The following is a 139,269-nucleotide window of genomic DNA, read 5'->3' as shown; positions in this document are numbered from 1 at the left end:
GCTATACGCTATCCCATGATGCCAGGCTACAGAATTCTTGAATGTGATTGAAGTGACACAACTGACTCAGGCAGGTCATGTGACAATGACAAATGGCGAATACAGTACCTTCGAAATCCATTCATACTCCTGACATTCATACTATATAGAACGTAGTTTTCTAATGATTGTGTAGTAAATTCAAATTTCAGTTGTAGTACTACCTACTAAGTAGTAGGTTATTTCAGATGCAGCCAAACACTTTTTTCAGTGAATCAACTTAAAGTACAACCTAAAGTATAACAATGTGCACTACAAAATAAACACTGTAAATTTTGATTTCACACAAACCTCAGTGAACACGTAACCCTGTCTTGCTGCAGAACTATATCCTGGCAGATGAGCTGAGGCGTGAGCTGCCCCCCGACCAGGCCGAATACTGCATCGCCCGCATGACGCCTTACAGCGGGCCTGATTCCATCCCGGGAGCGCTCGACTACATGTCTTTCTCCACCGCCCTGTATGGGGAGAGCGACCTCTGAACCGTGACCTGCCTTCTCCTACAAACACACACAGAAACGCATATTCATACACACACACAGCTCGCACACTATGAGAGTAACAGTGGCTCTTAAACGCTGATCTGGAACCAACATGCAGAACTGGTCCCAGATCAGCCAATCAGAGCAGCTTCCATCAGCTCCACCCAATGACGTTGGCTCGTTTTTTTTTTGTATCGTCCTTTCAGCCCTTCCTGTGTGTCATATACGACTTCCTGCTCTTTCTCTCCAGTGTGTTCATGAAGTCTGTCTTGCCTGCTTTAGGGATCGTGTCAGAAATGCTGCCTTCACATGCTCGTCTGGATATCACATTAGAGTATGTGACATTATGCAACAATCGGTTTGGAATATGTGTAACGGCAGCATCATGTGACCTCTGACTGCATGTTGATGTGATGCGATTGGTTCACTTTTTTTACCTTCTGTAAATGCTCGTTGATGAGACGGCGAGTCAGATTTCATGAACAGATCTTCTCCTTTTCTGCTTCCAAATGTAACATTGAAAAACTTCCCCACAGGAGGAATGTTTTGTGTATTTTTACTTCTTGTTTTGTTTTTTTCTCCTCTTCATAAAGGAATAAAGGTAACATATTTTATTATACAGAACAAAAAAAGGTATTTTTCTTCACCTTATTAAAAAAACGTTTAAAAAAAATGAAAATTTAAATAAAGAAACGATCACAGTTGTTTGTGTGTTTGTGTTTTTAATTGCTTATTAGGAAGAAATGTGTTCAATTAGCTAAGGTAATGGGGTATTTAATGCACACAGACTTTGAATTTTAGCAGCCAGCCCAACGGTTTCCAGTGAACTGTCTTTGCATTACAAAATCGGCACGTTTAAGATCTGTTTTGTTTAAAAAAATCTGTGATCTTCACTGCCTAATATATATTTGATATAAAGTGGGTCTCAGGCTGGATAGGAAGCACTGCATTACATTCCATTTCTCCCTGCCATCTCTTTAAAATATGAAAATTTGTCCCATTGTTTTCAATGGAAGTTCAGCGCTAGCCTGCTGCTGCTGACAGCACTAGCAATTACACAGTCTTTTATCTCATTTTATGCTTGAACAACTAAACGAATGCTTAAGTCTATTTAACTGTATTTTAATCACATTAAAAGTGGTTTGGTTTAGATTTTTTAAACCATTTTAAGGTCAATATTATTAGCCACCTTAAGCAATATTTACTTTTCGATTGTCTACAGAACAAACCATGGTTATACAATAACTTGCCTAATTATCCCAACTTGCTTAATTAACTTAGTAAAGCCTTTAAATGTCACTTTAAGCTGAATACTAGTATCTTGAAAAATAGGATGTACTGTAACCATGGCACAGATAAAAGAAATAAATGATTGGAAATGAGTTATTAAAACTATTATGTTTATAAATGTATTGAAAAAAAAATCTTTCAGTTAAACAGAAATTGGGGAAAACAATATACAGGGGGGCTAATATAATTCAAGAGGGCTAATAATTCTGACTTCAACTGTACATCACATATATATATCACAGATCAACTTGTTTTCATGCTCACCTTGGATGGGAGACCCTTAGGAACATTCTGGTCGTTGATTTGCCCTCAACAGACTTCTTTCATAGTCCTGGTCCTTAACCACTATAACCCACAGTAAGACTCTCTCCATCAGTCTGCATACGGGGGTCCTCTTAGGTCTCTCATCCCTTCTGAAAATAAACACCAATAATACACTGAATGCAAAATCTATCATGTTAGATTTTATAACTATCAATCTGCTCTTACAAAAGCTGACAGTAGGTGTCAACATTTTGATCAAAGAAATTGGAGCAAGAAACTCCATAAAAATACATTTGTTGTATATAAATAGAATTCATTATGCAAATAAAAATAATGAACCAAGAAATAAAAGTACACAAGCCATTGTAAACTTTCTCATAGTAATTTTTCTCAAGTGTTTACATTGCGTTTATGGATAAATGTTTTGAGTTACTCATTGTTTATTATTTATAACATTATTTACTTATTATTTATAATAATAACAATCACTTAAATATGCTGTAGAAAAAATATTCAAGTCTTCGCAATCGGCTACTCTCCTGTGACATGAATCAATGTTGATGTACATGAATATGTTGTGACAGCATATACAAGGAAACAGTTTGATTATTGTTCTTCCTGATAAAACAACACTGGGACTGTTCCTATGACAGAAAAAAGTGGCATTTTTAATTCGGTCAAAGGTACACAGACATATAGAGTGTCTCAAAACTAGCACACTCAGAGGAAAACGAAAATTTCATTATTTTGTGCTTTGATACATTAACAAATCTTTTGACTTCTATGTCACAGATTTAATAAAAATGTAGTTGGTGGCCAGCTTATCTGTTCTATAGCTTCTTCTGTAAATAGATATATTAATCATTACTAATCTTTTTTTTTTTTTTTATTACTCAACTTTTTAACGATTTTTAAAAGTGGAACCCATTAGCCTCTCTTCAGTCCCACACGGACGTATTATGCGGCTGTACAAGGGATTGTGGGTTTACATGGCGGCGCCCTGTAGAGACATGTTTAGTTATGTCCTACTGACTTTACTATAAAAAAAATATGTGTAATTGTAGCTTGACGTAGATGAACTAAACATGTGGAATCAAGTTCGTAAGCTGCTAAATAACCGGACAGTAAAATACGGGGTCCCGATGCTGGTAAGCGTCTTGACTGTACTGAAATATATTTATTTTAAACTCTTCCAACAATGTTAAACGCTATTGTATAGTTTCTGTTTTTGTGAAATCAACCAGTCATGTATCTGCTCATATGTCTTGTTTGTATGATGTTTGTCTGAAGCTGCTGATCGTGGGAGGCTCGTTTGGTTTGAGAGAATTCACTCAGATTAGATATGATGCTCAGAAGATCCAAAGAAAGGTAAGTGAAAGTATTGAGGTAAAGTTGATTTAATATTCGTTAGTTTTTGATGATTTGTGACTTGCTGCTTTGAACATTCGGTCTTAAATAGCATGTAAGTAACAATGTGGTACTTTGATAGTGATTGGCCGCTTATATGATTTCCCTTTTTAGAATTTGCAAAGAATTATTTTCTGAAATTATATTAAGAAGGTGAAAGTCTAAATGTGTAAATAAAAAAAAATCTACTTTACATCAATATTGAAAGCTAGAGTCACCGGCCACTTTATTAGATACACCTTACTTACTAGTACCGTGTTGGACCCCCCTTTGCCTTCAGAACTGCCTTAATCTTTCATGGCAAAGATTCAACAAAGTACTGTAAAATATTCCTCAATTTTGGTCCATATTGACATAATGGCATCTTACAATTGCTGCAGATTAGTCGGCTCCACATTCATGATGCGAATCTCCTATTTTACCACATTCCAAAGTTGCTCTATTGGATTGAGATTGGTGACTGTGAAGGCCATTTGAGTACAGTGAACTCATTGTCATGTTTAAGAAACCAGTCTGAGATGATTCATGCTTTATGACATGGTGTGTTATGTGGTCATAAAGGAATGGTTGGCAACAGTACTTAGGTAGGCTGTGGTGTTGACACGATGCTCAGTTGGTACTAATGGACCCAAAGTGTGCCAAGAATGTATCCCCCACACCATTACACAAGCAGCCTGAACCGTTAATACAGGCAAAATGGATCCGTGCTTTCATGGTGTTGACGCTAAATTCTGAGCCTACCATCCAAATGTCACAGCAGAAATCGAGACTCATCAGATCAGGCAACATTTTTCTAATCTTCTATTGTCCAATTTCAGTGAGCCTGTGCGAATTGTAGCCTCAGTGTCCTGTTCCTGGCTGACAGGAGTGGCACCCGGTGTGGTTTTCTGCTGCTGTAACCCATCCGGCTCAAGGTTGGACGTGTTGTGCATTTAGAGATGCTCTTCTGCATACCTCGGTTGTAACAAGAGGTTATTTGAGTCACTGTTGCCTTTCTATCAGCCAGTATGGCCATTCTCGTCTGGCAGTAACAAGGCATTTGCACCCACAGAGCTGCCTCCCTCTGGATATTTTCTCCTTTTGGACCACACTCTGTAAAGCTTAGAGATGGTTGTGCATGGAAATCCCAGTCGATTAGCATTTTTTTAAATACTCAGACCAGCCCATCTGGCACCAACAACCATGCCACATTCAAAACCACTTAAATCACCTTTCTTCCTCATTCTGATGCTCGGTTTAAACTGCAGCAGATCGTCTTGACCATGTCTGCATGCCTAAATGCATTGAGTTGCTGCCATGTGATTGGCTGATTAGAAATATGCATTAATCAGCACTTGGACAGGTGTACCTAATAAAGTGGCCGGTGAGTATAGAAAAAAAACCTATAATAAAATTTTATTGTTCTTAACGTAAATATTTTTTTCTTGTTATCCTTTGGTTGATTTTGGTGTTAAATTTAGCTGGACCCAGCACTGGAAGCCAGAGTGAAGAGTCAGAAACAGTCTGTCATCCTTCAGGAGGAATATGAGGTAATGAGAGAGAAAGAGACCCTATGAAGTATTTCTAAAACTGAAACTTTTAGCTGGCTGTAAATGTTATAAGTGTCTTTTATATGATTAAAAAATAGAGTTCCTTGTGAAACTAGTTCAGACCTGGCTAAAAATACTAAAACCATAAGCTGATTGCATTATATGTGAGTGAGGCCCTTCCAGCTGCAACCCAGTACTGAGAAACATCTATACACACTTGTTCACACACATACACTACAGCCTATTTAGTTCATTCAATTCACCTATAGCGCAAGTCTTTGGACTGTGGGGGAAAACGAAGCACCCGGAGGAAACCCACGCCAACACGGGGAGAACATGCAAACTCCTCACAGAAATGCCAACTGGCCTAGGCGGGACTCAAACCAGCGACCTTCTTGCTGTGAGGCGACAATGCTAACCACTGAGCCACCGTGTCGCCATGTGTGTGTGTGTGTATGTTGTAATTAAATAATGTAAGATTATACTAAAGAACATCAAGCTATGCCAAACAACTTATTTAGAGCGGAACTGGACATTTTCTCATTTCTGAGTTTCTCAGCAGTGAAAATCGTCATAGTTGGGTAAACTTAGAGCACAGTAAATGGGAGAGTACAACAAATATATTACAATCTTATTTTCTTAAATAATAAAATAAAACTCAACAATAGTGTCATCAAGATTTTCAGAAAAAAAATGCGTGAGAATGAATATTAAGAATAAGTGATAAGCTCAGATAGCCAGAGGAGAGACTGACATTAACTTTATTGTCCTGCTCATAGACGCTGCATTAGAAACACTCCGCATAATTCAATTTATCTTTATTTGTATAGCATTTTTACAGTGTAGATTGTGTCAAAGAAGCTTAACATAGAAGATTATAATAAATTGAAATAATGTCAGTCCAGTTTTAAGAGTTTAAGTTCAGTGTGGTTTAGTAATCACTGCTGAAAGTTCAAACACTGACGAGCAAATCTATTGATGCACATAAGTGGTATATATATATATATATATTTATTTATTTATTTATATATATATATATATACATACATACATACCTATATATATATAATTTTTTTTGCTGCAATGATGACATAATACGTACACAAATCATTATAAATGTACATATGTTTTTTTTCATCAAAATATGAAAAAGTTTCAAGGATTTAAGATAATCAGCTTGTGAAAAGGCTTCATATCATTTACTGATCAGCCTTTAAAAAAGAGCTATGAAGTTTTCTAATCATCTGAAATGCATTGATGTGAGCTGGTATCAGGTTGAAGCAATGCACTGTCCAGAACAGCAGATACACAAGAGCACGCTGACACTCACATCTACTGCTGAAACTCAACCAGCACAACATAATCGGGCACAAACACGTCATACAGGCACAGAAATAACATCACCTTTTGGAAACAGCAGAGTACCTGATCTATGTTAAAGAGGCTGAAATAAGACAGACCGCCTAGAAGGACAGACAGACAGACAGACAGACAGATAGATAGATAGACGGATAGATAGATCGATCGATTGATCGATAGATAGATAGATAGATAGATAGATAGATAGATAGATAGATAGATAGATAGATAGATAGATAGATAGATAGATAGATAGATAGATAGATAGATAGATAGATAGATAGATAGATAGATAGATAGATAGATCGATCGATCGATCGATCGATAGATAGATCGATCGATCGATCGATCGATCGATCGATCAGTGGAATCTGAGGAGCATTTCCTTCTGCGCTGTGAACATTACCACAACATTATATCCACATTCTTCTCCAATTTCTAGATAATTACAGCAAATTTGACATCTTTATAAAATATAGAAACACTGAGTCATATTCTGAGAGAGAAACTGATATCAACAGCTGAAATTATGTATTAGCCTGTCATAAACAGTGGACAAAACTAGTCTGAAACATTGTTTAAAACTGTTTGCATGAATGCACAGCTGTATATTGTATTTACTATGAATTATTAATAATGAAGAATCCAACTAAGGATCTTAGAATCCTTGTAGCAAACTTCTGTGTGTTGCTTCAAGAAAAGCCATACATTTGTGTTTTATTATTATTAATGCTTGTCTATACTTCTTGCTTTATTATTACTTTTTCATATTGTTATAATCTTTTGACTCTGTGGATTCACTTGTTTTCATAAGTATGAGATTAGAGAATGTCTTCATTTCAAGGTCTGTATAGACTCTGGACAATGTTGTGACGCCGTCATTTTCCATTATTCAATAAACTCTGCTCTTTCTTTATCATCATTACTTTATCTCATGCATCTGCTCCTCTCAGGCTTTCTCAGTCAACTCCTATATTGATATATTGTTAATTCAGTTGAATACTGGTTAACATGTTTGGCTATTAATGCTGAAATTGGTTGCTAAGGAGTGGCTAGGAATCCTCAGGAATCTTCAGTGGTTGGCTGCTGGCTAGACTGGGTTAAATGAGGCCAGACTCTAGTCTGTAGGACAGTCTGATGCAGAGTTATGAGCTTACAAAGTTTGACCCAATGTAAAGTCAGTGGGATTTTTTGAAATTTTCTGGGGTGTTTTTTGGAAAACCCAAAGTCGGATCAGTTATTCAATAAACTCTGCTCTTTCTTTATCATCATTACTTCATCTCCTGCTTCTGCTCCTCTCTGGCTTTCTCGATCAACCCCATTATTGACAAGAGACTGTTAAATCAGATGAATACTGGTTAAAAGGTGTGTGTGTGTGTGTGTGTGTGTGTGTGTGTGTGTGTGTGTGTGTGTGTGTGTGTGTGTGTGTGTGTGTGTGTGTGTGTGTGTGTGTGTGTGTGTGTGTGTGTGTGTGTGTGTGTGTCTGTGTGTCTGTGTGTCTGTGTGTCTGTCTGTCTGTGTGTCTGTCTGTCTGTGTGTCTGTCTGTCTGTCTGTCTGTCTGTCTGTCTGTCTGTCTGTCTGTCTGTCTGTCTATCACTGCTATTTTATTCATTGTTCATGTAACGTGCTATGCTTTGGTCATGCCAATGAAGCTCTTTTGAATTGAAAATTGGATGACATGACATCTAAACTGGGTACAAATTATGTATATGCCATAAGAAATTGTTAATTCACTGAATTAATTTGCCTTATTTAAACAATCCACATATGAAAGTTAAAATTATAATACAGGTATTGTCTTTTTCTGTCATTTGTATATTTGATTATTTTGATAATGAGTTTTCTATAATTATTGTATAATGATTGCAATACTCCAACAAAAATGTCATGCCAATTAAGCAACTTGAACGTGAAAAAGAGATTTAACTTGCTTTTAGAAAAACACTTAATATGCAAAACTATTTTTGGACACATTAAAATAGAATCAGATAAATCAATTCATTTTTTTCTCCTTTACAAACATAACATTCTTACTACACTGAATCTGTTTAAATATTAATAAATCACTCTTGCTTTAACAGCTATTAAAAACAACCCTGGGACACATTGACAAGGTTTTTATTGCACTCTGCTTTTCCTGCTTAAATAAGAAGCCATTTTTGCTTGTCTTAAAACAAAGCTAATCGGTTGACACACCTGCTTGTAAAACTCATTATAAATAATTCAGGAGAGAAAGATTCATTAAACAGCTGAATAATCCTAAAAACCAATCTTTTCATTCATTGAATTGAATAAAAAACGTAAAATATTTATATGAAATAAAAGATTATTTTGAATTGCTTTACAAAATTATTACTTTTAAAAACAATATTCACAATATTTTAGTCTGTCATCCTTCAGGAGGAATATAAGATAGAGAGGGCTATATCGATAGATGAATCTGTGCATGTGTACTAATGTTTTATTGTGTTATAATGTTTTATAGAGCCATCTGCTGTTTTGCTGCAAGATGGTGGTCATGTTTACTCAGTAGTCAGGTTATGTTGGCCTAATGCTTAAACATCTGGCTTGTTAAATGCAGTCGGTGCAGGTTTGGACCTGACGCAGGGAGACTGTAATCACAATTTTGTCATGCTGTTTGTCATGTAACGCTAGGTTGCTCCAGGGAGACTGACTGACCGAGCTGGTAATTAACGTGCTGTAAGTTATTCTGGACAGAAAGTGTCTAGTTGGCTGTTTGGTCCCCATGTAAAGTGCACTGGATGGTTCATTTAGCTTCTGCGTTTCTGGTTGTGTGTGGTTGAGGCTGTCCAGCGCAGAAAAAGCAGACTGCCATTATACTGAAGTGTTGATTCTCTCTGACTTTTAAAACTTTATTTTTATCCATCCAGCCATTTATGAGAAGATACAATGCTATTAAATATGACCTTCTGCTAGCAGACGTGTAGTAGAAGAGCGCCCTCAAGTGGCAGAAGCAGGGAGGTTTCGTCATTGAGAGCCACTTCACTTATGTTTGTGTATCAGCCTGTTACTCTTGAGCTCACAATTACACATTCTTTCTTTAATTTGACTTCAGCTTAGTCCCTGATTTATCAGGGGTCGCCACAGCGAAATGAACTACTCTGACATATGTTTTACACAATGGATGCCCTTCCAGCTGCAACCCAGTACTGGGAAATCACAATTACACATTTCTGAATAATTAACAAACTAGCAAACTTATCAGTTAAGCAGATTTGACTCATCTTTAATATGTACGTTCATGTTCAAAAGTTTGAGGATTTTGTTCAGCATACAGTAGATGCACTGAATTGAACAATTTATGCAAAGGATTTTAATGAATGTTTTTTATGATTTTAAACAATCATAATAAGAAATTATGTTTGTGGAAGTATTTATTTTAGGTTAATCTTTATTTTAGTGTATTGTGTATTCTATAAATCTCACAACACATTTAAATGAGAGGAAATAAGTAAATTGTTAACATGTTCTCTTAACCATGTTGAACACTGTAAACTAGTTTTAGTTTTTGTAGAGTCAGCAGTTTTGATAAAAAAAATAATGAATTGATAAGAAATGTTTATATATAAATTGTTTATCATAATAGGCCAAGCCGTATGTTCAGGGGCTGATTTGGGGGCCCTAAGCAATTCCAGCCAATGAGACCAAAAAGTCCTAAAATGCACCATTTGTGCCTTTTTTTTTTTAGCTGTTTTTTTTAAAACTTAAATCATCCAATCTACTTGTCTACATTTTATTTTAATAATAATGACATGTAAAGCATCTTGTAAAACGTTTTAAATGATTTGTTTTTTTTTTTAAATGAATGTACAACTGAAAATAATAAATGAATTAAAACTAAATCTTTACAGATTTGACTGGTGGGCTGCTCCATGATTGGGGTGGGGGACACATTTGCACAGATGTAATAATTGCGTTCAAATTATTATTTTTTTTTTATACCCTCACCGTACAATATATGCTAGAAAATGATGTTATATATTATTTATACGTATAATTTATACTTATATATTTTTTTTGGGGGGGGGCCTCAGATTTCCTTGGGCCCTAAGCAGGCGCTTACCTATTGGTTAAATTTGCCCTTGCCTATATTTCAGAAGGATCATGTGACACTGAATGAACGATTCAGCTTTGCCTGCACATAAATTAGTTATCCATTAAAATATGTTCAAGCAGAAAATATGATTTTCAACAACTTAAAAAAAATCTTTTGAGCTTTACTGTAGGGTCTTGTTCTGTTTTTGTAGCCTTCAAGTCTTTTTCTAATTTAGCAAACTTTGTTACAAATTGAATGCATTTGCTATGAAATACTTCTAGAAATGTAATATAATGTGTTTTGTTTTTACAGAAATTAAAGGATCAGGATTTGGATGGATGGAAGAACATTCGTGGTCCGCGTCCATGGGAGGATTCAAAGGAGCAGCAGAATGAGCAGCGCGCTCGACTCAATAAAGGCACATAACACTGAACACTTGAAACTCCCTCTACTGGCCTGAAGATGTAAGACACTTAGCCAAACCAGTGCAGTGTACATTGCTCATTCCTGGATAAAAATCAGCACTATTTATCTGATTTTGTTATAGAATAACAAAGACTCTATCTAAACCAGATAGACTGCAAATTTGGATTTTACAGACACATGAAACGTCAGTTTTTTTTGTGGGGGTGGGAGGTGTCTTTTCTAATACACTTTTTAAAGTATGTATATTTTGCTCTCTCCAGTGTCTTTTGTGCATAAATTATGTTACCAGTATATAATAATGTTTAATTCAGGACTCTGGCCTGTAGGAAAATATCCTCTTGTTTATTTCAATCTAGGCTACCAGGCGTACGAAAATAGTGTAATCAATGGTAGCCAATCATCTCGTAGTGTTTTTCAAAAAATGAAATTAATGTCCAATCATATTTCCATATCGATTCATTTGCAGTTAGTGTAGGCGGGAATTTCAGTATCCGGTGGTTGCTCTAGAGAGCAGGAGATTATGAAGTCTGACACGAAGATGATTCATTGCAATTATTACAAGATACAAGAACATGAATGAGCATTATAAGGTATGTTAAAAGAAACCGTAAAGCTTCCTAAAATATATACAATAATCAATGAATCTGTGTTTTAACTGCAAAACAACTGTCAATAAAAACTTCATGTAAACTGTCACGAAACATGTTCAATTGTTTACCTCAGAGTTTTAGTACCCCAAAATTCGTTATCGTTAGCATGTGAGAATAACATCGAAACAGCGTTTTGCATATTAACTACATAAATGAAGCATTCGGCTAAACAGGTAAGAGAGATTCTAAGTAAGTCTCTCTCTTTTCTATGTTGTAGGTCTGTATTTATACCATAGTAATCTGGTAGTGTTTGCTTTGGCTTTTTCTGGGTTAATCATTGTGATCTCCTGATTGCAACAGAGAAATACTAGAAAATCTCTGTAGATAGCCTAATAATCTTAAAATGTGAGCAAAATCACCTGTTTCTACGCTAGAGAATCATTCAAACACTAGCTCTAATATGATATTTGTGAAGTAGCAATGGTTTCTGGTGTTCTTCACCTCCCACCAGTGCCAGTATACAGCCATAATCGCACTGCTAATCGTGTAATACTGCTCATATATACAGTTGAAGTCAGAATTATTAACCCCCCAGAATTTTTGGCCCCTTCTTTATTTTTTTCTCCAATTTCTGTTTGGCGGAGAGAAGATTTTTTTCAACACATTTCTAAACATAATAGTTTTAATAACTTATTTCTAATAACTGATTTATTTTATCTTTGCCATGATGACAGTAAATAATATTTTACTAGACACTTCTATACAGCTTAAAGTGACATTTAAAGGCTTAACTAGATTAATTAGGTTAACTAGGCAGGTTAGGGTAATTAGGCAAGTTATTGTATAAAGATAGTTTGTTCTGTATACTATCGAAAAAAATATATAGCTTAAAGGGGTGAATAATTTTGACCCTAAAAATTAAAAGCTGCTTTTATACTAGCCAAGTTAAAACAAATAAGACGAAAAGAAAAAATATTATCAGGCATACTGTGAAAATGTCCTTGCTTTGTTAATCAAAATTTGGGAAATATATATAAAAAAAGAAAAAAAATGAAAAAGATGGATAATATTTCAACTGTATATATATTATATACATTTTTTATATGTTGTGTGTGTGAATGTTTGTGTGTGCGTGCGTTGTTTTTACCTTAATGCTTTGGTCATCAAAGAATTTTGAACATGCAAACGAATTATTGACACATTAATTAAAATTTCAGGGCTGAAGTGAATATTTTATTCTTTAAATAGGTGTTCGGCCTGGCAAACATATTTTTTGAATTCTTGTATTTCATGAACAAACATAAACATGAAAGTTAAATGGCAAAAGGCTGCTATATTTTTTGTCAATAGTTTTAAAATCCGTAATTAATGAATGGCTCTAGATCTGATAAAGACACAGTATGTCGCAACCATAAATCATAATATCTAAAATCACCCTTTCTCATTCTTATGCTCAATTTGATCATCTTGGCCTCACATAACACTGCATGCCTTAATGAATTGAATTGTCATCTGATTGGATGGTCAGATGTTTACATTAACAAGCATATTTATCAGATGTACCTAATAAAACAACTCAGGACACCAAACATTTGTAACACACAAACATATGTGCACAACATCAACAAAAGCAAGATTTTTCCACAGCTTTGCTCCGGTAATCTGAAAGGAGCAGTGACTGTCAACCATTGTTCTGTCATTTGGCTTTAAAATCTCTCATTCTGGCTCCAGGCCAGCTGGCCCTCTTTAACGTTGAGATTCACATCATAATTTATTGTGATATTCCAACCTTTTGCCCCCAAACCTGTTGGCTGAGCGTGTATGTGCTCACGTTGTGGTTGTAAATGCTGCTTTGCATGTGCTACACAGCCTCCTCCTCCTCATCATCATCATCCATATGGCATGAACGCATCAGCGAGAAAGCTGAAGTGCTAATATCTCTGAAATATCACCTCCTGCTGCTTTAATCAATGCTCCACCTATGGCTGCGTGATTGAAAAGGTCTAATCATGGCATCCCGCTGCGCCTCGCTTCAGTCCTGGAGTGCACGTGTATTTCCGACAGGATCCGGGCACAGGCTGCCGCTCTCAGGCTAATGTTAACGCCAGCTCTGACTCATTCCTGTGATGTGAAGCTTTGTTCCCAGGCACATTTTAACAAGCCCCTGCTGACTTTCCCTGCTTCTCCTTGTCACTCTCCTGCTGGAAATTCCAGCACTGTCATATCATGTGCTTCGTCACTTTAATTGCTCAAGTGGGAATGATCCTCAGGGGCCGAAAGGGAACACGTCAACAAATCTGACTTCAGGAGTCCTGAAATCCTCAGGGGGCTTTAAAGCCACTCGTGTGTCCAGTTCAAGTCAAAACAGAGCTGACAGGGAAAGGCTCCAGTATGTTTCAATAAACTTTTGAGATGTTTTGGCTGCTCAGGTGAGGAACACGAAAAGAGACTGACTAATTCGATTTGACAAGTGTCAATGTGCCAAAGAAGTGCCTCTGTAGGACTTTCATTTGATGCTGGATGAAAGCGTTTAGTTTATTATTCATTTGTCATTTATTTGTTATTAGCCTACCTTTTTAGTTAGTAAATCGATTTGTAGGTCTCACTTTGCATCAAGGTTTTATTATTAGTTCATGTATTTATTTGCGTGGACAAATAATGAACAATAGTTCATAGTTCAGCATTTACTGATGCATTTATTGGTAAAATCATGCATGTTAACATTAGTTGATGCACTGGCTGTGATTTAAAATGAACTAACAATGAACAACTTTATTTTTTATTAACTAATGTTAACAAAGATGAATAGATATGCATAAAATATAAACAGTTAAAGTAAGAATTATTAACCCCCCTAAATTATTAGCCCACATTTTTCGGTTTACCAGAGAGATTTTTTCAACACATTTCTAAACATAATAGTTTTAATAACTTATTTCTAACAACTGATTTATTTTATCTTTGCCATGATGACAGTAAATAATATTTTACTAGATATTTTTTAAGACGCTTCTATACAGCTTAAAGTATTTAAAGGCTTAACTAGGTTAATTAGATTAACTAGACAGAATAGGGTAATCAGTTAAAAACTGCTTTTATTGTAGTCGAAATAAAACAAATCAGACTTTCTCTAGAAGAAAAAATATTATCAGACACACTGTAAAAATGTCCTTGCTCTGTTTAACATTATCTTGGAAATATTTAAAGGGCCATGACACCCCCCTCTTTTGGTTAAAGTCTACTTCAGAATTTTTTCAAAAGATGCATGATTAATGGGCGTGGAGCTCCGCGAGCATCGGGCAGGAGTGGGCGTGGCCAGCAGGGGAGAAGGGGAGCGAATAACTGCTGTTGTCAGTTAGCTCACAAAATGAGACACAAAGGAAACGCATGAGTTTATAGTTTGCAAAGTTAAAATGCAAAGAAATGAACAGTGATTTAATGCCCTGCTACATTTGTTATTCGTAATTTCATATACAGACAACCACAAATTATTTCATTATAAAGATGTGAGTTCATGTAAACACTATAAATGAGGACTTCTCCCTCAATCTCCGTATCCAGCAGACTCAGTGCAGCAGGTCTCCTGACCCGTCTATTTTAACCATTAACCCTGCTGGTAATCTGGAGGATTTAGGCAAACACAGCAGCACGGCGATGTGTCTGAATGTGAACGAACTCCTGATAAAAGACAGCGTCCGCCATTCTCTAATTCTCGTGCTGCTCTCCCGACAAAAATGTTAGCAGCACGCACACAGCTTTGCTGTATGATCGGCCCTGACAAGATCGCGGGGGAAAACATGCAACAAACCCGGTGGATGATGGAAACAAACGCATATGAGCCTTCATGAACGGCTAAATACTGTGCCGTGGTTTCCGTGTCTCTCAGCTCGGGCTTGACTCTGGCAGGTCTCATGAATAATTAAGCAGCCGGCTCTTCTCATAGGATAAGAAAACTCCGCTATGAATAATAATGAGAAACCGACGCGTCATCATTGCACTTGCAGTACTGTGCTACGTCGCCGATTTTGATCCCGCCCCAATAATCATTTTAAACCCGGAACCTGAAATTAGCTGACAAAAGCTCTAAATTATCCAGTTTCCCCCCCAATTAAAGCTGACAGGTGCTCAACACACACACATCTGTTAATATAAAAAAAAAAGTTCTCAGAGGTGTCCTGAACCTTTAAAAAAGAAAAAAAAAATCAAAGGGGGGCTAATAATTCTGACTTCTACTGTAAATATAGCTATATTACTGTCACTGTCATATTTATATGATTTCCCCAACCCTGTGCTCTCAACAGCTCTTCAGTCGCTTCAAATTGACGTATAGAAGTGACTTAACCTGTAACCTCTTCTGCCCGGATCTTTAACCATTAGATTAACAACCCACTAACAGATTTATGTGGACAAGCCTCTTTTACTGCAGTGTGAGGAGGCCATGGTGCAATCTATCTGACTGAAGGGTAGCACTTGCATTTCAATTAGACCTCCTAAACTATAGTCAGACCTCCGCAACAGAGCTAAGTATAAATATAACCAAAGACCAAAATAAACAAAGAAGTCTGCAGCGACTGGAAGCACTTTTGCTTTGGGGCTCCACATGATTTTTACAAGTTTCACAAAAAAGCCTGAAGCAAAATTATGTTAAATCATGAGGATTTTGCTATGCTAATGTTCCATATCCATCAGGTTGACTGAATGAGAATATTTTCTAATATTCTATTTTCATATAAGAGCAGCGTAACGCTTGGTATTTTAATGCGAAGAGACGTAAGAAGAATATTGCAAGCACTCTTTTTCAGTACACCGCTTTAATTTCCTCCTGATTATTCTCCCCTTTCCTTTGTATTATGAAAAAGACAGCATATACGGTGCATTTGTTGTCTGCTCTCCTGATTTAATTTACAGCATATCCCATGAATAATTCACTGAAATGCACCAAGAATCTCTCGTTTTCCTTCCCAAATCCTCACATCTCTTTCCAAACTTGATTTCACACAGATGCTTTCAAATGTAATCGTCTCCCTTTTCCACTTGTAATCCCTTTTGAAGCCTTGACTGGGATCTTTCTAAAGCAGGTGAATGAAATATTTCTTGGTTGTCAAAATGGCAGAAGTCACTTTGTCAAATATTTTGGATGTTTCAGATACTAAACCTTTTGCTATATAATGTAGAGGCATATTATTGCTAACACATCTGCGTATTGCTGCAGAAATAATTGAGCCTTTGGGGTTATTCCTGACTTGCTGAAAGTCATTTGTTAATGTCTTCACACTATTAGAATGTCTTGTAATGTCCAGTATGTGAGCAGTACACCCTAAGTGCTTATTGTGTTCTTTGAGGGAGGTAAAAATTTGTGCAGAGTATCATGGGGTGTAATAAAATGGTTTACATTTAAGCTTTCACCTGTTTGGTAGGGTTTCTGCACTGAAGAGATCATGTTTTGAGGGCCTTTTCCCCCCTCGGTAGTACCTCTCAATTTATTGGAAATCCCATTTCCAGGATGGTGGCATCATTGGTAGATACTGTGTTTTGAGAGGGGAGTCCTCTTCAGAAGAAATACCATTCCCCTCAGTGGAAAGCATGTTCATGTTCAGGAGGGTGTCCGGTCCAGTAGACATCACATTCCCTCGGGTGGGATTGTGTTCCCCTTCGCCTTTTTGCTTGCTTGGTTGGGGTCAGTGGAGCTGCCCTTTAGTGTATCGTCCTTCAACTGTGACATTCAGATTGAACTGAAGTTTATCCTTTTAGAAATACACCAGAATTCTACTACTTGCCCAATGTATTGAATATATTCTACAATTATTATTATTCATTTTCTGTTCAGCTTAATCCCTTTATTGATCTGGGGTCGCCACAGCGGAATGAACCGCCAACTTTTCCAGCATATGTTTTACGCAGCGAATGCCCTTCCAGCTCTAACCCATCTTTGTGAAACATCCATACTCATTCACACACATACACCAGGGACAATTTAGCCTTCCCATATAACCTGTACCGCATGTCTTTGGACTGTGCGGGAAACCGGAGCACCCGGAGGAAACCCACTCGAACACAGGGAACATGCAGACTCCACACAGAACTGCCAACTGACACAGCCGTGGCTTAAACCAGCAACCTTCTTGCTGTGAGGTGACAGCATTACCTACTGCGCCACTGCGTCGCTCAATTATTATTATATTGAGTTTTATTATTTGATTTTTCATTCTTGTCAAGCTGTTTTGACACATTCTCTGTTGTACTGTATAAAGGGCTATATAGAAATAATGACTTGATTTGAATCTTCTGGGTAGTGTGTGTCCGATTAATAGAAATCCCATCTTTCTTTATAAATCATATTGCATTTCTGTAAAAATTACATTCTCTTTCTGTTGAAATCTCATCCATTTTCTGTAAAATAGCTTTCCTTTTTGTAGAAATCTTTTTTTTTTTTTTTGTAAATCACATTATTTTTTTGGTCAAAATCACCTTTTGTAGAAGACACATTCTTTCTGTAGAAATCCCATTTCTTTTTGTTGAAATCACATTCCCTTTCTGTGGAAATATGTATATATATTTAAATCATATTCTTTTTATTGAAATCATATTTCCTTTCTGTAGATTTTATTTATTTATTTTTTGTTGAAATAAATTTTTTTGCATAGAGTTGTTGAAGTTTGCCCTGCTCGTGTGCGTTTTTTTAAGTAACTTCTTTGGTTTGGTGCGTCAATCTTGTCAATGCTATTATTTAAAAAAGGTAATGATTCACACTCAAGTAATTGCTTCGTACTGTTTTTATTTTTTCTTGCTCTTACATTCTACTGGTGATTAAAAGACACAGACGTTTCAGCACAATGCCTTCCACACTGAGGGGAATGTAAGAGATTACTGAATGTAAGAGAAAGAAAAATTAAAAACAGTACAAAGCAATTACTTGAGAGCGATTCATTACCTTTTTTGAAATAAATTTTTTTGCCAGTCATGTTGCCTTTTTGTAGGAATCAATCACATTCCTTTTCTTTAATAACCATGTTACCTTTTTGTAGGAATAACATTCCCTTTCTGTTTAGTGAAAATTATATTTTTCAGAGTGGTTTTCTTATCAGTAGAAATTACATGTCCTTTATGTAGAAACCATGTTCCCTTTCTGTTGAAATCACGTTACCTTTCTGTAAAATCGCATTCCTTTTTGTATAGGAGATTTCTTTTATAGAATCACGCACCCCTTCTGTAGAAATTACATTATTTTGTTGTAGAAATCACATTCCTTTATTGTTGGAATACAATTCCCTTTCTGTTTAGTGAAAATAGTCTTTTTTAGGGGGGTTTCCTGTTCTGTAGAAATTACATTCCTTTTATGTAGAAATCATATTATGTTTTTGTCGAAATAATGTTCCCTTTCTGTAAAAATGTAATTCTCTATTTGTCAAAATGACTTTTTTTGTTGAAGAAATCATATCTAATTTCTGTAGAATCACATGCCCTTTCTGTAGAGATTACACTACTTTTTGCCGAAAGTATTGTTCTATTGTCAAAATCACATTCCCTTTTCCCTTCATGCAGAAATCATATTTCCTTTCTGTTAAAATGGCATTCCCTTTCAGTAAAAATCCCATTCTCAATCTATAAAATCATATTTCTTTTTGTCAGTCACATTCCCTTCCAGAAATCATGTTTTGTAGAAATCCTGTTTTCTATTGTCAAAATCACATTACTTTTCTGTAGAAATCCCATTCACTTTTTCTAGAAATCACACTCCCTTTATGTAGACATCACTCCCTTTCTGCTTAGAAATGCTGTTCTGCAGGGGGTTTTCCCTTGGAATCACATTTTTCACAGTTGAAATTATATTCAGGGGTGTCCCCGTCAGTACAGTCTCATTCCTTGCAGTATAAGTCACATTCAGTGGCCCCCTCGGTAGAAATCAAATTCCCTCGCAGTAGAAATCAGTACAGATTCTTTTCTGGAAAGGTTTAAAGGTCCCCTTGGTAGAAATCGTATTCCGGGGGATGTCATGCTTGGTCTAAATCGCATTTCCTCTTAGTGTAATTCACACACTGAGAGAGAGTGTACCCCGCCTTGATAGAACCGAAGTATACTCTGGGCTTTATCGACTGAAGTTCACTAAAAGTTTACTTTTTCATTGCTTTATTGATGTATGAAATGGAACATTTCAGTCTAATTCATTCCACTTTCACCGCCTCAGAGAAACAAAATGGTCCTTCAAATGTTTAAATGTATGATGTTGCCTGGTGGGTTTATGTGCATGTGTGTGCTTCTAAGATTAGTTTTGCAGATTAAGCCTTTAACAGGGCTTTTAGAACTATGGCTTATAGGTATTGTCAAGCTTCACACACAGACACATGTACAGTGTAAATCCCTGTACAGATTTCTTTTCGCAACCATTTCACAACCTTATTTTACCTACAGTGTGGTATTTTGCTACACTCAAATTATTTTTGCTGCTTGTTCTACCTACTTATTTAAAATGAGGGGGGTGGTGGGGGGCTTAATTGTTTTATGTTCAACATAGTTAAATTTGTAAAAAATAAATAAATAAAAGATGACGTTAACTTAATTGATTTGCGTTGGGACAACTTGAAAGAGTTTTGTGGAACCCAGCATTTGTTATACAGTGCAGTGTCCACACTATCCACACAATTCATTCATGTTGTCCCAACACAAATTTATTAAGTTAGCTTAATCATTTTTCACAAATTTATGTGGATTAAATATAATTTAAGTTGTCCCAATGAAATCTCAATAATTGTGTTGTTATAGCTTATTTTATAGTTTGAACGAGCAAAAAATAATATTTTTTTGAGTGTATAATGCTTTTCAACAGATGTTTTGCATATTTTGAAATGAAATAAGAATGCTAACACTTAGACATTGTTGGCTGTTGCCAGGATGTTGCTTTGAAATTGCAAAGGGGTTTTTACTTCAAAATATTATCTTTTGGTCACCAGGGTAATTATCTGGCTGGTAATGCTTTAATAAACAACACCAGCCAGATAATTACCCTAGTGACCATAATGCATTATTTTACATTTTTTTTGTCTGTAATATTAATAAACATACGCGACAAAATAATAGGATACCACACTCGCCGGCCACTTTATTAGGTACACCTGTCCAACTGCTCACATAGCTGCAACTCAATGCATGTAGACATGGTCAAACCGAGCATCAGAATGGGAAAGTTAATTGATTTAAGGGACTTTGGTCTGAGTATTTCAGAAACTCCTGATCTACTGGGATTTTCATGCACAACCATGTCAAGGGTTTACAGAGAATGGTCTTTAAAAGAGAATATATTAAAGTGGCAGTTCTGTGTGCTCAAATGCCGTGTTGATGCCAGAGGTCAGAGGAGAATAGCCAGACTGGTTCCAGCTGATAGAAAGGCAACAGTAACATTGTGTGGTCTAATAAGTCTCGATTTCTGCTGCGACATTCAGATGGTAGCATCAGAATTTGGCATCAACAAGATGAAAACATGGATCCATCCTGCCTTGTATCAACAGTTCAGGCTGCTGGTAGTGGTGTAAGGGTGTGGGGGATATTTTATTGACACACTTTGGGGCCATTGGTACCAATTGAGCATTGTGTCAACTCCACAGCCTACCTGAGTATTGTTGCTGACCATATCCATCCCTTTATGACCACAGTGTACCCATCTTCTGATGGCCACTTCCAACAAGATAACGCATCATAAAGCGTGAATCATCTCAGACTGGTTTCTTTAACATGACACAGTCTCCACAGTCAACAGATCTCAATCCAATAGAGCACCTTTGGGACGTGGGGGAACAGGAGATTCACATCATGGATGTGCAGCCGACAAATCTGCAGCAACTGTGTGATGCAATCATGTCAATATGGACCCAAATCTCTGAGGAATATTTCCAGTGCCTTGTTGAATCTAAGCTATGAAGATTTATGGCAGTTTTGAAGGCAAAAGGGGGTCCAACTTAGTACTAGTAAGATGTACCTAATAAAGTGGCCAGTAACTGTATATTTTTTAACATTTAATGTTTTTGATTGTATTTAACATGATATAACTATAGCAACTAAATACAAAAAAATGCATGATGAGTTGCTAATAATTAACTTTATCTATTTACATATTCACTAGACCAATCCTAAGGCTGAAATTCTAAACCAAATTAATATGAATTTTGCATATTAGGCATTTGAGACAGATAATTATTTGGAATTCAGGATTTAACCACAATACTAGAGTATGTTGGATTATTAATAAAGTTCCGCCTTGCAAGCACAGTAATTAATAACCGCCCTTCTGCAAGTAAACATGCCTATATATGGCACAGTACTATATTGGCCTGCATGTCATGTGTATAGAGGTTGTGTGTGTGTGTGTAAGTGTTTTATATTTGTAAGTGTGCAGTGGTGTTCTCCAACTGTGGTGGTTTGAGACTCCCTCACACGTGTGCTTCAATTTTTCATCACAAACTGCAAGAAAACGCCATCAATTATTAATCGCAGCACTAAGAAAAGAAAAAATCAAATTCAATATTTACCGCAGACTTCCTGAGCTAGCAAATCACATGGCAGAGAGGACGCAAAGGTGTGTGTGAAGGTTACACAAGGGGCCCTGCTGTGAAATCGGCAACGTTTAGAGGAAAAGCCCTTTCCCCCCTTGAAGAACAAACACACACATCAACTCTTTGTGTTGTAATTATCTTTAAAAGCTGATAGTGGGTAATTAACCTCTCTCTCTCACACACACACACACACTCACACACACACACACACACACACATTTCTACTCTGAATTGTCACATGCGCACACACAAATGATTATATTCAACAAAATTCAAATTGCACTACACCGTAACTGATAATGCTGTGTGTGATGCTGTTTTACGCATAGCTTATTGTTTTTCTTTGTCATAATTCTGCGTTCTATAAATATCCGGATGCTCTGCAGCAGAAGAACTGTTCAGGCAGAAAATACACACATACACACCCTCTGGCAAAACTGTGGCACACACACACATGAATGCATTATCTCATGAACACACAATCTCGGATTCATTCATAGTTCAGCACATACACACACACACACACACACAAACACACATGGTTCAACTCTACCAATAATGTTTGCATACACAAACATACTGGCACTAACAAGCCAGATGGGCATCAACATATAGAACACAGACGCCACTACTTTACTATTTGGCATCAAAGACTTACAATACTGTGGTGATGTTACGTCACAGAAACAGAGGAATGTACTCAAGAGATCAGTTTTAGAGAGTAATAATTAGTTTGTTAACGTGTGAGCTTTTCTTCTTAATACTGTGCCAATACTGTACTTAAACTGCAATTACAGTTGATATTTTAGCCCTAATGTAATGTTTCACAACATATACTCTACCCTTTAAAACAGGCCTCAAACTCAACTCCTGGAGGGCCGCAGCTCTGCACAGTTTTGCTCCAACCCTAATCAAACTCAGCTGATCCAACTGACGAAGGTGTTCATGACTCTTTTGAACTCCTAGGTTAATTGGATCAGCTGTGTTTGATGGGGTTGGAGCAAAACTGTGCAGAGATGCGGCCCTCCAGGAGTTGAGTTTGAGGCCTATGCTTTAAAATATTTGGACTCAGTAAGATTATGCTGGTGCTTCACGGTGGCGCAGCGGGTAGAACAATCACCTCACAACAAGAAAAGAGCCTCGGCTGGGTCATTTGACATTTCTGTGTGGAGTTTGCATGTTCTCCCCATGTTAGCGTGGGTTTCCTCTGGGTGCTCCTGTTTCCCCCACAGTTCAAAGACATGCCATATAGGTGAATTGGATCAGTTAAATTGTCAGCAGTGTATATATGTGAATGAGAGTGTATGGATGTTTCCCAGTGATGGGTTGCAGCTGGAAGGGCATCTGCTGCCTAGAACATATGCTGGATAAGTTGGCGGTTCGTTCCTACAAAACCCAAAATTACACAGATGGCAAAACACTCAAGCTAATCTAACAAAAACAAGCTAAACTAAAACAAAACAAACAAAACTATCAGAAGGCTTAGTTTAGAATCACACAACAACCATCAACGCTGTTACTTAAAGCCAGCCAAGTTTAACAAGTAAACTCGAATTACCACAGTAAAACTGAGATAATAAATCACCAAATAAGCTTGCCAAAAGCGTGGAGCACAAAGGTACGCCAAGGCAGAGCACACATCACACACTGATCTGGCAGATCTTTAAACCTTGCGGCTCACTTGGGGATTGGTGTAACTGGAGTAGTCATAACAATGATGGACAGGTAACTGAACCAATAAGAAACCTAAGAGTGGAGAGAGGAGGGTGAGGAAAATACTCAACTAATGTGGAACATAACAATATGGTTTACAAGAATTGTATAGTGACATGGGTAGTCGCTGTTAAGGTGGTTTACAAGGACATGCCAAGTGTCTTCATAATTTTAAGTGCTTATAAATCATACCTAATGGGTCCATTGACATTCAAATTGTGCCACAGGTTTCTTGTCAGGGTTTGTTTTTAAGGGTAGGGGTATGGTAAGGTCATATTTATTCATTTTCTTTTAACTTAGTCCCTTTATTCATCAGGGGTCGCCACAGCGGAATGAACTGCCAATTTATCCAGCATTTGTTTTACACAGCAGATACCATTCCACCTGCAACCAATCACTGGGAAACATCCATACACTCTCATTCTCTCTCTCTCTCTCTCTCTCTCTCGCTCACACACACACACACACACACACACACACACACACACACACACACACACACACACTACAGACAATTTAGCTTACCCCATTTATCTATAGCGCATGTCTGGTGGGGGAAATCGGAGCACCCAGAGGAAACCCACGCAAACACTGGGAGAACATGCAAACTCCATACAGAAATGCCAACTGACCAAGTTGAGGCTTGAACCAGCGACGTTCTTGCAGTGTGGCAACAGCTCTACCCACTGTGCCATCGCGTGGTAAGGCTGTATAATAAGCTTTTTGTACAGTTTAAATACATTATGCCTAGAAAAGTGCTCATAAACTGTAAATACAAGTGTGTGTGTGTGTGTGTGAATTGAGCAGATTCTCTCTGTCCTAGGATGTTCTTTAGATAGCTTTGGCATTGGAGCAGCTGTGGCGTTGAGGAGTCAGAGGAGAGTATGCGGATACACACACACAGTTTGACCTCTGTTAGAGATGACAGCGGAGATGAATGGTGTGTGTGTCCGTGTGTTAATTTCCCATCAATGTGCATTAGAGCCGGTCACTAAGGTGTTGTCCCCAGTAGGTAAGACTGCCGAGGGTGGACAGACGTGCTGATTCAGCTGATGGACGTGTTTTGCCTGTCTCACCGCAGGACGAGACAGACAGACAGACAGACAGACAGCTGAGCTCTGTATCTCACTGCATCAGCCGCTCCGTGACTGCTGTGGGCACAGTGTCCGCCAGAGTCTCTGCCCGCTCCACAAAATGTGAGTAGTGTTTGCTTGTGCAGAACCCGCCACCAACACAGTGCTGGAGTGTTTTGAGGAGACTGTGAGGATGAACACACAGTCTAAGCTCTGATGAAGATGACAGACAGGATTAGCTCTCATGATTAACTCCAAAAGCAGCGAGTTTGGATTCCTAATCTTTTTTGAATGTTTTAAAAGATGTTTAGGAAGGCCTAATGAATGGACAGATGGATGATTGGATGGGTTGACAGATAAGCTGACAGACAAATGACGGAAGGATTGATGCATATATGTACATAGATGGATATATATGCATGGATGAATGGCGAGATGGATGGATGGATGGATATATACATGGATGTACAGCAAGATTGATAGATATATAGATGGATATATACTTGGATGAATGGCATGATGGATGGAAAGATATGTAGTAAGATGGATACATAAATCCATGGATGAATAGCACAATGGATGAATGGATGGATAAATACATGGGTGGATGGAAAGATATATACATGGATGGATGAATGGACGCATATACATGTTGATAAATGGACGGATATGTGCATGGATGAATGGCGTGATGGATGAATGGATGGATTTATGGATGTATAGATATATGTAGATAGATAAGTGGATGGATATATACATGGATGAATGGCATGACGGATGGATGGATGCATGGATATATGTAGTTAGATGGATGGATATATATACATGGATGGATATGTACATAGATGAATGGCAGTATGGATGAATAAATACAGTTGAAATTTACAAACACTCTAATAAAAGGAACATAACCATTTACTATTACATACATATCGTTTTCTATTTTAGGTCCGTTATGATTACCTAAATGATTTTCATTTGCTGAATGCAAGAATAATGAGAATGTTTTTATAATTTCTAGAGAGTCAAAAGTTTCATGCATTTCCTTGGTATTTTTTAGCTTTGCCTTTAAACTGTATAACTCTGGTCAAATGTTTTGGGTATCCTTCCACAAGCTTCTCACAATAGTAGAATTTTGGCCCGTTCCTACTGAGTCAGATTTGTTGGCTGTCTTGCTCTCACAAGCTATTTCTATAGGATTGAGCTCCGGGCTTTGTGATGGCCACACCAAAACATTCACTCTATTGTCCTTAAAGCACATTGTAACTAATTTGGCAGTATGCTTAGGGTCATGGTCTGTTTTGAAGAACTATTCGTGGCCAAGTTTTAATTTCCCTGGCTGATGTCTTGAGATGTTGCTTTAGTATTTCTACATAGTGTTCTTTCTTCATGTGGCCATCTATGCTGTTAAGTGGGCCAGTCCCTCCTACAGCAAAATACCCCCACAACATGATGCTGCCGTCCCTATACTTCACAGTTGGGATGGTGTTCCTAAGCTTGTAAGCTTTCCCCTTTGTCCATCAAATGTAACACTGATCATTATGGCGTAACACTAATCATTATGGCCAAACAGTTCAAGCTTAGTTCCATAAGACCACAGGACATGTCTTCAAAAATGATTCTTTTTCCCAGTGTAATTTAGCAAATTGTAATCTGGCTTTTTTTGTTTTTGTTGTTGATTCCGGCTTGTTGATTTTCCCATGTTGTCACAAAAGGAAGCAGTGTGTTTGAGGTTTTCCCTAAATACTATTCTACAGTTATGCCTCCAATTAACTCAAATGTTGTCAATTAGCATCAGAAACTTCTAAAACATTGACACCATCATGAGCTTTTTCAGAGGTATAATAATCTTTATTCAAGATTCAAGAAATTCAAGAAAAGTTATAACAATTTCTCAAAAAATATCTTATTATTCTGCTCTTACAGTTTTTCCTCAGTCACTTTGGTGCATTTCTCACAACACTCTTTACATTTGCACAACAGTTAATGCATTTCTCAAAACAATTAGTCATTTGTGCACATCCTAGTAGCAGTTTCTCATTCCTTTCAACAGATTGCAAATGCTTTTGGACATGCACCAATTGCTTTCATACAATTCTCGGCTGTTTTCTAACTTTATCACTTGCTTATGTCATGTCAGTCAAAATTAACTAAACTTGTGAATGCTGAAAAGTCATTCCATATAAAACTAATAGTCCTCATTTCATTACTTGAGTCATTACATACAAAAATGTTGAACTAGTTGTCAAAATCTGACTAGCAAATTTTATTTAAAAATTTAAATCTTTATTTTCCTGAAAATGTCTTAAAAATTAAACAATTTTATGAAGGATTTACAGACCTGTGTATGTTGTAGGTTCAGTTCCAAATGTTCTGCAATATTGAACGAAAGAAAGAAAGAAAGAAAGAAAGAAAGAAAGAAAGAAAGAAAAAGATTTCTTGTCTTCTTACAGTTTTTCTCAGTCGCTTTGGTGCATTTCTCACTACACTATTTACATTTGCACAACAGTTAATGCATTTCTCAAAACAATTAGTGCAAACTGCAAAACCTAGATGATAACCTGCAAAAGCGCGTCACATGTTAAAAATGGATAGCTCATTCCTCAAAAGCAAGTATTCATGTCAATCAAAATGTCAGTATTGTCAAAATGAAAAGTCCTGACACCATTGTTTATGAACAAGATAGTCAAATGGCTTAGTCATGTTTTCATTATGACAGTTTACTCTCTACATTTTTTCAATGCAAAAAAAGTCAGTTTTTGGTTTCACTTCCAGAAAATGCTCAAGACAGCACTATAGACTATTTGCACAGCCATTTGAAAACTACAGTAAAGTGAGACCTCACTGCATTGAGTGAGTTATCTGAGTACAAGACACTGAATATGTATGTTTCACATTTTTACTGCATTTGCTCTTTGCAATCCTAATTTACTCACAGCATTGTGCAAAAGAATAAACACACCCTTATTTACAACAAACATAAACTCCCTTTAGGTAGAGCTGTGCACAACTGTACACAATATTGCAATACATATTGGAACTGAGCCTATAACATACACAGGTCTGTAAATCCTTCATCAAATTGTTCAATTTTAAAGACATTTTCAGAAAAATAAAGATTTAAATTTGTTGTATAAAATTCGTTCGACAGATTTTGACAACTAGTTCACCATTTTTGTATGTAATGACTCAAGTAATGAAATGAGGACTATTAGTTTTATATAGAATGACTATTCAGCATTTACAGGTTTAGTTCATTTTGACTGACATGACAGAAGCAAATGATAATGTTATAAACAGCAGAGAGTTGTATGAAAGCAATTAATGCATGTCCAAAAGCATTCACAATTTGTTGAAAAGAATGAGAAACTGCTACTAGGATGTGCAAAAATGACTAATTGTTTTGAGAAATGCATTAACTGTTGTGCAAATGTAAATAGTGTAGTGAGAAATGCACCAAAGCGACTGAGAAAAACTGTAAATTAGAAGAGCATGATAACCGTTGTTAAAATATATTGGTCATTCCAAAGCTTAGTGAATTTGAACCATTCTCCATTCAAAGAGATGTACAGTAGCTGCATTTGTATGTCTGACATACAGTAGCTGAGGGGTATTTAAAAGAAGGCTGCAAGTAAAATTTCTTGCTTGTAAGGGATTTTGATGTGTATGAAACTTTGCGTGTTGAAATATGTGCAGGTTTGAGGTTTTGATTAAAGGGTCAGTTCACTGATGAGTGGACATTCGGTGCAGTAATTATATATTCACCCAGGTATAGTTCTAAAGCCATATGCTCTTCTTTCTTTTCAGACCACAAAAGGAAGAATTAAATAAAATGTCCTGCTTGCATTTATCCATAAATTGGCAGTAAATAGCAACCAGCATCACCACATTCTTACAACTTGTATGCTTTTCCTGGTTGAAATGTGGCTTCAATGATCACATGAACAGGCAGAGTCCAATGGCCGAGCTCAGAAGTGTCTTTAAATAATGCTAATTGTTTCTATAACAAATTCCCAGGATTCTTGCAATATATAGTATATGTGTGCATCTGGCAGAGGCTTTTCACTGGTTGTGGAAATTCAGAATCCACCTAAAACTGTCTCTTTAAATCTTAAGTTTGTACTTGTGCAGTCCTCTTTATTTAATTTGCATTATTAAAAGACTCTCATTAGGCAGCCAATTGAGCATCAAAGATCCAGTGATTTGGAAGCTGCTGGGAACGCATGGTAAAAATATTGAGGATGCGTTCACAAACACCAGAGAGACGCTGGCAATTGGCTCGGGAACGATTCATTCATTGATTCACTCCTCAGCTGATTTGTCCTTCACTCTGAATACCCACAATCCTCCCCAAATGAACAGCTGGTGTGTGTGTGTTAACAGGTCGTTGTGTGTGTGTCTGTAGTGATTTGTTTTAGCTTTGTTATATGTGTGATAAATGATTTGGTCATGTGAAGGGCAGCCATAATTAGAAGAGGCTGGTACAGTGGGATGATTACCCTGGGCACAGTCTTTCTCTCTCTCTATCTTTCTCCCACACACACACACACACACACACACACATAAACACACTTTCCTTGGCAGGAAGTAAGACTGATAATATCAGCATTAATGATATCTGCAGGAACACAGATTGGGTGACTGATATGTTTTGGATCTGATTGTCTGTAAAAGGCCTCATAGATTTTCACTTGTAAACAGCTGATTGGAGATCATTTGTTAACCCTGTACACTGTCAACAGAATTGAGCTTCAGTTCCAATCAATTTATTTTATTTATTTTTTTAGTTTTACCGATATAATACAGTGAAGCAATATTTCCTAGAGTAATTTTCACTCAGAAATTTTGTGTATACATATACAATTACCGGCCACTTTATTAGGTACACCTTACTAGTACCGGGTTGGACCGCCTTTTGCCTATAGAACTGCCTTTATCCTTTGTGACATAGATTCAACATGATGATGGGTACACTGTGATCATAAAGGGATGGACATGGTCAGCAACAATATTCAGGTAGGCTGTGGCGTTGACACAATGCTCAAATGGTACTAATGGGCTTAGTGGTAAGAAAATATCCCCCACACCATTACACCACCACCACTAGTCTAAACCGTTGATGCAAGGCAGAATGAATTTTTGCTTTCATGTTGTTGATGCCAAATTCTGACCCTACCATCCAAATGTGGCAGTAGAAATCGAGACTCATCAGACCAGGCAACGTTTTTCAATCTTCCAATGTCCAATTTTGGTGAGCCTGTGCAAATTGTAGCCTCAGTTTCCTATTCTTAGCTGACAGGAGTGGCACCAGGTGTGGTTTTCTGCTCCTGTAGCCCATCTGCTTCAAGGTTGGCTGTGTTGTGTATTCAGAGATGCTATTTTGCAGACCTCGGTTGTAACAAGTGGTTATTTGAGTTACTGTTGCCTTTCTATCAGCTGGACCCAGTCTGGCAATTCACCTCTTACCTCTGGCATCAACAAGGCATTTGCGCTCACTGGATATTTCTCCATTTCAGATCATTCCATGGAAACCCTAGAGATGGTTGTGCGTGAAAATCCCAGTTGATCAGCAGTTTCTGAAATACTCAGACCAGCCCATCTGCCACCAACAACCATGCCACGTTCAACTCCACTTAAATCACCTTTCTTCCTCATTCTGATGCTCGGTTTGAACTGCAGCAGATCGTCTTGACCATGTCTGCATGCCTAACTGCATTGAGTTGCTGCCATGTGATTGGCTGATTAGAAATTTGCATTAACGAGCAGTTGGACAGGTGTACCTATAAAGTGGCTGGTGAGTGTATATTTCTTAAGAAATGGCACCCATACTGACTTTAATATTAAAGTAGAAAGCCTGAAATAGTATTTTCTTGTATAAGGTGCCAGTGTGAAAACATCTTTACGTGTGATGCACTCAGAATATGCTGTGTAGAGTCTCAGGAGGTTTTAAATGGTGTTTGCAACCCATTTGCTTGTTACATTTATGCAGTCAGCGGATGATTTTCTTCTAAGGAACCTACAGCGCAACCTTCAGTGTGTATACTTGTATCACTTTATGTGTTCCAGTTGACCTTGGCTTTACAGCAGTCACAGGAACAAACTGTTACATAATGTGAGGCATTTCAAAGTGAAACAGGATAGTCGATGAGAAAAAAGGTCGGACAGGACTTGATTTTTCTCTGTGTGACAGGTAGTTGGAAGAGAGCATTGTGAAATAATTTGGTGATATTGGCTGAAATGGAACACTGGTTTTACATTTTGGTTAATTGCTATTTTTTTGTATTGATCATAACATTATTATTAGTGCTTGATATCTTAATATCGTTATGAGTTACTGTGTAGTATTAGTATTATAGTAATACTATGAGTATTATAACATTAGAGGTTATAGGAGTCAGGGTAATGGTTGATCTTGTCTACTGTGTACATTTGCTTGATACTATTTGGTCTTGTATTGCATTTGTGTGTTGTAAATATGGCAAAATTGAAAAATATATATATAAATTTTTTTAAAAATGACAAAGGTTTGGATGACAAAATGACGAGTGGGACAAAATTATGTTATTATTATTATAAAATTAAAATTATTATTATCACTCACCGGCCACTTTATTAGGTACAGCTGTCCAATTGTTAACGCAAATTTCTAATCAGCCAATCACATGGCAGCAACTCAATGCATTTTGGCATGTAGACATGGTCAAGACGATCTGCTGCAATTCAAACCGAGCATCAGAATCAGGGAGATTTTCTGGGATTTTCACTTACAACCATCTCTCGGGTTTACAGAGAATGGTCCAAAAAGCGAAAATATCCAGCGAGCGGCAGTTCTGTGGGGGCAAATGCCTTGTTGATGCCAGAGGTCAGAGGAAAATTGCCAGACTGGTTCCAGCTGATAGAAAGGCAACAGTAACTCAAATAACAACTTGTTACAACTGAGGTATGCAGAAGAGCATCTCTGAACGCACAGTAAGTCTAACCTTGAGGCGGATGGGCTATAGCATCAGAAGACCTCACCGGGTGGCACTCCTGTCAGCTAAGAACAGGAAACTGAGGCTACAATTTGCACAGGCTCACCAAAATTAGACAATAGAAGACTGGTAAAAAATGTTGCCTGGTTTGATGAAATTCAATTTCTGCTGTGACATTCGAATGGTAGGGTCAGATTTTGGCATCAACAACATGAAAGCATGGATCCATTCTGCCTTGTATCAATGGTTCAGCCTGGTGATGGTGGTGTAATGGTGTGGGGGATATTTTCTTGGCACACTTTTAGCCCATTAGTACCAAATGAGCACCGCGTCAACTCCACAGCCTACCTGAGTATTGTTTTTGACCATGTCCATCCCTTTATGACCACATCTTCTGATGGCTACTTTCAGCAGGATAACACATTGCATGATGCTATCATGTCAATGTGGAGCAAAATCTCTGAGGAGTATTTCCAGAAACTTGTTGAATCTATGTCACGAAGGAATAAGGCAGTTCTGAAGACAAAAGGGGGTCCAACCCGAAAATGATAAGGTGTACCTAATAAAGTGGCCGGTGAGTGTATGGAGAAGTTTGTGATCCAATTCAGACTATGAGAAAATTGTTTGGCTATTCAGATTTGGCTAATATCGGTTTGTAAGCAGTGCAAATTCACAAAATCTTTTTACATTTTTTTATAAGCAAAGGTATATGCTAAAGGAAACCCTTGGACCGTATGTAATCTAGAGACTAAATATAATATGTTTGATCTCTTGCCCCCATGTAATTATTCCACTTCTGGTCGTACGTGGTCCTTTAGCAGTGTTTCAAGGCACGCGCGCAGATGCGATATTACATGCACATGAATTATGATGCATCTTCACGGTCCCAGCTGATGCGATGACGTAGGCGCGTGTGTCCGCGTGTGTTCGGCGGAGGGTGTGTTTCCAAGGCGAAATCTGGAGAAGGGAGGCGGAGATTGAGGGGGGGGGGGGGGGGGGGGGAGAGGTGACTTTAATTCTCAATATTTGCCATCTTAAAATTCTCCCTCTCGTGATGCGTGAGCAGGTCAAGCCGCGCGCGCTCGCTCTCAGCTCTCAGATGAAGCGGTAATTACGCGACGCCTGTATATGAAGTGCACAGATGCTGCTGATGGATGAGGGTTTGTGATGCAGCGGTTGCACTGGTGCTGAATCGGGATGCTTGGTCATGAAATGAAACGAGGCCCGCTCGCCTGTGAGAACACTAACTTGTTTCCTGCGCTATAACGAGAGAGAGGGAGGAGGGGGCGCGAGCGCTCGTTCGCCGCTGTTGCTCGGGGCTCGCGGAAGAACCGATCACATGGACTCCAAGGGTCCATTTTTCAACGGCGCTTCGATCTGAGCGCGCGCTGACAGCCCCGGTGACCGGCGCATCCATCAGAGCCGCGCGAGGGAAAGAGGCATCACTTCGCCGGTTCCATCGATCTGCCGGAACTGGGCAGGCACCGGAGTCGGTGCGTGTGCGTGCGCGCACGAGTGAGGAGGGCGAAAGCGGCCCTGGGGTATTTCTGCCACCGAGGAGCAGCCAGCTGCACGCTTAACGGAGAGGAAACGGACCTGGCTGGAATATTTGCCGTTGCCGAAAATCATTTAAGAGGAAAGCATTCCTCATTTGCTCAAATCACAGGTACGTACCTTCCGTTCAATGCGCTTGTGCGTCGCTATTGGTTAGTCAGCGATAATTAGTGCAGTTCGAGGCGCCACCGGCTTTATTTAGGGGTAGCTGGAATAAAGCGAAAGCCTCGGTAAACCGCAGACTCTGTTCAGACTGAATGTGACTGAATGATCAGCGCGATGTGGGATTGCCGTGGACAGAGAATGTCTCCAGATTTGCGTCACAGGATCCTTTCATCCTCAATGCCACCCAAACGTAAAATCATCACTGTCAGTGCCGAATTCAGCATAGGAGTGATTCCAGAAAGGATCCTGCTGATCGTGGTTCATTTATATTTAAGCTAGAATATGTGGATGTAGTTTACGGTGTTAGCTTGTGTATGTTATCAGTCCAGTTTTCTTAATTAATATGTTTTTCCTTACATGTGTTTTGCAAAAATGCATTGATTCAATAATGCGGACAGATCATCCTACTAAAATACTATTGATAGTGTTTCTTGCACTATTAAGCGGCAGCACAACCGAATCTAGTGGCCGGTGTGTTTAGATGCCTGAACAAATGACTCTTGGGAATCGGTTCTTTTTGATTGACTCAAAAACCCATGTCGCCCACGACGTAGTTTCTCTTTTAAAGCGGTTCCTCGTAGTGAGTCTAAAACATGAATTTGATTCGACTCTGGAATGAATGACTCGCTTTATTCAATCCAAAACACTTCTGGATCACTCGGAGACGCAAGTGAATTTATTTGACTGGCGCACGGACCCCAAGTTAATAATTTTATCATGTCCTACTTAAAATATCCCGAAGGGAGGTAAACCTAATAATTTATTTCCTCTAAATGTGTTTTTCCCTCAAAAGCACTTAAATTTCCTACAATTTGCATGGATCATTTATAAAAAGAACTGTCACTCGAGGAAGAGTGTGAATCCATTTGTAGTCTGTTGACTGTTTTCTCCTCTGTTCGCTTTTCTACGTGCGTTTCTGAACGTCCTGCTCACCTCATGCTTTTGCACAGCGTGACAGGTTTGGTTCACCTGTTCGGGTCACTCAAGCTGCATTTATATCAGAAACGTTGGTAAAACCCATACTTATGATATTTTGTAAGATTTGCTTATGGAATTGAGTCTTCTGATGTGGGTTCCTCGGGTTCTGTTGAGGTTTCTGAACAGGTAAGGAGAATTTGCTGAGATATGTGATTAATTCAGGACAGCTGCCACCTGCCACACTCTCCTACACTCTGTTTATATCCCTATCAGGTGTCGCCCCAACTGGGCATTTCTTAAAATAGTATGGGGGGAGGCTGGTGCTTGTGGGTTTCTCTAGTTCGCCGTCTCCTGTTACCCTGAGAGATGTGTAGCACTTCTGCTGCTGCTTCTCCAGGTCGGCGAAAGTCACACAGCAAAAAAAAAAAAAAAAGCCTTTCTTACTTACAGTTTTGGTCTTGTTTTTAGTCCAAATATCTTTTAAAAATCTTAAATAAAGGAGCATTTTTAGATTTGTAGAAAAATATAGTTTTGTTTTCAAAAATAAGTCAATTTTAAGTGAGTTTTTATATAAAACAAGCTAAATAATCTGCCAAGTAAAATAATCTTATTTCAAACCGAAATCAAGTTTAATTTATTTACCCCACTAGCGGATTATTCTGCTTATTTTAAGCAAAAACCTACTTCATTCCGGCTTATTATTTTTAAAAACAAGACAAAACAACATGTTTTCCTTGTCAAGAAAATGCTGCAATATTTAATAAGTTTTAGATATTTGGACTAGAAATAAGACAAAAACTCTTTCTTTTGCAGTGCACAGCTTGGGGAAGCAGATATGCTGGTTGTGGCAAACTTGCTGTCATGGATTTGTGTGGCATTTAGTTTTACAGTGTTTGTGTGTGCGACAAAAATACATAAATTTGTATACACACTCGCAGACATGACTGACTAGCTCCAATTTTTTCTCTAATGAGCACGCGGAATTCGTTAGCTTAGAGGCCTCATTAGTATGTTAATTAGCCTGAGTTGTTCATGGGCCTTGCGTGTGAATATTTGTAGTCTATTCATTGTCTGAAGTGAGAATACTAAGATGCCTCTCAGCGGCAGTTGTCAACAGTTGCGTCTGAGCGGATTTGCTGAGGGTTCTGCTACACAGACTGAGGTGTGATATATGAGAAGGAGAGAGCGGAGGAGTGAGGATGGAAGTTTCCAAACATAGTTTTTTTTCCTCCACGTTTTACGTCTGGCATGTTGCCGTTTACGAGGAAATATATGTTTTAGGATTTGTGTTAAATGGCACCTATGATGAAAATCATCTTTTGTAAGCTGTTAAGACAGAACTGTGTGTATGTATAGTGTGTCCACAGTCATATTGAGTTGATATAAACACAATAACTCTCTTTTTAAAATTTATTTCCTGATGTTAAAATAGGATCCAAATCCTGCCCATTTTGAAGCCCCATGCACCGCAACATGACATAGGAGTGTGGCTTCCCCGCCCACTGGATTGATTGACAGCCACGTATTAACATGTCTCTGTAGTAACGTGTATAATCATATCAACTAGACAGGACATGCCCAAAACAACTATGATTAAAAGATTTGTTGAGCTCGCTGTGATCATCAATCATCATCAAATGTGATCAAGAATGAGTTTTACAAGTTTAAAACGTTTTTAAAACAGTGCATATTTTTAATGAATTACAGCGATTTTACCATCTTTATCACCACAGCCGCATGTCAGTATAATTATAAAAGAAGTCGCTTCAATCACGGTTTGTGGACGTTAAATCATGTTTATTTTGTACATTAACTTAACGGATATCCATACAGCAGTGGATATTAACCTGTATCCTGTCACATTTGCCCTGCAAAAACAGTGCAAAATTAAATGTTCGCACTGTGTGTGAGCGTGAACTTTGTAAAGACTTATCGTTGCAGAAAGGCCTGAATTAATTTTACAACAAATACATCAAATAATCATTGGGAAAGTTCTTACTCTAGTATTTTACACAAACGTTACGTGAGATCTACTTCCCTCATGTCTGTCACTGTGCTGTTTATCTGACCCAGCCGGATATTGAGGCACACTCTGACAGGAATGGGGAGAACTAGCATTAAAGGCACAGGCAGCAAAAACAGCTACATTGTGTTCAGAGCAGAAAATCCAATATTCTGAAAGGTTTAATAAATAATCTGACGGGTGTTTTGAGCTGAAACTTTACAGGCACATTCCTGAGACACAAAAGACTTAAATTAAATCTTAAAAAGGGGGTGAAATAGGTGCGCTTTATATATATATATATATATATATATATATATATATATATATATATATATATATATATATATATATATATATATATATATATTCTGCAATTATAAAGAGTATAATTTAATCAGATGACTTAAATAGCTCTATTTTTAAAGAATTTGTAGTTTTAGATTGATTGGATTGCAGCTGGTAATTGGCGGTTCATTCCCCTGTGATGATTCCTGATAATTGTAATCTGACTAAGCCGAAGGATAGTGAGTGAGATTGATTGGGATAATTTTGTATGGAAGTGCATCTGCATAACAAATAATAAACCAATAACATGCACTGATAAATTGGGTAGAGCAATGTTACAAATGAAACATTAGTTACAGGCCTTAAAATTCATGCAGATGATAAACGTTTTGGTAACTTTTTATGGTTAAACTTGTAATCACATGCATTTTCAACTGTGGCTCCTGGTCAACCATATAACCGATTCAACATTGCAGATGCTGTGATCTGACTTTTCCAGACATTATAATATCGATGCTGAAACGATACATTGTGCAGCCCTAGTTTGCCTGCTCTAAAGCGCATCAAGGCAGCTATTTGCCCATTGCTTACAGGTGCCAGCAAGGTACTTTAACACATGCTGAGATCTACATGATGGTATTACCCTGCAGCCCACAGGCATCTCATTGCCATGGGAACAGCTGAGGCGGTGGAAAGGAGGTTACCCACGATTGGCTCACCACCCTGAAACGCTGCCAGTCGTGTTTCTTGAGAGGTTTGACCTGATCTTGGTATGAATGAGATTCATACCTTCCATCTGTGTGATTGGACCCAGACGTTGCCAACGGCTCATTGTTTAACCTGTTGATTTCATTGAAGAACTCTCATAATCAGTATGTAAAGCTGGCTTTCCAGGATCCAGCTGCTCACAATAAAAAGTAGATAAAGATATATAGGCCCAATCCCCATTTTATTTTTGTACCCCTACCCCTTCCCCTTGGCCTATGAAACAGAGTGTGAAGGGGAAGGGCTTCAAAATTTATGTCTAAAAAATGGGACACCATTACAACACCCGCACTCAACCTCATATATCATCGCGATCTCTTACTTCATATGAAGATGGCGACTGCTGTAATCATTCCAGTTGCGTTATTTTTGGTATTTATCTTCAGGAAATCACTGAAGGCAATGATATCATGTTATCATAACGGTAAAATGTGGCAATAAGCTCATAATTGTGCTGTGTATTTACACTGTTGCCATATTCATCTAAACACATGAAAACAACATTAACGTTATACAAGACACTCTAAAAAGCTGTTGAGTGAAAGAATGTTGTGGGACGGCTATGCAATAGTTATTATTAGGGTTTATTTATAGTGAAATTTAGCGGTTTTTATTTTAGTGTTTTTTTTTTACAAAGCATGACGGTGAGACATGAACGCCGTTATGAATGTATTTAAATATATGTTTGTTTGTTGTGCAACTCCTTACTTCCGTGTGCAGCCATGCTACTTTTGTAGATGGTGTATTTTAGGAAATTTCCTTACCCCTTGGTTTCGAGTGTGGTCCTGAAAAATCTCTGTTTCAAGGGCTATCTAGTCCTTCCCCTTAGCCCTACGCCTTCAAGCAAAAGAGAATCAGGACACCCCTACTCCTTCACGTAAAGCAAAGGGGTAGAATTGGGATTGGGCCATAGTTTAGCAAGTAACGAAAAATATTGCATTATTTACTTATTCATTCCAAACTTCTGTAACTTCTATAAAGGAGATATTTGAAAAGCTTTGTGCTTTTTGATGGAGATGCACTAATGTATCCTTTAGTGGATTGTAAAATTTTTGATCAATTAATATATTTCATATGTAAAGATCCCCTATTGCATGAAAATAGCTGATATGACAAACAATTTTATCCATTTATGTCTGTTACTTTTTTCATAAAGAGCAAAGTAACAAAAAAAAAAAATGACGTCCTGAATCAGAAGTTGTGGAGACTTTTTATTTTAGTATGCTGATGTACTTCCAACCAAATCGTAATATTAAGTAGGGGGCGGGGCTTTCTTTTTAAACGTCAATAAAATAATCGGAAAATAGAGAATAAACAGTAAGACTTACTGAAGACAGAGAAGGAAGCAAATGTTCAGAATTTAATTTGAAAAAATAACAATGTGTGCTATCAAAATAAACATTGTGAATTTTGATTTCACACACATACTTAAATACTATTATAGCTAATAGTGGCTGTTTGGACTGTAATATTCTTCAAAATATCTTTTTTTGAGACCAGAGTAAGGCTGTGTTTGCATGACGACGACAACAGATGTATTTCCTTTGCATTTTAAAAAAAGTTTCATGTTTACATGACATTTAAAAAAATAATCCGCATTCACACATCTGCAAAAAGATGGGAGCGGGGGACAACTAAATAGTTTTTTGTTCAATCCCCTTAAATTTGTAAAATTGAATGAGTTAACTTAATTCCTTCATATTGTCGCAACACAAATCTGTTGTGTGGAACCCAGCATTTTTTTGCAGTGTAGGATGCATCTCTGCTGTTGGTTGAAATGTGAAGCAAATCCACAATTTGCGAATGAAGCGGTAGCAAGCACTTGAGCAACAACAACACTACTACATACTGCACCATTATTGTGTGTTGGTTCATGCTTGCCTTCTACACCTCCCTTAACATGTACCGTACACAGGCATGACATCATCGCCGCAAAGACTCTTGTTTTCAGCTGTTAACACAGACACACGTCATGATTTTTGCCAAATACAATGTGATCATGTTGGTCCTGGAACATCATTTTTGTTGGAAAATGTACCCCATACCCATTCCCAGTGCTGCCCCGTAGGGTTGAGGGGCCCTAGGTGAGATGAAAAAAAAATTGGGCCCACTGGTGTAAAAACAGTAAGAAGGAGACAAAAAAAATACAATTTTAATATTTAAGTGTATATATTTTTATTAACTGTAACATATGTAAAAATACTTACTCATATTTAAATAAATAAGTTTACAAGTATTGCAAAGTATTGTGAAGTACTACTAATTAATGTATTATGCACAGCAGAACAAACCTTTACTTTGAGCTTGCTTTTCTTTCATTTCACTTCAAATTAAAATTCGAATAAGATTGATTAAAAATAGCAACGACACTTGTGATGTTATGACTTTTTCGGGTTTATATCGAACGTGAGCAATTTGGAGATATATGTGGAATCTGTGTTGGAATACATTACGCCATTCTCGTTCACCCAATAGCCTGTCGCAGATAGAGTGTGGTGCTTTTGGGTTTAACTCTAAACGTTTCTGCTTTTATTCATACTGTTGTGTGTATTTATTATCGTTTTCAGCTATTTCTCATGTATGAATTATACAGAACTATTCTTTTAATTAAATGTGGAGTTTTTTACTTACCATCGTTATGAATTGTATCATGTTTAATGGGGTTTGTGGATTGCGAAATGTGCATTGTTCATGATTTATACATCCTCACTCTTATGTTCACAGTTAATAATCAAGAGCAGTGTTTGTGGGGGCCCTCCAAAAAATGCCTATACTGCCTGTTGAACGGGCCAACACTGCCCATTCCCTACCCCTAAACCCAACCATGAATGTAAATTATTTCCAATTTCCAAGTAATAGTTGGATAGCAATCATGTAGAAGTTAACCTAACCATAAACCTAAACTTTACATAAACTGTAAATGTATCCCTTAATTCTGATTGGCTAATTGGAATGTTGTTCCAGGATCAACATAGACGTTAATCCAGGAACATGTCTTACTTGGTGAAATCAGGTTGGGGGTGACACTGCCATGACAATGGCTGCATTTTCAAAAACATTTATCTTGCAGCCCATTTTAAGTCCCAAAAACTGTAAACGAACAGGCAGAATGTATTGAAAGTTTCCTGTTTTTGACTGAAAATGTTGTCTTGTAAACTCATACACTCATATCATTCCGTTTCAGGCCGCCCCAAAATACAAGATAGGGTCTAGTCTTTAGGTGTCACGCAGCCAAATGATTTAAGACCATTGAATATGTTGCTGAGCAGATCAAGAGCAGAGAGGAGGATGAAAGGTGAAATGTGTAATTGTAAGAATGGAAGAGCCGCTTGCTTTCCCCATCTGCGTATCTGTGTGTGTGGGCTTTCCAAGCAGAGCTGTGTGAACGCGTGCGTGTCTTCTCTTCCACTGTATTTTTAGTGCATTACTTTTTCATGCTGGCATTGATGCTGAGAGAGTGAAAGAGGTGGTGTGCGTGTGTGTTTGTCGTCTCTGTCAGCACTCTGCCATCTCATGGGTGTATTTGGAATAATGTATAAGATCTTTTTCATGTTCTGGAGTGTGTTTGCTTACCTCCAGGAGACACACACACACACACACACACTCTCTCAAAAGAGTCTTGCAGCTGGAGACTTGAATTGAATTGTGGTTTTATTACACAGTGCTTTTGGAGGGTCAACGTGGGATTACTCGTGTACACAAATAAGGGTGCATTTAACCAGAGCAGAAGGTCTCCTGAGGTCCTCTGTGTGGGTGTTCAGTAATGAGATGTTTCCTCCTAGTCTTAATTTACGATGCAAACACATTATCTGAAGATTGTCAGAATAGTTTCCTCATTATACAATAAAGTCTTTGGTTTGTGTGAAAAATGAATACAAATAATCATGTTCGCTTCTACACATGCAAGACAGTAGAGTAGGGTTAGAATATTGGGTATTGTGGTTTTAACAATGTGCATTATTGGTTATGACACTTATGAAGGGCCAAAAACCAAGCTTGATTGAGGCTAGTGGGTAGATATAGTTGCCATGGGTACACCTAAAAAATTATTACTCCTGCTTGTTCAAACTACGTGTTTAAAAGGAGCTGAAACAACACAATTCTTGTCATTTATTTGACCAATTTATTTATTTGATGTTCAGTCCACCTAAATTTGTTAAATTTTGAAGTTAACTTAAGTGTTTTGTGTTGGGACAATATGGACAATTGTGTAACTACTTGGTTAGGGCAAGGGCATAGAATTTACATGGACGGAAGGGACGTGTCCTCACCAATATTCACCAATTACTGAAATGTCCCTACCCATAATCAATGTCCAAATAAAATAATGCTCCGCACAAAGTCAAGTTCGCTTCAAGTTCACCATTATAGTATTAACCAATTGCACGATTAATCGAAAAGGTCGCATTCTCGATTTTGACCCCACACACAATTTTAATTCTGCTTTTTTATGATTCAACCAATTATATTTTCAAGGTCAGGACAGGAGAGAAGCATAAAGGTGATTGCACAAGTCTTCACAGCAACGTGGACACCTCCAAATGGCATTGAAAGAGTCCCATACTCTATTTATAAAGTATAATTCACCCAAAATTGTCATTTCAGTTTTAATGTAATCAGGCTGCGAAATCACACTCGAGCTGACCGCGAGCAGTTTGTTTACTACCCAGAGATCGCGTGCGTGCCTGCCATTGGTGCCTTTAGTAAACAGAACCTGCATAGGCTGTGAATAACAGGTAATAGTGTTGTAAATAACAATTTAAACATAATTAACAGTTTTTTTTTCTCACAGTGACGGAGGCCATACATGAGCCACACTTGGAAGTGAAAGTGAAACCGGGGCTAAATGATCATATCGCATTTTAAAGCATTACGACACATTGATATGTTTTTTTTTCTTTTATAGCGAACACAATGTGTTGTGCATGAAAATAAATGTTTACTGTGTGGTCTAATAATGTTGTCAATGACAAATGGCAAGCATATGTCTCAAACATAATTATTCAGCTTTATAATTATGAATAGTTTTAATATGATGTCATCACTTTACTGTGAATTAACAATCAGGACAAAATTAAAGTCTGTTAAAGTCCAGCATTCCAAGTCTATACAAAATGTTGCATTTTAACCAACTGTAAACCTTCACATAGACCTAATATTATTGTAGTTTTACCATATGTTTGAGAAATAACAAAAATAATAGCCTACTCATATTAACCTTTATTTTACATCTACAGAATCGCAAAAAAATTGTGATCTTGATTTGAAGCAAAAAAAAAAAAAAAAAAAAATATATATATATATATGTGGATCTCATTTTAGCCAGAATCGTGCAGCCCTATCCATGATTATGCAAAACAATAATCAGGATAAAACAGTTAAATTGCGTCACACACCTCTCTGAATTTCTCTACATTCAAATCTCCTCAAAGCCTGACTGCAGTAAAGTCATGTAAATTGACTTTTGCAGCATTAAAAATCATTGTTATTTGTATTATTAAGTGTTTATTTTATATTATTAAGTACTGTACTCATGTTTTTAAAAGCGTGAAACAAAATTTGTGATGTTCATTGGATGCGCTCTAGGAATGTATGTCCCCACCAATGTCAAGAGCTAATCTACGCCCTTGGGTTAGGGGATGTGCAGTTCCTAGCATGCTTTGCGTGGGATTGAATTAATAGAGGGTAAATGTTGACAATAAAAGTAATTTTAGGTGTTTAAAGTTAATCGAAAGACCGGAGTTTAATCTTGACTTCAGTTTGAAGATTTAGAAGATTTTCATGTAATGCTTTGAGTTTTGAGATTAGCACCTTAAAGAAGCACCCATGCTTTGGGTGTTGGCAGCTTAATTAGCAAATATGCAGTTTGTTGCTTTGCCCAGTGAGCAATAACTGGATTAACAATAGTTCTGGGATTAATCTCAATTGACTGAATATGTAACTCATGAAATATGCTTAAAAATGTCTCTTTTAGGGAAACTCCAAATAAAACTTCAAAATGTGAGACTTCGACACATAAAGTAATAGACATACAAGATAATATTAGACCTTTGAGTTTAAGTAAATAAAAATACTATTGTATTTTAACTTTTGTTTAATAAAATCCTGTTGGACAAACTCAATTGCATTTAATTGTGTTAATAGTTTTTTTTAGTTGGTGCTAAACACATTTATTGGATGGATATCCTGCCCTCAGTTAAATTGAGTTCATCCAAAGAGTTATTTTTTGAGGGCAATTTTCTTACTTATTTAATAATATTTAAAACAACTAGACAACATTGCTTTATATTAAATAATACAGCAAATGTTTTTTGCATTTTTTATAATATACTTTTTACACCAATAGCAAAGAACAATCTAATTTTCGGTGCAAATGGATTTGCTATTTAAACAACGTGGCGGAAAACGTGAAAATTACGATTGCGCTGGTCTGAAAATAGAAACACGTCGCGCCGAACATGTCTTGCGCCTTATTGCGTCGGGTGTATGATCAAGCCCTAAGAATTTTTCATGTCATACAACCGCTCTGCTATGTTACATGTGCACAACATGATGTTACATTTAAAAGTAACCCTACAAGCAACTATAAATATCACCTTATTGCTCCGGGTGTATGATAGGGCCCCAAAAGTTGTCAGAGCAGAGATCAACATCCCATAATGCAATTCAAAACCACAAATAAGAAGAAAACATGAAATACGTAAACTGTTAAATAATTTTTCTACAGTGTGGTTCTAAATCTTTTAGAGTTTCTTTCTTCAGATAAGCACAAAAGAAGATAATTGGAAGAATGTTGACCAGTACCCATTAATTTATATAGCATATTTTGTCATGCAATGGATACATTTTTCAACCTGTCTTGTAATAGTGATCGTACAAATGCTGTATTGTCAGTCTTTTGTGCTCAACAGAAGAAAGAACCAGGACAAGTGCATTTTTAGGTGAACCGTCCCTTTAAATGCCCCCTTTACTAAGCAGCGATGTTCTGTGTGCCACACGTGTATTCATCGTGGTGAAACAGCAGTAACTTTGCATGCATGTGACGTCGACCGCATGTGACGCTTGCTCTGCTTTGACGTAAATGTTGTGTGATAGTTCAGTTGTTTCGCAGTAAATAAACCGCCTAGTCACTGTGGTCCGAGCAGATACAAACCCGCCTCAGAGCACACACACACACACATACACACACACACACACACACACACATCCCAGCTTTGTTTGATTTTTATGAGCATGATTTCAGAGACTCATAAAAATATTCTTGTCCCACGCGTTCCACTGTGTTGCTATGGTAACAGGTGCTGACTTCAGGCAAGACACTGCAGGTGAATAGGGTAAAAAAAATTAATAGTTGTCATCATACTTCCCTAGTTGATAGATCACTTTACGGCTTGCAGAATGTCTTTGCATTGTGGTTTCCTGTTAAAATATGCAAATGAGGCTTTATTTAATTAAATATGCACTGATTTGCATATGTTTCTAGCGCAAGATGCTGAACTGTGGATGAAGACAGGTTCATAATTCTTGTCACTTTTTGACATATTTAGAGTCAGAGGATTTGCAGAGGAGAATGTCTTTTATCATTTCAAATTCCGAAAAACAGCAATTGATCAGAAAGACATCAAATATTTGACATTGTATATAATCAAAGAAGTTATGTATGATGTACATTTTCCTCTCTAAAAGAGTAAAGCAGTGATAGGAATAATGGTGCTATAAATAAACAGCATTACTAATGACGATACTTTTGTCAGTATCGAGTAATCAAATGAATTACTATTTCCCCCGTTGCAAAGTCCTACTGTTACTGACAAAAAAAAAATGTTTATGCGAGCAGCATCTCTCTCAGCCATAGGACCACTGTTTCTTTGGGGTGTGTGTTTGTGTGCGTGTGTGTGTGTGTTTGGGGTTGGGGTGGGTAGGGTTGGGTATCGTTTGAGGTTATTTCAATACCGGTGCTAAATCGATACTTTTAAAATGGTACCAGTGCCAAAATGGTGTCTGAACCGATACTTTTTAGCCACAAAATGATGGTGGATAACTCTAGAAAAATCTTTTATTTGACAAAATCTTTTTAAAAATAATCTTAATAGAACAATATAATTAAAGTTTAAAGTAAACATCAATTCATATTTTATGTATTTAAATTACATTAATATATTTCCTTTGATCATTTGTTGGTTAGCATGAATTTAAGATTTGCATTATAAAATTACTTTAGCTTACTAACCTGTGGAAAGCCTGTCATCAAAAAACTGAACTCCTTTTTTCTAGAGTTGGGGCTTGTGACAATAGTATGATTAAGGTATTTACATGAGTTGCTTTTTGAATGTTCCTTTCATGATCCCGTCTTACATGTTATAGTAGATAGATCGAGTAATGTCATTGTGTTACCACGCTATCCATGTTTCCTCAAGAGTTTCATGTAATTTCAGGTGTTTCATTTTAAATTTTTGACTTTAACTGCAGTTTCACTTTCATTTAGGAACATTTCATTCATGCCCCCATGACAAATTGAGGTATTTGATGGAAGCTTTAAGTAAGGACTGGTGGAAGTGTGCTCTTTTAATGGAATTTATTCCGTATGTTGAATGGAAAGAAAAAACCTCTGCATTTCGCAACGCAGGTGTCGAGAATGCGAGAGAACAAGAACAAACGCCTGACATCGCCTGTCTGTATTCCTCAAAGTTGCTTAGAATTAAATGTATAGAGATGGTGTGACAACGCGTACTTACAAAGGTACCGGTGCTGTAATGGCATCGGGTTTTGGTACCCAACCCTAGTGGTGGGACACATAACCAACCAGTGATTATGATTGGTGTGTCTGTGAATGTGGTGTAACTTAGAATGTAATGATTGGCTTAGATAGACTACATTTCCATCGTCTGCCAAACAAAGGCAGAGTAGGCGGGTGTTTACACAAGCACACGCACAGTCAGTGGCACACACCAATGACCATGAAGTCAGAACGATGGCAAATCTAACAAGCTCAAAGGTAGCATTGGAGGAAATATAAGCACTATTTTTCCCTTGTTGAGGTTAGGGCTATGCAATTGATGGAAATTCAGTTTTGATTTCGATTTATAACGATTATAAAAAAACATTAATCGAGATGAAATGTGTTACCTCGACTGAGGTGGATTGACAGGAGACAACAGGAGGTAAGATCCAATATGCAGTTTTATTCAAAAGTCAGACAAGCAGTGGTCATCAGGTGCAAACGGGTATATAAAGGCAGTCCAGAATCATAAACGTTAAACAGGCAAAAGGTCAAAAGGCAGGCGGCTAAACAGGATAACAAGGGTACTAGGCTAGGATCTATACACGGAGAAACAAGACAGGGAAACGCGTTGTAATGTTACTCAGGGAAAACAAGACTCGGCAAACTGGTAGCGTGAGAGAGTGGCTTAAGAATGGAATCAAATCAGTCTGTGAACAAGGTTCAGCTGGTGCTTGCAATCAGGATATATGAGTGAGCAGGCGTGCGTGTTTGGGAGCAGTGCATGGATGAAAATGTAGTCCTGGGAAATGCGGAAATGTAGTTTAGAGTTCGTGTGAGAACCAGCGATCCTCTGGGAAGCGATCGCTGTTTGTGACAAAATGATTATTGCATCATATCCCGCCCCTTTCCAGTTGTATACACTTTTTTGCTCTGCAAAGATTAGTTTCATGTGAAAATGACTAAAAGCATATACTGTAATGTCACTTTGCAGCATGGTATGCACATCGTTCATTGATGTACATTCCAATCATTCATGTTTTTAAAAGTGCAAAAGAGACGAGCAGAGCACACACATCTAAAGTCACGCAGTGTTACGCAGTGTTTAGTGATTATATTAACCATCATTTATGTAATAAACAAACGAGTCGAAAATCAAAAGACATGTGAAAGTGAAACCATAAATCAGAGTTGTGCAGCTCTTAAAGTGACAGTGTGCTGTAATTTTACTGCCGACTGTTTTTATCATTACTCAAACAACAAAAGGACAAAATCTAAAATCACAAAATTAGTGGCTACGCAGGTGATAATGTGAGCTCTGCTATCAAAGGAGGAGATGAAACAACATTAAAATAGTGTAGATTAGAGTACAATGTTTTATATTTATCTTATAGTCATTTGACAAATTAGATTTTTTTTAAGTAACACAATAGTTACTTTTACCTGGTAATTAGTTACTTTTATAATTATATAACTCAATTGTTTGTGAGAAGGAACTAGTAACTATAACTAATTACTCATTTAAAGGAACATGCGTAACACTGCTGCACTGTAAAAAGTGATTAGTTATTTAAAGCGAGTAAACCAATAGACATAAAGCATCAAGTTGACTTCACCAAAATAATGTAAGTAAACCCATTGTAACTTGGAACTGTTAAGTTATTTTTGTAATTATGCAAATTCTACTCACTCTTTTTTTTAAAATAAAAGTAAACTTATCACTTTTTTTTCCAATACATCTTTATTATATTAGTTTTTTCTAGCTTTTCTCTATATAGCAAAATGACATACAGTAAAATATCTGCTCTTCCAGACTCCAGTGTGTCTTCTAAATTCAATACAGGCTGTAATTGTAGATTTTATGAAGCACCAAATATGAAATATTGTATTTTTTGGAAAATAGTCTGACACTGTAAAAAGGATTAGTTGATTTTTTAAAAAGTGAGTTCAATTAGCATAATTATAAAAATAAAGTCAACCCAACAGTTTCAAGTTACATTGGGTTTACTTACATTATCTTTGTGAATTCAACATGTTGTTCTTAAGCCAGTTGGTTTACTGGCTTTAAGTAACTAATCACTTATTGTAATGTAATGTAATGTGTATTTATATAGCGCATTTATTGTGTATGGCCATACACCCAAAGCGCTTCACAATCATGAGGGGGGTCTCTCCACACCACCACCAGTGTGCAGCATCCACTTGGATGATGCGACGGCTGCCACAGGACAACGGCGCCAGTGCGCTCACCACACACCAGCTATTGGTGGAGTGGAGAGACAGTGATAGAGACAATTTGGTGGACGGGGATGATTGGGAGGCCATGATCGTATGGGCCGATAGAGGGACTTTGGCCAGGACACCGGGGTTACACCCCTGCTCTTTCACGAGAAGTGCCATGGGATTTTTAATGACCACAGAGAGTCAGGACCTCGGTTTAACGTCTCATCCGAAAGACGGCGCCCACTGACAGTGTAGTGTCCCCTTCACTTTTTACTGGGGCATTAGGACTCACTTAGACCTCAGGTTGAGCGCCCCCTGCTGGCCTCACTAACACCACTTCCAACAGCAACCTAGTGTTCCCTAGTGGTCTCCCATCCAGGTACTAACCAGGCTCAGCCCTGCTTAGCTTTAGTGAGTAACCGATCTTGGGCTGCAGGGTGATATGGCTATGGCTGTTATTATACAGTGTGTGCAGTAAGTGCACTGAAAATAATGATTCTATGATGATTTATTGGATTTACTAAATGATTTAATGTGAGTGTTTCAAAACTATTTATTAGGGCTGAATTTAAACAAACAAATTAAGTTAAACATTACTAAATTTAGTTTGTTTGTTTAAATTCAACACATTTAAATTGTTTGCAATGGTTTTGCAGAAATCTTTTTTCAGTGTGTTGCTAAAGTAAAGATTCATGCCACTCATTTTGAAAAAAACTGCCTAATCAAGTAAAATATGTATTGCAATTAACATCTATTACATTAGACTCTTAACAATTCTTTACATTAGACTGAAACACACTACAGGGCTCAACAATAAGGACTGCCCGATGGCCCGGGGCCAGCATGCGGGACTCTCGGGACAGTAGACAGGATTATTAGTGTCCCGATCGGGCATGTGCTGCCTTGTCACTAAAGTTTTATTTGGCTGTGACTGTTTTTCAATGGCGTGCATACAGGGTGCTTTCACATCTAGACTTTAATTTGGAACTCGTCTTGTTTGCCAGGTTAGCATGATTCATTTTACTTATGTGAATTCCGCAAACATGCTCAGATCTGCGCCAAAACAATCGATCTGAAATCAACTGTAATGAGAACGCAAAACGATCCAACGAACTAATGAACCAGGCTATATCACAGTGTATTAAGGTTGTGTAAAAGTCATGGTATATGAAAAAAATTACGAGTAGGGCCGGTTGTCATTTCTACCGCCGAATGTGTGATTCATGCCGAATGTGAAAGTGAAAGCATGCTGACATAGTGCTGAGAGCTGTTTATCTGTTAGGAAAATTGACAGAAATTACCATCTGATCATTTTTCCATATTTTAATTTTATAATATTTTGCTTTAGGCCTATTGTTTTGTTCATCTCTGCACTGACACTTGGAAAGAAAGATTAATATAGATCAATATTGAATATTAAATATCAATATATCAGTCCATCTGTTATTTCTCTCTATAATTTAAGCATTTAAAATTTATATATTTCCAAATTTATTTACATCACAGTTGTAATTTTTTAAATTGTCAGTTGTATTTAAAGAAAAGTTATGCTGAAGTTATATTTGGCTTTTGACATATAATTTAAAACATGTGGCTAAGAAATAGCTATTAACTTTTTTTTTTTTTTTTTTTTTGATAGGGCCAGTGAATATTTTGGCAAGGCAAGTAAAAATCAGAATCGGGCATGTGGAAAAAATCCTTAGCGTTGAACCCTGCACTATATGAAAAGCTCAAAATTGAGAGGTGTGTGGAAAAAAACCTGTAGTTTCTCACCTTTACTTAATGTGTAGGGATAAGATGGATATTTAGCTTCAGACACTCAGCAGCTATAAGGATAAAATGCCTATGAGTGCCACCTCAGAGACACACACAGACACACAGACACACACACACACACACACTTTTGCTTATGCTGTCAGAGGAGCAGATCCTCTTTTGCATGTGATGTTGTTCGGGGGATTTTTGCTGATGCCTGTCCTGTTAGTGTAAAAAATAAGAGCGAAATATGAAGAGAGGTCAATCTGTCAGCACAAACGAGACTGTAACTGTCTGTGTGTGTGAAGGTGTGTTTGTAGTTACACTAGATTTTTGCTTTGGCAAATTTTCTCAGCATCTTCTAGCTCATCAATAGTGAATCTCTCACACGGTCTGAATCACATAAGTCTAAATCTAATCATCTAAAATCACTGGGCTTGCTACTTCCATAATTTTTATGCAGTTACACACACACACATACATACAAATGCAACAGACAGGAAATCCTGCTTGACTGTTTTATACACCACTGCGACTCGGTGTTGAAGCATCTCTGTATCGATATTTGAATATTTCAGTTTTATTATGTTTCAATTTAGTTTTTTATCATCATCTGTAGCATTGTTTTCATTCATTCTTTCATTATCTTTTGGCTTAGTCCCATTATTCATCAGGGGTCACCACAGCGGAATGAACCGCCAACTTATCCAGCATATGTTTTACACAGTGAATGCCCTTCCAGTGGGGTAGCACTCGCCTCACAGCAATAAGGTCGCTGATTTGAGCCCCGACTGGGTCAGTTGGCATTTCTGCGTGGAGTTTGCATGTTCTCATCGTGCTCGCGTGGGTTCCCAGGTGCTCCGGTTTCCCCCATAAGTCCAAAAACATGTGCCATAGGTGAATTGGTTAAGCTAAAACTGTAGTGTTTGTGTGTAAATGAGTGTGCATGGGTGTTTCTATGTGATGGGTTCCAGCTGGAAGGGCATTCGCTGCGTAAAACATGCTGGATAAGTTGGCGGTTCATTCCGCTGTGGTGACCCCAGATTTATAAAAGAACTAAGCCGAAAAGAAATTGAATAAATAAATGCCCTTCCAGCAGCAACCCAGTAATGGAAATTATCCATACACACTCTTTCACACACATACATTACGGACAATGTAGTTTATTATAAAATTTATAAAATTATTATTTCATAGAGTGTATACTGTAGCTATTAGATGTAAAGCAGTGGTTCACAAAGTGGGGGTCACGGGACAATGACAGGGGGTCGCTTGGTGATTTCCAAAAGTCAAATAAATGTCATTAAACTATTAGAATTGCCATATTTTATTCATAACTCACAGAAGATAAAAAAATAGTTGTTAATAGTTGCATAAACAGCAATATCCAAATGAAAAGCCATCAGCCTTTTAGGTGTGTTTATATTAGATTAATGACACAGCGATGGTGTCAGATGCAGTAGATTGATTTTTAGCACCAGACCAAACATTGGTTGTGCAAACTTTATTACTTTCTCTAAAATATTAAAGTGTTTCAAGCTATATTATCTTTTTATAGACTGGCATAGGCCTTATAGCTTATATAAAAAAAGAGAGCTTACCTCATTTCACTGTGATCATTTTGCGCATCATATTGCATATTCGGTTAATTCTTCAGTAGCCTTGTAGTTAATGTAATTTATTAATGGATTGTTTATGAGGACTAAGCTAATAAATACTGTAATTCTCCGAATGGAAAATGTTTAGGTTGTTTGATAATATATCATCATTCAAAACTTGATTTATCTATCATGTTTATGATCTGCCCACCCATCCTTCAATATTACAGATCAATTTATCAGATTTTCTTTATGGAGACCCATCTAAAAACAATAGACAATCAATAATACATTTAATATAAATACAAGTTTTAGTAACAATAACTTAAACCGAAACATACCTTTGTACATGAAAGAGCAGGTTCTCGGTAACCTTTTAGACAAGCTCGTTGCATCAGAAACGACCATGCTTATTACGTCTGCTTCGTGGGCATTTCATGTTGTATGCGTCACCGTCGCATTTGTACACAAGCTTTTAATAAATGCTTTTTGTCTCCCGAATTCATATAATAAAAAGAATGATGAAATAACGTTATTAACCGGTTAACTGTAGGAATTTCTGTTTAGAACAATTAAAGTTTATCTTTTTTTCATTTGTCGTTTCTGTTTCTGCAAAATGTCCTTCGTTTTCCGTTTTTCGTTTCCGTTCCTTAAACCGGTTCAGAGCCTTGGCACCAGGTTAAACTTTCTGACACCTTTCTGGCAATCGAATAGATTAAAAATAACAACAAATGCAACAAATGACAAGCAAACAAGAAGTGTTTTGAAGGGGGCGTGGCATGTCAGATACTAGAGAGCATTTGATTGGTCAAGAAACTAAAGTATGAGGTGGCGTCAAAAAAATCATTGATCCATTTAAACGGAAGTGACAAACTGCAGTCTTTGGATGTTTATATCAGTTTTATGTCTTCTAAATGTGAATTTTGTCACTGTTTTGGAGTACAATAGATATCATTAGATATCAACTGATACTAATATCTAAAAAAACTATTTCACAGGTCCTTTAAGAAATACAGGCCAGAAAAAGTATGTTGTTTCATTTTTACATAGATATACATCACTGTTAAGCTCAACAGTAACAGAATAATATTTCGCCAAAATTTTGATTTTTTTTTTTTTGGTCACTAATTTACTTTAAATTTAATTTGTAGCAGACACAGTAATGAAACATCCCAGACAATGAAAGTCAGTGGTGACCAAAACTGTTCGACCACCAGATTTTCATTTAGCTTTTTATTTTTGGAAGTCCTCCTGTCCTCTTTAAACAGTGGAGCACAAGTGAAGTTTAAATATAATTTCATAATGACTTTGCATCACAACTCAAACCAATTCAATTAGATCAAATTTAAAAAGCATCTCTGAAGGCTTTTTTAATGTCTGTTTTGTACTACACTAATTGACAAAAAAAAAATAAAGATTCACTTCATAATCAGGTTTACAAGGGTGCTGTTATCGCATCATCTAAAATATTGTGTATTAACATTATCAAAATAAAAATCACTCTCTTAAATGGTTATTTATTTACTTATAGATTTTTTTTTAACTAGAAGCACCTTTAAGACAGGCAGCATGTGACAAAGTTAGGAACCACATATCACAACACACACAAACACCAAATTGCTTAAAATTGTACAAACCAAAATCAGTTAATAAAACATGTGAACTGTTCTTAATATACAGACTTTACCCAGCGGTAGATAGATGTAAATAGAAACATATACAGTTGAAGTCAGAATTATTAGCCCCTCTTTCAATTTTATTATTATTATTTTTTTATATTTCCCAAATTATGTTTAACAGAGCAAGGAAAGGTTCACAGTATGTCTGATAATATTTTTTCTTCTAGAGAAAGTCTTTATTTGTTTTATTTCAGTTTTTATTTTTTAAAAGCCATTTTAAGGACAATATTATTAGCCCCTTTAAGCTATATTTTTTCGATAGTCTACAGAACAAACCATCTTTATACAATAACTTGCCTAATTACCCTGACCTGCCTAGTTAACCTAATTAACCTTGCTAAGCCTTTAAACATCACTTTTAGCTGTAGAGAAGTGTCTTGAAAAATATCTAGTCAAATAGTATTCCCTGTCTTCATGACAAAGATAAAAAAATATCAGTGATTAGAAATGAGTTATTAAAACTGTTATGTTAAGAAATGTGTTGAAAACATCTTCTCTCTGTTTAACAGAATTTGGGAGAAAAAACAGGGTGGCTAATAATTCAGGGAGGCTAACAATTCTGACTTCAACTGTATTTAGTGATAATTGCAAGAGATTTATGGCAATATTATTAACTTTAAGACCTAAAATGTTTTTCAAATTTTGGTATGCACTGTTTGAGTGTTAACTTGAGACTGGTGACATAAAATCATGTTAATAATTGTGTGTGTGTAAAGTTGATGATTTTCAGCTCTGTAAAACAGAACGCCATATGGCTCTTTTTCTTCCTCTATTTTTGACTTGCTCTATTTGAATGTTGTATATGTATGTATATAGTGGAGTAGACAGAGAGAGTAGGGGGAAGCTCAAGGCTTCAGGCAGGGCTCTTTTGCTTTACAAAACAGTTTTTCCTCATTAGGCCTTCTGTTTCTACACTGTGCTGTTTACTTACAGCCCACTGCATATGTGTGAGTGTGAGAGTGTTTATTTTACTCACTGTAATCAGGTCCGGCCTGATGGCTCTCTCGGACTCCACTTCTGTCCATCTGCATCTCTCCTGCTGTCTTTTGGGTTTTTGAGGTCTGAATGTTACTTGAAGGATTCATGGGATATTTAATGGATCTAAAAAGTCACGCATGGTGTAGTGTTTCATGATTCTTCCTACTAATTAGGAACAACAAACAGTTTTTTTTACTTTGGAGGAAAATAATTTGGATTAAATGCAGATGTTGACTAATTAGCAACTCTAGAGAGTCAGTACACACAAATATTTACAAAGACCAAAGATATTTGGAGATAATATAGTTTTTTTATAGCTCTAAACCATAGGTCTCAAACTCAGTTCCCGGAGGGCTGCAGCTCTGCACAGTTTTGCTCCAACCCTGATCAAACACAGCTGATCTAACTGTTGTGTGTTCATGACTCTTTTGAACACCTCGATCATTTAGATCAGCTGTGTTTGATTGGGTTGGAGCTAAACTGTGCAGAGCTGTGCCCTCCAGGAATTGAGTTTAAGACCTACTGTATGCTCTAAGCCATTACAGTCATAAACTTTGTTCAAAACCTTGGGGTTGTTAAAATTTTGACATTGGTTTTGGCTCGTTTGCTGCATGATAATGATAAAAATGACATTGCGACATTTTGTTTTTCTGTGATTATAGATTGCTATGTGAATATGATTTCACAAGATGACTCTATTTGAAAATAATTTCTAATTTTATATTGATTGGAAGCATTTGTAGGGTAGGACAGCTGCATAAAATATATAATTATACAAAATCAAATAAATTAAAGCACAGATGAAAACAACAGAACAAGAATAAAAATGAAATAAACCATGCTTTAAGCTTTTTATTTGGAGTTTAACAGCGTTGAAGTATAGAAATTCAATAATCAAATGCATATTTTTATTGGGTAACACTTTATTTTGATGGTCCATTTGAGTATTAGTAGTCTGTCTGCTTAACATCTGTTGATATTATGCTGCTAAACAGACATGTAACTGACTATAAGAAACTTTGCAGGGACATGTCAACTTGCACTAATCCTAACCCTAGCCCCAACCTTACAGTCTACTTATAATATAATAAGAATTAATTGGCATGTACAGTAGATGCAATGTAACTCAAATTCAATAATGGACCATCAAAATAAAGTGTGAACCTTTATTGTTTTACATAGTTAAGCAATATTTATCTTTGTTTAAGTGGCAAACTTTATAATTTCTTGTCCCTAAGTGGTTTAATTTAACTCGAAATATTCGTCACAGGCCTTGAAAACCCCTCCAAATAAAATACTTTCATATTTATTAGATTAAAGTTAAACTTTGCTATGACTCACATGTTCTGTAGTGTGTTTTTTTTTTTTTTGGTAAACTTTATTTATTGAACACAAGTGAATAGCATATATATATACACACACATATATACACACACACACACACACACACACACACACACACACACACACACACACACACACACACACACACACACACACACACACACACACACACACACACACACACAATATATATATATATATATATATATATATATATATATATATATATATATATATATATATATATATATATATATATATATATATATATATATATATATATATATATATATATACATACATACACACACCCACACATACAAATACACATGTAAATAAAGTGATAATACAACACGGGGCAAAGAAAATAAGAATAAGTAAATAAACAGATAAGTGTTATTGCACTAAATAACCTGCAGATTGATCGTTAGTGTAATGCATGAAAAAAGAAACACAACTTGTAATAAGAAAAAAAACAACTGCTACAAGAATTTATTTTGCACTTAAAAACTGAAATTCTGACCTAACTGCAGGACACGGCCCCAAATCACATGACATTTGGCAGCTCCATCAAGAGTTGCATGCTGAATGTTCTGTTATAGCCTGGAAAGCAATTTTTGTCAGGGCTTTGAGAAAATCACATTGTTACTTTCAGCCCACCTTACCTTCGTCCCTGCTCTCCCTTACCTTTTTTAACATTATAAATGTCTCTCGCTTTTGATCAATGTGATGCTTCCTTTCTAAATACATCACTAATCACTTTCAAAAAAGACAAATCTTATACTGACCCCAAACTTTTCTACTTCCAAGCAATACAATAGTCATTTCTCCTGTGGGAGCAGATCAGAAAAATGATACATAGTTAATACTTAAATGAGACATCCATTATCAAAAAAAAGCAACCCCTGAGCAAAACAGATTTCCTCTGGGTGCGTTTCTCTGTTCGAGAGACACTAACACACCACCTACATCTCCATGTGGATTCACCAGAGCTGCTCCCACACACTCCCACACACACACTCTGATCTCCGCTGCTGCTGTGGGATAAAAATGTAATGAAATAATCTGTGTCCATATTAGTTAATTATTCCCAGCTCTCTGGGTGATACCTGCGCACATTTCATTTCCAGAGCAGATACACAGAGGCTCTATTACAAAACCCAGTAAGCTGCTTCACTGCCTACAGCCTATACCTTGGCAGCATACATAACTAGTCATCCTAGAAAAAAGGTTATGTTCATCCCCAATTTCCCAAATATAAATTCTGTCTTTGTTTACTCCTTATTTTATATTTCTGATCCTGGATGACAGATTCATTCTGTGGAACATGAGAAGATCTTCGAAACTCCTACAAAATATACTTTTTTTTTACCTGACAATGAAAGTCACACAGGAGTGGAAGCAAATTAGAGTGAGTAAATATAGAATTAACCAATTGGAACCAATAGTAATATTTATATGGTTTGTAATGCTCTACCTAAAAAAAAAAACTAAAGCCCAATCCCAATCCAGTTGTTTTACACCTTCCCCTTAGCCCTTGAAACAGTGTGTGAATGGGAAGGGCTGCAAATTTTACCATTAAGAAACTGGACAGTGAAGTATGGGGGGTAGTTCGCAAACGAATGTGGGAGGGGGGGTGAGTGTTTTTGGGGGGTTATTATAAACGTAAGTTAAAAGCAGGGGTAGGGGTGTTGAGTTGTGGACAAAAGTAAAGATCTGAGGGATTAGGAGGGTTTGTGGCCACTAATAGTATCTCTGGGGGCCTCAAAATGGTGTGGGCCCTTAGAATCGCCCTAACTTCCTCCACCAGCGGCACCCCTGAGCCTTTTCCCTTAGCACTACGCCTTTAAGCTAAAGACAATTGGAACACTCCTACCCCTTCAAGTGCAAAAGAGAAAAGGGGGTAAGGGGTAAAATCGGGATTGGGCCTAAGTGTGCCATATATGTATCACTTGAATTAAAAGTAGTGCTGCACAGCATATTGATGGCCAGACACCACTGTATTGGATAAAAAGACTTATTTTTAATGTTATTGTTATGTATTTGATGTTGATGTTATATTATAAAGAAATTAATTTATGCTCTAATATTTTTACAATTATTTCTGGCTGTTTATTCACTTTTTGGAGTTTATGCTGGAGGGAAGAGATTTTGGTGGTACAGTGTATGAAGCAGGTCGCACACCAGAAGCGCCGCTTAGCGCCGCGCAGCGCCACGCATTTTAGAATTCTAAACATAGGTTTTTATCAGGATACACACACCGGCGTGTATGCTAATTAGTTTCATGCTAAATATCATTCGAATGTGCGCGCCTGGTGTGTGATACTTTAAAATGTCATGTGCGTGCCGTGTCGCGGCGCCGAGCGGTGCTTCTGGTGTGCAACCTTCTTGAGAGTTTTTTTTTAAGTGGACTTCACACTCGCAATTGGTTGATTAGTTAATTGATTTTTGAGAAAATAAAGATCTTAAATGTTTCTTTGCTGTTTTCTTGTTTTCTGGAGTTTCAAAATAATAAGAGTGCTCTGTAATTCTTTGAATATTAATTTTGTAACCAGTCTCAGAAAAATTCTGAGAAAGGGATAGTATTTATTTTCTTATCGGTTATCAGCTTCCAAATACAAGTAGTCATAATTTTTTAGCAAAATATCAGTACATCACTAAATAAAAATGCAGCTCATTTTAAAAGACATTGCTGTTAGTATGTTTCAAAGCTAATAACAAAATGCTGTGTACATAAATGCATAAAAAATGTATGATCCTTTTTAATTAGCATCTACTGTTTATATGATTTCCTTTTAGAATTTGACTTCAACCTTACACTTAAGCTCATCTTTAAAAATGGAGATTGCTGTAAACTTGTTTCTGTGCAGTGGCGTGCTTTATAAAGAAAAAATTACTTGAACTATATTTACTTTTGTGCGTGCATTTATTTATCTGTCCCCACCATCTTGTTTATTTTTATCTGAGAGGAAAACAGCTGCTTTGCCAGATTTGGTTCGAAAAAGTTGCATTGTTGTTATTATTATCAAGTTACCTTAAAATCCTTCTTCACTAGGCAGCATGTTGGAACGGAGCAACACGCTGCCCTAGCTCTGTTGTTGATGTTTTTCAGTGCGTCATTTTGGACATTGCTTATTCTGGCAACATTCACACCTGCTGAGTGAGGCCTTTTTGCTTTCTGCTGTGTGGCCCTTTAGTAGTTCACATATTATATCACACACGCACTGCTCACAAATCTAACAAACTATAATGCCTTTATGTGCAGAAATCTCAGGTTCCCATCCTTGCATTACTTTTGCACTGCTTAGACTCTCAGCTGCCCATGCCAGATGCCTTTCCTCCATCAGGAAGGTATTGTTTGTGAAGAGGGAAATACCGATTTCTTGTTCTCACTCCCTGCTTTTTTTTCTTTCACAGGCGGCGAGTGGAACCAAAGACAGCCCAGTGCTGGATTCCCGAAGGACAGCTAGAGAGCACAGACCCTTGAGGTGAAGGAGGGTGCATGGATCGCTCAAGGACAAAGACTTCTGCCTACCTCTGGTTAGGCGTAGTCTCCGTGGCAACAGCCTTTCTCTGTGCAGAGGCACGAGTCACACCAAGCCCGCCTCTCACAAACAACACCACATGTGTCGGGGAAACGGATCGATGCAAGCCTGGCATCATCTTACCCATCTGGTACCCTGAGGACCCTTCAATGGGCGACAAGATCGCCAGGGTCATAGTGTACTTCGTGGCAATGATCTACATGTTCCTGGGGGTGTCGATTATTGCGGATCGCTTCATGGCTGCTATTGAAGTCATCACTTCCCAGGAGAAGGAAATCATCATTAAGAGGCCGAATGGAGAGACGACGACAACGACAATCCGAGTGTGGAACGAGACCGTGTCCAATCTAACGCTCATGGCGCTGGGCTCCTCGGCCCCTGAGATCCTTCTCTCTCTCATTGAGATTTGCGGGCACGAGTTCCACGCTGGCGAACTCGGACCATCCACCATTGTGGGCAGCGCTGCCTTCAACATGTTTGTGATCATAGGCCTGTGCGTGTCTGTGATCCCAGAAGGGGAGGTCCGGAAGGTGAAACACCTTCGTGTGTTTTTTGTAACGGCTGCATGGAGCGTGTTTGCCTACATCTGGCTCTACATGATCTTGGCCGTGTTCTCACCCAACGTAGTCCAAGTTTGGGAAGGTCTTCTCACCTTGGCGTTCTTCCCCATTTGTGTGATCCTGGCGTGGGTAGCCGACCGCCGGCTTCTCTTCTATAAGTTCATGCACAAGAAATATCGTACAGACAAACACAGAGGTGTCATTATCGAGACGGAGGGGGATCGCACGAAAGGCATTGAAATGGACGGGAAGATGATGAATTCTCATTTTATCGACGGCGGAGCTGCTAGTAACTTAATGGGCCTGATTGAGGGCAAGGAGGTAGACGAGTCTCGCAGAGATATGATCCGCATCCTAAAGGACCTGAAGCAGAAACACCCAGAGAAGGAGCTGGACCAGCTGGTGGAGATGGCCAACTACTATGCACTGTCACACCAACAGAAGAGCAGAGCGTTTTATCGAATCCAGGCCACGAGGATGATGACGGGTGCTGGAAACATTCTCAAGAAGCATGTTGCCGAACAGGCCAAACGCAGCGCAAGCGTTCAAGAAGTTCACGTAGAAGAGCCTGAAGAGTTTGTGTCCCGTATTATGTTCGAACCGGCTATTTATCAATGTCTGGAGAACTGCGGTGCCGTTCTGCTCACAGCTGTACGCAAAGGGGGGGACATTACTAAGACAATCTATGTGGATTATAAAACAGAAGATGGCTCTGCGAATGCTGGTGCGGACTATGAGTTCACAGAAGGAACTGTGGTGTTCAAACCTGGCGAGGTCATCAAGGAGATCACCGTCGGAATCATCGATGACGACATCTTTGAGGAGGATGAGCATTTCTTTGTGCGTCTCAGTAACGTTCGTGTTCTTGAGACTGAGGATGAGGTGCTGTCGCCCAGTAGCCTGCCCTACCCCAAGGCCTTGATAGGGTTTCCTGCTGTTGCCACGGTTACCATCCTCGACGATGACCATGCAGGCATCTTCACATTTGAAAGCGATTCCATGCACGTGAGTGAGAGTGTGGGCATCATGGAGGTGAAAGTGCTGCGGACATCAGGAGCAAGAGGGACAGTCATCATTCCTTTCCGCACAATGGAGGGACTCGCTAAGGGTGGCGGAGAGGACTTTGAGGATGCTTATGGAGAGCTGGAGTTCAAAAACGACGAGACCTGGTAAATATGCTGTATTGTACTTCATATTTTTTCAAGGCTAGAGGGCAAAGATGGTGGAATTTAGCAAGAACAAAGATACACAGTGGAGGCTTTTGGATTTACTTTGTAAGGTTGTATTGGATGACAGTATTTCATTGCAGAAATGTTAAGCAAGTGCCATCTGCACACAGATATAGCTAAAGTTAGCTAACATTACATTTATGCATTTATGTAGGCACCAGCAGGTGTCAAGGTGCTTAGTTAATGAATGGATGTAGACACACATATGATTGAAAATCACATGGACATTTTTGTCAGCTTATAAGTCTTAATGTTTAACAGCATATCTATTAGTGATGTAACGGATCACAAATCTTATGGTTCGGATCACATTGGTTTTTTAATTACGTATCGAACCATTTTTTAGATCAGCCAATGACAAATGTAATTTGCTTTCCATTTATTATAAAAACAATACTGCAAGACTCTTTTGGTTTCAACAAACAGATCTTAGAAGCTGTCATTTTATAAAAATGAAATGAAGAAATAATCAGCTGAATAAAAATAAACTGTAAAATATTCAGTACTGTGAAAAATTCAATGTTACTACTACTGTTGTTGATAACGTTAAATGTAGAAATCTAACTATATAACTTGTACAACCCATATATATCTTTAGTCTCATTTTCTATAAATGATTCAGTTATTCACTCATAAAACATCATGTTTCATTGCTAGAGGTGTCATTTTTAAAGAAATTATTTTTAATGGCTGGTTGTCGCCACTTATTAGTTAAATAATGTAGTTGCTGCCTACAACTTTCATTTTTGGACATCGTTAAATGCATACGACAGTGATTTTAATCGTTGCTAAAACATCAGTGGTTTTATCTAAACTATCTCAGTACTTCTGTGTTATTTGACTGTTTGTAACTTCATAACTAACTCAGACTAAAGACTCAATCTCTTGCTTGAATTTTACGTTTTCAGATTTGAATGCATCGAAGGATTAATAAACGTATGCGAATCACCATCATTTATAATTCATGTTTGTGGGTGTTAAGATCCCGATCTTTTAATGATTAATCATGCAGATACACAGAATGCATTAATGCAGGCTAAACAAGTAGTGACATAAAACACCTTTATTAACCTAAGAAACCCACCACATCCCGAATGACCTGTCACAACTTATTCTATTGTCATTATATTTTACAGGAAAGCCTAAATGCTTTCATACATGTGATTTGAATGACGCGAGAGACGATCTCTCTGCGATCATTACAAATTTAGGATTAATCTATCTGTTAAAAATTTTATTAATTCGCGGGTCACATGCGTTTCGAACCATGGGTTGTGATTAGTACGGATAACGGCTCAACCGCTACACCCCTAAAATCTGTTGTTTTATTATACAAAACATCCTAAAACTAGAATGCTTAGCTAACTAAAAAACCACGTGAGCTTGAAGTACACATGAAAAGCAAATAAAACATTGATTGGAAATTGTTTTGTGAAATATAAAAGGTATTTATAATATTGTGGGTTTTTTTCACATCAAAGTTTACCAGAACCAAACATTTCATGTGTGTTCCACATGGGCTGCACAATATATCGTTTGAGCATTGATATCACAATGTGTGTGTCCACAATAGTCACATCACAAAATCTACAATGTTGAGTTATGAATATAGCTGGCCAGAATCTACAGGTCAAAACACATGAGATTTGAGGAGACACTGTAGAATCATACAATTATAGAATGAACATTTAACATTTTCTTGTGTTTTTAAGGCCTATGTGAGCATTTTAAGAGAACATAAAGAGCATAAAGTTAAAAAAAAACATTTTATTGAATTATTTATATGTTTTAGACTATATTATTATTCAATTTCTGTTCCTGAACACTGTTAGACGCTTCCCAGAAAACCATTAAAACTCTGTTTACTTCATTTTATCAGTTGCTCCATTGTGTTTCTTTATGACTGTAGTTTGTTTATTATATGTATATAATAAATTACATAAAAATATATCTATATTTCATTTCCATACAAATCATCCCAATCAATCTAAAGCAGAGATGGGCCAAAGTTGACCTTTGGTTTGGCCCGCCATCCCATCTGAAATAAGAGGGAAAATGATGGAGAGTTGTGAATGCCTTTGACAGAGATCGTCATTTTGAATTTAATATATCTTTTGGTTTCTTTGTTTAATTAAGGAGCTACAAAAAAGCCAACTAAAATTATGTTACATATTAATCAGACATTTAAAATGTAAATACTGTCACTTGACAGATAGTGGACAATGCACAAGACATAGGTGAGCAAATCAAGGCAAAGGCAGGAGTAGCTTGACTAGTGTATTCAGTATTGAGCTCTATTGTGTTATAAAAGGGATTGTTTATCTTTTTACTATAATAAGTTCATTATAAAATGTTAAAAATTACACAGTACCATCATTTACCATGTTTTAAAGCTACTTTTTCAAGTTAATTTTAAATAATAAGCAAACAAATGAGAAAGTTTAATGTAATACGGTTTGGTTTATTTAACTTCGCCCCACAGCCCTTTGTACCTTTTGGCCCTTTGTAAGAAAAAGTTTGGTCACCTCTGATCTAAAGTAATGGCTTTATATAGATATATTTATATAGATATTAGATATATTACAGGGACAAAAGAAAACATTGCAATGTCAAAATTTTTCAATATCCTGCAGCCCAAGTTCCACATGTGATTTTCATGAGTTTTCTGTAAGGGTTTGCTAGAAATCTTCTTTGCTTGCACTCTACTTTGCTTATTTTGATATTTTGTGACAAAATGCTAAGACATTCACACATTTTCAACCATGTGTGATGCTGTTTTATAATATCTGTAGGCAAGTGTATGGAATTTGACCTGTTACCTGCTGTTAATATTCAGTCTACTTTAAAAATAGAGTGACATGCAATATGAGTGTTGTGCAATTTAATCACTTTTACATATGTACAGGTTTCGTATTAGGCACACTATTGAGGTTTAAGGAATGGTTTTTCTGAGATTTCTCTTAGGAATGCTGGCGTTTAATTAATCCAGTTCATTCATGTGAGATTTGGAAAGAGATCCATTAATACAGTAACACAGACTAGATAGAGACAGCGAGAGAGACGTGTGGTGCGCCGGTCCAGATATGCTACAGGATATTAATAGTGCAGTTAGAATATTCACAGCATATTTCACACTCCAACCCACCCATGGTCTATATGTAAGAGTATGTGAGTAGCTGATACATAATGTGTTCATGGACTTTTTTTTCTTAATTAACATCGTTCAAAATTATATTTATAGACATGGGAGTATGTACATCTTATGTTTTATGTCTGGTCACCACTGCAAGTGTTTGGAAAACTCACATTTTGTCACTTTAAGTGGTCCTGTGGTGACACCAATGAATTTTTTAACCCCAAATACCGCAAGTAGGAACGGAATTAAAGTGATATCATGAAACATGCATGCGCTATAATGAATAAAATAGTTTTATATGGAGCATAGCGTGTCATATTCCAGAAGACGTGAACTCTTCAGACTTATTTCATGTCATCTTCCCATGTGCTTGTGTGCATTACCTAGAATGCTAAATGAAGAACTCCATTCATCCACATTAAGTGACTGTTTTAACAGAATTACAGTGTTTCTAAACTCACTTCAAAAGAAGTTGTGTTACTTGTCATTAATATGCAGCTGTGTTCCTCCTGGCTTGGAATCTTCTTTTAATTGTTTTTGTTAATGAATAAAGAGGAACAGTGTGTGTCTGAACGCAAGATTACAAGTCAAGTTTTCTTTGGAAACAAATGAATACTGTTATTCAGCATGGATGCATTACATTGATCATAAAGGACCAATGATGGGAATAAAGGCGCTATCAATAAACAGCATTACCAATGGGGATACTTTTTCAGTAACGAGTAATCAAAACAATTACTGTTTCCTGCGTTAACACACCATTACTGACAATAAAATGTGCGTTACTATAATTGAGAAGCAGTTTTCATGTGAGCAGCATCTCTCTTTCTCTAGGGTGTGCGTGTGTATATGTTTGGGGCTGTTGTGGGACAAATAACCAACTAGTAATGATGATTGGTGTGTCTGTGAACGTGGTGTAACTGAGAGTGTGAGATTGGCTTAGATAGACTACATTTCCATCATTTGCCAATCAGAGGCAGAGTAGGGCGGGTGTTCACACAAGCACATGCTCAGTCAATGGCACACCAACAACCAAAAACAGAACGATTGAAGGCTTTAAACAATTTTAAGCCTTTAAATCTCACTTAAAGCTGTATACAAGTGTCTTGAAAAATATCTAGTCTAATATTATTTACTGTCATCATGACAAAGAGAAAATAAATCAGTTATTAGAGATGAGTTATTAACACTATTATGATTAGAAATGTGTTGAATTTTTTTTTCTCTCCGTTAAACAGAAATTGAGGAAAAAATAAACAAGCGGTCTAATAATTCAGACTTTAATTATATATATATATATAATTAAAGTCTGAATTATTAGACCGCTTGTTTATTTTTTCCTCAATTTCTGTTTAACGGAGAGAAAAAAAATTCATATATATATATATATAATATTATATTTTAGTAGTTAACAGGCACGTCCAGATCCGATTTTGTGATCTTTCAATCAATCAGAATCGGACATTACCACCCATTTATTTATATATATATATATATATATATATATATATATATATATATGTGTGTGTGTGTGTGTGTGTGTGTGTGTGTGTGTGTGTGTGTGTGTGTGTGTGTGTGTGTGTGTGTGTCTGTGTGTTTGTGTGTGTTTGTGTGTGTGCGTGTGTGTGCGTGTGTGTGTGTGTGTGTGTATGTGTGTGTGTGTGTGTGTGTGTGCGAATGCCTTAGTGCCCTCACCAGTGCCGATATACAGCCATATCACACTGCTACGAGTGTGATATTGCGTTTATACAACAGTATGACGGCATAATTGTGTATATAAAAGCAAAATCAAACATGGAGAGTCTCAAAAACCCTTTTGTATGAGGAACTACTTTCTTCCGGATTCAAATCATAAGCTGACAGTTAAACAGTTGAGTGTGCATCATTTAAACTTTAGATCTGTAGTGTCTGCTTTTTGCTGGTTGTATGTGGGCAGAGTAATACACAAAGGGGAAAGAGGCTGTAGGAGTTCTGATATTGCAGAATATTGCACAGCTATCAGCCAATCAGATTTGAGAACCAGACAGAACTGTTGTATAAATATATATATTCAAGTCCTGAATGGGTGGTAATGTCCGATTCCAATCGAGTTTGAAACCGTGAAAGATCACATAATCGGATCTGGACGTGCCTATTAACTACTAAAATATACTCTCACATTATTAAAGATGTAAAATAACACAAATGAATTGAGAGTTTTGAGCTTCAGTGAGCTGACAAATCTGAAGATACAGAGACAAATTGCTTGTCATTGCAAACTTGCATAAGGAACAATGCGTCTAAAATGCGAGAGTGCCATCATGTTGAGAGAGTGACAGTTCAGCTGGCGTTGTCCCGTAAAATGTGATGCAGGTATCGTGACAACCCTAGTACACAAATAGCAGGCACCATTCCTCAGTTATGGCCGAGCCAGTGGATTGCTATAGCGGAAAGAAAGTTAAGTACGGACATCTGCATCTATCATAACCGAGCACCTGCTATTGCCACCAGCAGGGTTTAAATCACAGACAGCCTAACCGATGCACTAACTAACTGGATTATATGCTGCTGTCCTGCCTTCTGTTCTGCTTTAATAAAGGTCAGCAGTCAGCACATTGCAGATATAGGCAATCTGTCTCTCTCTCACACATTTGTAGTACGTACCTGGAGTCTTATGTCACTTTTTACTGACCTTTAACACTTTATAGGAAAATGAGATGGAAGGAATGCAAGATATTTAAAGAAAAAATATTCATCAGATGACACTTATTTTAAAGCTCTTCTTATATTATCTCCTGCCATTTTGTTTTCTAATGTATTGTGTCATTGTGTGAGTTTAGAAGCATGTGCACGTGCTGAGATGTTTTCTGTTCAGTTCAATTCATCTTTATTTCTAGGGCGCTTTTACAATGTAGATTGGGTCAAAGCAGCTCACCATAGAAGTTCTAGTCAAATTGAAACTGTCAGTCCAGTTTTCAAGTTCAGTTAAGTTCATTTCTGTGTGGTTTGATTTTCACTGCTGAAAGCCAAAACACTGAAGAGCAAATCCATCGATGTGCAGCTCCACAAGTCCCAAAACCAAGCTAGCCAGGGGCGAGGAACAATTCACCAATTGACGAAAGTGGAGAAAAAAACCTTGTTCAAACTATTAAAATGAGCTGAAAACAACAGAATTCTTAAGGTTTTTAAATTCGTTTTAGTTTTTACTATATTAAAAGATTATATATAGATTTTTTCAACACATATCTAAACATAATAGTTTTGATAACTCATTTCTAACAACTGATTTATTTTATCTTTGCAGTAATGCAGATGACAGTAAATAATACTTTGCCACATATATTTCTAGACACTTCTATACAACTTAAAATGACATTTAAAGGCTTAACTAGGTTAATTAGGTTGACTAGGTAGGTTAGGGTAATATATAAATATATATTTTGCTGCTTGTTCAAACTACTTATATAAAACGAGCTGAAAACAACACAATTCTTACGATTTTTTAATGACAACTTAATTGTTTTATGTTCAAAACTACTTATATTTGTTATGTTGATTAAAGGTGCAGTAGTTAATTTTCTTCAGAATTTTTTTTGTTGTGCTGGTTCAAAGTCTTTTCACAATCCAATAGAATTAATTAAATAAGATTCAGCTTTATTGCTAAGTGTGCTTCATACACACAAGGAATTTGTTTTGGCTACAGCAGCTTCCAGTGTACATAAAGTGTCAAAGTAAATGATCTAAATGTATTTATGTGTATTTTTATCTTCTGGGTCATGCATAAGACTAAAAAAGTTCATCCAAATATATATTGTCGGGCCGATAATTCCCATAGTTCTGATAAGTAGCCCAAACTGTCTGTCAGCAAATATAGATTTGTACAACTGCGCACCTCTGTTCATGCAGATCCACCATCAAACAACTGCTGAATCAAAAAAGATGTTCAAATCCTGAATCAATATTGGAGTTACTTTTGCATGCTGTAGGAAGGATGACACCATGGCTGAAGTATTTCTTTTAGACAGGTAATGTTATGTTTGAAAACTATTTTAGTCAGGCAAAGCTGATAGAATCTGTTGTTTTATGAATGGGTTATATGCACAGAAGTGTTGTTCAGCCACTGAAATCTCCCAGTAAAAGATTGATGTGACAATGTTCAGTTGCATAAGAGACCTTTTACAGCATCGATAATGTAGATTTTTATTTAGTTTAACAATTAAACATAAGTAAATAGCGCTATTCCACCTAGCCTGCTTTACTGAGCTGAAGTTGGTTTTATATTCACATTGCTTCATTTTTAAACAATGAAAACCTGTGACGCCCTTTCTACATTGTTTACCGTGCTACTCTGAAAATTCTGTCTAAAATAGTATGTAAGTATTATTTTTTAATAAGTGAATTTCCTGCACCCCGCCGGCCAAGCACTAAGCACCAGCTATCCTTGCATGCATGAAATATTACACATTATGATAATTTTTTCTTGAAAGCGTGCTAGATGTAATACAGTTTTTGTTCAGAATTACAGTATTAAAAAGTACTAAAGTTTTCTAACTGGCGAATGACAAGATCTAGTGGGTCTCTGTCATCTTTAATGTGCACGTTCGCGATTTCAGGCGGCATGGCTTTGGATGGGAGGAGAGGGGTTTTGTTTGAAAGATTATGCTAACTGGTTAGCATTGAGGCAGATCACCTTCTGCACCTTTATTTGTTTTTTATTGGGACAGCATGAATGAGTTGTCAAATTTTGCATGTTTTACACTGCAGGTTTCCACACAATTCATTCATATTTTCCCAACACAAATCAATTAAGTTAACTTTACAGATTTAACAAATTTAAGTGGATTGAACATAAAAAATCGAGTTGTCCCAACAAAATCTCAATTATTGTTTCAGCTTATTTTAAATAAGTAGTTTCAAATAGCAAATAAAAGTTTTTTTGAGTGTACAGTGTTAATTTTTTGAATGTGTAGTGTGTGTGTGTGCGTATGTGTGTGTGTGTGTGTGTGTGTGTGTGAGTGTGTGTGAGAGAGAGGGATCTCCTTCTCGGCTGGTGCTTGCTATATTCCCATGATGCTGCAGCACGATGCACCAGAATGCACCAGAAACCAATTTTCTTTCTCTCCTTCGTTCTCTCAAGTATTTCATTTCAGATCACTAGGACTGTCTTTCTGGCCCAGTTTTATCGACTCTCATTTATTATACCGCTTACGTTGGTCTTGTGTTTTTGATAGCTTTCGTTGGCTCGTTAATAGTTAGCTGCGTTTGTAGTTTATGCCTTTAAGCATTTTGAGTCAGCTTAGTTAAAGCAGATAAAACACAAGTTACTTTCTAATTTTATGAAGCTGTAGTTGTGGTGTGTTTGAGTTGTTGTCATTTGAGACATTGTAGTTTGTGAGTTTTCTGTGGATACATTAATTAGTATGCAGTAGTCATTGTATTAGTATTTTAAATTCAGATGCACATATCGATTGTTAATAATTAAATCAGACTTTACTTTTATGAAAAGTGAAGGCAAAGGCATCCAGACATGGATTCAAGGCCTGGAAAGTAATTGGGCTGCAAAATATGTTGTTTAAGCATGGATGTGTGAATATGCAATAGTCACATTGCAGGACGTGCAGTGTGGAGTCAGTATTAAAGATGACCAGGTACAACAATTGAGAACACATGCAAATTTTCTGTTCAATCACACTAAAGTGTAAGTTTATCAATTACTTGTGTTTTTAAGGCTTGTGTGAACATTTTAGATGAGTTTAAAACATTTGGGCACAGGGTATTATTACATTTGGAGCTTTACCAAAGATTAATTCCATTTAATCTTTACACAATGAAGGATATACAGCTTTAATGTACATTTGATTATTTTATTTCTGTACCTGTATACTTTTAGACTCCTTTATTTGTATGTTTGCTCTACTTTTTTATCTCTGCTTGTAATCCGTTTATTATATTTTTTGGCCTACCTTACAAAATGACCCCAGTCAATCTAAAATTATTAAGTTAGTAATCTTGCTAAAAATCGCAATATAATTTGCAGAAAATGTAAATATCGCAATGCACAGTTTTAGCCCTAGAAGGTAATTAAAAACAGTGCTTAAATAAATGTAAAATAAAATGTATGGTTTTATTTCAACAATTGTACTCAATTGTAAAAACAGAATTAAAAAATGTAAAGTGTATGTTTAAATCTTGTACAATAACACTGACAAATAATGCACATTTTATCAATATCTCAGAAACCACATTTGAATATCACCAGCATTGAATTTAGCAAATTTTATTAAAGTTCTTTGAACATGACTTTTTAAAATGGTTAAAATGTTTGAAAAGTACAGTAAGGACTGATGGAAGAGACTAAATTATATGCATTTGTTTATATGTCTTTGTAACCAAAGAAGGCTCACACAAATTTCAAAGGCAGATACAGATTAGATGAGGGCCTGGTGTGTTGACTTTAATTACAACCGCTGTGGTTAAAACCCATTCTTACACTGAGGTATAAATTACAAAGGTTTTAATTTAAGTAGAACCTTTATCTTCTTAACGTAAAATGAAATACTATAAATTCACAAATATAAAGCAAGTTCACTAACTACAGTATGTACAGTTATTTGTGATTAGTTTTTAATATTTGCATGTGCGCTACGGAAGGAACGTTACACTTCTTATGGGGGCCCTTTTATTAGGTTAAAATCTTAATGGTTTATGACAGATTTTACAACATATGATAGAAAATTTATAACAGAGCTATATGATTATTATAGGCTTCTTGGCATTAGTTGGGGCCCCCTAATTCCCTGGGGCTCTAAGCTGCTGCTTACCTTGCTTATTGGTTAAGTCTGCCCCTGTATGTATAAGCTGTTAAATTGCATCACATTTTCCACAAAATATTGAGTAGCACAATATTTTAATGCTTATAATAACATTAAATGATAACAGTCTCATGTGGTTAGTTGCAGTGTCTGGAGGTTGTGTGTTGCTAGTTTTTTGTGCCAGTGGTTCAGTCGGTGGCATGATGAAAGAAAAGCAACAGCACAAAATGATCTGTATCATTAACCTTCTGCCATGATTCTTCTCTGCCCTGTTTTCTGTCTCTTGGCTCCCTTTGGACTTTCAAACAATTTTTGTAAATCTGTAGTTATAGCAGGGCTGCACAGTGTAATGAATCATTTAGATTAGTAAACAACATTATTAATTTATTATGATGAATTGGTTGGGCTTCTAGAGAATATTTAGATTTCCGTATTGAACTAACAGGCAAACATGTTATTAGAAGTAAATGAGCTGCTATGAAGTGTAATAAACAGAGAGGTCGTGATCAGTAGGTCTTTGCAGGCTTATGGCGTCTTAATATTATAAATTGAAATCCAGAGTACAGAGATATGTGCCTGTGATAAATTTGATTTTGTTGATTCTTGCTTGTTTTGTGGCAATTTAAACGTGAGATGTAAAGTGTGGAGCATAAAAACATGTTGGACTTTATTGTAATGACATAATTACTTATTTGGTTATCAGGGGTTTTATTTAAACAGGAATAAAAGAGGGGTGACTCTAGTTTATTTATTTTAACATTCAAATGAAGTGCAGAAATATTTGAAGCTTATGTGCATATCATTTTTTTACCCTTGTGTGCTGTTGGGGATGTTTTCATCCACTCTTGGGTGATTTTGAGTCTTAAAATTGGCCACAACTTTCTCTGTGTTTAAGCTAATAGAATGATTTTTTGTGATATATCTTATTTTGAGACATGTTTTGGAAAAATGCTTTTAAAATCTTCAAAAATTCAACAAAACACTTAAATTTACTACCCTTTCGTCATGTTGATGGGTGTTTTCGCCCCATTGTTCCCATCCCGTGTGGCAATGTTGTGTCTTGTCTGTGTGTTTTTGTTGCTGATTGCTGGGGCTCTTTTGTCTCCCTGGTCCCACATTGCTCTAATTCAAGGGAAAGTTGAGAGGGAGCTTTTTTTTGCCTCCCTTTCCTGAAATGTATCTTATTTCCTTTTCTAAATGCTACCTCCTGTGACCTGTCTTCCCCTGAAAATTGTGATGTCTGTGTACGGTCGGGGGGTTCAATTTCACTATACGAAAGTGTATGTGACAAATAAAGGCCTGATTTGATTTGATTGCCTTCCATTATAATGACTATTTTGACTGTGAAGCCATGACACTTAATAATCCTGCATTCTTGATTGTTGCTAGTTTTCCGTTTTTTTTAATAGTTTTTTTCAAGTTTTTACTGTCCAGAAATATGCTGTGTTAAGTGTAATGTATTTTTGGTTTCTTTTTTGCTTAGTAAGTTTAACAAATACCATGCATTAAATGGCCACTTTATTAAGTACACCTTACTAATACCGAGTTGAACCCATTTTTGCCTTTCAGAACTGCCCTATAGAGCCCATATTATACATGAAATAGGGTCATATCTTGGTTGTAAGGGTCTCCAACAACAGTTTAATATGCATGCAAGGTCAAAAAACACTTTCATGGTCTTATAATCTGCATTTATTTTTACCTAATTATCCCAGCGACTCCTGTATGAATCGTCCAGTGATTCATTTGTTCCCAAACCCCTCCTTAGCGCGAAGCTAATCTGCGCTGATTGGACCAATGGCAGTCTGTTGCGATTGGTCGACTGCCTTCAGTCAGAGAGTGAAATGCCCAACAGCTAATCAGCAATATAAAAGTAATCACAGTTCATACACGCTCGATAGTGTAGGCGTGGATTTTAGCTGCCGGTGGGTCAATGTAAATACAGACTATGGACTTGATAATACAGACGTCTATCCATTTTATTGAGCAAAAACTCCAAAAACAGTTGAGGAGATCTCATAGCTTGTCTCACTCTGCTCTTTTCACAGACACACACACACACATATTGCACACACACACACACACTTAACCCTGCTCCGGACGACAACGCGCTCGCACACACACACACACACAAACACACACACCTCTGGACGACAGGGCACGCACATGCACACACACACGCACATACAGACACACACACTACTCCTCCTCCACGAAGCTCCGTAAACAAAGCAGCACGCGTCGCGTTTTAAACGTGGCTTTGCACCCGATAGGAGAATAAAGCGAGTTAACCTGATACAGTACACGCGGTTACAAGTAACAAATCACAACTAAATACATTTTCAAGCTAGAGTCAACGAGGCACTTTTAATCGCACGTACTTACACTTGAGAAATGGAGGAAGAAACCCATCCTGACATCCAGCAGTAAGTTACTCTTTACTGATCGTTCCTTTAACAAACGCTGATGAAGTATTCTTTGTAGCATGTAGTTTCCAGAAGTTTCCAGTAGTTTCCAACTGCTTGGTTATAATGCTGAGGTTTCATCTTTGGGTAGAGACTCAATAATATCCATCTGCAGTGTGACTTCAATCGACCGGCATGTTTGTGTGTGTGTGTTTGTGTGTTTCTGGGTTTCTATGTCAGAGGGCGGGACCGCAGGTTTGAAATCTCCCGAGTTTGCGCGTGCATGTGAATGAGTTGGTTTCGTTAGTACGTCATGGCGAAACACCTAATGACCTGGTATCAAGGCGACTCGTTTGAAGCACTATGAGTCGACCCTTTAATAGATGAATCAACAGTTTTAAACACTGTACACTAACAGATTTAAGCCTTAGCTGGATACTTCACTTCACTTAGAGCTGTGTTACAAACTACATGGAAGGGCATTTTCAAAAACCCATAATATGGGCTCTTTAGTTCTCTGTGGCATAGATTCAACAATCTACTGAAAATACATACACCTGTATTGTTCCAACACATCCCAAAGGTGCTCTATTAGGTTGAGATCTGATGACTATGGAGGCCATTTGAGCACAGTGAACTCATTGTCGTGCTCAGGAAACCAGTCTGAGATCATTCGCACTTTATGACATGGCACGTAATTGTGCTGGAAGTAGCCATCAGAACATGGGTACACTGTGGTCATAAAAAGATGGACATGGTCAGCAACAATACTTAGGTAGGCTGTGGCGTTGACACGATGCTCAATTGGAACTAAAAGACCAAAGTGTGCTAAGAAAATATACCCCACACCATTACACCACCATCACCAGCCTGAACTGTTGATACAAGGCAAGATGGATCCATGCTTTCTTGTTGTTGATGCGGAATTCTGACCCTACCATCTGAATGTCACAGCAATAACGTGTTGTGCCTAAATGCATCAAGTTGCTTCCATGTGATTGGCTGATTAGAAATTTGCATTAACAAGCAGTTGGACAGGTGTACCTAATAAAGTGACCGGTGAGTGTATGGTCCAGTAATTAGCTGTCTATTTTATAGCCATTTATAAACTGACCACTATGCCTGTATGTTTTATTTGTAATGACAGTATTTTAAAGACATACAGTGCTTTTATTGTACATGCTGCTGTGTTATTTATAACCCTCAAACTGTCTGACACGGTTCAGAGAAATGCATTTAAAGACACTGTATTGTCGAGGATCTTTTAGATGGCCTGTGTTTGTGTCGGTGTGAATTTGAGTTCACTTCACTCTTGTTGTACTAAATTGACTCCAGACTTCAGCTTGAACATTTTGGTGACTCCTGTGTGCTGAAAGATCCCTCGTGACAAAGAGCGAGAGAGCAGAATTCCTGAATAATGGATTGAGCAGCAGAGAAGATGAATGATGCAAATGGTAAATACGTTCGGATATCAAGGAACTCTTCCTCCAAAAGTGAAAGTTCTTTCATTTAAACATCAGCCGCTGTATTTCCGACAAAATGGTAATGGTTATAATCTAATCTAATCTTAATACATATTTAACTTATTTAATATTAGGTACATACAGTAGGCTGACTGACAGATGTTGCTGGTTTGCACTGACTTTCTTTTTTACATGTCTAAAACTTTTTGGCTTTATTTGGTTCATCTTAGGTCAGACAGAAAATAACACCATACAGACGATGTAAATAAAATTGATTCAGATAGATAAAATGCATATCATGCCGCATAAAAGTCATGCAATGATACACAGGAAAATCCTCTGTATAATGTGAAAAATATGCAGGTAGTGCTGTCGCCTCACAGCAGGAAGGTCGCTCGGTCGAGCCTCGGCTGGGTCAGTTTCCGCTTCTGTGTGGAGTTTGCATATCCTCCCCGCGTTCGCATTGGGTTTCCTCCGGGTGCTTCCGGTTTCCCCTACAAGCCTAAAGACGTGGTACAGGTGAATAGGGTAGGCTACTGTCCATAGTGTATGAGTGTGAATGAGAGTGTATGGGTTTTCCCAGTGATGGGTTGCAGCTGGAAGGGCATCCGTTGTGTAAAATATATGCTGGATAAATTGGCGGTTCATTCCGCTGTGGCGACCCTAGATTAATAAACGGACTAAGCCTAAAAGAAATTAAATGAATGATGTGTTTCCCATATCTGTAAGACAAAATAGATGTTTGATATAGCCTGTAATGACTGTAATTCAGGAGTCCGCCTTGTGCTCTTGTAATGATGTTTGTAACACAAGTGCAAGTACAAAGTCTCATTTACCTGAGAGGCATTTATGTGACCAAATGTAAATGAAACCGTTTTCACATATCTGATCAGAGAAAACGCATGAAGTGTAAACAGGCCCTTGGAGGTATAGTCGAACTATTAAATTACACATGTGTTGTTATACATAAAATATACATTTTTTGCATAATTAAAAAAATTAAAAGAGGGCACAGAGTAGGGAGAGAGTGTATAATCTTATTTGTGCTTAACATGGGTCATGCTTTACATTAAGAGCTTTGAAATAGTTCTTAAGATTTTCAATAGTTAACACACATTTTGGATTGGTTTTCTCCTTTAAATGCTCTGATGCTTGTGCACAGAAAGATCAGCTACATAAGCTAATGTGTTTGTGATGTGGTGTTTTCCTAAGTTGTGTAACTTAAATTTCACAGGTACACTTATAAAACAGGAGGGGACAACCTAATTGTTTTATGTTCTATCCACTTAAATTTGTAAAAACTAATAAGTTACCTTAATTTCTTCAGGTTTCCCCAACGCAATCAATTATGTGAAACCATTATGTGGAACTTTTTTGTGTGTGTACTTATTCTCCATCTAAAAATATTAGAGAAAGTAATGAAATATTTCCATTTATGTTGCTGTCAGGAATGCATGAGCTTCTGTATAAGTGTCTGCTGAACTTCACCAACTTGATTGAGTGTCATTGTGCAGATGTGCATCAAACCAGCAAAGTGTAACTCTGACTCAAATAGACACTGTAACAAATGCAGGTTTCCACACAATTCATTCATGTTGAATTTATGTCGATTAGGCTCACTAAACAAATTCAAGTGTACTGAACATAAAACAATTAATTTGTCCCCAAAAAAATCTCAAGAATTGTGTTGTTTCAGTTTATTTTAAAATATACAGAGATTGTTTTTAATATTGCTTGTGTTTCCTTTGGCTCTAATTTAATATGTAAGAGTGTTAATTCAGTTTGATTTTGCCCTATTAGGCATAGTTTTCCCTGAGGAGTTTAGGAAAATTTGTGTTTGCAGACATGCTTTGTGATTTCAATCCTGTCGAAACACAGATATGATTTTCTCACACAAGCTTTGTAAAAAGGAAATTACCTTAGTTTTTTTATTTTTTATTTTTGTCTAAATCCTTAGAGAAATCTGAATCGATGTTACAGAATAAGTTAAGATTGAGATTGTTTTTTTCCACAGCGCATCTAATTTTTTTTTATCTTATCTGAAGTGTTCCTAAACTACATATCTCAGTTATTATGGATTATTATGGATATAATGGATTTCTCAGCTATTTTTTCCTTCTCTGGGCTGAAATTTCAAGGCTGTGGTTAAACATTTTTCCATCTAAATATGAAATTAATTACCTCAAAAAGTACAGTTAATTAAGCGGAGTCTGAGCGTGGACAAAAAACTCATTTATGATCCTAATTTCTCTTTCTCTTTATTATACAGTCACTGTATTGTTATACAAAATGTTCTTATTTTTATTAATTTTTAAATATGTGATTGATTTCTGTGATGGTAAAGCACATTTTTTCAGTGCCCATTATTCCGTTGTACAGTGTTACATGAACCTTCAGAAATCATTACAAAATGCAGATTTGATGCTCAAGAAATCAGAATGTTGAAAACAGTTTTGTTGATTAATAGTGAATAAAAAAAGGATTCTTTTATAAATAAAAAGTTGAAAAGAATTTAATTTAGAATGTAATCATTTGTAACACTATATGTCGCAGAATCATTTGTAACATTATTTGCAGTTGAATACTGTGTAACATTTAGAATACCTTCATTTGTAACATTATTTGAAATCTAACCTTTTGGAACATTGTTTGGAATTTAACTTTTTAACTTTATTTGAAATAGAATACTGTAGTTTGTAACATTAATTGAAAAAGAACCATTTCTAAGTGTATGTACAATAGAATAGTATGTAAAGTTTTTGCAATAGAATCGTTTGTAAGATTATTTAGATTAGAATCGTTTGTAACATTTGTATTAGATTATTTGTAATGGAATGTATTGTGACATTACCTGAAAGATACGTTTGTAACATTATTTGTAATAGAATCCTTTGTAACCTTATTTGGAATAGAAACTTTTGTAACATTATTTGGAAAAAATATTTGTAACATTTTTGAAATAGAATCTTTTGAAACATTATTTGGAATAGAATTGTTTGGAAAACTATTTGGGAAAGAATCATTTGTGACATTATTTGAAATAGAATAATCTGTAACATTATTTGGAATAGATTAATTGGAGTAAAATCGTTTGTAACATTATTTAAAGCAGAATCATTTGTAACATTATTTGGACTAGAATCTTTTAGAAGAATATATAGAATAGATTAATTTGAATAAAATCGTTTGTAACATTATTTGGAATAGAATTATTTGGAAAATTATTTGGAAAAGAATCATTTGTGACTTTATTTGAAGTAGAATCTATCGGAACATTATTTGGAATAGAATCTTCTGGGACATTATTTGCAATAGAATCCTCGAGAATATTATTTGGAATAGATTAATTGAAGTAGAATCATTTGTAACATTATTTAATTTAGAATCTTTTATAATATTATTTGAAATAAAATGTTTGTGACATTAACTGAAATAGAATCTTTAACATTATTTGGAATAAAATGTTTTTGACATTAACTGAAATAGAATCTTTTGTAACATTATTTGATAACTTGTAACATTATTGAATAGAATTTTTGTAACATTATTTAGAATAGAATCTTCTGTAACATTATATGGAATGTAATATTTGGAATAGAATCTTTTGCATTATTTAGAATGGAATATTTGAAATAGAATCTTCTGTAACATTATATAGAATGGAACATTTGGAATAGAATCTTTTGCATTAATTGGAATGGAATATTTGGAATAGAATCTTTTGTGAAATTATTTGAAATATTTTATTTGAAATACCATGTTTTGTAAAATTGTTTGGAATCTAATAGCTTGTGACATTATTTAAATTAAAATAGTTTGTAACATTAATTGCAAACCATTTGTTAAGTTATCTGGAATAGAATTGTTTGTAGCCTTATTTGGAGTAGAATCATTTGTAACTATTTGGAATAGAATTGTTCATTCATTCATTTTCTTTTCGACTTAGTCCCTTTATAAATCTGGGATCGTCACAGCGGAATAAACCATCAATTTATCCAGCATATGTTTTATGCAGCGGATGCACTTCCAGCTGCAACTCGTCTCTGGGAAACATCCATATACACTCATGCACACTCATACACTACGGACAATTTAGCCTACCCAATTCACCCGTACCACATGTCTTTGTGGGGTAAACCGGAGCACCCGGAGGAATCTCACGCGAACACGGAGAGAACATGCAACACACAGAAATGCCAACCGACCCAGCCGAGGCTCCAACCAGCAACCTTCTTGCTGTGGGGCGACAGCACTACCTACTGCGCCACCGTGTAGCCTGAAAGAATGTTTATATTCTTTATTTGAAATGTACTTCAAACTTTTTAAGTGGTAGTGTAAATAAATAGTGATAGTTTTAATCTTTAACCTGGGTCAATACTGAAGTGTGGCACAAGTTTCTTAGCGAGTTTCAGTGAGTTTGTGAGCTGTTAGAATTACCATACACAGAAAGAGCCCTTTGTAATCTTAAGACAGCTTCGATTGAACACTGGCAGTTACATTACAGACAGGGATCGATCAATGAAATGATTACAGCTCTCTCCTCTGTGAATCAGAAGCCCATCTGAGAGTCCCTTTACAGCCATTTTCTGCCGAGGAATTGCTGATTAAGGACATGCTTAAATAACAAACACACTGCGGCTCCAGCATGAAGCTTTGTGTGGATCAAACCGGCTTGAGTTTCAGCGATCTAAGCATCCAAACTCGGCAACATAAATCTCAGTTCTGCTGTAAAACCTGCTGCTAATGTTAACAGACACGTGTCGGGTGTCATCCTTTCCATCCCATAAATAGTTTCCATGGTGATGTAGTAGTTCTCAAAATTCACCAGACGAGTGTCGAGTTTGCGAGTAATGAACTTCATAAGCATATCACATGACCGATCATAAATATTCCTTCTTACCACAGTGGAATTTGTGTCTGTTGAACTAGAATAATTATTTTAACTTATTTATGAGCAACGTTTGTTCATTTAGCACATTTACGATAAGCTTTTAGAGACGGATGGTGCATGCTCTACAGTCTCTATTCTCACATCGTCACCAGGATTTTAATATTTCATAAAAGATGAATCACTGTCTGGCCATCTGAGATCTTGGTTTGAATACAAAGGTTACGGTTTGGTAGTATTACAGCAAACTGTGAGTGTGTTTTTGCGTATTAGCATTGTTTGTGGTTTGCTTTTGCATGGTATCGGACTCATTAGTGTTTAAATGGAAATTGATTACAGATATAGATGATACAAATACACATTTATACATTTGTACATATTCATTCAAAAGGTTGGGGCTGATAAGGGTATATATATATATATATATTTTTTTTCTCTTATGCTCACTTTGGCTGAATTTGTTTTATAGAAATATAAAAATATAGATTGTGAAATATTTTTACAGTTTAAAAAATTATTTACCAATTCTGTACAGTAAAATATAAATTGTCTCTGTAATAGCAAAAATTAATTTTATGTAGCCTGTAGTGTCACATTATCCTTCAGAAATTATTATTATATCATTATTATTATTATTATTCATTCATTTTCTTGTCGGCTTAGTCCCTTTATTAATCCGGGGTCGCCACAGCGAAATGAACCGCCAACTTATCCAGCAAGTTTTTACGCAGCGGATGCCCTTCCAGCCGCAACCATCTCTGGGAAACATTCACACACACATTCACACACACTCATACACTACGGACAGTTTAGCCTACAATTCACCTGTACCGCATGTCTTTGGACTATGCGGGAAACCGGAGCACCCGGAGGAAACCCACGCGAAGGCAGGGAGAACATGCAAACTCCACACAGAAACGCCAACTGAACCGAGGTTGGAACCAGCGACCTTCTTGCTGTGAGGCGACAGCTCTACCTACTGCACCACTGCCTCGCCATTATTATTATTATTATTATTATTATCCATGCTGAAAAAAGGGGACTGTATACAGTTTCAAGATTTTTTGATAAATAGAAAGAGTAAATGAACCGAATTAAAATGAATAAAAATCATAAATACCTTTAATGTCACTTACTGTTGTTTGTTGTTCCTAAATAAAAGAATAAACCAATTTTTAAAATACACAAAAACTAACGAAAAATCACACATTTTACCATGATTTACACTACTGTACACTTTAAAAACATTTTTGTTGTCTTAATTTATTTTTGTTGAATCAAATTTAACTTTTCTAGTCATTTGAACTTATGCCAGTCAAGCTGACAAAAAATATGAAGTTAACTTCGCATTACTTAAATGTAGTTGAAATTATAACATTGAAATTATTAAAATAAGGTAAAGTAAGGCAGGTCATTCCGCTGTGGCGACCCCAGAATAATAAAGGGACTAAGCCAAAAAGAAAATAAATAAATGAAAATAAAGTAGCATAAGCACATTTGTAAACATGACTTTTTGTCATTACATTTTTTTACAGTGTGTAGTGTAGCTAGAGTTAACTTATCAAACAATCCTGTCATGCAGATTTATGCTAGAATGATTTGATGACACATAGCATTTAAAGGACAATACGGCCAAAAAACAAATGAGTTATTTCAGCTTTTGCCACAATTTTTCAAACTACTAGGTTTTCCTTTTTATTTTTACATTATATTTAAAAATATAAACACATTAAAAAAACATAAATATGTAAAAAAAAAAAACATTTATATGATCTATAATACATTTTTATACAAATGATAACAAAAAAAAAACTATTTAAATAAGTAAGTTAATTAAAAAAGTTATTATAAATTATTCATTCATTCATTCATTTTCATTTCGGTTTAATTCCATTTGTAATCTGAGGTCGCCACAGTGGACTGAACCGCCAACTTATCCAGCATATGTTTTACTGTACGCAGCAGATTCCCTTCCAGCTGCAAACCATGTCTAGGAAACATCCATACACACTCATTCACGCACACACACTATGAACAATTTAGCCTGCCCAATTTACCTGTACCGCATGTCTTTGGACTGTGGGGGAAACTGGAGCACCCGGAGGAAACCCACACAAACACAGCGAGAACATCAACTGACCCAGCCAAGGCTCGAACCAGTGACCTTCTTGCTGTGAGGCGACAGCACTACCTACTGTGCAACTGCGTTGCCCCATTATAAATTATAATAAAAAAAATAGAAATAAAATTAAATAAAATAAATAATAATAATAATAATGATAATATTAAACAAACCTCAGTCTATCCAAACATGAACCATATAGAGTAAATAATATAGACCATCAAGTTTTGTTTAGTCAAACTCAAAACATTGAAAATGGAGTGGAAAAGTAAGAGTAGAGTTTATGAATCATAAGTGCCCGGTTTTTCTTTTTTTTTTTTTGTAATAAATTAAAGAGTAATAATTTAGTAAGATCACTTATTTCTTATTTAAGTTCTTATTAAGCACTTATTAAGTTCACATTTACATTGTTTTACCAAAAGTTATTTTAGCCGGCACCAATAGCCTAATAATACTGCACAGCGACCCGAGTTCGAGTCCTGGCTCCAGGTTTTTTTTTTATCCTTTCCATCTCTCACTGTTCCTAATGCTTTCCTGTCTGTAATCTCCACATTTCTATCATATTAAAGTAAAAAAAATTAAAATTAAATTATTATTAAAAAAAGGCAAAGTGTTTAAAGTTGACGCTTTACTTATAAAACATATGTATGTATAAAAATAACACTTTTGGCATTTTATTTTAATGTGGACACTAGGGATGGCACGATTAGCTTTTTTTGCCTCGAAACCGAGACATTTGATTTTGATTTTCTGATACTTCTATAATACATAAAAATAAAGACTAAAGAAGAGCGATGAAACAGATCCAGGATGTTCCTTATTTTATTATTTAATTCACTTTATTTTAACATTCATCAACTCTGTTAATAAACAGACAACTTGTGTGAGGTAGCTTGAACAATCAAGTGATAGATAACATGAATTCTTCACTTTTGGACTTTAGTGCAACAGTAAATATAAAGAAAAATCTAATATAAAAACAAACAGCACCTCAACTTAAAATACCCGGCAGGCAATCCCAAGTTTACATATCTCACAGTTTGCCGCAGACATACTCGCACGTTTTGCTTCAAGCTGCTTCTATACTTTGCCGGCATTTAACCAATAGCATCTTTGCAACAAAATGATGTCATGCTGCACGCGTTGCTGTTTCTGTGTAAAGTAAAAAAACAGGTCTAACTCTATGCCACCGCATAACTATAGATGTGTTAAAAATCATGACAATATATATTCATTCATTCATTCATTCATTTTCTTTTCGGCTTAGTCCCTTTATTAATCCTGGGTCGCCACAGCGGAATGAACCGCCAACTTATCCAGCACATTTTTACACAGCGGATGCCTTTTCAGCCGCAACCCATCTCTGGGAAAGAGAATATATATATATATATATATATATATATATATATATATATATATATATATATATATAATATACATATATATTCGAGTCCTGATCGGGAGGTAACGTCCGATTCTGATCAAGTCTGAAACCACGTGATTGGATCTGGACATATAATGAACCTCAAAATTGGATGCCTCATATTTGACCCATACATAAAATAAATGTCATATTTAATAACAGCTTCCTATTTAAGTATTCAAACACACACACGTGTTTGTTTTTGTGAAAAGCGGGTACATTACTGTAAGATAAATTAGTTTTATTCATTTGCATATATTCTATTTATATTCTTTTAATACATGTACTTTTAAAGGAACCCAACCACGTTAATGTTAAATGTGTGTGCTTCTTGATATAATCACATGCTCAACTGTAGTTTTAATCAGTTTAATAGTTGTAATGTGCCAGTTGCAGGAATATTGTGCTGAGAATGATTTGATTATATGATCAATAGGATTCTACCAAACACACTGTTTAGACCAATGATTAAAGACAATGCATCATCGTCTGTGTGTATGCCTGGAAATAAACTGGCCTCAAAGGACTGCCCTTTGAACAACCAGAATGGAACCTCTTGTGTTCCTTCAGTTTGTTCCCTTGCTGCATAAACATTAAATCTTTTATAATGAATCTTCCTCTTGGGCTCTTGGAATAATTTTTGATCCTGACAAATATACATAGGTATTTTTTTTATCCATTTTACACTGTCCAAACTGTATATTGTATTGCCCTAACCCCACCCTACCCCTAAACTCAACCATCACAGGAGACTGTGCACAGCTTTACTCTCTGAAATGAACTCATTTTGTGTGATTTATAAGCTTTTTAAGAAATGAGGACATCAGCAATGTCCTCATATTTCACCTCCTTTTTGTAATACCTGTGTCATACCTATGTCATTATACAGATTGTGTCCTGACATGTCACAAAAACACATACACACACACACACACTCAATTAGTCTGAATGTGAAAATGTCTATTCAAGATAACTTACTCTTGTTAGCTCTGTTTCTCGAAGCTCACCTCAGGTAACACTACACTGGCGGCTAATAACAATAGACCGGATCCTCGTTACCCCAGGGTGGTCAGCGCTAGTGATGCTAATAACATGCTTAGCTAGCTGCTAGCGTGGCGCTGAGACTCAGATGGGGCCACTTCTTTATTCAACAGCGGAGAGCTGCGCTGTTACCCTCTGATTAACCTGCAACTTACTTCCAGGCTCCGAATGAACTCTTGCTTAGTGCCATGTGCTCGCTAGCAGAGCCTGACACATTGGTTACACGGTATGTAATTATGATATATTATGTAATTCAACCAAAAAACTCATTGCTTTCTATATGCAAGTGTGTGTGTGTGTGAGAGTGCATGTGCATAAGTGTTTGGGTGTGTGTGTGTGAGCCAGAGTTTTGCTCCTTTTCAGCTGAAGGAAGCTGTGTCTCCTTGGCAACCACAGAGAGCATGAGCTCGCAGGCATGTGCACTAGTGTGTGTGTGTGTGTTTGCGTTGAGTCAAATTAGTCTGTGAACGTGTAGCTCTGGTTAAGTGTGTATTCACCCATCAGTGCAGACATGCATGCACTCACACAAACACACACACACACACCCTTTTCACTACAGGGTTTATTTTTAGCACGTGTCTCTTATATAATCAGGGTGACACTGGGGAGAACATAGACTCTCTTCCTCTCCCTCTCCTTCCACCTCTCTCTTGATTTCTGTGTTTTGTGTGTGTGTTTGTGCGCAGATGAAACACAGAGGTTTTCTTAGTTGCATATTTGTGGTGTGGTAATGATGCTCGAGAGTAGCTCTGTGCCTGCAGGTCTGAATTACTGAATATAGACGGGAAAGAGATGGTGCATAAACAGCCAATGTGCACAGAAGAGCTCCCAGACGCACAACATTACACCACACAGAGCATGGGAGAAAATGCAAGCTTATGTTAGTGCATGTAAGTTCATATTAATTTTCAATTTATTCATGTTGTCATTTAGCTGAGGGGCTGATGGTAAACCATTTCCTAGTGTATCCTAGTGTATTTCCTAGTGTATCCTTCCTAGTGTATTAACTGTAAAAAAAAAAAAAAAAGTTGACTCGAGTTTAAACTTTAAGGCAACAAACTTCAGGACATTTTTGAGTTTACTCAACTTAAACCGAGTGCAGTTATTGGGTTGAAAGTTGAGTCAACTCAAAAATGTCCTGACGTTTGTTGTCGCAAAATTAAGAATGCATGATGTATAGATGGTTATATCATTATCAGACGATAAATGTTATTTTTTATGTTATCGTTATCAATCCGATATCAAATTTAAGCCGATATATTTAAGCCGATAGATTACATAATTGTCTAGAACTGTCTGCCTCGTCCATGCGTGGGTCGAACTTGTTCAGACTTGTCTAGTGCATTTTAATGGAGCTTTCCTCACATTGTTTATTCCTGAAGTCCATCATTCTTTGTGCGGTATTGCTGTGCATTAATAACTTAGTAAGTAACCATATTCCTTATCATTGTAGATATGTTTGATAGAGTGTCATTGTGTATTGTTGTTTAAATTGCCTCAGAAAAAATACTACATGTGTACACAAATTAGCAATTTTTGGCATCACTGTAACATGTTTTATTCAAAAACATTTCAGCTGGTTTCAGTTCTCAGCTCTTTCATTTTCATTTTGTTTAAAAATAATTTTATTTTACTTGTTAATTAAGTCCCATTTTGTTATTTAACCTATGATTTTAATGCAACAGTCAAGTCGCATGTTAATTTGCTATGCGAAGAAAATGAAATTATTTTATTTTCAGCATGCTGATTTATGTGGAATAGTGAATATATCTATAATCACCTTGCAATTTTGAAATTATTGCTTTTTTCACATTGAGGAAGAGGCTATTTAGTTCATAAGATCAGTTCAAAATTACTCATTTCTAATAACTGACTTATTTTATTTGTTCCATGATGACAGAAAATAATATTTTACCATATAATTTTCTAGTTACTTCTATACTGCTTAAAGTGACAATTAAAGGCTTAACTAGGTTGATTAGGTCAACTAGGCAGGTTAGAAAAATCAGGAAAGTTATGACAAGTTTGTATTTTATTGTATTGTTTGTATTGTATTTTTGTATTGTAGACTATCGAAAAAAAAATAGTTTAAAGGGGGTAATAATTTTGATCTTAAAATGTTTTTTAAAATATTAAAAACTGCTTTTATTCTAGCTGAAATAAAACAAAAAAGACTTTCTCCTGAAAAAAAAATATAATTAGACATACTGTGAAAATGTACTTGCTCTGCATGTTAAACATCAATTGGGAAATATAAAAAAAAAGAAAAACATTTTCAAAGGGGGGATAATAATTCTGAATTCAACTGTACAACATTAGAACATTTTTAAAAAATGTGTATTTATCTGCTATAATATATCAGGTATTGGCCTTCAAATCTTATCAGTTATTGATATCAGCCAAAAAATCCACATCGGTGCATCCCTATTTAAAATTTTAAGTTGAGCCAACTTTTTTTTTTTTTTTACAGTGTTGAGTTAACTGAAACTATTAAGTTAACTATTATAGTTAACTATTAAAATATTTCATTGATTTGAAATAAAGCTGAAATTATCCATACATTAAAGACAAAAAAAAAATGCAGCATTGGAAACTAAAAGAATATGATTCAAAGCCAGGCTGCAATGGAAGTTATGATACTTTTGCTCCTCATTTTGACACATACCTAAGTAAACCAATTCTTGAAGAAGAAAAAAATCTAAGGAGGAACTCAGGAATTGTATGGATGGTTGTGGTTTGCTATTGGTTGATCTCATGTGACTGACAGGTGGCCCTGCCTGCCCTGTTGCCAAAAACACCAGTCGAGAAGATTTCTGTTATAAGATTGTGGGTTATTTTTGATTAAAACATACAAAAATGTAAAATCAATAAGCATGTACACAGATTATTGATTTATACTCAAATCTGTGATATTCCATAATAATTCAATTAAACTTACAAATTTTAGGATGACTTAAAATTTTACCAAAAGTAAAAAGGAAATAATAATAATAATAATAAAGCTAAATAGTGAAGAAAATTATAGATAAAAATATTTTTTTATTAAAAAATAATAATAAATAATAATATTTATTAATAATTAAAATATTTAATTAAAATATTTAAATATTATATAATTAATTTAAATTTAAAAGTGCCGTATGTAAGTTTCACACCCAATGGTTGAACTAGGTATTGCATTCCTGGATCAAAACAATGTAACTTGCTCACCTAATGTTTAATTTCGCAATATTTATATTATTTGCTTATTAATAACCTCATGTGGAACTCATCAACTGGTCATGAGTGCATGCTTTTAGAGCCTTTTTGAACGAATGAATGAAATATGCGGTTTTCCATCAAGCCAACCCGGGGTGCTGAAGTATAATTGGCTTAAGTGGCATTGGATATCAAAAGAACAAAAACAAAGACTGACGTTCCAGCACATAACACACATTTTCAAAGCAGAATAAATGACTTCAGCATTGTTTTTTTTTTTTTTTTTTTTAACTTGGCACGTTTCTAAAATATCTGCAAACATATTATGGTATTTTTATGCTTTAGAAGAATCAAATACTTACATACAGCTTAAGGTTTATACACATTAAAACAAAAGGATAAATATTATTTTAAAAATAAACTTAGCTAAATACTATTAAATATAACACTGTGTTCTCATCGTTTTTAGTCCAGACTGTATAATAATGTGAAAGAACTGACATATTTTTTTTTAGGTTTCATTTACATACTTACAATTTATTATGGCTAATCTGAATATTCCATGCAAACACACCAAGCTTCCAGCAACTTGCATGTAGTACTGTATGCCAGATTGCCAGGCGCACAGCTTGACCTTTCATTTTTCAGTGTGACAAATCAACCAGAAGCAACAATAAATGGCATTTAAACATGCTTTTTGACTCATCATTTGATTGAACTGGCTGTATTCTTAAAACCCTTTTTCTATCACTTCCTCCAGTCCGACTGTTCTTTCTCTTTGTTTTTACGTTCTCCATGTGTTCCCACATTGTTCTTGTTCCGCAGCAGATCTGAGATGTTTACACTGAACTGTATATGAACACATCATTTTGAGCAGAACTTTTGATTAGCCGGTTCAGGTGTGTTTGATTAGAGACGCCACTAAACTCTGCAGGAGAGTGGATCTCTGTGTGTGCTGAAATATCTGATTTGTTCGAATAAATTAATTAAGGAATTTGAATACAGAATGTTCCGCCTTATCGTGGGGACATGGGCACAGCTGTTTAGGGCACAAATTCTCATTAACGCGAACACGATTTTATCATTCGTCTCTAAGTCATGCTTATTTAGGCCATTGTGCAAAGCATTGTGAGACAGGAAATCATTTTTATTTATTTATTATAAAAACTGTAATGCATTTAATTAATGATTTGTAATATCACAAACAAAAAGCTCATTAATTCTGTAAATATTGTCCATACTCTCCTTATCTGTAACTTTTGCTGCTTGCTTGAACTACTTTTTTTAAAATGAGATGAAACAATGCAATTCTTAAGGGTTTTTTACTTAATTGTTTTATATTTAATCCGCATAAATTTGTGAAAATTATTAAGTTAACATAATTTTTGCGGGGACAAGATAAAGGAATTGTGTGGAACCCAGCATTTTTGACACTGTATTGTGTGATTTAATATTTATTGTTTATTTTCTCTTCTAAACAGTAATTTTCAACTTAAAAGGCACCTTTTTGACCTCTTTTTCAAGATTTAAGATCAGTCTTTTGTATCTTCAGAATGTGTCTGTAAAGTTTCAGCTCCAAACTCCCATCAGATTTTTTATTATACCTTTAAGAATATTGGATTTTCTGCTCTGAACACAATGTAGCTGTTTTTTTTTGCCTGTGGCTTTAATGCTTTACAAAATTACAAACATGCACTGTGTTAAAAATGTTTTAGACTTATTAAACTTATCCTTGACCACATGATTGATAATCACAGAGAGCTTAATAGATCTTTTAATCCTGGTTGCTTTGCGCTCGTCCTGTCTTGTTGATACGATAAATGCGTTACCAAAGAGACATGTTAATTTGCGGCTTTCAATCAAACCGAGGGGTGGGGAAACTGCACTTCTACGTCACGCTGTGATGGGCCTCAGAATGGGAGGGATTTGAATCCTATTTTAACATCAGGAAATAAAAAAAAGACTAATTGTGTTTATATCACACCAATATGACTGTGGACACACTATACCTACACACAGTTCTATCCAAACTGCTTCCAAAAGATGATTTTTCATCAAAGGTGCCCTTGAAAGTATACATGTGTCATTCAAGTTGTTGCATTTGTGTGTGAAATTCTTGATTTCAACTTAAATGTATAAGTGGTGATTGAGTGAAGAAGTCTTGAACACTTTATATAGAGTATGCCTGAACATAAACAGTATGCATTTCCTTCATGGGAAGATGATCAGGCACAGAAACGTTTTTTACTCTCAAGGACTTTACACTTAACCTCTTAATGCCCAGTGTGTTTTTTACATGTTTTTTAATTTTTTTTATTTCTCTTTGCTATTGGAACTAATTGTATCCTAATTATTATAAAATTAGAATAAAAAAGTATCATCTTTTGATATGATGTACTTTAAGAGAAAAGGGATGTCCATATATGTGGATTCGTGGTCCGAATTTACAAAAAACACTTTTTTTATGCATACATAACATGTACATTGTATGTACAGGTACATTTTTTTACATGTTTTGACTGTCAGAGAGTAAAAGCAACTTTTTTTTGCCCATTTTGGACAGTTAAAATAGTGTTCGGGACATTTCATGCAAAACAGTTGGAGGATGACACTGTATGTCTGTAACAAAATAGAAAACATTCATAGTATTGTATAGCCACTTAAGAGCTAAAATGTGCTGTTCACGTATGTGGCCACTAAGCCCTAGGAGGTTAAAGTCTTTTCGCTCTCAAAACTACTATATGGAATTGTGGGATTGTGCTGATGGTTGTCAACTGGTGAAAATATACCAGATATTGACAACACAGTTTGTTCCAAGTGTTAAAAAATATATATAAAAATATAGAAATATTTGAATTCAGAGTGGTGAGATGTTTATTATCAACATTAAAGATGTATTTATGTTTTGTTTAGCAATGTGCAAGCTAACATTATTGAGGACTCACTTTACAAAAAACAAAATTATTTATTAAAGACAGTCATCATTAATGTCATTTTGAATGATTTGTTGTAGTCGTGTGGTTGCACATGGAAGTCCAGCAAAAGAGCATTGCAATAGTCCATCCTAAAAAGCCTAGTCAAGCAGTTGTGCAGCAAGATCCATTAGGAAGAGTCGGATTTTTTTCGGTAACACTTTAGTTCAAGTCACAATTCATGCTATTAACTGCTGGGTTATTACCTGCCTATTATTAAGTTATTAACTGTGTATTAGTAGCAATAAAGTCTGATCTTATCATACATCCCTAACCCTACCCAATACTTAAGCCAGACTACTACCCTGTTAACTAGTAATAAGCAGCTAATTAGTAGTTTATTGAGCAGGTAGTGTTAATGATTTGTTAATATCATGAATTGTGACTTATAATAAACACTAATTTTATTTTTAATGTTGTGCAGCACAACACATCTTTAAAAACATTATCAGACTACTTTTGCATTGTGGTGTTTGATGGTCAGCTGGCCATCAAAGATCAACTTGAGATTTTCGATTGATGGGCTATTTCTACTGAGGGAGATTGTGTTGTACAGCTGGACTATTTGGTAAGAAAAGGAGTTCTGTTTTTGCCAGGTTGAGCTGCAGATGATTATCTGTCATCCACGCTGAGGTCCTTCAGGCAGTCTGAAATCCGTGCAGCTACCATTGGATCAATGAAATAAAAAATAAAGCGGTGTGTCATCAGATTTAGCATAGCAATGGCATGATAAACCATGTGCCTGAAAGATTGGTCCCATAGATATGGTGATGGGAGAACATAAAGGGTCCAAGCACTGACCCTTGAGGAACCATATCAAATTTTATTATTACTGCTGCTATGTATGAAGGGTTCAGATGCAAAAGTGCCATCTAAAATGCACTTGTAAAATGAGCATTTATGTTTATGTTCAGTTATTTCAGTTCAAAGGCAATCAAGAGAAACTTCTTATCGCCATAAAAGTGAAATTACTGAACCTACTGTACTCACAAGAGTCTCAGAAAAAGACTCAGTTTAGAAGGATACTTCAAATGGCACTTGGAGGCTTTTGCATCTGAACTCCTCATATACTGTATATACTATATAAAATGTATATGATTGTTTTTACAACAGTTCTGTCTGGTTCTTGAATCTGAGTGCCTGACATCCGTGCATTATTCTGCTTGTAACAGCACTCGTCCAGCATCTTAATCCTTCACTCTTGTGCATTACTCCGCCCAGATACAGCAAAAAGTAAAAGACACTCTACAGTTTGACAAATATTGCTGCTGTTGGGCAACATGCTGTACTTTTGAGTCTTTTTAGTATAGAATGTAGATGTTTAGATGGCAGCTATGCAGTTTATTTATAAGGAAATGCTAGAAGATTTCTCTGTAGACTGATGGCATTGCAAAATCACCCGTTTTGCCATCACTTTAGACATTACGCTAGAGAATCATTCAAATAGCTCTAAAGTGATGTTGGTGAATTAGTAATGGTTTCTGCTGTTCTGATGCAAGCTGCAAATGTTGATGAATGGTGGAAGAAAGTAGTTCCTTTTACAAAAGAGTTTTGAAACTCTCTATGTTTGATTTTCTTTTTTATATACACGATTACGCAGTCGAACTGTTGTATAAATGCAATATCACACTCGTAACAGTGTGATGTGGCTGTATATCGTCACTGGTGGGACAATAAGGCAACACACGCCTCCCACCAGTGCCGATATACTGCCACATAGCACTGCTATATGTGTGATATTGTTCATGTAATGTCACACAGTTACAGTAGGAGTGCAGCTTGAATATCAGATTCAGCACACGAGACTTCAATCTTTTTGTATTGTTCACAATTCCTGACATTGCAGGTACAATACTGTATACATTATTTTTCCATATTTTTCTGCATTTTACTAAAGCATTATAATCAAAATCCATGTAAGTTTGTACTCAATTGCTTGTAAGCCATGTAACATGAGTTTGTTCATTCATTAGTGCTAATGCAACACTGTAAATATGCAACTTCCATATACGTATTGAACCTTGGAGGTCGTACAGAATGGTTCAATATTATATTGAGTATTATGACATCCCTAGTTAGTACTAACAGGCAAAGTGTCTCAGCTGACTACTTGTTGCTGAATATGCATGTTAATTTAAAAGAGTAATTTTTTTTAAATCCCCAAAATATAGAAATATGTAGTGTTTTGCAGAATTGCACACCCCTAATTCAGAGATGTCTGTATTTATTGTCATTCTATCAAAATGTTACGCTTGGTTAAAGAAAGCAGCATGACTGCAGTTGACAGTACTGGCTTAAAATAGAGTTACATTTTCTCTGTTCAACAGGTTTCTGGGCAGGTGTGTTTCTGAGTGGGAAGAACCTGTTGAACAGTGTGAACACTGCATGTGGGCAGTGAGGATGTTTTTTTACAATTTGATTGAGATTGATAGGGATGATTTCTGAAAGCAGGTAGAACTTTTGATGCACTTTACTTAAAATAAAAGTTTTGTCAGTTTCCTCAAATTCCCATGGGCAATCATAGTTTAAGTGAACAATACATAAACGGATACGTTTTTACCCTTATTATTGCAATGCGCCTATACTTCATAGCAGTGCTGTGCAATTTAGGGAAAATATCTAATTAGGATTTTTAAAAAATTTTTTGGACAGATTTTGCGATTTCGATTTGATTTGCGATTTAATTTTGTAGTCAAGCTTTAGCTCAATAATTATTTAGCTCATTTATTTAAATTTGTTTGTAAATATTAAGAAATTAAACACTAATTTTTCTCATCTAAGTACAAATAAAATGACCTTATCTCAAATTAGGGAGGTAGATTATACAAACAAAAATAATAATTATAAAAATACAGAACCCTCAGCAAACTAACATGGCTTTCTGTAGCTTATATTGTCTAAAAACAAAATAATTAATCAGATGCTACTCTAAATATCACGATATTCAACGTACAGCTGTAGTACAGCAAAATGGCACAAATTTGTGTGAGATGAAATTGCATATCTCCTATCTAGCATGATGACAAGGTATTAAATTCCTCTTTGGTCAACACATTAAAAGGCACCGTGTCTTTAGCGAGGTCCTGAGTAATGGCATTAGTTATCTCCTGGTGCCTTTAGTTATCTTCCTGGTGCTCTGAAACTGCACTTTGCTGTTGCTTGCTACTAGATTGAGTGTCACTGGCAATACTTTAGTTGACTTTTTAGCAAGACACTCCTCATATAGCCGCCTGTGGTGCTTTTTTAGGTGCTGGTTGATGTATTTTTTCGTGCCGTGGCAACAACTCTATCATAGCTCTTACAAATTACCTGTTTTTGTTCGGTGTCTGTGACTTTAAAACCAAGATATTCCCATATTACCTACATGCTGTTTTTCTTTGATATTAATTTGTCTATTAATTCTTTTGAAGTGGCAGACGCCATCATCCCACTCATTTGTACTTTCCTGTTTGTTTGTTTTATTGTGGGCGTTCCGCATTGTTCGGTTGTGCAAGTTTGGTTGGGAAGAATAAAAGTGTGGTCACTCAATTGGCTAGTAAGACTGTCACACATAGACTGCAGTCACACTTTTGCTCTGGGTGGAGGAAATTAAATAATATATATTTTATATTGTAGCCTCAACAGATATACAGTAACACAGCATAAAAAGCCCAGATGGTATACTTTTACTATAGAATATAAAGTCATGGTGCAGTGGAAAAATAATTAAAATTGTGTATGACTCCCATGAGCTTGGACGACTGCATCTATACATCTCCACAATGACTCAAAATAACTGGAATGTCAAAGATGTCTTGCAGGACTCCCAGAGTTCATCAAGATTCTTTGAATTCATCTTTAGTGCCTCCTACTTCAGACATGATCAATAAGGTTCATGTCTGGTTACTGGGCTGGCCAATCCTGGAGCACCTTGACTTTCTTTGCTTTTAGGAAATTTGATGTGGAGGCTGAAGTACGAGAAGTCGCACTATCCTGCTGAAGAATTCACCCTCTCTTGTGGTTTGTAATGTAATGGGCAGCACACATGTCTTGATACCTCAGGCTGTTGATGTTGCCATTCACTCTGCAGACCTCTCAAACTGATTGTAACTCTGATTGTAACCCCAAACCATGATTTTTCCTTCACCAAACTTGACTGATTTCTGTGAAAATCTTGGGTCCATGCGGTTTCCAATAGGTCTTCTGCAGTGTTTGTGATGATTGAGATGCTGTTCAACAGATAATTCATCAAAAAAAAAAAAAAAAAAATCTACCTTCTGCCACTTGATCAACTAGAAGTCAAGTTAATGTTTGTTGCTCTTACAATTGGGATCAAAGACTAGACTTTTGTCATGTGGTGCACTTAAAACCACACTGAACATTCACTTTGTCTTAAATGCATATATTCGTTTTTAAAGTACTGTCAGAACATGAAGCTTTTTAATTGAATTCCACATTTTCTAGCATTCTAGAGCCTGTACTTAAGTAGCAGCAGTAAGCGACTGGAGTTGTTATGGCAACCAGATACATTCCAAGCAGATTTGCTGATAGAATGAAAGTATCTGCAGATCAGCTTACAATGGCACTGAAACACTTCTGCAGTTCTGCAGATTCTATTGAAAACCACAAATGATGCCAGAGACTGCAGAAAGGCAGTTTTTTTGTTGCTGAGACTCGAAGATCTTCATGCCTTTTAGTGAATTGTCATGACACGGGGACACACCTTGTGAAACTGGGATTGTCTCAGGTAAATGGGATGTCTGGTCATCCTAGATCACATTTCAGGAACACAGCGGTGCATGAAAGTGTGTTTTGGGCTTAAGATTGCCTTTAATTCCCAGAGTGGGGAACGGAGAAATGTTGTCTTGTCTGATTTTGAGGACATGTGCAGTGGTTAGATTTGTTTGTGGTGAGCTCAGGAAGTCTGCGAGTCACTGGAGCTCAAAGACGCTGGACAAGGCACTGTAAGGACTATTTTTTTTACTATACAGGAATAAATTTTGTTTACCTTATTATTTTTTTTTTTACTGCTGGCATCCATACTGAAACAGACACACACGGCTTGACTTTTGACATGGAAGTGGCTCAGGCAAATGGGTCTAAGATAGCTGAGCAACACAATTCCTAACTTTATATTTTAAAGGTGCCATAGATAAAAAAAAAAAAATCTGGATATACCTAGGCATAGCTGAATAATAAGAGTTCAGTACAAGGCAGGCCCAGCGTCCGGATGGTATAACTGAGGGGGCATATTAGTTCCATAGGGGGGCACTTGACCTGGTGACTGATTTTGGTCCCTCTTGTTCCTTTCGTTTAGGCTATATATTCACTTATTTATTTTCTTCTTTTCTTAGTCCCTTTATTAATCCGGGTCACCACATATCCAGGCAGTTTTTACGCAGCAGATGTCCTTCCAGCCGCAACCCATCTCTGGGAAACATCCACACACACATTCAAACACACTCATACACTCAAACAATTTAGCCTACCCAATTCAACTGTACCGCATGTCTTTGGACTGTGGGGGAAACCGGAGCACCCAGGGGAAACCCAAGCTAAGGCAGGGAGAACATGCAAACTCCACACAGAAACGCCAACTGAGCCGAGGTTCGAACCAGCGACCCAGCGACCTTCTTGCTGTGAGGCGACAGCACTACCTACTGCGCTACTGCCTAGCCCCTGGCTATATATTCACTTATTTATTATCACTTTGCATAACTGCCTAAGTTACTGACTTAAGGCAGTAATATACTTTTTATAGTAATAATAATATGCAGTTTCGCTATTACTGATTATCAATGAAGGTTATGCAACGATAGAGTTTACATAAACGCAGACAGACACCAAACGAGTGGTTTAAATGATATTTTTTTCTCTTTATTTGTTTTCATTTTATTTCAAATAATATAAATATTTAACGTTTTAGGTAAAGACGTCAAACTATTCCCACACATGCAAGCTAACCCATGGTTAGACTATTCAATAATACATATAGTGAAATCAGCATAACCAAATCATCACGCTTCACATAGCCTATTACCCAACCAATATCAGTGTTAGGAAAAAGTTAAATGTTACAATCTAATGTTATTTTTTAAAAGTTGTAGTTAAATGTGTTACTTAGTTACATTTTAAGCCATTAGTGTAGCCAGAAAAATACCTAAAAAAAGATACCTTAATTCACAGTTATCACAAAACTGAGGACAAAATAGGCACTTGAATAATGAAGGTAAAAACAAGGGAAAGTTGTGGGAAAGCAAAGAACAAATCAGTAACCAAATGAGTAGCAGGAAGCAGAGATGAGGTGCATCCAAAATTGCATACTAAGTAGATACTGCATTTGACTGTGAATTGACTGTTAGAAAAACTAAATGAATATGAGTAATATGTATAGAATGTTATTATATTGACTTGACCTTCCTGCATCAATTGTATCACCTTACTTTTGTTTAGAAATTCTATCATTTGGACTTATGGGATATTAATGTGTCAATCGGATGAGGAGCTGACAATCCTGCTGGAAGTGGTTGGTCACCCAGTTAGTTCTTGGCTACTGTTTTTCAAATACAGTGTATTTGTACTACTCAGCTCATGAACTGTTGTCGTATACTAGGGGTGTCCAAACTCGGTCCTGGAAGGCTGGTGTCCTGCTGAGTTTTGCTTCAACTTGCTTTAACACACCTGCCAAGAGGTTTCTAGTATAACTACAGTAGTAAGAGCTTGATTACCGGTTCAGGTGTGTCTGATTAGGGTTGGAGACAAAGGCTGTTTCTCAATATGCGTTCTTCAGCGGTCTTGCGTCCTCCTGTTCTCGTGCAACGTCATCATCAGCTGCCTAAGTTCAGTTCCAATACTCAAGACCGCAAGTACGGAGGACGCGTGAAACTTCCCGGATGTGTTCTTGATATCGAGGACGCAACGATGCAGACTTGAGCACCGAACTCGCTCTGGAAGTCCCAGAAGTCATTGCGGCTGGAGGTGGGAAGCGCTGCATTTTATTTTGATTTATTATTAAAGTTCAGAGATTTAACTTATTTACCTCAGAAGTTTCCCTAAATGAAACGGTGAATATAAACATTACCATGGACATCTTAATAAAGGAATAAGCACATTAAGGGTGTTTGTTTGCTGAAATTCGTATTAAAAACTGTTTTATTTATATTGTGCAACATATATTTATAATGTTTTTATGCATAGTATATATTTTGAAAAGGGGAAAAACAATAAATCGTTGTATGAAGGCTGTAATGTTTAAATAATTTACCATTTAAAACATGTGAAGGTCACGTGACCATCAGGAAGAACGCAGCATCTCAATTCTCAAAGGACGCATTCTCTGCCCTTGCGGTCTCCTGAGTTTGTTCTTCCGAGGACACCTGGCAAGACCGGTCTCCACAAGAACGCAAGTCCGTTCTCTGCGTTCTTGGAATTGAGAAACAGCCAAACTCTCTTGGACACCGGCCCTACCAGTGTCTGTGGTATGAACACAGCACTACAAAATACAAAAGAGAGAAATCAACTTAAAATCTTACTTTCCTGATTTTTTTATTTGTTTAGCTGTATTTTGAAACTTATGCTGAGAAAATGGCGTTTTTCTCCACTAAGGACTTACTATGCTGTCTCTGTTGCCATCTTGTGGCGAACGTCAACTGTCACTTTCTTTGGTCTGCTCAGACAGGCCGATGGCAGCCGATGCACTGAATCTGATGCTCCGAAATGATAAATGTTTAAAAATAAGCATTATCCTTATAAATAAACAGCATAGTTGCAATCCAAAGAACTACATTCTCGACTAAAAAAGCCTCAAAAGTACATGATGTTGTCTAAAAGCAGCAATATTTGTCAAACTGTAGTGTCCTCTGCTTGCGGCAGTATATGGGCAGAGTAATACACAAGAGTGAAGTGTGAAGAAGCTGTACCAGTGCTGTTATTTGCAGAATATTGCACGACTGTCCGCCAATCAGATTCAAGAAGCAAACAGAACTGTTGTCATGCTATTTTCTCCCAGAACATAATTCAGTTTTTTTTTTAGTATATTTCTCAGGTTGAATCTTCTAGTCATTAGATAATTCTGTATAAAATGTACACAACAAATATATGAATTATCATATCTTTTTCAACATTGTTAATAACACTTTAAGTTACTGTACATGTGCACTAAATCCAAATACTATAATGATTTAAAATAAAATGTGACTCGGAACATGGAGTAATAGTCCGTGTACAGCTAATTTTACTGTCCCTTTAAGACATGAATGATGGAGACATGAAAATGTCCTGCATAGCAGAACTGACCTACATCAGATCACAGACCAAACATGCAGTCAGTGTGCGCTCGTGTGTGTGTGTGTGTGTGTGTGTGTGTGTGTGTGTGTGTGTGTGTGTGTGTGTGTGTGTGTGTGTGTGTGTGTGTGTGTGTGTGTGTGTGTGTGTGTGTGTGTGTGTGTGTGTGTGTGTGTGTCTGTGTGTTGTCTTCTCTTTCTTCGCTGTGTGAGAGGACGTTCGAGTATAATGTGTCCGCTAATGGAGGAGAAACAGAGCAGAGCAGAGGGGAATGAGAACATGAGTATGTAAGAGCGAAAGACATATTAGAGTGAGATGAAGAGGTGCGGGTCTGCAGACAGCTGTACTGAGAGTAACTGATCCCGATGAAGGGAGGTAGATGTTCACAGGTCAAACACGCGCACAAACACACAGAAACGCTCATTGAAACACAGCTGAAACAGGTGTTACTCACAGTCACTGAGAAACCAGGTCAACATCAATCACATGCTGAGTTATAAATACACTCACACATGCTGAGAATTTAGCAGCGAAAGAGTGACAGAGCGAGAGGGAGAAATGGATGTTACAAATAAGAGGTGTTAAGAGACTGGTTCCTTAAATAAACAGTCATGTAGGCTGTACAACAGTGTTGGGCTACAGCTATGAAGCTAGTTAATATGGCAGAGAAATTAGCTAAGCTAAGGTGAAAGCTTGCCTTAAGGGTATTAGCTTGCTAAATGCAAAAGACTTTTAAATTCTTCATTTAATTTGAGCTAATAGGTGTTTACGGATCAACCAAATCACTGCATTCAAAGTGTTTTTGTGAATGCATGCATGTTAGGTTTGGTAAGATATTTATGTTATTAAAAGGGTTCTCTTATACTTAGGTTAATCAGTAGTCGTATGAAATTTGTCACTAAATACCTTTTTTTGTAATGAAATGTCATTTAAAATGACATTTATTCTTTTCATGGCATAGTTTTTACTATCACATGATCCTTTGAAAATCTGTCTCAAATGCAGATTTGATACTTTTTTTTAAATATGTAATAATAATTTTTTGTATGGAAGCAAATTAGACGTCATTTTGGTTAGCAAACCATATCTGCAAAATCTCCCCTTCATTCCAATCCAGTTTTTAGTCCATCAATAATTGATAAATCATTTGCATCCTGGCATACTAAAGATGTTAAGGTAATAAATTACTTGTACCATGAGGGAATTTTCTCTTCATTTTAGCAGATATGTGAAAAGTGTCATATTCCAAATATCAGCTTTTTCTGTTATCTCCAAATTCACGATTTTGTGTGTAAAATGCTTCCTCAGTTTCCGGTATCGCCTCCTAGCTCCTTATTCGATAATTTACTGGAGAGGCCCTCAATTTGGAAAGGGATTATATATTATGGCACCAACTGATACATTCCATTCCCAAAAAAAATCATACAAAATCAACTAAATAACTTTGCTCAAAAGATGATTTTATTATCATTTAAAAGACTTTATGGTATTTGGTTTTGGTTGGTGGTTTGTTGTGTCTTGTGTATTTTTTTGAAAATTTTGCTGACCCCTCACTTGATCACAGAGCCTGACGTTGTGTTTCTCTCTTGCTCTCTCAGTAAAACCATACAGGTGAAGATTATTGATGATGAGGAGTATGAAAAAAACAAAAACTTCTACCTGGAGCTTGCAGAACCACGCATGGTGGACATGAGTCTTCAGAAAGGTAAGCACACACACACTTACACACACATATCTTCCTCTTCTGCTATTCTTTTAATCTAGTCATTCATTTCCTGATTCACTTCCATTCATCCAGTGACTCTTTATCAGGTCTTGAGAGCATATGAAAATCATTGTGAGTTTATGTGTCTTCTTTCATCTTGTTGTTATCTGAGACTACCTTTCAAAATATTGTGGCGTTTGATTGCTTTAAAAGAAACAGCTTTTCCAACATTGATTGCTAGACATGTTTCTTGAGCCTTATTCAGCATAGATTATTAAAGGATCACGTGACACTGACTGATAGGTCACCCAAAAAATGATCTCTGTCATAATTTACTCACCCTGCCTTCACTTGTTAGTAACCTATTTGAGTCTATATCAAAAGAAGATATTGTGAAGAATGCTGGTAGTTTTTTGATGGCATTTTTTCAACCATGGAAGTCGATGGGTGCCAGAAACCAGCATTCTTCATAATATCTTCTTTTATGTTCAGCAGAAGAAAGAAACTCATAAAGGTTTAAAACCACACAAAGGAGAGCAAATGATGAGGTTATTTTCATTTTTGGGTGAACTACCCTATAGGAGCCATATTACTTTTCATTTAATTATAATGTTTATTTGTATACTGATAAGTTTGGGTTTCACAGCGACGTTTTATGTTTTGGTGAAGTGGGCATACCTGGCACCTGCAAGAGCAAATAAAGCGCGTGCACAATCACACAGGTGTTAGGAGGAGAGAATGAGAGTGGGGTAGCCGTACTTTTTGTTGACCGCCACGGCACACGCAACAGCGTCACGGCACACGCAACCAGGCCTGGATTGACTAATCGGGAGGACCGGGAAAATTCCCGGTGGGCCGGTCCGTTTTTTGGCCGCGAGGGCCGGTGTCCCTAGCTCCAGACTCTGTTGCTCTTAGCAGTCGCACTTTTTTCATTTATTTATATTTTTTGAGCACAGACTCTGTCTTTTTATTCATTATTTTGCCGCAGCTCCACTCTTTTTATCTATTTTCTGTTGTGGTCCAGTGGTCAGCACGTTGGATTACAATGACGCCGACCCAGGTTCGAATCTCATTTGAGTAATTTTTTTTTTCTTTAATTTTCATTGTTAGGACATTTAATACTGTTAGGGTTGTTGAACATTTGAAGTTTTAAAGCAGCTGTTTTCTTGAAAAAGAGGTGATAGTGCCATTAGAAACTGATTTGGAAATGACGTTATTTTTAATATAGTCAGTCGTGAACTGAGGTGGGTCGGTCTGAGGCCTGAAACTCCAGGGCTGAAAAGTAGTCCCACTCCAGCTCTGCACGCAACAACCCTATATCACTACAACGCAATAATCAGCCTTTAACGCAACAGGTATTCAATCCACAGTTTGCTGTTTGTTTGTCATGTTTCAAGTATATTTATATATATATATATATATATATATATATATATATATATATATATATATATATATATATATATATATATATATAGGGTTTTGCTAATAACATCTTGGGCTCACCGTGTCTGTCTCAGCCACCAGCGTGTTACAAATTCAAAGGACCCTCACTGCCTCTCTAGTGACTTTAGGAGGATTATTGCAATATACCCCTTTAATATGAGCAGATGAAAACGCAAAAATGTGTTGGAGCCACAATGCAAAACATAAAAACTAAAGCCGCCTAATAGGAAAGGCTCATGATCTTTTGCTCTATCAGGACTATTGGTATAACTGATCTCAAATCTCATGGTTCGGATCACATTATGGTTTTTGAGTCACAGACTGGACCATTTTTCAGATCAGCAAGAAAGGGGAGGAGACAAATGTAATTTACTTTCAATTTAATATAAAAACATTGCTGCGAGGTACTTGACAAACAAGTACTTAGAACCTGTAATTTTAATAAACAATCAAGAAATAACCAGCTAAACAAAAAAGGTGAAATATTCAGTACTTTGATCTTCGCTACTGTTCCTGATAATGCTAAATGTATATAAAAAATGTATCTAACCTTATTATTTTATTCAACACCTATTTATTTTTAGACTCATTATTAATAAATGATTCAGTAACTCACTTAAAAAACTTCATGTTTCATTACTAGATGGATCATTTTTGAAGAACTATTCAGTGCCATATTTTTGATGGTTGTTTATCGCCACCTATTGGTTAAATAATGTAAGTGCTACAACTTTCAACAGCATCAAGTTAAAGTTACTTGACGGTGATTAAACCGTGATTTTAATCTTTACCTTAAATATCAACGCTTTATCTAAACTATAAACTGGTATTCTAGAACTTCTGTAATATTTCATTGTTTTTAACTAATTAAAAATGGTAAAAACTAAATGTCTTTCTTGATCAAATGCTGATTTAAATGCAGTGAGTCGAAAGATTAATAGACGTATGCAAATCAATATCATTTATAATTTGTTGTGTGGATTTAAATTGAGATCCCGTTTTTTTATGCTAAATTGTGGAGCTTACACTGAATGCGTTAATACAGGCTAAACAATTTATGACAGAAAACCCCTTAATAACCTAAGAAAGCATTTAGGTGCTACCCCAACTTCTTCCATCATCAATAAATTTTACAGGGAAACTAAAATGCTTTCATACATGCAATTTGAATGACGCAAATGGTTATCTTTCTGCGATCATTGCAAATGCTGGATTAATATACAAGTTAATTAATCAGTGGGTCACGTGCGTTCCCAACCATGGGTTGTGATTCATTACACCTCTAATGTGAACCAACAAGAAAAAACCTCTTTCACCTGTTTTATAGCTGAAACAGCAACTATGGTAATACAATTTATGTCTTTAATTATTAAACTGTGGAGTTTGCATGTTCTCTCCGTGTTCAGGTGGGTTTCCTCCGGGTGCTCCGGTTTCCCCAACAAGTCCAAATACATGCGCTATAGGTGAATTGGGTAAGCTTAATTGTCCGTAGTGTATGTGTGTGAATGAGTGTATAAGGATGTTTCCTAGTGATAGGTTGTAACTGGAAAGCCATCCGCTGCGTAAAGCATATGCTCAATGAGTCGGCGGTTCATTCCACTGTGGCGACCCCAGATTAATAAAGGGACTACGCCGAAAAGAAAATGAATGAATGATTATTGAACTGCTAGCTTGAGATTTTTTTCTTGAGCCTATCGCCTAGATATTCTTCCAGTGGCATGGCCAAGATGGCCACCGAGTGGCCTGATGTGCCTTGAAGGGACTTTGACTCAAAGCACATGAATCCATTGAAGACCCTCAGGGTTCGGCTCTCAGACTGACTCATCTCCCACTCACCAGAGAAATGCTGCCATCATGCCTTTGTAATGCTTCAAAAATGGCAGCATGCTGTTTTTTTTCCTTGCCATTTATATACGCCTTGAGAGTATTGTTCAGAAAACTATGTTAAGAATTAGCTTGCAGTATTGTGTTTTTACTGACTTTTTCGGAGTTTATGTAAACACTGACCTTATACGCCAGTACAGGATCTCAATGGGTGTAAGAAATGAGTCTAAACACACACTTATCAAGTAGCCTTTCAATATCTCTCCATAAATCAAACAGACGTGTTCAATGCTACGAGCATCCACACTGCAGCACTGCGGTACTGTGTGTGTGTTTGTGTGTGTGTGTGTGTGTGTGTGTGTGTGTGTGTGTGTGTGTGTGTGTGTGTGGGTGTGGGTGGGTGGGTGTGTTTGCATGTATGCATGTGTCCTTGTCCCAGTATTATACCCTTCAGAAAGAATGAGAGATGAAGAACAGCTGGTCTTCTCAGTTTGAGCTCTCCTCTCGCCTGGACAACATTAAACAACCTACTTATTAACTTACCTAAGCCCAGAAAAACAACATGTTGGCTTGTCTCCTCACTTGTGCGCTTGTAAACAAGCAGTTTATTAATTATTCAAAAGATATTTCTTTATTTCTGTGCCAACACGGACTTGGGTTAGAATTCATTTAGAATTTCAAAAAGAAAAAATCTTCCTCAAAGTCAGATATATGCGCATTCATAACAATAATTAGCTTTGACAACCAGTAATAAGCAATTACTTTTGTGTTGGAACATTCTAGTCCTGTTTCCATGGAAAACTGCGTTGTTAATTGTTGGAATGTTCCATATTTTTCTGAAAAGCAGGTCACACGTGAATGTAAGTCGCCCTGGGTCAAAACAGCATTGTTGAGAGGAAAAACACACACAAACAAGTCACTGATTATAATTTAATTTGCAAAAATATATAAATATGTATTTTAGTTCACTTCATTCTTATGCCTTAAAAGGCCGAGTAATAATCAATCAATAAATAGTTAATTATAAATAAATAAATGCATTAATTAATTCATTTTTATACAGACAGAAAAAAACTTTGTATCAAGCAAGATTTTGAAACTTAACCAGTAACAGATGACACATCACTTATTTATTTATTTATTTTATTTTTTTCAATTTCCTACATTAAAACATGACTTCAGAACTGCTGATCCTGCACTCTCACTGCAAAATGTGTGAGGACAGTTGAGGGAACATTCCCACTTATATAGTATACCCTCTTATAAACCAAAAAGCTGCATGGACAAAAAGAGAATCAAGATTTTTTGTATCAGATTAAAGGTCACGATTGTCCCACGAATCCACAGAACAGCTTTATTTTTAAGATTTACTCGTGAACATTGTTTTTCAGACAGTCTGTAATAAAGTAAGACATAATCCTCTGCTTCAATCAAATTTAAAGAAAATAATGTGATGTGTGTTATTGTATATTAATAGAGTTATTTTTAGTTTGAAAGAAACAAAATCAACAATGACTTAAATTACGTTTTAAACCTGATAGTATTAATCTGTCAAAATTCTTGCTGTGGGTTAACATGGAGCACAGTGGTCGACTCGAGCACAGTGAAACCGCTGATGCTTCAGTACGTCAGCATGTTTTTTTCATTTCTGCTCTGGACAGTAGACGAGAGGAGAGTCAGGTCTTCTCTGTAAATTATTTTCCCTGACGAGGAACAGAATTTAATCACGTATGGGATTGGCTTCATTCAGGCTATGTGTGTAAGACGCGGTGAGATTAAACAACTTAAGTGATCATGGCAGCAAATCACAAACTTAGTGAGCTCAACATTTTGAACTTTTTTTATTTGCCACTAATTGCGCGTTTGTCTTTGAAAATACCACAAATTCTCCAAAAAGCAATGTAAAATGTCTCACTCACTGTTCTTCGACTGATTTATCAGGGGTGGCCATAGCAGAATGAACCACCAATTACGCAAGCATATGTTTTTTGTGCTGGATACCCTTCCAGTGGTAATCCAGCACTGTAAAATTCATCTTTATTTCAATAACGCTTTTTACAATGTAGATTGTGCCAAAGCAAGTTTCACTTTTCACAGTTGAAGTTTAGTTCAGTGTTATAATGTAAATGTCACAACACTGAAGAGTACATCCAATGATGTCCCACACTAAACAAGAAACAAACTTCACCAATTGATGAAAGTAAAGGAAAAAAACACTTGAGAAAAATCAGGTTCAGCTGAGCATGACCAGTTCTCCTCTTGCTAAATTGCAAAGAAAGCGTTCTTGCAGGACTCCCAGAGTTCATCAAGATTCTTTGGATTTATCTTCAATGCCTCCTCCTTCATTTTACCACAGAAATGCTTAATAATGTTCATGTCTGGTGACTGGGCTTACCAATCCTGGAGCACCTTGACCTTCTTTGCTTTCAGGAAATTTGCTGTGGAGGCTGAAGTATGAGAAGGAGCGCTATCCTGCTGAATTTGCCCTCTCCTGTGGTTTATAATGTAACGGGCAGCACAAATGTCTTGATACCTCAGGCTGTTGATGTTGCCATCCACTCTGCAGATCTCTTGCATACCCCCATACTGAGTGTAGCCCCAAACCATGACTTTTCCTTCACCAAACTTGACTGATTTCTGTGAGAATCTTGGGTTCACGTGGGTTCCAATAGGTCTTCTGCAGTATTTGTGATTGGGATGATTGGGATGCAGTTCAACAGATGATTTCTCGGGAAAATCTACCTTCTGCAGCTACCTTCTAATAACTTAAGTTATTAAGTTATTACTTGTTGCTCTAACAACTGGGATCAACGACAAGACTTTTGGCAGGTAGTGTAGAGAAAACACTCATACACTCTCTTATTCACACATACACTCATTCACTTTTTCCAATTATACTTTTGTCCAATTCACCCAGAGCACCTGAAGGAGAACACACAAACACAGAAAGAACAAGAAAAAAAAAACACAGAAAGGTCTCCTGGCTCAGCTGGGACTTGAACCAGCGACCTTCTTGCTATGAGGCAACAGTGCTAATCACTAAGCCACCATGCTGCCCTCAATGTAAAATAATTTTTACAAAAATGTCATCTCAATCCATGTATTTTTCATTAGCCTACGCTGGAAATGGAGTGATATAATTGAGCAGAGACGCGAGAGCAGGAATCTAGCAGACTATCTATTGCACTGCATCTGTGTGCGATTAACATCATGTGGAGCCCAAACTGTCCGCATGCCACACACGAGTATATTTAAAGAGAAGATAAGCAGAAGCGAAGCGTTTTATCACACAGAATTTCCAACGCTTCACAAAAACATCACCTCACTTAGAAAATGTGTGTGTGTGAGAGAGATATCTCTGCATTCACATGTGTGCATTGAGGAAATAGCTGCGAATGAGCCAGCGACAAGGGAGATTTCGTCTGAATATCGACACCTACATCCCACGAACCCATTACCTCACCGTCTGGTATCTGTTGCCAGGGCAGCATCAGCTGTTGCGGGTGCTGATGTGCCTTACAATCTGAACTGTTGAATCGAAGAATAGTGAGAGAGAGAGAGAGAGAGAGAAGATGTCGAACAGATGAAAAGAATTTCTTTGTGAATTTGACATATCTACGCGTATAATCACCAAGCAGATATGTTGAGATGGTTTGAGTTGACGACGCTACGCAAATTATAGGTTAATAACGTGCATCAAGACACCCCCAACTCTGCTCGCAGAGCATAAATTACAGGCTTATTTACACATCCAGCTCCTCATTATGGGTCGATATTTTCATCTCAGCACACACACACACATACATACACACACTTAATCAAAGCTTGTTTGTTCGGCGTCTCATTCATCCTCAGCAACAGAAAATTACTGCACTGATTACAGAACTATTAAAGTCATTACACGCAGAGAGAAAGGAAAAGTAATGAGGAGACAAACAACACGATTCCTATAGATGGTACTCATATTAGTGGTAATATGTGTGGGTCAGAGTTCTGGATTAATGAATGTTGCAAAATTATCTTTGTTGTTAATTTTGGATGCATAATGCATTGACTAATTAAAAGCCGTCTGTTACGGAAATAGTTCTGAAATGAAATGTAAATTAAGGCCTTTATTTAGACCAGAGGTTCTCAAACTGTGGTACGCATAACACTAGTGGTACGTTTGCTTCCTTTTAGTGGTGCACGGAGGAATTGCTAAATAATTAATGAAAATAACACACTTGTAATCCTTTGATGCGTATGATAACCAATGTGATCAGCATTGGCTGTTACCAGGAGCATACGATCACACCGGTGTGATTAGAATGTTTACTTTAGTGCATTGCCTCATCTGCTGCTAAAAATCTACCTGCTTGGCACAGAGCTGAGGTAAAATAATATTACAAAAGGTTTAAATGTGTGTTCGTAGTCGTGTAAAACAATGTATGTTTTCAATATCTAAAGTTTATTTGTTTTGTAAAGCAGAGTGGCTTTAGGTTTAGTTTGTTACTTCAGATTTAGAATAATTAATTCGGGCGCAGGACACAGAACATAGATTTAAGCAACTTTGCCAAGCTTGAAGCTTAGAGTTAGAACACACTTAAAGTCTCTGTGTGCAGCTAAAGGTTCACTTAAGATGTGATCTCAATCGCTTTATGCGTTTAATCACTCGATTTTCTGACACATACTGAAAATTAAGCGCAGTAAACAGATCTAATTTCTAATTTAAATATGCAAATATGTTTAGTTATGTTTTGGTATGTTTAGATTTCAAAGATATGTGTCATATGTATATAAAGTACAACATATATTTCAAAAATTAACAAAAAATATTTTATTTATGGATATGATGACATTATAGGCTATATTTATGAGGTCCAACAACATTTCTAGGTTTGGATGAATTGGCTACTATATGTTAAATACTTTACATTTAAGTACAGCAGTTATCTTTTTATTTTTTAATAGCAGTACCTTTTTTAAAAACTTTTAAGAACACACTTTAAATTAAATGTTGATGTTTAATTTGTTTGGATGTTTCACCTATAAGCACTGTTAATGTTCAAACTGTTTATAATGTTTAAAGTGGCTGACAATAATAAATATTCTTTATAATAGGAGTTAATCTGCCTTGTTTTTGAGCTGCGCAGAGTTGTAGCTGCTTCTTTAGGCCTGCTACGCTACTGCATTTTATCATTCATTCATTCATGCATTCATTTTCTTTTTGGCTCAGTTTCTTTATTATCCAGCCCAAATTACCCAAATTATCCAGCACGTTTTTACACAGCAGATGTCCTTCCCGCAGCAACCCATCTCTGGGAAACATCCACACACACACTCATACACTACTAACAATTTAGTCTACCCAATTCAACTGTATCGCATGTCTTTGGCCTGTGGGGGAAACCGGAGCACCCGGAGGAAACACACACAAAGGCAGGGAGAACATGCAAACTCCACACAGACACGCCAACTGACCTAGCCGAGGCTCGAACCAGCAACCTGCTTGTGTGAGGCGACAGCACTACCTACTGCGCCACTGCGTCGCATTTTGATACTGGTCATTATGGTGGTACATGGAGAAACAATTTTTTTCAGAGGTGATGCTTGGTGAAAAAAGTTAGAGAACCTCTGATTTAGACCAATAGTTCTCAAGCAGTGAGCTAAAATAGAAATAAAAAATGATTTTATATTTAATTTCTTGAAAATGCTGCAATCATCCTGATGTTATAGTTCTAAAAGTGCAGTTTCTAGATCTGGAGAACATGTGTAAAATATAAAACCCGGTCATCAGTCTGACATGCAATTATTTAATCATTCCTTAAGCAATGTTGTGATTATTCATCAAGAATCTATGCTGTATAATTCTTGTGCTTGTGAAAATCCAGTGTTTAGTTGATCCTGCTTATTGTCACAGCTTTAAACACAGCTGTTTCTTTTTTTCCATGAGAGGGTTTGGCATCATGACAGGTTTATTTTCAGACAGGCCATTAAATAACATGACACACTTCTAGAAAATCCTGTAGAGTTCAACCAATGACATGATGACTTCAAAACTCAAGAACTATTTTCAGACGTTCAGGCTAAAGTCCATGGGCGTGATATTTGAGGCTGAGACTATGAAGCATTTAATTATATTTGAGGACAGTGGGGTTGCTGAAGTCAAAAAGGTGAAAACTATTGATTCATTCACCCTGATGTCCTTCCAAACCTACATGGCTTGCTTTCCTCTGTAGAACATGAAGAATATTAAAGTTAACTAGGACAGTCTATCAAAATATGGCTTTCAAAAACCCTGTGTGCACCAAACAAGCAGACTAAAACCCCAAAATAGGTGAGTCTTGGGGCTCTTCCAAATTAATAACTGAAAAATGAAAGCAGCACAGGCCAGTGACATCTACACAAACCAAAAACAACTCATAATGTCACAAGATGCAATAAAAATGGCAAGACTGCACAAGGACATGTTTTCTCATATTTTCTTTTATTAATGTGACAGAGGAATCCCAGGTGCTGTTTTGACTCCTTTACAAACTTCCTAACCTTTTCAACTAAAAAAAAAATGTGGCCACATGTTTACACATACAATAACTGTTTAGCCCAGCACATAGCATTTGTTTTATGAGTTCAGTAAGTTCAGTCACAAAATATGTGTCTTAAAATATGATGTTGTTGATTTAGCATGTTGTTGATTTTAGCAAACTTTTTTTGTGTTTACCTTATGATTAAAGTTGTTGCATGGATGCTCTGAATGAAAGCGTTTTAGCTACTCGGAAGCTGCGTCCAAAATCGCCTGCTACTTAGTAGGTACTGCAATTGAATTTAAACATACTACTCAACTCAGACGTACCACATCCACCATTTTGTCCTCATCATGTGACTTACCCATGTCAGTTGTGCCGCTTCACTCCCATTCAAAAATTCATCATGGGATAGCGTAGCGTCCATCCGACAAATCTCACCTAAAGTAGTAGGTCATCCAGGTAGTTCTCACATACTGTTTTTCGATTCAATGGCTGCATCTTAAACTGCATACTTCCATACTATAAAGTACCCTAAAATCAGTATGCCAGCTGAATAGTAGGGTTCTATTCTGGCTAAGAATAGAACTTCGATTCTGGCTAAAAATGTGAATCACGATTCTTAAAATCAAGATCACGATTTTCTCACTATTCTTTAGATGTAAATAAAGGTTAATATGAGTAGGCTATTATTATTGTTAATTCTCAAACATATTGTCACCTTGGAATTATAAGGTTCTATTTGCATTCTAAGTAATGCTTCAAAGTTTTTGCAATCCATATAGCAAACAGTATGTGTGTAACATTTTTTTTACAGTCTTAAAATGTAAACAACTTATAAAAAACATCCCATAATGTAAATAATTTGTCATTTAATAAGAATATGTCAATAACTCAATTTTGACAAAAATGTCAGAACCTTATAATTCTAAGATGACGATATGTTAAAACAACAATAATTAAATTAGGCCTATTTGTAAGTCTACTGTTGCTTAAAATGCTAAATTTTGTACAGTCATTATGGTGGACTTTCAATATGTACTGTTTGTTAATTCACAGTTAAATGATGACATCTGAATACAACTATTCATAATTAGAAAACTGAATTATGTTTAAGACATGTCCTTGTCATTTGTCATTGACAACATTATTAGACCATTTGTTTTCACTGGTAAAATCAGACATTTGTCATGATCAGATTTCTTCTTGCATTATATTTAACATTATATAAGCTTGAGTAGCTATACTGACACTGTAAAACATTTATTTTCATGCACAACACTTTTTGTTAGCTATGAAAGAAAAAACACATCAAATGCTTGTCATAATCATAATTGTAAAATGCCATATGATCATTTAAATGATGTGCGGCCAGTTTCATTTTCACTTACGAGTGCAGCACATGGCTGCCGTCACTGTGATAAAAAACACACACATGCAAATTATTCTTTCAGCGCGGCTCTCAAACAATTGCTCTGTGCAACAAACTGAATGTTATTTACAAATTTATTACCTGTTGTTCACAGCCTATGCAGGTTCTATTCACTAAAGTAGCCATCAATGGCATACTGCGTGCACGAGCGCGTTCTCAGAAGTACACAAACAGTTTGTGGTCAGCTCACATGTTATTTCGCAGCCACAAAAAACATCATTACATGAAGACAGAAATGTATGGGTGAATTATACCTTATAAATAAAGAATGTTCCACTTTTAGTGGAAGGTGTTCATGTTCCTGTGAAGACTTGTGCGACAGCCTTTAAGCTTCTCTTCTGACCTTGAAAATATAATTGGCTGAATCATAGAAAAGCAGAATTAAGATTGTGTGTAGGGTCGAATCGAGATTGTGATCTTTTTTCGATTAATCGTGCGGCCCTACTGAGTAGTATGTCCAAATTTATAGAATTCAAAAATCAGTATGTGAGAAGTACCCGGATGACCTACTATTTCCGGCGAGATTCTGAAGTGCGCATCCCAGGCACGCTGCGCTATCCCATGATGCCCCTTTAGAGAATTTATGAATGGGAGTGAATGGATCTCTCAAGGGTAGTTCGGGTGATTCAATTCAATTCAATTCAATTCAGCTTTATTTGTATAGCGCTTTTACAATGTAGATTGTGTCAAAGCAGCTTCACATAAATGGTCATAGTAACTGGAACAGTGTGGTTCAGGTTTTAGTGTTTAAGTTCAGTTCAGTTCAGTTTAGCTCAGTTCAGTGTGATTTAATCATTACTGAGAGTTCAAACACCGAAGAGCAAATTCATCGATGCGTAGCTCTACCAATCCTGAACCATGCGAGGCAGTGGCGACAGCGGAGAGGGAAAAAAAACTTCACCTGATGGGAGTGAAGAAAAAAAACCTTGAGAGAACCAGACTCAGTTGGGCACGACCATTTTAATTTCTCCGCTGGCCAAAAGTCTTGTGCAGAACTTCATTCGCCGTGGTTTATGCTGGAAGATGGCCTCAATGAAGACTCGTCTGTCCCTGGAGCGTCGCTGGAATCAGACTCATGTTCTCCACTCCCCACGACCATCAGCGCAGCAGCAGCTCAGGATATGGCCTGGTCCCGGATATGGAATCCTTGGGATCATCACGTCGCTGGTCTTGGATCCAATCAGTGACTCCGCCTAATCTGAGGACCTCGGGATGAGTATCCCCAGGTGAAAATAGAGAAAAGAGAATAATTAGCGTAGCTGCTGTTCATAGTGTATATAAGCAAGATGTAGAAGCCAGTGTGGAACCCGCTAGGTGATGCACTGAGTGTATGCTTTACTAAACAGATAGGTCTTTAATCTAGTTTTGAACTGGGATAGTGTGTCTGAGCCTCGGACATTACCAGGAAGGCTATTCCAGAGTGTAGGAGCCATGAAAGAGAAGGCTCGACCTCCTTTACTTGATTTTGCTATTCTAGGTACTACCAGAAGCCCTGAATTTTGAGATCTTAAGGAGCGAGTTGGTTCGTAGCGAGACAGAAGGTTGGTTAGATAAACAGGAGCTAGATTATTTAGAGCTTTATAGGTGAGAAGTAATATTTTAAATTCAATACGAAATTTAACAGGCAGCCAGTGTAAGGAGGATAAAATTGGGGTTATATGATCATATTTTCTAGACCTGGTCAGAACTCTGGCTGCTGCATTTTGTACTAATTGAAGTTTGTTAATAGAGGATGCTGGGCAGCCAGCAAATAGAGCATTACAGTAATCCAGTCTCGAAGTCATAAAAGCATGGACTAGCTTTTCTGCATCTGAGATGGATAGCATATTTCGTAATTTAGCGATATTTCTCAGATGAAAGAAGGCAGTTTTTGTGACATGGGATATATGGTTTTTAAAAGTTAGATTGCTGTCTAATATGACACCCAGATCTTTTATAGTAGAGCTAAAGCTAACTTTGTATCCCTCTAATTGTAAATTGAGTTGCGAGATCTGCTGTGTGCAAGATTTAGGCCCAATAAGTAATAAATTTTGTTTTGTCTGAGTTTAAGAGAAGAAAATTGTTGGTCATCCAGTCTTTGATGTCTTTGATACACTCAGTTAGTTTAGAAAGTTCAGACGTCTCGTCAGGTTTAGTGGAAATATATAATTGAGTATCATCTGCATAGCAGTGAAAGCTGATCCCATGTCTTCTAATAATGTCTCCCATAGGTAGCATGTAAATTGTAAACAGTAAAGGGCCTAAAACTGATCCTTGAGGCACCCCATACTTTACTGGGCAGATTTGTGAAGGCTGTCCATTAAGATTTACAAACTGGTAGCGGTCAGTTAAGTATGACTTAAACCATTGTAGAGCCTGTCCCTGGACACCTGTAGACTTTAAACGATTTATGAGGATATTGTGGTCAATGGTATCAAATGCCGCACTAAGATCGAGTAAAACTAATAGCGAGACGCACCCTCGATCAGCAGCTAAGAGTAAATCGTTGGTTATTTTCACTAAGGCGGTTTCTGTACTGTGGTGAGCCCTGAAACCTGACTGAAACACTTCAAAAATATTGTTCGTCTGCAGATAAGAGCATAATTGAGTGGAAACAACTTTTTCTAGTATTTTAGACATAAATGGAATATTTGAAATAGGCCTATAGTTAGCTAAGTTGTTGGTGTCTAGTTGCGGTTTCTTAATAATAGGCTTAATAACAGCTAGCTTGTAAGAGTTTGGAACATGGCCTATAGATAAAGAAGAGTTGATAATGTTAAGAAGAGGTTCTCCTATAGCAGGTAGCAGCTCTTTCAGTAATTTTGTTGGAATTGAGTCCAGCATACACGTAGCTGGTTTAGAGTTATTTATAATTTTTACTAACTCTTCATGTTCTATGATTTTGAAGCAGTGTAGGTTATTATTATGATTTAATGAAATATTTACAGGATTTGGAGTATAAGCCGGTGCAGAAAGTTTGGCATCTCCTATTTTCTGTCTAAAGCCTTCTATTTTATTACTGAAAAAATTCATGAAGTCATCACTACTAATTTGCGGTGGAGTAGTTTGTTCCAAGGATGACCGATTATTTGCTAATTTAGAGATGGTGTTAAATAAAAATCTAGGATTGTTATGATTATTTTCTATCAGTTTGCGCAGGTGCTCGGTCCTGGCAGATTTTAGAGCCCTCCTATAGCTGGACATACTGTCTTTGTACGCAATTCTAAAGACCTCTAAATTAGTTTTTTTCCATTTACGTTCCAGGGCGCGGGTTGCTGTTTTGAGCGCACGAGTATGACTATTATACCATGGTATAGTTTTAATCTCTCTAGCCTTTTTTAATTTGATGGGTGCCACAGTATTTAGTGTGCTAGTAAAGATGGCATCCATACTGCTGGTTACTACATCAAGATCATTTGAGTTTGCGGGTGCATTACGAAATAGAGAGAGATCAGGTAAGTTATTTATAAATTCATCTTTAGTTGACGGAACAATAGTTCTACTAGGGCGGAGTATTGGAGCGGGTTTGTTGATTTCAGGTAAACATAGCTTATATAGTAAGAGGTAGTGATCTGTAATATCATCACTTTGTGGTATAATGTCTACGTCAATAACCTCGATTCCATAAGACAGAATTAGATCTAATGTATGCTTTAAGCGATGGGTTGGATCATGACAAAATGGCAGATATAATACGTCCAAGTTCCAAGGTGGTTTCAGACATATACGTTGAGCATATACTTGGCCTGCATATTGCTTTTAGCTATTTATATAGTATGGAAGTATGCGAATTCGGATGCAGCAGTAGTCAAATGAAAAATGTTGTCTCCAATCAATCAAATAACGATCTACTGTGTAACAGTCTGTTTTGTTCTGATTCTCCTGTTTTTCACTGCCATTGTGCACTTACTGGATTTTCCAGATCATGGTGTGCCATTGTTTCTATGCCACACACTTAACTGTTATATATATATATCAGTTATGCCTAAATCATTCATTCATTTATTTTATTTTCGGCTCAGTCCCTTTATTAATCTGGGGTCGCCACAGCGGAATGAACCACATATGTTTTACGCAGCGGATGCCCTTCTAGCTGCAACCCATCACTAGGAAACATCAATAAACACTTATTCACACACATGCACTATGGACAATTTTTGCTTACCCAATTCACCTATAGCGCATGTTTTGGGACTTGGCACCCAGAGAAAACCCACACCAACACAAGGAGAACATGCAAGCTTCACACAAGCACCAACTGACCAAGCCAAGGCTCGAACAAGCAACCTTCTTGCTGTGAGATAATTGTCATATCCTCTGCCTAGGTATATCTAGATTTTAATCGTATGGCACTTTTATGACAATCTAATAATACAAAACTTCTTTTCTCAGGGTTAGAGGACTGACATTATAATTAGCTCAGTGTAAAAGCCACTGAAATCAATGTAAAAACATGCAATAATCCCAACTGGAAAGCAAGTGCGCGTGTATGTGTGTGTGTAATTAGCGTATCCTAAGCACTACTTTATTCTGTCTCCACATCTCAAATGTTACTACGACACTCCCGTTGCCACAGGCAACCCCCTGCTTCGGCGCCCTGGATCACATCTGATCACATCTGTCCGCTCACACCTGTCCGGCTCCAGAGTCTGGGCTGTGTGATGAAACGCCACAGGCTGCAAATATTTATACTCCTGTTTACCTGAGCAAATAAACCCTGTCCAACATCTCACTGCATTTCCCTCCACCATTATCTGTCTAATGTGCTCTTCATGTCATTCCACCCCTCCCTCTCTCTCTTTCTCTCTCTCTGTTTTTCCACACACAGCTCTGTTATTAGCTGATGGTAAGTGGGAGCGTGAATGTGTGTTTTATGAGGTATAATGAGGCACAAATTGTGGTCTCGTCTGCCTCACTTTCACATGCATGAGAAGATAAGCTATGTGTTGAAGGTGGTAATCTCAACTTTCAGTTGGTGTGTGTTTGGTGAGTGTTGTGCTTGTTATTTCTTCAACTCAAAGGTTCAGTCAAAGTAAGTTTGGCTATTAATCTGTGTGTGTTTGCATGTGTAGATTTTCTAATAAGAGTAATTTTAGTGACACTGCTGCTTCATTCATAAAACAAAAGCAGAGCCAATTTCTGCATAAATAGTTCGTAAAAAGTAGTGTTATGTAAGTAGTCACATTCAATTGGGTGAGACGAGTTACATAAGAATGATTTTATGAACATTTTGCACAAATTCACTTGGCTTGTTTCATAAATGAATCTTTTTGACTAAATGCTGTAAAATAAGATTTTCTTTGTATTTCTAGTACAAATATCTAAATCAAGATATAGTTACTTATGAAGCAAAATGGTTTGTCACTTGTATTTATACAAATTAATTGAGTTCATTCTTTAAAAAGGAAAAATATAAAGATGTCAGGAAAGGTATCTTGTTTTTGTCTTTGAGTTAAGTTTACATATTGGACTCCAGTAAAATATACACTCACCGGCCACTTTATTAAGTACATCTGTCTAACTGCTCGTTGACGCAAATTTCTAATCAGCTAATCACATAGCAGCAACTCAATGCATTTAGGCATGTAAACACATATAAACTGCGTGATGCTATTATGTCAATATGGACCAAAATCTCTCAGGAATATTTCCAGTACCTTTTTGAATCTATGCCATGAAGGATAAAGGCAGTTCTGAAGGCAAAAGCGGGACCAACCTAGTATTAGTAAGGTGTACCTAATAAAGTGGCCAGTGAGTGTAAGTTCTTGTTTAAAGCACAAAATCGCTTGATTCTTTTTTAGAACCTAAATTAAGAAATTAAGACTTAATATGAAACATAATTTGTTTTTCCAGTAATTTGATCGTAATTAAATAATTAGCCAACAGAAAAATACACTTTTGAATTTTTATAGTGACAATAAATGCACAATAAATATTCACAAATGAACAGTAGGTGAATATTTGATTGATTTATTAAGAGTGTTTAAATTTTAAAAAATTCTTTAATTTGGCCAAAACGTTCCCCAAGACAGGTGCATGTTGTGTTTTTTCTGTCTATTCTTATAGAAATCATTGTTTAATTAAGTCTTCACTACTAAAATGACACAAAAGTTTCTCTCTGTTTTTTCATCTCTTGTAGATATTCAGGACAGGAAGTTGTCATCAGAGGAAGAGGAAGCAAGAAGAATAGCAGAGATGGGAAAGCCTATATTGGGCGAGCATTCAAAAATAGAGATCATCATCGAGGAGTCGTATGAGTTTAAGGTACACTCAGACCAGCAGACTTTTTCATGAGGAAGATTTTTGATATGCCTGCCTATGTTTTGTAATTCGTCTGTTTTTGTGTTTTGCTGTAGAGTACTGTAGATAAGCTGATTAAAAAGACTAACTTGGCTTTGGTCGTGGGCACAAATTCCTGGAGAGAGCAATTCATGGAGGCCATAACTGTCAGTGCAGGTGACTATCAGCTCTGAACAACTCTCAACAAGTGTCATTAAACACATTTATATTACAAGCACACAAACACACACACACACACACACACACACACACACACACACACACACACACACACACACACACACACAAATCATTCACCATATTAGGTTCATTTTTGATGGGTCATTATTATACATTGCGATAATGTTTAACAATATCACTGGTCACACTTTACAATAAGGTTCATTAGTTAATGTTTATTAATGCATTTACTAACATGAACAAATAATGAACAATACATTTACTACTGTATTTGTTCATGTTAGTTAACGTTAGTTAATGAAAATACAGTAGTTCATTGTTAGTTCATGTTAACTCATGGTGCATTAACTAATGTTAACAAGCATGGACTTGGATGTTAATAATGCATTAGGAAATGTTCAATTATGATTAATAAATGCTGTACATGTGTTGTTCATGATTAGTTTATGTTAGTAAACGCATTAACTAATGAACTGTTGTAAAGTGTTACCATATTACTTGTTGCAATACTGGCTCATTGTGAAATGTACCCCTTTATACATTTCTGGAGAGCGCGAATTATGTGGCCAGAGCTATTTATGGCTGCATTTTGTCTTTAAAACAAATGCTACAGGGCGGTATGATGCCACCGACGGCTTCTGTTTCTTTTCGCGCTACTAGCTGACCGCTTACCTCCGTGTGCATGGCTTTTCCGCTGTTACCAGTTTGCCCAGTAGCTCGTCATGTATGTCAGCGGGCTTGAGGCACAGGGAGGAGGGACTGCTACGACGGGGTTCAAGTCTGCCGAAGAACAGTTCCAAAAAGCAGGTAAAACAAAAAAAGGCAAAAAATTAAATAAACAAATACATAACAGGGTGAAAAAGTGGTAAGATCTTAAAGCATGGTAAAAATTAGGCGAGGCGTTTTCTTTTTTAGGATTGCTTTTGAAAACACTGTCAATTGGGTTTAGGAAGGGGGTGGGTGAGGGTCACGGTCGATCAGTCAGTCACTCGACATCACTTTCTAGAGGATTTCCGTTAGAACAGCCGGCACGAATGGCACTCGCGAGAAAAATTTGAGATCTGATAAAGCCTACACAGTGCCCTCTGGTGGATTCGAGAAAACAAAAACTGCTAAAAGGTAGCTCCTAGGATGTATTTTTCAATCTCCAGAAATGTATATTGGGGTACATATCAATAATAAACCTGAGTTGTTATTTTTAATCATATTTTTAAAATCATGTCAACCCCTGACTATTAAATGGTAGAGTGTGCAAGGGTTTTGTTTTGAGGCAAATATAAGATTTCATTTAATCTTCTTTAAAAATTTTCTGGAATTTTTTTTTATTTAATTATTTTTTGCTTGGAATAATTAATAAATCCACAAAGCCTATGTGAATAATTGGATTCATAAAATGCTTACTATTGAGCCATTTATAAATGCTTTAATACCTCAGTATGATTTTTTTTATTTTATTTTTTTAAGAAATGCTTTGTGATCTGAACATCCATACAATATTTAAATACATTTTGTGTTTTGATATTCTTAAACATGAGTCTAAATTGCAATTTGTTTAGGTGCACGGTTCTACTTTTGATTCATTCGTCCTTAATTTGCCACATTCAATCATATTCCTGAACTTGTCCAGTAGATCCCATTGTTATGGCTGTTTTCAATGGTTCTGTCTGTTTTTCCACATTGCAGAAATCATAAGGACCCTAGTTTTTGATGACATGTAATAAAAGCTTACATCTTAGTTGTTATATAAACATAAACTCATGGTCATACTGCACACACACACATTTATTTTTATCTATTGTGACACATCACACGGCCCACATGAAAACTGTGCCCACAACACTCCTACATGGATCTACTCATCCTACAACCCTAATGTGTCCATTTTCTTAACATTTTGACTAATTTGATAGCAGCTTCAGCTTTCAGTTACAGTGTATTATTATCCGCTTCTTTACATTTGTTTTGGTTAATGTGTGACAATTTCAACTGAAAACAGGGCAGGGCCTTTGGATTAGCCCCTCCTCTCTTTAACAAATATCCAATGGAGTTTTGTTTATAGCACATCTCTGCCAATCAGAGTCATTAAATTAAAGCATATTTTAGTCATTAGAGCCACAGTCACTAATAGCAATGCTGAGTCTGCATCAAAATACTGCATTCAGTGTATAATTTAATCAAGTACAATATGTTTTGTGGTCAGCACCAACTTGCGTATAGACTGTGTTTGTGCATTTTTATCTTAATAAATGTGAAGGGGTTCAGATCAACACAGCTACTATTTATTATTTTCTTAAATATGCAAATGTTTAGGCTTGGGATGCCCAAACTAGGTTTTTTTGATTGCGGACCAAAGTTGGCCCATTGTACCCTTTAATTTGGCCCACCATCCCATCTGAGAAGAGGAGGAAAATGAAGGGGATGGTTAAGAGATTTGATATTACAAATCTTATTTAATCTTTTGTTTGTTTGTTTGTTTGTTTGTTTGTTTGTTTGTTTGTTTGTTTGTTTGTTTGTTTGTTTTACTGTTAAATTCTAACAATAGTTCAATATTTTAATGAAATAGTGGAACTTAAAGGTGCTGTACGTAAGTTTTTGACTCTTCTAAAGCATCAAAATACCATAATATGTTTGCAGATATTTAAGAAACATGCCAAGTGAACATTCTTGTTTATCTGAAAAACAACGCTAAAGTCAGATATTCTGCTTTGAAAATGTGTTTTCCATGCCGGAATGTGTCTTTGTTTTGGCCTCCTTAACCTGCCCAATGCCAGTTTAGCCAATTATATTTCAGCACCCCGGATTGCCTTTGAAAACAGCGTTTTTCATTCATTCATTCAGAAAGGCTCTCAAAGCGTGCGCTTATGACCAAAATGTGACCTCCAGTGGACAGTAGCAGATTCCGAAATGAGAGACAGATTCAGAGTTCCACATGAGGTTATTAATAAGCAAATAATAAAAATATTATAAGCGTAAACATTAGGCTAGCAGGTAACATTGTAACCTCGGGTCCTAACACAAAATGGTAAGGTTTATAATCTAATTAATACATATTAAACCTATTTAACATTATTAAATGCACATGCTGAATCACTGATATGTGTTAGTTTGCATAATTTGACAGTTTTAAAGTTCAATTTCAAACAGTTTATTTTATTTTCAAGATCTGAGGTGAACTATCTGCTGCTGCTTTCAGTAGTATAGCAATAATTGTCATGTAAAATGGCATTCAAACTCAAAATATTAGTATTTAACACTGAATAAAGCACATAAGGTGGACCTGAGGTGATCTATTGTCAGTTTTCTGTTGTTCAGCTGCAAGAAACTGAAGCTGTTTCTAAAATATAAATTTCAGGTGTTGGTTAAAATAAAAACTCCTTTTAATATGGAGAATATTCCTTCTATCTCGAGCCGCTGCTTTTATTTAGAACATGACTTAAATCAGCCTTTAGGCTCGATCGTCATACTCGCTCCTTGGTCCTCAATTTTACAACCTGCGCTTGTGTTTACTTTGACCCAGGAATGCAATACCTAGTTAAACCACTGGGTGTCAAACTGACATACAGCACCTTTAATCATATTTTGTTTAAATGTACATACTGTCACCCGACTGATAGAGGAAAACGCAAAGGCAGATTCTGCATCAGCATTGAACTCTACTGTGTTATAAATGTGATTGTTTATGTTTTTATTGCATTAAGTTATAATTCAAAAACTTATACTGCATCAGTTAATTTGATTTATAATATTATATTTTAAAACATTATGAAAATACCCATGGCAAACTGCTCTGTTAAATGTGAATAAAGCCCTGTTTACACTGCCAGTTAAAAGTGACCCAATTCCAATTTTTTGCTCATATGTGACAGATCGGATCTGTTCTATGAACGTGTAAACATGAAAACAAAGCATGCATTCGGATATTCATCGGTTTCAGGCGTCCTACATATGTGGAAGTAAATCATTTATAAATCGGATATGTGACAATGCAACTATCATGTAAACAGGCAGATCGGATTTTTTTAGGCATTCCATTTTGTACATCATTAAACTTGTGACAGTGTGGTACTTCTCTGGTTTAATGAAGTAGAAGAAAGAGCGTGTGGGTGCTCATCCTAAATTTTCGAACCCAGTGCTCCTCATTAAAGCCTGCCACAATTTGCTCCCACCAAACCTGAGATCTCTCTCGTACCTACAAATTCCTCTGAATGGTGGAGGACACCATATATAAACCATAGGTGCAAGCTGTGAAGACGATTCTTTCCCTCCTCCTCTGCCTCAAAATCATTTTAAAGTTGGGCAAACTTCCCATTTTTCGCAGAGCTAAAAGCAAGACAATTTCTTCCATCATGGCTAGTGTGGCGCAGATGCTAGAACCTGCCTTTACGCATTCGCAACCTCGTAATTTGTATGGCAAGTGTAAAAACATGAATCAGATATGGGTCACGATTAAAAGAATGTGTAAACGGACTGGCAAAAAAATCAGATACAGGCAACAAATTGGAATTGAGCATCAAGACCTGACAGTGTAAACGTGGCCTAAGTCAGTCTTTAGCGTCTCTTAGGGGGTAGGACACTTAAGATGAAATATAGCATTTGATTGGTCGGAATATCTGAAAAGTACTTAATGATGCCATGAAAATCATTTATCTATATTAGCAGAAGTAAAATGCAAGATTAGAATGCTTGCTGGTTTTTAAATTAACCTAAATTTTATCTTCAAGTGCACTAGCTAAATACTAAAACCCAAAAAACATTCATTTTAAATGCAATAGGACTTCCCACATGTTAATCTTTTATGACCAGTGTTGAAATATAAGCACAGCTCTTGCCTTGTCTAGCCATCAATTACGTGACTATCAATCAGCCTGCGTTTCCAAGGCAACAAGACCCCTCGATGTCTTTGGTCAGGTGTGGAAGCTGTACGATGACAAAACAATACTAACATTTTTCATTTTATTTTGATTTTTCCCCTACCATGTTCTCCTTTCTTTTCTTTCTCTCTCTCTTTCTCTCTGCATTTATCTCAGGAGATGAGGACGAGGATGAGGGTGCAGAGGAGCGTCTGCCATCTTGTTTTGACTATGTCATGCACTTCCTGACGGTGTTCTGGAAGGTTCTGTTTGCCTGTGTTCCGCCCACAGAATACTGGAACGGATGGGCCTGCTTCATCGTCTCCATCATCATCATCGGTCTTCTGACTGCTGTGATTGGTGACCTGGCCAGTCACTTCGGCTGCACTATCGGCCTCAAGGACTCTGTCACTGCTGTGGTGTTTGTAGCTCTGGGAACATCCATTCCTGGTGAGTATTGCTTGCTTATATAATGCATTTTTGCAAATATCTTTTAAAGGTCATGTGAAGGGCTTTGAAATGTGCATTTTGTAATTGATGTTTGATGTAATCTTAACCAAAACACAAAGAGAGGGTGGCACAAAGTGTAGCTCCTCCCCTTAAAAAATAAACAGCCAATAACATTTGTTTTTTCACCGCTCTGCCAGAGTTGTTGAGCTCAAGTGCATCAAATGTAAAGTGTTTTGAAGGGGACGGGGCATGCCAGATACTAAAGAGCATTTGATTGGTCATGATTTGATGGGAAACTTAAGTATGAGGTGAAGTGAATAAAATCATTGATTCATTTTAGTGGTAGTGACAAACTACAAGCCTTACATGTTTAAATTCTTCTAAACAAGAATTTTGTCACTGTTTTGTTTTGGAGCACACTAGCTTATAGATGTCCTACAAACTAACCATAATGATACGAACATCTAAAAAACTATTTCATTTATTAATTTCATCGGACCTTTAAAAGGGTCATCATTTACAGTACTATTGGAAAGTTTGTGATCAGTAACAATAGTTAGTTTACCTAAAATGCTAGTTTGCTGTTAATTTAGTCACCCTTAGGCTATTGAAGATTTAGTTGGCTTTTTTTCTTTTGTAGAAGTAAAAAAAAAGTTTGTTAACTGAATCCATAGTCCTTAGTGATTGATAAAATACAAGTTAGTGGTCACTCGTTTCTAAGATAAAAAATAAACACAATAAATACAAACTAAATACAAACTAGTCCAAATTAATCCCCATCCTAGCAAACAGTTTTGTGTTTAATAAATGTCTAGTAGACATCTAAACGTAGACAGCTTGGCTATAACAAGACTAAACTTGGGCTGTCAGTGAAAATCTAATAGACATCTAAGAATAGCCCAAAACTAGACTAGTCGTCAAATAGACAGATTAGACAGACTTTATATGTGTAGTCATTCATTTCTGTCTATTTAATAACTAGTCTAGTTTTGGCCTATTCTTAGATATTAGATTAAATCTTTATTAAATCTATTAGATTTTCACTGAAAGCCCAAGTTTAGCCTTGTTTTAGCCAAGACGACTATGTTTAGACGTCTATTAGACATCTTTTAAAAACAAAAAGTCAATTGGAGGTTGATTGTTTTGTGCAAGAAATGGCATTATTTACAATATTATTAGCTTTAATCCACAGCCTGGGCAAAAAGTTGATAGTCACCTCTGGTTGCTTGATGACGTATGCATGAGCACGCATTCAAGCATGAGGTGACAAGAGATTGAGAAGGCACATTTTTGTCAAAACGATTCTTACCTGTGATTGTCCAAGGTGGCAACTGCTATAAATTACACTCACTCTGATTAATTAAACTAGGGTCTGTACATGCACTCTCGCATACTTCATCAAGCAAACAGAAGCTTGTGCTCACTACACTCTTGAGAGCACCGAGAACTGTTCAGTAATGTTCAGTTTTCTACAAAGATTGATTGTTTTGCTTCACAAGACATCAGTTTGTCGCCAGAACTTTTGATTTGGAATTGTTTGTTATGTATTGTGTATTTATGTAGCGCATTTATTGTGTATGGCTATCCACCCAAAGTGCTTCACAATCATGGGCAGGGTCTCTCCACACCACCACCAGTGTGCAGCATCCACTTGGATGATGTGACGCAACGGCGGTCACAGGACAACGGCGCCAGTGCGCTCACCACAAACCAGCAATTGTTGGAGTGGAGAGATGGAGTTAGAGTCAATTCAGTTGATGGGGATGATTGGGAGGCCATGCTTTGTAAGCATACTCTATACCAGAAGTGCCATGGGATTTTTAATGACCACAGAGAGTCAGGACCTCGGTTTAACGCCTCATCCGATAGACGGCACCCACTAACAGTGTAGTGTCCCCTTCACTTTTACTAGGGCATTAGGACTCACACAGACCACAGGTTGTGCGCCCCCTGCTGCCACATCCAACAGCAACCTAGTTTTCCCATGTGGTCTCCTATCCAGGGACTGACCAGGCTCAGCCCTGCTTAGCTTCAGTGAGTCTTGGGCTGCAGGGTGATATGGCTGTGGCTGTGTTTGTATGTTTGATTTTTAATCTAAAAATTGTTAACCATTGACTGCCATTATATGAATCACCAGGGACTACAGATTCAGCTAAAAATATATTTTGAATGTTCTGCTAAAGAAAAAAAGTTATGAGTAAATTGACAGGAATTTTTATTTTGGGTGAACTATCCCTTTAATACTTTTATTCAGGAAAAAAAATTTAATTAAGGGAAATTAAAATTTGCAGTCTATTTACTCACCCTCAGGCCATCCAAGGTGACTTTTGTCGTTAGTAGACCATTAAATAACTTTTTTTTAGTTGAAGCTGTGGTCCTTAGTGATTCATTAAATCCAGTCAACAAATACTGGAACTTTAATAGTCAAAAATAAAACAAATAAACCACAAAATGGATACTCATGGCTCCTGACGATACATTGAGGTCTTATGAAGCAAAATAACCTGTCTCTGCAAGAAACCTAAAACAATTTACAGCATCATTACATGTAATCTTTTACTTTTATAAATTTACATATTATTGAAATGTATTATTTCTGCAATCCCAAGATCAATTTTTGGTTTTAATTATATTCGATTATTTATTTTTTTTAACTTTAAGTTCATGCATGAAAATAACTTAAATATAAGTTACTCTATATAGAACATTTTCTGCCCAATCTTCAGTTAGAAACAGTCGAATCCTTTAAATTCTGTCCATTTTATTAAAAGTATTTATTTATTAGAAGTATTCCTTAGTCTTTACTACTAGTTATAGCACAAAACAAACATGAATGAAGATCACATATCTCATGTTAATGGCTTAATCAGTGTTTCAGCTTGTAAGCAGCATCACTTAGCAATAAATCTACCTGTATTGAAGAGTGCTTTGCTAAAGTATGCACTATATTATATTTATTCATTGTATTCTGCTCAACTACTGTCTTAATAATGTGTTTAAACTACCGTGATGGGAGGCTTGTGTCTAAATAATTATATTTTAACTTCAACAAATTTCTGTCAAATAGCAAAACATTCACAACATTCATAAACACTTTTCATTGCTGCTTCTTTGTAGTAATTAATTATATAAAGCTTGCTCTCGCGGTAAGAGATTATTAAATGACTGAGTAAAATAAAGTAATGTTTCTGACATGTTTTAATGAGTTAAAGATGATTTTAAATAAGCATTTCTGTTCAGTGGTTTCATTTCCATGTGTGTTACTGGTACGGTTCAGAGCTGTGGTTTCAGCTAATACTCTTTCTGAAATGGGGAGAAATTTTAAACAGTATTTTTTGTTTTTTACAATGTTTTGCCTCATAAAATCAGTGTACATCTGTTTCCTTCTGATTTCCCTCTTGATAAGGCTTGTTAAAGCACTGATAACTACAGTAAATGATGTCTGTTTTCTCCTCAGACACCTTTGCTAGTAAAGTGGCGGCGGTGCAGGACAGTTACGCAGACGCGTCCATCGGTAACGTGACCGGAAGCAACGCCGTGAACGTTTTCCTGGGAATCGGCGTGGCCTGGTCAGTGGCTGCCATCTACTGGCACATGCAGGGTCGTGCGTTCGAGGTGCCTGCAGGTTCCCTTGCATTTTCTGTCACTCTCTTCACCATCTTTGCCTTTCTGGCAGTGGGTGTCCTGCTGTACCGGCGCAGGCCTCACATCGGTGGTGAGCTGGGCGGCCCACGGGGACACCGCATCCTCACCACACTCTTCTTCTTCAGTCTTTGGTTTCTCTACATTCTCTTCTCCAGTCTGGAAGCTTACTGTCATATACAGGGCTTCTGAAAGGGGCGGGATGGGGAGGGAGACCAGGACTACATCAGAAAGATTTCAAGATCAGAGCTGTGAACAGGACATTCGTTCTTCAGATACATTCGTGCTGAAGATGAAGGACGAGTGGGACAGTCTTAACCTGGAGTCTGAGCTTTTCACAGTCTATATTTTTCTCAACACCTGCTGAGAACGACTTTTTTCTAAATGAAGTATTTTGGGAAAAAAAGACACAAAAAATAACAAAAAAGGATTCAAATGACTATTTTCAAATCTGCTTCCAGGATTAGAAATAATATTTCAACAGAAAACGAATATATATATATATAACTACATGAAATCTGTTATTGAGTGACATTTGGAGGACCCATAAAGTCATTATTTATTTATTTATTGAATTTTTTTCCTCATTTAGTTTGGTAAGAACTCACAGAGCTTTTTGCCTTTCTGGCTACGGAAACACTAGAGAGATGGATATGAACTACGGCTGAACACTGCATTTTCCCCCTGATATTCCCGTATGGATATAACCTGCTTCCATATTTTTATTTTCTGTGTATTTCCTTGCCAAGTGTTGTTTTTGCAAGCATCACAGAGGTGTTGGAGGAGAACAGACCGCAAAAAAAAATACAGAGGGGAAAAAAAGAGGCCTTTTTGCATTCGAACACGTTCATCACTAGTGTATTTTCCGAAAAGGAGAGCACACTGCATTGTTGTTGTTTTTTATCCGTTTGTATTTTAGTCTCTCAGTGTTCTTGAACAAACATAAAGCACCCCATGGAGATCCCCCACTCCCCATTTCACCCCCAGAGTGTCCCTCCATATAGAAACACATGAATATTTTTACCAGGAGCTCCCTATCTGTGCATCTAAACAGTGTCTGAAGTGTTGGTGGTGAATTGGGAGTCTGTTTCATTGGGGCCTTTACTGTGGTTTGTAATGTTTACAAGCAGAATAGAGTGAGAATGGAGCGCTAGATGAGGAGAGCAACATTACGTTGAAGTCTGTAGTGTTTTTGTGCCTATTTTTGTTGTAGTGAACTGAAAACATGAGGTTGTGGGTGGGGCTTGTGTATTATCAGAGGAAAGTGAGGTGATAAAGAGCTGTTTAGGCTGGCCAATAGGAGCCTAGAACCAAAGAACAGAGCCTTGGATTGCCACCCTGAAGCTGCAGTGTTTCTCTGGGCCACAGGGAGGCCACAGTCCCGCTCCTCCTCTAGATCTTCAAACGTTTTTGTATATTTATTTCAGCAGTCTCATTTAAAATACAAGCCAAACTGTTTGAATCCTGAACAGCAGTGTTTGGATCACAGCACCTGCAGCTAATATGTTCTACTTGTATTATGTTTACATTCAGATGCAGTTGTTTATGTGTGCGCGTGGAAGAGAGAGAGGCAAAATGGGGATGTACCTGACGGCATTGCTTCAGCCTGATCTGTGCTTCCTACTCTGTTCATAATCAATGTGCTTCAGAACACAAGTATCGATACCAATCACACTGAACATTTGCTCATGCTCTTTATGGCTCATGCAGGCTCAAGCTCATCAGGTATTAGTGGTAAACATTTGTTTGAGTACACAAAGGCGGGAAAGTGTGTTAGCAAACACAGCACTGACTTTGTATTGCCTATATAGACAGCATCATATACATCTCATATATGCAATTATTATGCAACATACCGTAAGATATCATAATTTGACCAGCTTTTAAGCGGCGTTGCTTGTGGTGAATTTTAAATGGAAATTAATTTAATTATTTAATTTAAAATCCCCTTTTCGCGAAGTATGAATAGTAATTTTTTTTAACACATTCATGATTTGACTCCGCAAGAATGCATTAAAGTTTATTGATTTCAGAATCAGAATCAGAAAGAGCTTTATTGCCAGGTATGTTCGCACATACTTGCTCTTTCTGATTCTGATTCTGAAAATCTAATAGATGCAATAAAGATTTAATCTAATATCTAAGAATAGGCCTTAATTAGTCTAATCTAGATTAGAAACTAGATTAGTCAACAAATAGACAGAAATGAATGACTACACATATAAAGTCTGTCTAATCTGTCTATTTGACGACTAGCCTAGATTTAAAGCAATGGTCTCAAACTCCTGGAGGACCACAGCTCTGCTCAGTTTAGCTCCAACCACCTCCGACTCACACATGCTTAATAGTAAAAGAAGAGTAGGCAAGCTTCGGGACATACTACTTCTTCATTAACAGATCATTATGTTGCTTAGTTATGTCCCCTGTCAATAATCTCGGTACATCATCCACATTTCTTTCATATTTAATTACCTACCTTATTTGAGAAGCAGCAGCAGGATAATCTGCAAATCAAGAGTCTTTCATGCAGAGAAATCTTCTCAGGTCTTTGGGTAATTATGCATGCAGACGTTAATGTCCAAACATATCTTGATATAAGTTCTCATTGTTGTTGCAGATGAAATAAAACAGAAAATGTGGCTTAAATATGTTTCAGTGGGCTAGATATTAACTAATAGTCATTCAAACAACTTTACCAAAGCCTCTCTACTTGATGGTTGGTCTTGTGTGTGCGCCATGTTTGTAGTTTGTTTACACTTTTTACCCTAGTTTGTAGTTCTAATCAAATTCACGTTCAATGCGCAATGTATTGTAAACAATATCAGCGGTTAGAGTTTGGACGCTTCTACACTTCAAATTTTTACCTGAAATGGTAAACCATCCAGGAACCTTTGGCATACTCTTTTCAACATACTATGGTTTGGGACTTACTAATTCTATTTTCGAATACTATTTAGGATGGATAGTATGCGAATTGGGACGCGGAGTCTTGAATACTTTGATTATTTGAATCAGCTGAGTTTGATTATGGTTGGAGCAAAACTATGCAGAGCTGCAGCCCTCCAGGACCTATGATTTAAAGATACGGTAAATACTTTTATACTTTAACAAAAGTATGCTGTTCTTTTCATTTATCTGTTCATCAAAGAATCCTGAAAGAAATTATTTGTTTTAACAGAAATATAAAGCAACACATTTTCTATATTTCTGAATATTTAAGTAAATTTCTAAATCAATAAGAGCTACAAGTTAGTTTATTTATTTATTTATTTAATTTTGTGCAATAAAATAAAATATTAAATTATAAATTATTTATGACATAAAATTATATAAAAAAAAAACATTTTAATTATTATATAAAATTATTTGATAATTTTTTTATCAAACAAATGTTGCCTTGCAATGTAATTTTTATTCATTGATTGATTGATTTTTTTAGTTTTTTGGTGCTTTGCAGCGTTCCAAATCAGTCACTTCTGATGTTCCCTATGTAGGCAGGTGACACCAAAACAGCTCACTACTGTATTGTTTAAAACAGCTACTCACACACCTCATAAGCTGGTCTGTGTTCTAATATGAGGCATAATGAGTATGTTTTATGAAGAGAAATATCAGTATACAGTTGAACTCAGAATTATTAGCCCCCTGAATTATTTGACCCCCTGTTTATTTTCTGTTTAACAGAGAGCAGATGTTTTCAGCAAATTTCTAAACATAATTGTTTTAATGACTCATCTCTAATAACTGATTTATTTAATCTTTGCCATGATGACAGTAAATAATATTTGACTTGATATTTTTGAAGACACTTATATGCAGCTTAAAGTAACATTTAAAGGCTTAACTAGGTTAATTAGGTTAAAAGGGCAGGTTAGGGTAATTAGGCAAGTTATTGTATAACGATGATTTGTTCTGTAGACCATCGAAAAAAAATCTAGCTGAAAGGGGCTAATAATATTGACCTTAAAATGTTTTTTTTTAAATTAAAAACCTCTTTTATTCTAGCCGAAATAAAACAAATAAGACTTTCTCCAGAAGAAAAAATATTATCAGACATACAGTGAAAATATCCTCGCTCTGTTAAACATCATTTGGGAAATATATTTTTTTTTAAATCATAGGGGGGCTAATAATTCTGACATTAACTGTGCATTCATACAGTATTCACTCTGTGACTCTCAGTGCGCTGCTTGTTTTTGTTTAGTTTTTTTTTTTTTTGTCCTGCCAGCATGTGTTGCTGAATGTGTCCCGTGTGAGTCAAAGGGCAGCTAAACTACAGCCGATCTTCACCACATCCGTGCACATGTGTGCTTGAGTATCATTTAGATGCTTCATGGTAGAAGTAGCAGTCTTATAAAGCTTATTTTCCAGTTCGACTGACAGTCTTGGAGCGTTTTGTAGTTTGCATTGCCCTGCCTGCATCAAATCACACACACTTACACATGCAGTATGCACTCGCACATTACACTTGAGTTAACTAAACACTCCTGATGCCAGGGGAGGGATGTTAAGAATACAGTGCTCTACACTAGTATTGGCACCCTTGGTAAATATTAGTAAAGACTGCTGTGAAAATGTCTTTTATCTCAAAATCTGTGTTGAGGAAAGTTACTTTTAAGTAGTAATGCATTACAATATAGAGTTACTCTGCAAAAATAAGTCACTAGCTGCATTACTTTTTATTTAAAGTAATAAATTATGTTACTTTTGAGCTACTTTTTATTACCTGGCTGATGCTTGATTTCTTTCAGAACTTGCAGTATTGTTTTTTTTTTTTTTTTTTTGGAAATAGAGGAGCTCTGCAATTAACAACACACTATATAACCTTCATTTCCTTTTAAAAAACACATCATACAATGAAAATTTAGGATAGTGTCATCTGAGAACTTCCTGACCCTAAATCTATTCAAGGCGTATTTACAGATGAATGAAAGTTTAATGCAGTGTGTCTGCTTTTGTACTTTTTGTTGTATTAATGAAGTAAAATCAATTAATTCCTAATTGATTCAACTAATTAATTCCATAAAATGTTCCATTACTTTTATAAAAAATTTTTAAAAACTAACTCAAATAATATAAAAATATATATATCTAACGCCCCATTCCAACGGGGCATCAATGTCAACGCTTCCCATTCACTTTGAATGGCTTTTCAGGCGCCAACGGACGTGTCAGCCAATCAGATAACTTTATGCAAATACACCGGCCCAAACAGTAGCCCATTGCGGACTAATTTCATTGGCTGAAGCTGCTATGACAATCGCGTCGGCCCCAACTTCAGACATGCCCTCTGTCATCCGTTGACGCTAAAGCCACGTGTAAATCGGACGTAACAAAATAACTTACAATAATGATTTAAAAATTAGCAGCCCAAATTTATATGTTATGGGAAAATATTTAATAGAATTTTCAAAAATACCAAAAATAAAAACATATACATAACAAAATATATATACAATTTTGTTGAAATTGTGCAGTTTGTAATTTCTTTTTGCAATATTTTGCATGAATTTAACTGTATAGCTTTCCATTTCTAAAAATGTTTTGTGACTAAAATGTTTTATTAATAAATATCTGTTCAATAAATCTGTTCTGTTAAAATGCACCAAAATATATTACACATATTCACTGAGAAATCGATAAAAATATTCTTTTTCTAAATGGGGTGTACTCAATTATGCTGACCATTGATATGAGCAAAATATTTTTTTAATGAATTGGGTGAACAGGAAGAGGAGATTGTTTATCCATGATCTACTGTTTCACAAAAGTCTAAATGTGAGGAAACACAAAAGCCAAATTTACTCATGCTATATCCAAATCTGTCCCCTATACATTGATCCACTAATAAATTAATGTCTCAGTGCACCGGAAGTAATGCCCTTTTGTTTGCGTTTTGCTGAAATCCCCCAGATAAATTTGATTTTAAACTTATTGGTCTGACCCTGTGATAGTTATTTAACATTGAGCGAACTGTCTGTTAGTAATAAAACAAAGTATTTTAAATCCGTAATGTACTCAAACATTCATTTAATATTTAATTATTTTGTAACACATTGATACGTTGTAAAAAATGCTGTGTCCCACACAATCTAATTTGTGTTAGGTCACACAGGTGTCAATTCCAGTTCCAGGAGGGAACTGAACTCTGCACAGTTTAGTTTCAACCCTAATTCACCCTTTAACAGACATCATAACCACCTGGTTGTCCTGGTTAGCCAAAGGTTATCAATATTATTTTAATTGTTTATTAATATTTATCAGAGTTGTGTCAGCAAATTATTTAAAAAATATATTTTCAAGGAGTGCACCTTAAAGGGTTAAACACACCTGATCAAACTAGTTGAGTCCTTCAGGTTTGTTTGAAACCTACAAGTAACTATATTGGAGCAGGGTTGGAACTAAATTGTGCAGAGCTGTGGCCCTCCAGGAACAGGACTTGACACCTGGACTTGACAGGAATTATTAGTTGTACATTTTTAAGTGGATTGAATCTAAAAACTCCAAGAATTGTGTTGTTTCAGCTCATTTTAAATAAGTAGTTTGAAGAAACAGCAAATGTCATTTTTTGAGTATAGGATTTTGTTGCGGATGCCGTCTTGTGGTTACACATGGAAGTTTATTTGATGCGCTAACTCTTACAGTGCTTTATAGGTATTTTTCAGCTGTTGAGTGTACATGGGTTGTACACTCGTCATTGTGGGATTGATTGAGTGCACTTCAGAACGTCTACTATGGTTTCAGACACTACTAAAACAGATGCTCCCTCAAATAGTGCACTGTTTAAGGGTATAGGGGTGATTTCAGACACAGATTCTAAGTAATTCATTATGTCATGTAAAACCAAATAACATTGTTGTGATTTATAGCAGAAGGTTGTTAAGCTTCACAAAGTAGGAAGTCGCTTGGCTAGACAAAAGCAGTCAGTGAGGCTATAGTAGGCTTTTCAAAATGTACACATTTGCACAATGGTATGTGAAAATAAGGGATATGTCCACCATAACATAGCCCCCACCCCCTCACTACTTACAAAGTTCAAATCTGAACCTCTAAGCAACATATGAAAAACAAAAATATATTAAACAATGATTTAAATGAAAGATCCCATAAAGTGCTTTAAAATTAGCATTTCTTATTAATTGTTTGGCGTAATCTCAACAGAAACATGAAGGGAGGGTGGGACATAGAGCAGCTCCTCCCCTTTACAAAAACAGCCAATAGTATTTTCTTTTATCATCGCTCTGCCAGTGAGAGTGGTTGAGATCAAGCGCATCAAATGAAAAGCAAATGAGAAGTGTCTTAAAGGGGGCAGGGCATATCAGATACTAGAGAGCATTTGATTCGTCAAGATTCTATGACAGGGGTGGGCAAACTCAGTTCTGGAGGGCCGGTGTCCTGCATAGTTTAGCTCCAAAACTAATCAAACACACCTGAACATGCTAATCAGTGTCTTCAAGATCACTAGAAATCTATAAGCAGGTGTGTTAGATTAGTTTTGGAGCTAAACTGTGAAGGACACCAGCCCTCCAGGGCCGAGTTTTCCACCCCTGTTCTATAAGATACACATAAAACAGACGTTGATCTATTTAGGCAGAAGTTACTAACTGCAAGCTTTGGATGTTTATATCAGTTTTATATCTTCTAAAAACAAATTTTATCACTGTTTTGTAGCACACAGCATATAGACAAATTACCGTGCGTGTGCAATGAGGTTGCAGAAAAAACCCGGGAGTGCTAGCATTTACAGCGAGGGAATGATATCCGATACGGTACAGAGTTTGTTGTTGTATTAGAGATAAGTTATATTGACTACATATATATTATTTACATAATGCTTTCAGCATATTATAACAGTTTGTCACTTAGTGATAAGCACAGTTATTCCGCAAAATTAACGTTAAAGTAAGCGGCATTCTTCTGACAGGTCCATTTGTGAGGGCACCCTATGGATATTGGATCAGATGAAATGGCCAAGCATTCAGCCCCAAATATACAACTATCTCATTGAAACGCCAAGTGGTTTTACAAGAGAGAAGTTAAGGGCCTACAGGTCTTTGGATGCCAACAATTAGTTCTGTGTGGTCATGTGCTAGAAATAATGTTCCATGATTACCGGATTCAAAACTATGTAGAGCTAAAAACCGATGTTCTGCCAAGCCGAAGACAAGGAAGTAATGTGGACAGAACTGTAATGTTGTGGGTAATCATCAACAAGCAAAACAACTGCATTCTGACAGCAAACTGCACCTGTACGGCAGGGTATGTGAACTTAGATTTTTACACTTCATTCTAAGCATTCAGTGTCCGCAGTTTAATTAACCACATGTAACTGTTTTGCTAAAATCATTGCTGTAGTCAAAAATGAGTAATGTGTATGATTCAGAATACCATGAACTTACCTGATATGAAATGAGAACTGCAGAGTCGAGCAATTTTAATTAGTTCCTCACTCCATTCAGCTCTTCTGATGGCTGTTAGCCAAAGACGTCTGCGGTTGGCATTAAAACAAGTGTGGTGTACGGTAAATATTAGGTTTTCGATTTTGGCATCCTGCTGCCCAACATGTGCAGTTGAACCCATGTGACGTCATGTGTGACGTAGGTGGGTAATTCCCCTAAAGATATCCCTAAAACTAACATACTGATACTAACATCTTAAAAACATTCTTTTAATTTCACAGTCAACTGAAAGAATCAGCCTTGAAGAAATTGTTTATCTTGTCTAAAATGCATTAGGACGGGCCAATAAAATTTCACCAGAATCACCAAGCTGTAGAATTGCAGAAATTTGTTTCTGTCAAAATGTCTCCAAAACTAAAACCACTAATAGTTTGAAATGTTTCAAGAAACAAAAGCTTCTACTCTCATCTAAAGACAAACTCAAGTGTTTGCAATTTTTCTTGATTTTCGATCAACATTTCGAAAGATATTTTCTTTCCCACAAGGTTGCCAGTATTATTGGAGGGTGCTGTAGGTTCGGTTGGGTCTTGATGTAGTTGGATGGTTTAACGTTAAAGTCAGCTTTACTACTGCCAACTCACACTTCCAGCTGTTTAGATGCAGGTGAACTTGTTTAAACCAGATTTCAGATGATAACACTTATGTCCTTGAAGTCACACAAGTCTTACTAATGTATCAGGGGTCTGACTCTCTTACACATACACACACTCGCGCACACACAAACACACTCCTCTTCAGCCTGGTGATAAAGCAGATGGTGGTTATGTTCATCTATTGTTGTTTTCTTTCTTGTTTTGATTTGTTTTATACTCTTATCTCTCTCTCTCACGCACACATACACACACACACACACGGATATCATGTTTTATTTTCAGGGAATTATGCATGAAATTTACCTTAATTTAATTAATTTATGTCCGCTGGTTTATTTATTTTGAATTCTTTTGGTCAACAGAAAAATAAAAAAATATATTTGAAAAATCTTTCTGGTATTGGTTGTGATATATTTGAGATTGAGCTGTATGTTATACATTTTAACATTATATTTTTCTGTAGCGATAATACAATAAATGCACAATAACATATGCAGGGTTTTTGGCAGGTCTTAAAAAGGCCCTTATAAGTGTTAGTTAGATCTTCCACTAATTAAAGCCTTAAAGGTCTTCATTTGTAGAGTGTAAAAAAATGTTAAATCCATCAAAAATCAAAATACATTCTCAAATTAATACCACTTTTGTTTTGAGAAACTTAAAATTATGGTTAAATTTATGCTTCAATTTGGTCAATTTTAAGTCAAATTACAGAAGTCCTGGACAGAGATACATAACTAAAAAAGGTACAGTTTAACTTTACCTCAGTTCTTAGGATAACAGTATTGTTCGTAATTGTCAGGGTTTGGGAAACACCAGTTTTAATTTGACAAATTCCTTACAATATTCTTCATCTAAAACATTAAAAATTGTTATGCATGATTTTCATTATGGTTTATAACTATTGAAAGAAAGCTTTTGATGCCTGATTGAATTGAGTTGGAATGTCTTTATTGTCCCCGAAGTGTAATTAGGTTTCCAGCAATATTTTACAGTTAACAGCAACAGATCAAACTCGACAACAAAGAAGTAAAAGTAAACAATAAAATGAATCATAATCAAGTAAAAAAAGTTGTATCAAATGAATGCCAATATCTGTTTGGCCTTGCCCATCTACACACTCAGAAAAAATAGTACAATGCTGTACCAAAGAAACTCTTGTCACTGGGGCAGTACCTTTTTCTGGAACAGAATTGTACCTTAAGACAAAAAACTAATTTGTACCATTGCAGTTTGAACCTTTAAGTACATGATTTGTACCATGGGAAACCAAAGTGTACCTTTGGTTTTTAAAACCTGAAGATACAATATTGTACCTTCATCAGACGTACAAATCTGACCCATGAAGGTACCACAACAGTGACAAGACACTTTGTACCTTAACAGTGTCAAATGTGTTCCTTCAAGAACTTTTTAAAGGCATTTTGCTTTATCCAAGATGTGTCCATTTTTTTCAGTAAATATAAAAAAATGTGTAAATGCACCTTTTCCATTTACAATAAAGAATTAAAAATACTTTAACAGAAAGATCTATTTTATGCTAAACATTTCACAACACTTTTCACAAAAATGTTACAGAAACATTCTCCCATGTACAATATAAAAACATTTTTCTCCAATTTTCAAACAATACTTTTATAATCACTTAACAGTTCATTTAATTTAATTAATTTTAAAATAGAATTATGCAAATGTTTTGTAACGAGATATGCACAATGTTTGATTAGCTTTACAATACTAAAATGTCTGCATGAACCCTTTGCATATGCAGGACTTTTGCCTGCTCACATGCATAGTGGAAGGCAAATGCCAAAGGTGCGGATATCAATAATGAAAATGTATTTATCAAAAAATTCTTAACAAATGTTTAGTTTACAATACCTATAGTTTTGTTTTACCAATTGTTTTGTATTATAAAATTTAATAATTAACATTTTTGAGGTTCTTTAAACATGTGCTTTTAATTGATGATTCATGCTTTAATATAGAAGTTATTCAAAAAATCACTTTACCTTCCAGTAGTATTTATTTTCATAGATATTGTAATGAAGAAGAATTGTCCAACACTTGTGTACCTTTTTATGAGAACAATTGTGTACCTTCATGTCAATTGTACCATAAAAGGTACAAAACAGTATCATAAGAGGTCTTTTCTGTGCCATATAAAGTACAACTTTTACCAAGGTACAAATCTGTTCCTTAAGGAACATTATTTGTACCACTTATCTTGTTTTTCTGAGTGTAGAATAAGTATACTTTCTGCCTGATGGCAGGTGGCAAAACTTTGAATAAAGTGGGTGGGTCTCGTCTGCTAGAATGGACATGGCACTCTTTATGACTCTCATACATGTGTCTAATACTGTTAAGATTTGTACCCAAAATCGAGAGGGTATGGGATTGTTATCTAGGCTACCCTAAAGTCTGACAAGATCTCTGCAACTAGTGAATGTTTTCACACCTACGCCACTGAACTACATTATATTTCTAAGCAATTAGGCCCACTGTTTAATATCTTTACAATGTTTATATAGAAAGAGCAAATCACTGGTACAACCCTCACTACTCATTAAGAACTGTACTTATCCATTGCGAGCAGACGGGCTGGCAAAGTCTCTCTGGACCCCTCAAACCCAGCACACTGTGTCTTTGAACTGTTACCTTCTGGTAGACGCTACAGAGCACAGTGCACCAGAACAGCCCGACACAGAAAGAGTTTCTTCCCTCAGGCAATCCATCTCTTGAACACTTTATGATAGTAATTGTAAACAAACAACATCACTACTTTTTATTCACATATACACTTATTTATTTAACGACGTACTTTACATGCCTAGTTGCAAATAACAGCTGCAAATATAACAATGTATTAATATACCTGTATCTACACTAGTCAAATGTGTATATTTGCATTCACTATTTACTTCTAAATGTATTTATTAGCCTATCTGTTTTGTTTTGTTTTTTTGTTGTTGTTTTTTATTGTCCTGTCTCTGTCATTCTGTTGCACTGTAGAAGCTCTGCCAAGAAAACAAATTCCTCGTATGTGTGAAGGCTACCTGGCAATAAAGCTCTCTCTGATTCTGATTCTGGGAGTACACGTAACGGTTAACCCTATCTCGACCTCAATTTTCTTCCTTGTCT

General features: G+C 36.5%; 3 protein-coding genes across 21 annotated transcripts in view; all 3 read left to right on the top strand.

Annotated features, from left to right (window-relative positions):
• The window catches only part of actn1 (actinin, alpha 1), a 71,985-nt gene extending 70,760 nt beyond the window's left edge, over positions 1-1,225 (top strand). For 6 of the 13 annotated variants that reach the window (NM_001168286.2, XM_087278060.1, XM_087278054.1 and 3 more), the window contains 1 exon segment: positions 363-1,225. In NM_001168286.2, coding sequence (NP_001161758.1) covers positions 363-521 — 159 coding nt within the window. In that variant the 3' untranslated portion in view covers positions 522-1,225. 13 annotated transcript variants of the gene reach the window in all.
• Positions 1,226-3,033: 1,808 nt separating this feature from the next.
• Positions 3,034-11,548, top strand: cox16 (cytochrome c oxidase assembly factor COX16). Its single transcript, NM_001017594.1, is given in 4 exon segments — positions 3,034-3,223; positions 3,366-3,443; positions 4,943-5,011; positions 10,741-11,548. Coding segments are annotated over 4 exon segments (324 nt in total). The 5' UTR covers positions 3,034-3,160; the 3' UTR covers positions 10,855-11,548.
• A 21,233-nt stretch (positions 11,549-32,781) lies between these two features.
• Positions 32,782-127,903, top strand: slc8a3 (solute carrier family 8 member 3). 7 transcript variants are annotated; one of them, XM_087278064.1, is made up of 8 exons: positions 32,782-33,411; positions 59,151-61,007; positions 100,367-100,473; positions 116,486-116,503; positions 117,797-117,921; positions 118,014-118,113; positions 123,168-123,437; positions 126,895-127,903. In XM_087278064.1, the coding sequence occupies exons 2-8, from the start codon at positions 59,236-59,238 to the stop codon at positions 127,269-127,271; spliced, it is 2,769 nt and encodes a 922-aa protein (XP_087134190.1). In that variant the 5' UTR covers positions 32,782-33,411; positions 59,151-59,235; the 3' UTR covers positions 127,272-127,903.
• Positions 127,904-139,269: the final 11,366 nt, after the last annotated feature.

This window comes from Danio rerio, chromosome 13 (assembly GCF_052040795.2).
Source record: "Danio rerio strain M-AB ecotype USA chromosome 13, GRCz13ab, whole genome shotgun sequence".
Classification (NCBI taxonomy): domain Eukaryota; kingdom Metazoa; phylum Chordata; class Actinopteri; order Cypriniformes; family Danionidae; genus Danio; species Danio rerio.
Note: the sequence above shows the minus strand (reverse complement) of the source record. Positions and strands in the feature narration are given on the sequence as shown.

Bases quoted from the DNA above. Each gene is read 5' to 3' on its own strand.
- slc8a3 (XM_087278063.1), top strand. From the start codon at position 59,236: ATGGATCGCTCAAGGACAAAGACTTCTGCCTACCTCTGGTTAGGCGTA. The intron at 117,922-118,013 runs GTACACTCAGAC...GTTTTGCTGTAG, and splicing joins AGGAGTCGTATGAGTTTAAG to AGTACTGTAGATAAGCTGAT. The intron at 118,114-123,164 runs GTGACTATCAGC...CATTTATCTCAG, and splicing joins GGCCATAACTGTCAGTGCAG to GAGATGAGGACGAGGATGAG.